Source organism: Tubulanus polymorphus, chromosome 11 (genome assembly GCF_964204645.1).
Source record: "Tubulanus polymorphus chromosome 11, tnTubPoly1.2, whole genome shotgun sequence".
In the NCBI taxonomy this organism is placed as follows: Eukaryota; Metazoa; Nemertea; class Palaeonemertea; order Tubulaniformes; family Tubulanidae; genus Tubulanus; species Tubulanus polymorphus.
In genome coordinates, this window is record NC_134035.1 from 7,191,808 (window position 1) to 7,335,986 (window position 144,179).

General features: G+C 37.2%; 8 protein-coding genes and 1 long non-coding RNA gene across 9 annotated transcripts; 5 read left to right on the plus strand and 4 right to left on the minus strand.

The window, feature by feature from the left end:
• Positions 1–4,804: 4,804 nt before the first annotated feature.
• Positions 4,805–9,943, minus strand: LOC141912975 (matrilin-1-like). Its single transcript, XM_074804414.1, has 8 exons — positions 9,868–9,943; positions 9,061–9,182; positions 8,578–8,947; positions 8,466–8,492; positions 6,000–6,235; positions 5,749–5,926; positions 4,946–5,113; positions 4,805–4,874 (listed from the first exon to the last, which is right to left on the minus strand). The coding sequence occupies exons 1-8, from the start codon at positions 9,941–9,943 to the stop codon at positions 4,834–4,836; spliced, it is 1,218 nt and encodes a 405-aa protein (XP_074660515.1). The 3' UTR covers positions 4,805–4,833.
• Positions 9,944–11,627: 1,684 nt separating this feature from the next.
• LOC141912445 (uncharacterized) lies at positions 11,628–12,904 on the minus strand. The gene is made up of 4 exons (XR_012620168.1): positions 12,878–12,904; positions 12,547–12,629; positions 12,071–12,138; positions 11,628–11,671 (listed from the first exon to the last, which is right to left on the minus strand). It is a non-coding gene; the product is annotated as an uncharacterized LOC141912445 (long non-coding RNA).
• An 11,426-nt stretch (positions 12,905–24,330) lies between these two features.
• Positions 24,331–27,064, minus strand: LOC141912976 (uncharacterized). Its single transcript, XM_074804415.1, has 3 exons — positions 27,052–27,064; positions 26,268–26,975; positions 24,331–24,389 (listed from the first exon to the last, which is right to left on the minus strand). Exons 1-3 carry the CDS (start codon positions 27,062–27,064, stop codon positions 24,331–24,333), a joined length of 780 nt encoding a protein of 259 aa, XP_074660516.1.
• Positions 27,065–34,222: 7,158 nt separating this feature from the next.
• On the plus strand, positions 34,223–55,133 carry LOC141912977 (signal peptide, CUB and EGF-like domain-containing protein 2). Its single transcript, XM_074804416.1, has 23 exons — positions 34,223–34,288; positions 36,077–36,706; positions 45,423–45,545; positions 45,890–46,012; positions 46,532–46,654; positions 46,783–46,893; positions 47,218–47,328; positions 47,629–47,745; positions 47,909–48,031; positions 48,862–48,978; positions 49,685–49,807; positions 50,194–50,406; positions 50,993–51,112; positions 51,513–51,722; positions 51,865–51,967; positions 52,373–52,473; positions 52,592–52,762; positions 52,837–53,004; positions 53,119–53,280; positions 53,592–53,786; positions 53,977–54,129; positions 54,308–54,387; positions 54,770–55,133. Exons 1-23 carry the CDS (start codon positions 34,237–34,239, stop codon positions 54,911–54,913), a joined length of 3,573 nt encoding a protein of 1,190 aa, XP_074660517.1. The 5' UTR covers positions 34,223–34,236; the 3' UTR covers positions 54,914–55,133.
• Positions 55,134–55,649: 516 nt separating this feature from the next.
• On the minus strand, positions 55,650–59,682 carry LOC141912636 (uncharacterized). Its single transcript, XM_074803949.1, has 6 exons — positions 59,574–59,682; positions 58,863–59,275; positions 58,248–58,487; positions 57,579–58,071; positions 57,283–57,433; positions 55,650–56,664 (listed from the first exon to the last, which is right to left on the minus strand). The coding sequence occupies exons 1-6, from the start codon at positions 59,600–59,602 to the stop codon at positions 56,479–56,481; spliced, it is 1,512 nt and encodes a 503-aa protein (XP_074660050.1). The 5' UTR covers positions 59,603–59,682; the 3' UTR covers positions 55,650–56,478.
• A 1,168-nt stretch (positions 59,683–60,850) lies between these two features.
• On the plus strand, positions 60,851–64,556 carry LOC141913170 (low molecular weight phosphotyrosine protein phosphatase-like). The gene is made up of 6 exons (XM_074804634.1): positions 60,851–60,899; positions 61,871–61,944; positions 63,041–63,154; positions 63,469–63,530; positions 63,811–63,910; positions 64,408–64,556. Exons 1-6 carry the CDS (start codon positions 60,860–60,862, stop codon positions 64,489–64,491), a joined length of 474 nt encoding a protein of 157 aa, XP_074660735.1. The 5' UTR covers positions 60,851–60,859; the 3' UTR covers positions 64,492–64,556.
• Positions 64,557–66,684: 2,128 nt separating this feature from the next.
• On the plus strand, positions 66,685–67,577 carry LOC141912978 (uncharacterized). Its single transcript, XM_074804417.1, has 2 exons — positions 66,685–67,458; positions 67,572–67,577. The coding sequence occupies exons 1-2, from the start codon at positions 66,685–66,687 to the stop codon at positions 67,575–67,577; spliced, it is 780 nt and encodes a 259-aa protein (XP_074660518.1).
• A 16,422-nt stretch (positions 67,578–83,999) lies between these two features.
• On the plus strand, positions 84,000–97,022 carry LOC141912979 (short transient receptor potential channel 7-like). The gene is made up of 13 exons (XM_074804418.1): positions 84,000–84,210; positions 85,356–85,985; positions 86,443–86,601; positions 87,789–87,953; positions 88,313–88,547; positions 89,563–89,859; positions 92,285–92,469; positions 92,546–92,667; positions 92,752–92,846; positions 93,034–93,182; positions 93,266–93,490; positions 93,609–93,813; positions 96,193–97,022. The coding sequence occupies exons 1-13, from the start codon at positions 84,133–84,135 to the stop codon at positions 96,693–96,695; spliced, it is 3,048 nt and encodes a 1,015-aa protein (XP_074660519.1). The 5' UTR covers positions 84,000–84,132; the 3' UTR covers positions 96,696–97,022.
• Positions 97,023–106,796: 9,774 nt separating this feature from the next.
• On the plus strand, positions 106,797–121,675 carry LOC141912980 (short transient receptor potential channel 7-like). The gene is made up of 13 exons (XM_074804419.1): positions 106,797–106,880; positions 109,709–110,338; positions 111,604–111,762; positions 111,985–112,149; positions 112,431–112,483; positions 112,944–113,167; positions 113,325–113,509; positions 113,595–113,716; positions 113,802–113,896; positions 114,079–114,227; positions 119,502–119,723; positions 119,872–120,055; positions 120,369–121,675. Exons 1-13 carry the CDS (start codon positions 106,797–106,799, stop codon positions 121,151–121,153), a joined length of 3,057 nt encoding a protein of 1,018 aa, XP_074660520.1. The 3' UTR covers positions 121,154–121,675.
• Positions 121,676–144,179: the final 22,504 nt, after the last annotated feature.

Below are 144,179 nucleotides of genomic sequence, written 5' to 3' on the forward strand. Positions count from 1 at the left end.
GACAGATGCTAATTCTTTATTCAACCACATAATTTTGTCTTATGGAATATATACGGATATAAGGGCATGACATTTCTATAGACATATCACTGCCCAGTTCCCTAGTTTTAATGCAATGAACCTTCTTATAGCGGTGTTGAAACGGTTCGACTCATCTGATATAGCGTTTTGATGCTTCTTTAGCAATTAAACCGTCAAAAAGAAATGTAGAGATTTGAGTCACGAATTGTAGATTCTGCGCCTGAATCAGCCGCCATACAATGTATTCAGGTTAAGCTGACATTGGCTTGAATGCAATATTTAACACAAGTTTAAGGTTCTTATCATGAAAATAACAACTGCAACATATTTACGAACCACCCTGTAGTTCGCACCACTGCCACACTAGGATACAATATTTCCCGAAAGCATTGCTGAAATTGATGGCGTATCAGACACCAATTAGTAAAGATGAATCGACATTAGGTCGGACGTAAGCGGAAACATAGAGAGCTATTTTTGAGAATTCTGAACCCAACCGTAGTGACATCACAACAATATAAGGACAGTCCAGACCACAGCAATTTGGACTGGACCATTTTAGAATCCTTTTATGATCATGCTATCTCCCTAAGATGCTTCCGTTATAATTACGACTGCCAAAGTGAACAACAGAAAACAATGAAGTTCATCATAAATTATCAGTGTTTAGAAAACATGTATTTGGAAAAGAAACTTACTTGTTGAAAGCTCCTTTACCAAACGGTAGATCAGCTCTAAGTGATGCAATTCCAATCGTAAGCGGCTATATACATTTATATCAAAATACTGTGGATTTAATTCGACCGTGTTGCCACTTCAACAAAACTCGTCATCGTGAGAAACTAACCTACTTGAGCGCTCTTGTTTTGGCTACTTACCACAATCTGTTGGGCGAATTCTCGCGTTTCCAAATTTACACGTTTACATGTTTTCCCAAACTGATTAGTATGTAGACAACCATACTAGAAAAGCTGAAACACAAAATATATTGAAGTGTATCTTACTCGTACAAATCCCTCCAATCCGAAATGTATGTGTGGTCATTTTGAGAAGTGCACAAATATATGTGAAGAAAAGTTTATAGCGTTGTGATGCTAATGTGAAATAACGATTAATGGCAATTATGGTAATGTCCAGGAGCCGATGGACGAATCACAGTATCTACTCATTATGTAACACATTATTAATGCAAGATTCAATGTTTAGTATATTCACTCATGTTAATCTCTGTATCTTATGTTTTGTTTCATTCTACATACAATCGACGAATAAATCCTCTTTTTGCTCCTCGAAATGAATTGCGTACTAAAGATACCCATAGGGACGGAGTTAGGGACGGAGTTAGGAGGGGGATGGAGTTAAGGGGGATGGAGTGAGGGGGAGTTGGGGAGGGTGGGAGGTAGGGAGGGAGAGACAGTGGTCAACTATGTTTGTCAATTCAGGGTTCACTATGTTTAACTTGTTAATTCAACTATGACCACCGTTTTGTAGTTTACGAGGTTCGAAGTAGCAGATCACATGACTTATACGAATCATCGCCTTCGATATTATGTGATACTTTTTCACAACGCCAGTGGCGCTGTAGGTTGGTCTCCTTCGATGTTTCGTGTTGGCTGTGCGGAAGCGGGAACACCAAACTTCAAAACATTTTGTTTTGGGTTTATTTTCTGCTGTGTGCACTTGACTTGAATAAATAATCTCCATCCTCCCACCTTAACACGCCAGTCCTCTCTGGCTTCACTGCTCTGGTGAGCCAGTATGTAACTATGCCCTGTGCACATACACGAAATTTAATTTGAAACTTCGAATCGCCATGACACGTGTAAACGTTGGAACTCAATCCCCAACAGCCAGGGACACTCGAGACTGGTGCTAGGAGTTTTCAAAAAATTATCAGAATATTAAACGTGAAAGTAACTGAGGTAAACACAACAGCTGGCATTTACTTTTGAACAAAAGACGGATTTTATTTCACCAGAGTTTCCCATGCAAACCTGAAATGCAATAGCCGGTTAATGACACATGTCATATTTGATCGATTTCAAATTGTTTCTGGGTTTCTACTCAACTAAAATTCACACCGTCTGACCGACTTATTGGAATTGACAATTGAGATTTTTGGAAGAAAATGATAAACATTCTGTCACACATCGAACATTAAATGGCAGGAATTCGCCTGACATTGTTCGCCTGTTGTGATACGTTTCCACCGAAATGTGTTCAGATCTTGTATTCCAGTTGGTGCCATCGTAAACGTAGATGCTGCGAAGGGTAATTGTGTCCCACAGTATCTATTTATTCATCTATCTATTTCACAAATAAATTACAACAATGTGTGAAAATCAATAAATAATGTTGTGATATAACACAGGAGTTTCAGTAAAAGCGAGGCTTGTACGGACAGAAATCCAGAGAAGAAATATAAGATATAAAATGTAGTACATAGTCGGCTAATGGAGAATGCCGAGCCAAAATGAAATGCGATAAATGCATAGATTTGGGAATGCTTCAGTATGCTGAATAGATAAAGCAGCTTAAAATGAATCAGCAAATGAAGAACGTCAATAAGTGGATATATAATGGTGTTCAGCTTAGATTTGAAAACATTCAAACTCATACTGGTTTTCATTGCCTGACTAATTTGAGGAAGAGCGAGAACTTCAGGATAATCAGATTGATTAGCCATCCTAGCAAAATCTTGTTCCAAGCGCTATACTTAACCTCCTATAACCGCAAGCAGAAGCCATTCTAGTTGGAGAACAGGCAGGTTCCCGTAGAGAAAGATCGACAACGGAATAGACTTTCGAAATCCTATGTGAAAATACAGACAGCCAATGGAACCAATCTACCACACGATCATCGACTACGAAAAGTGTTTCGACCGAGTATGGCAGGATGGCATATGGGCATTTCTAAGACGGTAGGTATAACATCAGCAGAGGCACAGTGAACGCAGTTGAAGCTCTCTAAATGCATAAGGAGTTTGGTTTGATTGGGAAAAGTTTCAATCATGGCTCGGAAGGAGTGAGGCTAGGCTGTCTGTTATCTTCAACCCTGTGCAACAGCTTACTTGAAAATATCATGGCTGAAGCGGCAGCTGAAACATAGTCTCCGCCAAAGATGGCTGGCAGAGCGATTACCTACGTCTTGCCGAAGACATTGATCTACGCTCCACAACACCGGATGGTAAAAAAGCCGGAATGTAACAACTCGACGACAGCAGTCGAAGGTATGGCATGGAAATAAGCATACCTTAGACGAAAACCATCGTAACAGGTTGTTAAGATGAACTAGATGTCTGCCTTCGCGACCACGATCTCGAACAAGTAGACGAGTTCACATACCTTGGTTCGGTACAGCGGGATGTCTCGTTACGTAAATAGGTCAAGACTAGAATCGTCAAAGGCTACAACAACACTCTACACGCTCAAACCTGTTAGGCGTGACGGCAACATATCAACGGTAACATGTAAACTCTATCTACTCAGTCTCTTGTCCAGTCAGTGTTTATCTATCCATCATTAGAGTAAATGGACACTCAACACCGAGATCGAACGCCGCATAAATCCACGAGATGAGCTGTAATTGGAGACGCCTACAAGTTGACTATAAATCTTACACAACAGCAATCAGAGAAACGGTTCAGCGGCTAAGTGGCTGCCTCATGAGCTCTTGCTGTCGACAGTCAAACGAAAAAAAGGTTTGTTTGGCCACGCGGTAAGACCCCGAGGATCACTGGCCAACACCATTCCCGCTAACGTCGGTGAATGCACTAGAAAGCAGGGTCGGCTCAAAAGGCAACGTGTCGACGACATCAAAGATTGGACTGGCCCTCGATGGAATCTATTAAAACGATCTGTTTCTACTCGTGGTAATGGGGTTTTCTTGTGAACTGCTGCATCCAACCTCAACGGCGAAGAGACGGATGGTGGTGATGACGACGACGATGATTCCAAGGTTTAGTGTGACTAAACAAGTCAAAATAATCGAGTAGAAGTAGAAGACCTTTAGTAAGTTGTGCTAGTGAAAAGTTAGCACAGTGTTTTTCGGTATGATTATAAGGATAACATTCCCAGCCATTCACAAAATGATTGGGCATATGAGATTAAATGCTATTTTATACTGCATTTGTTTGACATTTGCACTATTAGAAACAAGCGGCCTAATATTGCAAGGGTGCACGGACATATTCCATAAGTGGTTTTTCGTTTTGACATGATTCGTCGGGACATCCAGTCATCCGGATTCAGTCACTCAGTCATCGGTCGCACATTTGCTCAGTCGTCGAGTCGTCCAGTCACACAGTCGTCCACTCGTTGAGTCGCCCAGTCGTCGAGTCACACAGTTGGATGAATATAAATACACACTGAACTGAAAAAGTTTTAACTATTTGTGTTCGATGTATATCATTAATCCTGGAAGTACTCAACTGGATTATACAATTGGGCCCTGCTTTTGTAATTTTTTGATATTTCACTCTCTACCGGTGATTCGACATGGTGGAACTGGTATGCACTATACAGTGCCGTTTACGGCCAATAAAAGAACAACATATAAGTCAATTCACTATTTCGGCCAATTGCATACAATGTATAATTGTATTTTTGCCATGGCAAAGTAATACACACATGTAGGCCCTGACGCTGATGTCAGTTCGACCTGAGATTTTTGACAAAAAGAAACAGATAAACGATTTTGGATATGTAATGTCAGCTATTTAGGTTTATTCATATTGAATTCATTCTAACTCAATTGATTGAAATAGTTTTTATGACTTTTTATACTGGATTATAGCTGATAATTGGCGATTCATTATTTTGTTCCTGGCGCTCCTGCCCCAGCACTTCCAGATCCTGTAAAAAGTGTATTTTTGTAAACTAACATTCGATTATCGTTCAATAATCATATCGATGGATGAAATTACCTTTATCGCAGATTTTCTGAAGGGCAGCAGAAACCTTAGTGGCAACTCCTTCCCAGGAGGAAACAAGAATTTTCAAATCGTTGTTGTTATTGGAAATAGCCTGATATTCCGTCTGGCTTCTTTCACTCATCGAGTGACCGGGAACTCCGACTACGATCGATTCAATTCCTGCGAGAAACATTATATATGTATTTACATTAATCTAATCCTTCATTTCAATCCATTTTGATTTTATAGTTTCAACTATAAATGCTTGGAAATCATCGTGAAAAGATTTTGTAAAGATTATTCTTTTTGATATACTTTATCTTAGACATACGCTGATTTCATTCATTTGGACATAAAATAACATTTTTATTTTTCGTAAATTATTTCACGTCGAGATGATAACGCAATATAAAATCGGTGAATTATCGGGAAAATTTGTTATTAATCGTAAATTAATTAACGATGAGATTCATCATTATTTTATCGAATCACCAACGATATGGGCTGCTTAAAAACTATCGAATAGATTTTGTGAAATTTATTCATTTCGATATATTCTATTTTTGAAAGGCTTGGCGATTGACAATCGGAGCAATATTTGGCCAGGTCTTATAAGACAAATCGTGTAAATGATTCGTCAATAATGAGTATCATAAAAAATCCAATCGAAAAAGGGCCCTACCACTTAGAAACTAGAAAATTAGCTGGGCACTTCGTGCATGGTCTGTATCATATAGTTATCTGTCCGTGAATCAAGGGTAAAAAAGCGCATCGAGTAAAGCGACTCTTGTTTGCGTCGACCCCGATGTGTTTACCTGCATCGACGTTCGTCTCGGATTCTTGTTTTACCCAGTTAGCGCTTCTCGAAACACCATCGTACATCAAGACGATCATTTTAGCCGTTGAGTTTCGTCCGGAATGCGCTGCAGAGAAGCTAACGTCTCGAGCATATTTTAGAGCATTACTTGTAGCCGTGCTGCGGCCTAGGTATTCCTGTAAGGTAGGGCGTAAGAAAATATGTAAAGACGAGGAGCTAAATCTACAAGATTGCTGATGAAATACTTACCACAGAGGATTTCGCCACGAGATCAGTGACAGCTGCTTTTGAATTTCCTGCTTTCAGCGCAAAGTTTCCGTGTGTCGCACGAGCGTATGACAACAGCCCAATTTGAGTTTCGTTACCAAAATGACCGAAAGCGTAACTCGAAACGGATTTCACAACCTGCATCGCATTGGCCCATTCGGCTGTGCTAGTGCTAGCCGATACATCAACGATGAACACGATATCAGCCAGGTCACACTCTAAACAAAGAAAGTTTCTTCGTATTCGATTAGATACAACGAGCCGAAATGTATCAGGTGAATTACTGATTTACCTGATGCATCAGTAGCTATGCATTTATATCATTAGCAATGTATTTCGATTGTAAAATAGGGACGTTTCCAGTAACCAGGCGCCATTTTGAGTCGGTCCCACAGAGTTGGGACAGATTTTAACATTTTTTTAACTAAAACCTCTAGCGCGATTAATTGTCCTCCATCCCTCTTTTGGCACAAACTTTAAACTTATGAATCGTTAGAAAGGTGGCCGTTTCTAATATCTGATGGTGTTTATTTCATTTTTCTCGGCTGCAACATTCGAACAGTTTAAAGGGTAACTGACACTTTTTAAAAGATTTTCTACTTTTTACACGAAACGATATATCATAGTATGCAATAAGGCTAGGTGATTTCATAATTGGAAAAATCTTTTCAATCTAGTCAGAATTGATGATTTTGATGTTCGCGCACCTGTTCAGTGTATACATTGCTTTTGCTGAACGCGTGGTACTGTGTCTATTAATAGAACTACGTCACCAAAGTGACGGCTCGGAAATGATGTCTATAGAAATGAATAGGAAATAAGCAACAAGAGCAATTCAACTTAATTTTATACCTATTTGGCATTCGAATTGAGTCAAAATGCCTCTTGATTTTGAAAGTCTACATATTAATGATTATAATTAGCTGTTGAACGGACCATATCCGTTCAAACTAAACGCAAAAATAGGATTTGAATAGCAATCCATGGCATTTTCTAGTAGACAGCAAGGAACACGGATGTTTAATTCATCGTTTTGTATTACCATTTAGTGATAGTAAGATCATGGTTAGATCTAAGAATGTTTTGACTTATGAACTGATGAAACTTAGACAGAATTAGCGGCAAGAACAATTTCAACTGTTTTCTTGAAATATACCTCGTATTGGTAGCGGCTTTAGTCACAAAATTAGAATATTTCCTCATCCATCCTATTCTAAAACTTAGAAATAATGTTTGTGAAAGATTTGTGATGTAATCTATCAAAACTCTGCAGCGTGAAACTTTAATCGAAAAACATTATTCCTTTGAATATTTGTTGTAAAGGCTGTAGAAATTCATGAAAGTTTTTGTAGAGTTTTGAAGTGTTAGTTTTCAAACTACTTAGTCTTAAATTACTTTGAAAAATAGTAAATAGTAAACGAATATGAATCTATTTATTCTTTAGCGAGATCGAAATCTGTGATCGCTTATAAGACACTGTGTAGTATGCTTGTGGTGCTGAACTATAGGTGAACTATGCAGCAGCAGTAACAGTGCTGAGAGCTTAGCATAGTGTACCTTGATAGCTTCATAGCAGCGGATTGAAATCTGCATCTTCAATTTGATCGATTTAGCCTTATCAATATACTCATTGATTCTTTGAAATAGGTTTATTTCTCAGCTCTGCCTGTAATGACGTTGCAGCGCGCACCTGCTGATTAAGCCGACGCTGAACAGTAAGCGATGTAAACAACGAAATGAGGTCAAAAATCTTGTTACAAAATCACAAATTGCGCGTAAACTAAACATTTTGGAACAGAACGGTTGTAGATGAGTGTATAGATCAACAGAATACATCATATTTTGAAATAAAAAAAGTGTCAGTTACCCTTTAAAAAAGATACGCCACCTTTAGGAAGGCGCCTAAAATGATTGGTGATTTTGTGTCATTGGCTGTAACTTTTTCATTTTTGAGATACAATTTAGAATTGTTCACTGCAGATTTAGTTTTATCTGAGGATTGTGGTGATACTGCATTCGTAAAAATATCTTCTTAGAAACGCGCGTGGCCACCGGTTGTCAAGCGCAAAGCTCGCGCTAGTGGTTGACGGTCGATTTTTCGCATACACAGATTACGCAATTTTCATCGAAAATTACAAAATTTTAAAGTTTTTTTTGGATTAAAATCATAGTTTGATTATTTACATGTTGAATTGAGGGAGATCAAACGATGATTTTATCAAAAAAATCAAAATGGCGCCTAGTAACTGGAAATTTCTCTTTTCTCATGCTCATGGCATTCACTACGATTGATTACTATATATGTTCACCAGGGGATGTTTAATGTAAAATTATAAGATTGACTAGCATTTCACCGAACGGGCACATGGTCCCTAGACCCTTGTGATAGTTCAAATGCAAAGTATATCACGTCAACATCTGGTCATTTAATCTCAATCGGTTGCTTACTTTTCTTTTCTGGTGCTGGTGCAGGTGCTGAAATGAATAAAACGAGAATAGATGATGAATCGTATACAGTATTATTATCGAGCTAAATGAAATGTGGTCCGTGTTTGCTAACGTTTTGGGCAGAGGTCATCAAAACCAGAAATGAGCTTTTTAACAGTCTCTTCAATGAATCCATTGTCCGCAGCGCTGCCAGAGAAAGCATCGGAGCTTGGGTTCGCCGCTAGTTTGAAGTTAGTCTTTTGAATATCGTTCGGTTCCACGATACGTCGTGGATCCTGAAGATTTATGACAATTCGCTTCACACCATTTTTGTTCAAGCCATTAGCTGCAGCCGTCAGGGCTGTTTGATTACTGGGGAATCCATCGAAGAATACTATCATGAATTTTTCAGCATCAGCTCGACCTCCATACGCCTGCGACATGCTCTTCTGGTATGATTTTTTAATCGCCTCACCAGTTATTGATCCATGAATAGCAACGTCCTGTAATTTGCAAAAGTATTATCAACTGAAAAGACAAAGGGACCTTTGCCATATATAAGTCATCAATGATTTTGATGATATTGAAACATATTTGATTTCTATACAGCACTTACTGGCATTTTATTTGAAACGATGTCATTAAGAAGTTGTTCCTTATTGTCTGTGCTATTCAGAAGGATCGACTGTTTCCAGTTATTTCCGTAGTAGTCAATACCAACGCGGAAATCATCTTTTCCTGCAAGAACAAATTTTCGTCATACAATTTTTTACAGCAACTGAAATAAGTTGATTTGTCGATTGCAAGCGGTCTAACTGTCCTTAGGACGCATGACGAGTCGGAGCAGAATGGATCTCACTGAAATGATTTATAAGACGATGAGATTTGAGATGAAAATGATTTTGTTAGATTTCTTGAGGTCAAACTCCGCCGGAAACGGACAGTTTAACGGTGGTAAATGAGAATAGGGAAGAAGAAGTAGTTTCTAGTTGAATTACTGGTACTTAGATAACTGTATTTCTTACTGAAAACTGTAATATCAAACCCTATATCATTTAATATCTTTTCTGCATTATGTTTTTCCATGTATGATCTTTTTAGACCTCCTTAATAAAACGTTTGAGTCAGGAGGATAAAGTTATATATTTTCTTATCTTATTTCAACTTGTTTTGTTTTACATTGTAGTTAATATTTCGTCTGGTTTTAAAGTGACCGTGTGAAATAAAGACTGCAGGGCGAATTAGTGAAACTGTTTGTCATCCTTTGGTCGTGTGTTATCTTCATGGCAAAATACTACACCACGCTTCTGTTCATTATGTTTTTAACTACCGTAACGAAATTAACGAAGGCACGAAAGCAACAACTTGATGACACATTGCGGATGAATTGAGGAAACGATCGTTTCGAGATGAGCTGCATTACCTATTGCTGGAATAGCAGAGACGTATCGTAATATGAAGCTTTTGATGTTTGCTTGTCTGGCATCATTTTGACTCATCGATGCGTCCACTAGAAATATGACGTCACGTTTTCTTGGAACGCAAGCTGTGAATATTTGAAAAGAACAAACGTTTTTTTTTCATCATTCGCAAAAATTTGAAAACGACAGTGACATTACAATTCTCCTGCACAACATTGATAATAGTGATGATTTTGATAACGATTATAAGATGTATGGATTTGATGTTGAGTTATAGAACTACAAAGGCCTTTGTGGATATAAGAATAACAGATCCCACAATGAAAAAATGTTTAATAGGTAGGTTTTAATTACGAAGGAAGAGAATTCCATAGAGCGTATAGAAAAAAAGAAGATTATTAGCTTGTAGTTGCGTTGACTCACGTGTCGGTGTCTTGTCCGGAACTAAGATAAATAAAACGGTACATAGAGTACATTATCAATATCAATCGGGAAATATCGCTGTGTGTGCGATCAGCTTTTTCGTTTAGATTTTAGAATAATGAAAAAAACTTATTTCTAAACAATAAACCTAAATCGAACTACTCTGTCGAAATCTGTAAAAAGCACTTCATTTTCATGCGATTGTGTTCGATTCAAGAACTAATGAATATAGAATGAAACTCACGAAGTGAACAGATTAATTTTGAAGTCATTCCAATCAGTGTAGCTTCCTTCAAGTCTGCGATTCTATCCAGCATCGTAATCCCAGAATTACCAATCACAGCCTTCAAATTATCTGACGTAACATCCGGTCCAATGCCGAATGCATAACTGTATAAACAAAGGTCTTCTATGTATATCACGTATCTATAGCGGGTAATTTGGGTAAAGTAGAGTGATATCCAATGCCATTTGCAAAAATGAAATATAGCAGAATTTTGTTTTCCCCGCCTGTTTTTGCATCCAAGAAAGGAAGAATTACCGCGCAAAAACCAGAGATACCGAATTTTTATTTATGTCTACTACACGGCACGCACAAACGAACAAAAGTGGATGATAACACGGAAATTCGATTTTGTATTCGTTAATTTGCGTTTTTTTGCGTGGTAATATTTGGGTGAGTGGGCCAATGTTGGACTTTATAATCTAGGAAAACAAGGTATCCTTTTAGCCTAATTGAATTATATCGAAGTTGCCTTATAAGAAGCATATTACATCATCCATACAGTTTGAGTATGAAGTTTGAAAGAAACGTCTTCAACTTGTTTAATGATTTGGAAATAACAGAGACGATCGATTTCTTTTAGTTTATATTTCGTTTTGTCATATTTCATACCCGTTAACGTTAGGGTCTTTAAATGTAGAACCAGCTGGTGCCGGAATATTCTTGTCGGTCAATAGGACAACGACTCTAGCGACACCTAAAATCAGAAAATACATTTTCCAGATGTGCTTGAAATTTGTGTTCTACAGAAATCAGAAAAAGTTCATTAATGAGGAAAGATTCATTACCAGATCTGGCTCCGTTACCAGATGTGAATAGATGATTATGGAGGAAATCACCAACAGAGATACTGGAATCAATCAGCGTGTTCAAATTGTCGATTGGATTTTTTGCGAAAGCTGTGTAGTTGAATCGGACTAACACCCCACTGTCACCGATATACCGTACGATGGCGATCCGAAGGTCTTTAGCGCCAAGATCGGACGTGGCAAGGAGTCGTCCAAAGACGGCATGCCCGAAACTTTGCAAATCCGTTGTGTTAGATGACGATGACGCGACCATTACAAAAGCAACGTCCGCTTTCATTTTTCTATCGCATACTAAAAATGGGGAAAAATGTGTCCATCAACCAATAACTTATCACAATAATAGTATTTATAGTAGCTAGTCTGATGTATAGAAGGCAAAATAACGCAAATGATTGATGTCTATTTCGATAAAAAAGAGGGAAAGCATGTCAGATATTTTCTGTGGAAAATATAATCATCACAATAATAAATCGTTCTAAGGAATCAGAACCAGTTGAAGAGCCAGTTGGTAGTTCTCTGTTACAATTCGAATCAAGTATCAAAATGTTGGAAATGATCTCAAAATCATTTCAATCTCAACCGATACCGTTTAACTGGGTGTTAAACGAACGATATCATTCTAGCGTTATCAATTGTGATATCTGTCACTGTTATTTTAGAAAGGTTCACAAAATGTTTATACATACATACCTTGACCTGCAGGAGACAATGTTTGACTCACTCCAACACAAGCAACTAATATCGCAATGATAAGCATCCTGTAGAGAATAGATACCGATAAGATTCGTCGTGCAAACATTTTCTAAATCATGACCCTAAGATGTTACGGTAATTATAACTTCACCCAGTTTCCGTAATAAAGATTAATTTCAATTGTTGTTTGAAAATGAGACGATTGTCATAAGCAACTGATCTCGCTTTACTGGTCCAAGAAAAAAATCAATTGTAAAATCATAAGTATATATTTGAAATAAAAGCTTACTTTCTTGATCAGGTGTCCTTTTCTGACCGGTAGATCGGCTCAAAATGATGCAATTCTAATCGCACATGCCTATATAAATCTACATCAAAACCCTAAGGATTGAATTCGACCGTGATGCCACTTCAGCAGAACTTGCCATGGCAAGAAGCTTAACCTACTTGAGTGCATTTGTTTTGGTACTTACCACAATCTGTTAAGCGAGTACTCGCATTTCCAAATTTCTGTTCACACGTCTACCATATAGTAGTAACTTTGATATGTAGACAGCTGTATGAAAAAAATTCAACAGAAATACAAAAAGATTTCTGCACATAGTTGCACTACTCATATACAGATTTGACGGGAAATGTATGTTATTGCCTCGGGATCGAACGTCGGAAAATGAATTTGCAAAGTATAGAATTTAAACATCACTAAACAATTTTCAGTCAATAAAGAATATTTCATTTTAGATGGTAGCGATGTTCACGATAAAGTGAACACATGAACACATTTTCACTGACTGGGATACTAACCTAACAGGATGACTAATCACACATTGGCCTATTCTTACTACATGGCTCTGCGGATAGACAGGGATTTCAGTTTGGCTTTGGTTCTCCTCGCTGTCGGACGTGCTTGCTCGGTTGTGGTGGTTCACTACTTGGCTTTGGTCTGTACCATGTATTTCGTGTCTTCCTTTGTTCAGTCAGGAGGCCGTTGCCCGGGAGTAGCCCACTGTGTGGTCGTCCACTGTATTTGTTCAAAACATGTATCCCTTTGTATGTGGTCGTTCCTGTGGACTGTGTGTCCTGTTGCCTGCTGTGTGCGACCTGAAGGGCTGTGTGCCCCGGTGTCCACTGGGTGTGTACGCCAGCGACGATCGCGTCGCAACGACCAACCGACCTACGCTGCCTTGCGACTGCCAGCGACAGGTTGCGACTGCCAGCGACGCCAGTCGCAATGAGTCGCACATGTTCTACTTACTGCGACGCGACCGTCGCAACCCTGCATCAGTAGACCGGGTGCGCAGGTACATGCGCAGCTTTCCGAACGAAAACTGGCGGCACCAATCAGATTGCTCGTTGTATAATCGTTGAGGCAAATTTCAAGGAAGAACTATAAATGGGAAAACCCGGGCTAAAATAAAACGGGATTTCTGATTGGCTAAAAATCACGTCATCTGAACTGCGCATGTATCTGCGCGCACGGTCGATTATGGCAGGGTTTCGTGCCGTGGCAATCTCGATGCCATCAGGTTCGAATCCCTGCCGGCGGAGGATGCCGACCTACGAGCTCTTGCGACTGGGAGCGACGCGGTTTCTTCTAGTAATACTGGGATTCGAACGCACAATGGTAATGAGATGCGTTTTGAAATAATTTTTTGAAGGCTCGATAAAATTTCTTAATTTAATCTCCTCCATTTGGATTCACGGCGTTGCTTCGACCATAAAGACCAGTATTTATGCTTCAGGTCAAGACTATTACCATATAGTCTATCAATCATGGAATGGAACCGGTGGGTGGGGTTAGGAATTGCCACATGACAACTAGAATCGCGGATCGCGTCGCTCCGACCTACGCGCTCTTGCGATTGGCAGAAACTAGTCGCACACAGTCGCCAATTATCACGTCGCAAGGCCGACCTACGCCCGGCTTGAGGGCTTAAGGGCTGTATGTCCTGTTGCCTGCTGTTGTCTGGGCTGGAGGGCTGTGTGTGCCATGGAGTCTATGAATACCCTCCATTAGTTTTTTGACCATGTTACCAAGATGAAGCTAATCGTAGAAGTAAAATCTCTCAAGTTTTTGCTAGGGAATAAAACTTTACTTTTATCACTACCTGAAGGGAACATAAAAAGGAAAGACCAAAAAGGGTTTTTTCTATCATCGATATGAAATAATAGAATGTTTAACATGGCAAGTCATTGTAAATTTACATCGAAGAACATTTTAGATTATCAGGAGCTGCAGATCATAGTTTCTACAAGTCAGCAAACACAAACAATATAAAGTTCAGTTAGGATTCATATAAGATATTGTTTATTTCTTTCTCGGCAAACATAAATGCAGCCCTTTTTTTGGGGTTTCACCCTGAAATGGAATTAAGACTTAGTAATTTGAAATCAATTTACAAAATTGCCGACAGCTTTTGAAATGTTCATCATTCCAGTGAAACACATAGATTAGTTAAAAACATGTAGTAGTTTTTAAACAGTTTGTCAGTTCGTTAGGGTTTCCCAGTTAGGGTCGGAGTGAAGGGTATGAATATACGAATGGACGCTGTTTGAATATTGATTTTTGTTTATATTTTGCATTTCATGGTGATGAAGTGGAAGAGTCAACAGTTTGCAGCTGGTGGTGGGGTGTGAAGTTCCTCCCCACTCATTCAAAGGATTTATACCGGATATATGACACAAAGATCGTTCGAGCATTCCTTCATGGCCAAACTTTGCAGAATATCGGCGAAGTGATGAATAAGTGCTGCTTGAATATTGGCTTTTTATATATTGATGGTGAAATGGAGGGGTGCACAGTCTACAGCTGCTGCACTGTAAGTTCTAAGTTACTTATCCAGGTGATTTGTGGATATATGACACAAACCTTGTTTGAGTTTTCCCTTATAAACCTTATTCTTGGAGATCGATGAAGAGTTTGACAGCATACTTTTTTCGGGGCAGACATCAATGTGACCCATCCTCCTCTTTATCGACGAAATGACCATCTAAGATATATTGGAAAATTACAACGGTAATGCTTAAGTTATGTGTTATGAACTGAGCTAAATCGGACATTCGAATTGCGGGATTCGAACACCATCGACCAGAATTAATCGAGCGACGTTAATTGTAACGGAATTAAATGATAAATATCACTTTTATGTTTTCATTATAGACATTGACGTAATATCATCAGTACTCTAGAATTGACTACCGTCTTTTCTTTTTGCACTTAAGTTAGAAATTATCATCGAAATCAAAAGATGAAGGGTCACTTTTGAGTGAACATGGGTTAGGTTTTAATACGTATAAATATATTTGAATAATCAACCATTCATCAGTCGCTGAACAATCTAAGTAGTTTGTCTACTAAATGCGTATCAAATAATACAACAATTTATACACAATTCAGATCAAGTCACATTGGACAGAGATTAAGATTTAAGTACCGGTACGCTGTTTTTTTTTGTAACAGATGTAGTTTTGGCGGAAAGCGCTCGCTTCTTTTTCCAGGCTTTTTCGAGATAGCGGCGGTCTTTGGAACGATCATTTGGCCATCGGTAGATTTACTGAATTTGTCGCACGCTTTCGGTTGAAATTTGTGAAATTTTGATACGAGTATAGGTCCTTCTCGGCATCTGATTTCTGTCACCAAACCGCCTGGGAAACAACTAATTTTCGTAATTTTGCTACTACAGTGTATGGCGTAATTACCTTGGCCATGTATTGCTCTGCGAATATCAGCATATTGCAATTTAACGATCTCGTGTAATTTTTCATGAATCAGCGTTTTGTCCAATAAAGAAGTTTCCAGTTTCTAGGCGCCATTTTGTGGCGGTCCCGCAAGGTCCCCATTGTTGCGATAATTTGCGCTCATTTTTAAAACATAAGTTTAGATTGAATATCATATAGTTCTGCAGTCCCTTGCTCGACGAAATCAATTTACACACCATTTTAAAGGAAATGAAATGCAGATATTTGCTGGCGATTCTTGGAATTTTTGAACGCAACAATTGAGAACAGTGACGATGTGAAACCAAGGACCGTATATCTTAACCGTGCGTAAAAGAAATCGCAATATTTATTAATTTTAAAATATCTTAGTATCTCTTAAAGCTATATTTCCTATTTTCACAGAGGTTAAAGAGGGTTATTTGCAGTTTAAGCCTGCGTTAAAATCTTTTGAATATCTTACCTGACGACTGATCTGTACCCGCTTGAGTTTGAGATTACGCGCAAAAGGGGTCTCCCACTGCGCATTGCAATTTCACTGAACATTGAGATTTGCGACAAGAAATTTTTAAATGCAATTTGATTTCTTCACATTTTCCATGGGGATATTTTGAGATGATAATCCATATCTTCTTTGTACCGTATTTTGGCGGGGGCAATTCGTTAATCTGGTTTCGGGATCCGGTTTGTCCCGCTATTGAAGTGTGAACGGCCCAGTTGAGGAATTGTCGTATACAGCCCGTCCAGCCTAGCGCCGATTTTGTGTTCGGTGAAATCAAACGTTTTAGAGTCGATGGTGAAATGTGCCAGTCAATTTAAACGCTTAGGACATATTTAACACATATCTCTCTCTGGTAATCCCTCATTCTTCGATCATACGATGAATTTAATGAATCTCAACCTTCTTGCTGGGAAACATCGACCAGAAAACCTTACTGATATAAAATTGCAATATAATATTTAAAGGGGTTCATATCTGTCCCCCATTTGATATTCTGTTTTAGGGGGTCAACGTCCAGTTTGGCAACTTTCAGCTGCGCCGCATATTCAAAAATATATAAAAACTTAGATTTTTTTTCTAGTGTCCAACCATGAGTGGTACAATCGGTTGAAACGCAAATTAGGTTCTCAACTAGGCCACATTTGCAACCAACACAGCAAGTCCCCACTCTTACAAGAAATCCTTTAATTTCCCAACGCTACAAAACTCGAATTCATCAAAACACTCAAAGTCCATTTTCAACCATACGAAAATAAAGGTAATATATAACCATCAGAAGCAATAGTGATAATTACAAACCAGTATAAAATCTTATTTTTGCGATTTCTTTTCACAAATCTCAATGTTCAGTGAAATGGCGGTGTGCAGTGGGAGACCCCTTTTGCGCGTAATCTGAAACTCAAGCGGGTACAGATCAGTCGTCAGTAAAGATATTTAAAAAAATTCAACGCAGGCTTAAACTGCAAATAACCCTCTTTAACCTCTGTGAAAATAGGAAATATAGCTTTAAGAGATACTAAGATATTTTAAAATTAATAAATATTGCGATTTCTTTTACGCACGGTTAAGATATGCGGTCCTTGGTTTCACATCGTCACTGTTCTCAATTGTTGCGTTCAAAAATTCGGCTCAACTCCAGAACAGGTAAAAGTAGATCTGCCCAGGCTGAGTACATAGCACGTATTCTTCCGCGAGCCAGGTAGCCGACCTGTTTTACTCGTCGATAATTCCGACGATTTAGAATTGCCCACCTATTTTACTCGTCGACAATTCCGACGATTTAGAATTGCCAACCTATATTACTCGTAGACAATTCCAACGATTTAGAATTGCCGACCTATTTTACTCGTCGACAATTCCGACGATTTAGAATTGCCCACCTATTATACTCGTCGATAATTCCGACGATTTAGAATTGCCCACCTATTTTACTCGTCGACAATTCCGACGATTTAGAATTGCCAACCTATATTACTCGTAGACAATTCCCACGATTTAGAATTGTCGACCTATTTTACTCGTCGACAATTCCGACGATTTTAAATTGCCGACCTATTTTACTCGTCGACAATTCCGACGATTTAGAATTGCCGACCTATTTTACTCGTAGACAATTCCGACGATTTAGAATTGCCGACCTATTTTACTCGTCGACAATTCCGACGATTTAGAATTGCCGACCTATTTTACTCGTCGACACCCTGATATAATGTGGCTGGGATCGAGGGGCTGTGTGTGTGCGTGGATTACCCTGATATAATGTGGCTGGGATCGAGGGGCTGCGTGTTTGCGCGGATTACCCTGATATAAAGTGGCTGGGATCGAGGGGCTGTGTGTTTGCGCGGATTACCCTGATATAATGTGGCTGGGATCGAGGGGCTGTGTGTGTGCGTGGATTACCCTTATATAATGTGGCTGGGATCGAGGGGCTGCGTGTTTGCGTGGATTACCCTTGAATAAGGTGGCTGGGATCGAGGGGCTGGGTGTGTGCGTGGATTACCCTGATATAATGTGGCTGGGATCGAGGGGCTGCGTGTGTGCGTGGATTACCCTGATATAATGTGGCTGGGATCGAGGGGCTGCGTGTGTGCGTGGATTACCCTGATATAATGTGGCTGGGATCGAGGGGCTGCGTGTGTGCGTGGATTACCCTGATATAATGTGGCTGGGATCGAGGGGCTGCGTGTGTGCGTGGATTACCCTTATATAATGTGGCTGGGATCGAGGGGCTGCGTGTTTGCGTGGATTACCCTTGAATAAGGTGGCTGGGATCGAGGGGCTGGGTGTGTGCGTGGATTACCCTTGAATAAAGTGGCTGGGATCGAGGGGCTGCGTGTTTGCGTGGATTACCCTTGAATAAGGTGGCTGGGATTGAGGGGCTGTGTTTTTGCGTGGATTACCCCTGATATAAAGTGGCTGGGATCGAGGGGCTGTGTGTGTGCGTGGATTACCCTGATATAAAGTGGCTGGGATCGAGGGGCTGTGTGTGTGCGCGGATTACCCTGATATAAAGTGGCTGGGATCGAGGGGTTGTGTGTTTGCGTGGATTACCCTTGAATAAGGTGGCTGGGATCGAGGGGCTGTGTGTTTGCGTGGATTACCCTTGAATAAGGTGGCTGGGGTCGAGGGGCTGGGTGTTTGTGTGGATTACCCTGATATAAAATGGCTGGGATGAAGGACCGTGTGTAGATTACCCTTTATAGATACAAACTGCAATCGGCATCAAGTGGCCGTGTCGTTGCTTGAAAATTAATCTTCCCTTCAACAATTCTAAATCGTCGGAATTGTCGACGAGTAAAATAGGTCGGCAATTCTAAATCGTCGGAATTGTCGACGAGTAAAATAGGTCGGCAATTCTAAATCGTCGGAATTGTCGACGAGTAAAATAGGTCGGCAATTCTAAATCGTCGGAATTGTCGACGAGTAAAATAGGTCGGCAATTCTAAATCGTCGGAATTGTCGACGAGTAAAATAGGTCGGCAATTCTAAATCGTCGGAATTGTCGACGAGTAAAATAGGTCGGCAATTAGAAACCGAACCACTCACTTCATTAAAGAAAATCCTCCACGATGGAACTATATTGACCTATTCTGGAGTTGAACCAAAAATTCCAAGAATCGCCAGCAAATATCTGCATTTCATTTCCTTTAAAATGGTGTATAAATTGATTTCATCGAGCAAGGGACTGCAGAACTATATGATATTCAATCTAAACTTATGTTTTAAAATTGAGCGCAAATTATCGCAACCATAGGGACCTCGAGGGACCGCCTAGAAACTGGAAACTTCTTTATTAATGGGTACCGATTTGTTGTTTTTGATCGGTTCAAAAACGAAATCTTTTAAACGCGGTATCAATTTATCATAATACGGCACGAAATCATTTCTTAATTTCGAATTCGTAATTGCCCGGTTGCTGCAATAAACCTTCTTTTTGGCATTTCTTAAATCGACATTATAATGTTTTTAATTTCTTTGTCAATGCATCCGATTCTATGACGTAGATATCTTACCGTATTTTCTTCCAAATGTCGGTGGCACAACAGCTGTGCGGCAGTAGGAAACGGCTGCCGAATAGCTTTAAGTATCGCTTTTTCTTCGTCCGAACCGAAAATATGTTCCGAAAGACCGAGCTCCGTATCAATGTCTCCGACGTCGAGTTTTGTATGCAAATGGCTGAAAAATATTTGGTACGTACAGCACTGGCCATCTCAATGCGGACAAACCGGGCCTACCGGGATTTGCGGCTCTCCAGTCGACCAGCCTAATAAATACGGGCTTTTACAAACCGTTACTGTTATGAAACAAGCACCTAAATTGAATGTACGGTCTACACGAGAACAGATTTACCATCCCCATTTTTACAGCAAAATTTCCGTTCGTCTTTTAATTGCTGGGCTCAGCTGTTTCACAAAAAAGTTTAACTCAAATTTTTGGCGTAATTGCTATTGGTTACTTCATATTTTCAATGAGGACAACAATTCAAACTTAACCGTTTTAGGCTTAAACTTTTTCGTGAAACAGGTCCCAGGTCTAGATATAGGAGAGCCATAGGTGGCGCCCCGTTCTTAGAACCAATAACTTCCTGTACGAATTCGCTGTAGTTAAGCATGTTCATAACAGATTGCACCTCATCGGCTACATTTTGTCTATTCTCCCTAGAAGGTGTACTTTGTAGGGATTGCTTGATATTTTGAACCTGTTTCAAATTTCGAGGTGTACTTGCGGAGTTATCGAGCATCATTTGTGTGTAGATTTCACGTGGATTGACATCTTTTACTGAACTCTAAATTTTATCGATATGGTTTCCGTCGTAGTCCAAATATATTTGTAATCTATAATTCTTTCGCATTTCCATGAGTAGTAGTGCATGTCGGCATAGTTCTTAAAAAATTCGACAAGTGCCACTTTATTGTTTTCATCAAATGAATCCTGAGATTTTTCAATCCAGGTAACTCGACGCTTGTAGGTATTGTCTCTGTTTAATGTGCTGTACGATACCTTTATACGCATTATATCCGATTCGTCGGGTTGGGGATCACATGGCTGCCACTTGGCTTTCTGTTTCGTGCAGTACCATTCATTTTTCATCTCGAAAAAACTGAAAAGGTATTTAGAATATATAGTAAAATTTACACAGAGTAATTCTATGAGTTTAAAGATACTGTAATTAAATTTCATCGGGTTTTAGACTCTAAACTACCCGATGTGTATTAGAAGTAGAAATATACTCGTATGTACGTTGTTTCGTTGATGACGATTTCGAATCCCACGCACCGCAATCATCGATGAATAAACTGTTATTAACTTTTTTGCGGCTTTTCGAAATTTTTTATTCTCCACGATGAAAAAGACGTCATTCTTTGTACCCTTCGGTGAACCGATTAAGGAAGGAATGTATTTCAATGCGACGATACAAGCATCAAACGAGAGAAGATGGTCGTTGTAAATTTTTTGTGAATTTTCGGGTATAAATAAAGATAAACCATCGTAGTTCATTAGCTATGAATAGAAAAAGGCCATCAGCCGCTCGCGATGACACGATGAAACGATGAAAATCGAATCATCCCGAATACCTTTGCAATTTTTATGAGGGCCTCGAGTTGGATTCAATCACTCGACTGAGCTGTCATTGAGACTGCTTCATCCTTTAATTCTGATTGACTATTAACATTTTCGTCAGAACATCGACAGCGTAGCCTGCACACCTTAACCTTTTTAGCGCACGGTAAAATCGCACGCGGAAATATCAAACATGTTTCATTTTTTGCGATGAAGCGATGATGCGATCAAATCGGCTCTGGATGCCACCGCATACCTTTACGATGATGCGATAAAACTATGCGATGGAACTATCATACGATCAATCGCAAAGGTGTGCGCCGGGCTGCCTAGCCTTGCTAACCCTCACGGTTTCACTGTATTTTCGTTACATAGCCGGGCGAGCGTGTTTACGTTGTCGGTCGACGTCGCACGTACGTATACCACGCGGTCAATCCACGAATGTAGAGACAGATGAAACTTTATGAACTTATGGGTTACCAAATTTATTTGAGGGTAATGAGTACGTAAATGCAGAAACAATTAAGACAGTGTCTGCATTGTCTTTGTTTTTAGATTATTCCAGTATAGGCCTGCTTTTATTTCATGGTTAGTAATAATGACCCAACAATACAGGACAAAAGTACCCTAACAAAATGGCGGCTAGCAACTGTAAAATGGTTTATTCACTGATGTTGTTAAACATAAATATGGAAATAAAGGAGCATTTCCGGCCCAAGTCCGATATACGACATTATAGTGCAACGTGTAGAGATACTTTTGGAGTAAATCAGGGAATTAATGCGCAAGCTGAAATATAAAAGCGTAGTAATATGGAACTAAAAGAAGTTCCATGAAAATAGATCCTTGATTGGGGATCCATATTCTACAGCTGATGACACGCGACACCTTACATACTAGGGTGATGACTCTAAATGACGGTTGACAGATGACACCCAACACACCAGTTAGGTGACGACTCGACAGGACGGTTGACAGATGACACCCTACACACCAGTTAGGTGACGACTCCACAGGACGGTTGACAGATAACACCATACACACCAGTTAGGTGACGACTCGACAGGACGGTTGACAGATGACACCCAACACACCAGTTAGGTGACGACTCGACTGGACGGTTGACAGATGACACCCTACACACCAGTTAGGTGACGACTCCACAGGACGGTTGACAGGTGGACACCCTACACACCAGTTAGGTGACGACTCCACAGGACGTTTGACATGTGACACCCTACACATCCTCCCTATGATAACCCAAGATGAACGACACGTCTGGTTGCATTAGAAGAGAAAAAAAATATCATTGAAAAGTAAACGTCGTGGCCATCTGCAATTCGATCGAATTGAAACCCCACCGATACGATTACGAGCGCAGCGTCATACCACAAGACCAACGAGCTCGCTGACAACCATGTGAATGTTTTAACTATCTATAGTACCTCACCTTACCCTAATCCTATCCCTAGGGGTAAAACGGAACCCTCTGGACCCTCTTCTCACCCTTTTGACACTAACCCTATCGAAACCCTAGCCCTAAACCCAATATATATAGTAATAATTTACGGTAAGATAGTGGAAGTAAATACTTTAAATATCCACTTCGGCTAAATATACGGTTAAATATCCACTTCGTAAAAGGCTAAACGCTGGTGTAATAATCTTGGGTCTGTATCGCAGTCCGGAAAAATCCAGCGTTTCGGCGTTAAGCGGTTACCCCCTGGTGAAAGTGCTTCTGGAGTTGGCTTAAAGAATAAATGCCTTGTCGCATACATGGTACGACATCCTTTACGAAATAAATTATCCCCAGCGCTTTTGAGGTTCGATAGAATTCATGCTTGAATCAGCTGCTAGCTGTACTGACAGATTGGATGTTGATATTTCGTTTTTATACCGAAATAAAGTAAGCACGCTCAATGAAGCAGGAACTATAATAGGTACATATGGGGACGCTTATTCACGCATGAACTTGCCTGTTTTGACAGTGAAATCACTGAAGTGCATGCGAATTTGCCCCGGAAATAGACTTGCAATTTTATGCATGTACCTTTTTGGTATTTTCGAAATATTAAACATATATAGGCCTATGTCATCCGCAACCTTATGATTCTACACACTGCATATAAGATAGACAATGACAATCTATAATGAAGAAAATATCAGCAAAAGGCAGATGAAATTAAAGCCACACTGTAGTCATGGTTGACAGGTTGCCTCTCGTCGTTTACTCTAACTGTCAACTGTCAACTGTCAAACGCTGTTAACACTGACCGAAGAACGCAGTGTAACTCTACACACGCACTATAATGTCGTATACTGGACTAGCACCGCATTTCCTTTTGAAGAGAATGTCCCTGTGCTGTCAACATTGGTAAGTAATTTTTAAGAATATTCCATACTTGGGAGAATATTACCAGGTACCTTTATAGTGTCCGATGTTGGTCACACTAGGATCATAGAGCGATGGAGTTTATTGTGGATACAACCACTTCCAGGACGGGTTGAAGGGAGCAATAGCTTTGATTCAGTGTTATAAAACCTACAGTGAAAAATTGATTACTGACGAGTTAAATTTCAAACTTGGTAGGCTAAGTTATGAAAATATTTCTTGCTCGTTCATTTCATCGATATTTTCATGGTTACAGATGCCGTTCGCAAATCTTATAACTGAATCAGACATCATGGAAGTTATGCGAAATCACATGCTGCTGGATTGAGTTGGCTGTCAAGAGGAAACTAACACCATAACGAATCTTAGAATAAACTGACTATGTCTAATTCTTGATTTCTTAAATCGATAAGTAGATTACTACAATTCGTAGTAAGGTTGTGCTTTTTCATGGTTTGTTAGTTTTGATTTTATTTTTGGAGTTAATTATGTCATATGTAAACCATTTGTTAATCATAAAATGTTATTTCTATATGTGTTTCAAGTATATTTGCTTGTTTCTGGTTTTATTGGTAGCTTATCAGGCTAACATTTCGGTTGGTATTGAGTCATATTCAGATTTAATATGATCTGCAAACAGGTTGGGTGGAGGTCTAGACGCAGACGTTGTTATTCCATGTTCATACGACGTTGGACTGACATGTTATAATTTGGTTTAAATCTAGTTGGATATTGGTTGTTTTATGGCGTTGATTTCTCGTCGGACTATGAACGTCGATTCACTTTTCAAAATCATTCTACAGACGACGTCGAAACAGAACGTCGTTTCAACGTTGATTCAACGTTGATGTGCCCACTGGGGCCCTGGTCCAGTGTCATTGCACTGTGTCGTACACGCAGCAACTGTTGGTAACGTAGACATTTTATACAATGATCAATGTCGTGAGTATGGAGGCATCTCGACTAGGACCTTTTGCCGATCGTTAGTAGCATTGGTGAATGTTGGTGAATATATGATAATAATCAAAAGGATAACGATAGGATTTTGGCAAAGAAGCAGAAAACCCTGATTACAGTATAGATGTGTAGATTATTACAACCGACTTAGAGATATTTTACATATTTTCAAGCGTTATCACTTTATGCAACAAATGAATGAAACCGAAACGAATGTTCTATGAACTCCATATTCCATGCGCGTAAGTAAACGTGAAACTTTAACACGTGTGAACATTGGAAATTGGAACCCAATCCTTAAAAGAAACGTAAAATTCAGAGAGACCTGAGCTAGAACCTAGTCTTTTTTTCGCAACATGATTGGATCATTCGTGAAAATTACAAGCACAACAGCTGGCATTCCCTTTTGAACAACGTAGTGCGGTTTTATTTCAACAGAATCTTTCAAGAACGCGATTCTATTTCAACGGAATATTTCATGTTATGCAGCTATCAATGTGAATCGTGAATCCTGACCTAACCCCCCCTCCCCCCAAGTGAGATATACGTCGGATCTGCATATAAGCCTGGGCGTATCAACATCGAAACGTCGTTAGGTGGATGGCGAATATTAAATGTTGGTTGCTCGACGGATGTCTGACTTCCTCTCTCTCCAGGGATTTTTGTTGGGAGTCTCGGAATTCTGACGAAAATATTCGCGTGAACGTGAAATCTTGACGAACAGAAACTTTTAATCATATTGTTAAAAGAATAACTGTTCCTGTCAACCTAACACGTGAACATTTGGTCCGACTAGCCCATAGGTGGCGTTTTGACGGAAGGCCGCGGCTGAGTCCGTGTTTCCATTGACGAGTTAAGGTCTGCGATGGCAACGGAACCACAATCATTCTCTGTAGTATTACTGCTTAAACATAAAGTATATACATGTATACCCACCAAGAATCTAAAGAAATTCTTGTCGTCTCCGAAATAGAAAAAAACCCTTAAGTTGAAAAATTTGCTTTTCATCTTGTCTCCTTGTCATGAATTTTTGACAAATGATGATCTCGGATGAAAGTTTTTGGTGAATTGTGATTTTAAGCTAGGTGTTTAAGTATTAAAGCCTGGTATAGGTGTTGATATCCTGTTAGGGGGGGGGGGGGCGGGGGAGGTGGTCCAGGGTTCACATTGATAGCATATAACCTAAGTATATAAGCTATAGCTGGATTAGAGTCACATATTCACGTTTGTTCTGTAATAGTAATCGAAAACGGAACCGATTTCCAATTGTGTCTGCATTTCTGAACTACTTAATTCGCACAGTCTCACTGATTTGTTCGAATCTGTTTGTAAATTTGCAGACTTACAATTGAAACTTATGGAACAAAATGATAAACATTCAGTCGCACTTCGAACATTAACTGACATGAATCTGCCTGACATTGTTCGCCTTGCGCGAATACGTTTCCATCGATATGTCATCAGACCCTGTATTCCTCCAATTTGAGCCATCGTTGTAGACTCAGTTGTTTGTTCCACGATAGTTGATGTAGACCATTCTACAGGAGAGGTAGACGGGTTGATGGTTGTTGAAGGTTCTGTGGTAGTTGTTGTAGGTTCCGTGGTAGTTGTTGTTGGCTCTGTGGTAGTTGTTGTAGGTTCCGTGGTCGTTGTTGGCTCTTTCGTAGTTGTTGTTGGCTCTGTAGTAGTTGTTGTATGTTCCGTGGTAGTTGTTGTTGGCTGTGTAGTAATTGTTGTTGCCTGTGTGGTAGTTGTTGTTGGCTCCGTGGTAGTTGTTGTTGGCTCTGTGGTAGTTGTTGTTGGCTCCGTGATAGTTGTTGTTGGCTCTGTTGTAGTTGTTGTAGGTTCCGTGGTAGTTGTTGTAGGTTCCGTGGTAGTTGTTGTTGGCTCTGTGGTAGTTGTTGTAGGTTCCGTGGTAGTTGTTGTTGGCTCTGTGGTAATTGCTGTAGTTTCCGTGGTAGTTGTTGTTGGCTCTGTGGTAGTTGTTGTAGGTTCCGTGGTAGTTGTTGTAGGTTCCATGGTAGTTGTTGGCTCTGTGGTAGTTGTTGTAGGTTCCGTGGTAGTTGTTGTTGCCTCTGTGGTAGTTGTTGTAGGTTCCGTGGTAGTTGTTGTTGGCTCTGTGGTAGTTGTTGTAGGTTCCGTGGTAGTCGTTGTTGGCTCTGTGGTAGTTGTTGATGGCTCTGTGGTAGATGTTGTAGGTTCTGTGGTAGTTGTTGTTGGCTCTGTGGCAGTTGTTGTAGGTTCCGTGGTAGTCGTTGTTGTAGATTGTATGGCTGTTAAGTAGAGACTATCAGCTTGAGAGTTCCATGAAATAGACACTAGCGAGAATTGGCAACAGCTTGTGTTTACATGCTTCCTCCATACCTTTTTTCTGGCAAATTATCTCTTGGTCGTTCGTACATTCTCTTTTCTCCCATTTTTCACCCTTATTGTGACTTCTTACGCATAATTTGCTCGAGTCAAATTTCTGATTAATGAAATCATTATCGGCATTAGCATACGTCGGTTTTCCCCCACTTGCTATCCACAAGTAAGTCTGAGTTGCCAATGTCGCACGTAGCCCCAGCCAAAAGTCATTTCTGTCGTGAGGTCTGTTGTATAAAAGACACATAATTATAGTAAACTTTTTAGGGATTAAGACTATAATACAAATTAGCTAGATAATTTGTCAATAAAAATTTGTATGATATCATTGTTTGATACGTATTTGTCTGATAATTCGATATTAGGGAAGTTGTTCAGTTGTTGTTATCAAGTCGCCATATTTATGTCGACATACCGCGATATATCGCGTCAAGTCGACATGAATATGTCGATATATCGTGACGTTTTGATGACATATTTCGTTTTCACGACCACTTTCCTCGCGACAAGTCGACATATTCATGACGAATTACAACTCAGTCGTCATATCACTGGTGTCCTCATCTTACATTTAGACATGTCTTCAAATGACGGCTTGTCCCGTGGAAAATGGGCAAAAAAGCGAAATTTGTCGTGATACAGTCACGATATGTCGACATCTTCATGTCGACTTGACGCGATATATCGCGGTTTGTCGACATAAATATGACGACTTGTCGAGTTGGAACGCGACATCTCGAGGCCCTTTATCGCTTCCGTAGATACGACTACCGAATTTGGCCCAGACAGTCGCTCGTGAAAACGGTAGCGTTTACTACGTACTTGTCGTGTGCCAGGAATAGCTGCCCAGATGTCTACGGAAGCGATAAAGGGCCTCGAGATGTCGCGTTCCAACTCGACAAGTCGCCATATTTATGTCGATATATCGCGATATATCGCGTCAAGTCGACATGAATATGTCGACATATCGTGACGATTTCACGACAAATTTCGCTTTTTCGCCCATTTTTCACGGGACAAGCCGTCATTTGAAGACACGTCTAAATGTAAGGTAAGGACGCCAGTGAAATGACGACTGAGTTTCAAGTCGTCGTGAATATGTCGACTTGTCGCGAGGAAAGTGGTCGAGAAAACGAAATATGTCGTCAAAACGTCACGATATATCGACATATTTATGTCGACTTGACGCGATATATCGCGGTATGTCGACATAAATATGACGACTTGTCGAGTTGGAACGCGACATCTCGAGGCCCTTTATCGCTTCCGTAGGGGGCAATTAAATTGTAGCTGGTGGTCTCCAAAATCAAAGCCGTGCAAACGAGTATCAACGTGCTAGAATCAAGGGATCAGTACGGAAGCGATAAGGGGCCTCGAGATGTCGCGTTCCAACTCGACAAGTCGCCATATTTATGTCGATATATCGAGATATATCGCGTCAAGTCGACATGAATATGTCGTCATATCGTGACATTTTCACGACAAATTTCGCTTTTTTGCCCATTTCCCACGGGAAAAGCCGTCATTTGAAGACACGTCTAAATGTAAGACGAGGACGCCAGTGATATGACGACTGAGTTTCAAGTCGTCATGAATATGTCGACTTGTCGCGAGGAAAGTGGTCGAGAGAACGAAATATGTCGTCAAAACGTCACGATATATCGACATATTCATGTCGACTTGACGCGATATATCGCGGTATGTCGACATAAATATGATGACTTGTCGAGTTTGAACGCGACATCTCGAGGCCCCTTATCGCTTCCGTAGATCAGCAATATAACAAAGTAAAATGATCGATTCAATGACGGTTAGGTGATACACGTGTAGGGCTATCTCGACCGAGTCACGGGGAGGCCCTTCATTCATCCCAAATTAACTTATCAACTCACAAGACGGTCTCTCCAAGGAATAAATCTTCGTCAAGGGACATAACTGACGGAAGATGTGCTTCGACTCCATAGTATCTCATGCACATTTTTTGTGCATCGTCCAAAGTTAGTTTCGTGTCGACGAACATGAAACATGAGCTGGTCGGGGTGTATTCATGCCAGCCCGCATCACACGTAGCAAACACTAGAATCGAAAACGGAAAGAAGAAAATCTATATCTATTATCTCTCATTATTTGAACAGAAAGGTCGGAGCCAATTCTGAAAATCGAAGTGTTCTAAAACACATTCTCCCCTGCAGGGATTCGAACATGATGGCATCGAGATTGCCACGGTACGAAACTCATCCACACTAGACCGATCGCGCGGCTACACGCAGCTTAGATGATGTCATTATCAGCCAATCAGATATCCCGTTATATTTTAGCCCGGGTTTTTCCATTTATAGTTCTTCCGTGAAATTTACCTCGGCGATTATACAACGAGCAATCTGATTGGTGCCGCAAGTTTTCGCGCGGCAAAGCTGCGCATGTACCTGCGCACCCGGTCTACTATGGCAGGGGCTCGTGCCGTGGGTCAGTGTAGCGATGCCATCAGGTTCGAATCCCTGCAGTAGGAGGGTGTCTAAAACAATGATATGTTTTCTGAAAAAAATACATTCAAGCCAATCAGAATTGTTTCTACGTTTTGAACGTAAACATACGGAAGCGATACGGGGCCTCGAGATGTCGCGTTCAAACTCGACAAGTCGTCATATTTATGTCGACATACCGCGATATATCGCGTCAAGTCGACATGAATATGTCGATATATCGTGACGTTTTGACGACATATTTCGTTTTCTCGACCACTTTCCTCGCGACAAGTCGACATATTCACGACGAATTGAAACTCAGTCGTCATTTCACTGGTGTCCTCATCTTACATTTAGACGTGTCTTCAAATGACGGCTTGTCCCGTGGAAAATGGGCGAAAAAGCGAAATTCGTCGTGAAAACGTCACGATATGTCGACATATTCATGTCGACTTGACGCGGTATATAGCGTTATATCCACATAAATATGGCGACTTGTCGAGTTTGAACGCGACATCTCGAGGCCCTTTATTGCTTCCGTATAAACAAGAGGTTTTGCTTCCTGTCCAAATCTGAAATTCTCATTACAATCGCAATGTCTCTTGTTTAGAAAATGATTTATATATATGCATACCTGTCAATGCAAAATCAATAAGAAAATAGATCCTCAACAAAAACATGATGATACTACCAGTTAAATTCCCCAACGGTGTTTTGCAATTGAAAACAAATTCTTCACGCCTCACGCCCAATCAATTGCAGGAGGATGATAAATTTCCATACTTGAGAATCAATTTTTTGCTGATCACCGAATTCATGGTTAGTGCTGAACGCTAAATCCTTCAAAAAGTTCGATGAAATTCCGCACGTAATTACTGTATATCACGTGGTACCGAAAGAAAAGTTAAAGTAAATTAGACCGACAAGATGGCTGCGTCCATTAATTCCACTACGACATCAATTATAAGCCTTCGTAAATCAAGCATATATATTCTGCCTTCGTTTATTGACATAAGTCAAATCACCAGATAATTCGATGGAGCCATAACATAGGCAGTAGTCCTAACTAGAGGGGGCTAAGTTACTTTAATTCCAGATCCGTATCTAGCGTGGCTCAATCGGTAGCAGTAAAACTGATAAAACGTCTACGTGTATAATGCAAGACTTCAGTTTCTTTCCGGTCTTCGAGTTGATTGCTTTTACACTAATCCCCTTATTACTGTCAGTTTCGGTTCAATCGCCATAGTTTCGTCGGATGCCATTTGTTCACGCAGATCCGGTTTACGTCGAGATCTATTCTGTCGTGCGGCACGGCATCAATTTGTCTACTAATTATCGAAAATTAGCAAATCGGAAATACGTCGCCGCACGAAAGCCTTTTATATGCTATATTATCTTCCTATGTGTTTCTTTCTGCTGGTACTTTTTTCAAAACGTTTCGCGCAAAGCGTAAACAACTGCAGTTCAGTACATTAGGGCAATGGAAAGCTAGTTTAGGACCCCATACGAATAGTCAGATTGCTTATTGATATATCTTTATCTCTGCTAAAACAGTACTTAGATTTCGGAATTGTCGAGCCGAATATGAAAGCGGGTCCTGAACGTTTCCGTCTAAAGTGACAAATGAGGATCGTATTGGACGTTTGTGTGTAACTACAGCAGCGTTTAAATACGCATGTTAGCAGCGACTTTAGATCTTGATCTTGAAATAGGGAATCATCCCTCTTACTTATTTGATTGGGCCGATTAATTCTGATTTGATTTGAGTTCTGTGTCCCTTACAGATCCAACGCACCTGTCGGGAAAATGGGTTTTACGTCGGATGATCGGTGACATTTCACCGATTTTAAGCTCGATGACCTGCACATTCAACCGCAGTAGGTTTTGGAACGACGGACTGCAAAGTCTGCCATGTGCCGGAAGTCTCAAGATGATTCAAATCTTCGGTCAGTATGTAGACTAAACCTATTGAATTCGAGGAACAGTTAGAAGGCGACAAGACCTTACGATAGCGAAAAAGGATATTTTTGGGAATCGATCCTGACGTACTATATAATCTCGAAACAAAAGAGACAAACTTTTTCACTGTAACCGAAAATATTTCATAAAAATAATTTCCAATTTTCATACTCAATTCAATTTCAATTTATTCATCATAAATCCAAATTGTAAGATTATGAATGAAGAAAAACAACGCTAACAAACAAAAAAAAAACGAAAAAGATGCACAATAAAAAGAAAAAAACTAATAGAGGTAATAATATTATATATTATATACATACAATAAACTTTAAGTGGTATTTACAAGCCCATGGTGTATAAATTTCGCGACATTCCACAAGATTGGTTTATTTGGTTTAATAAAGGCCGAAAGAAAAGAGTCTAGGTTTAGATTTACAATACTATATTTAATTCTTAGGTTATCCTGAAGTTTACAATATAAAAGAAAATGTGATTCGTTGCCGATTGCGTTACAAGTGATGGAAATACGATTTGATTGATCAATGCCAAGTCTCCTTCTTCCTTTTTCAATTATGAGATTATGACATGACATTCGAAGTTTCGTTATTGCTGATTTCAACGAGTGACCTTTTAAGAATAATGAATATGGTTCTAGCTCAAATTTTGATTTAACAGTTCTATCAAAGTTATACCGGCTGTGAATCGGATCATTGATCTCTGAATTCCAGAAAACAAGAAAACCCTCCTACATATATTTACATATATTTACATACAATTCTAGTTGATCTGGTTATTTTTGGATTGTGCCCGATATTTTCCCATGGTTAAGATTACAGTCGGATGGGGAGGGGGAGGGGAGGGGAGGGGAGGTATAGGGAGAGGGAGAGGGAGAGGGAGAGGGAGAGGGAGAGGGAGAGGGAGAGGAGAAGGAGAAGGGAGAGGGAGTTGTGATTGGAGATTGTTTAACAGTCGTTGAACTCTGTCCCGTTGAACGAGTCAGTTCAAAACCTTCAACAACGTCACAACTAAAAACATACAAAATGATTATAACAGATGGTCAAGAGTCATCAAATGAGTTAATATTGGCTCTTCTGGAGATTGAATTCTACGATTTTCTATGGCTGCCTGCATGAGATCCTTGCGAGATGATGAAACAAAGCCACATTCTTCAAAGCGACTGTTTTCTAAGTAAATTGAGTTAGCTGTTCGTGAATGAAGTAACAAGGCAACTCATCGAGGTATTTGTGGGGACTACGATTATTCAAGAAGGTTTCATATTGTTTCTTTGAACAAAATTGATCACAAAGAGATGATATGCGCATATTCATCGGGAGCACGTAGCGATGCTCTTAATGCAGGTCGGCATCTTTTGTTAAGTGCCAGTTTTTGGTGATATAGATGCCTCAAATCCGTGACCGTACGCAGCACATTGCTATCGTGCAAAATTATCTTTTTATTGCTAGAGCTCGATAAAGAGAGCTGCTCTTTCTCTTATTCGGTTACGGATATTGGATTGTGAACGCGTATGTTCAAACTATATGATATTCTTCGTGTAGATGTACGTGTTTTAGAAAGACAAATCAGAACTGTTAATTCGATGCCAGGTCTTCACAATTTCTCGGTAGATAAGATCGGATTGAAGTTTCTGAACAAATCAAACGACATTAAACAATCCCACGGAATATATTTTGATCTCGACGAGTTAAAGAGTCGGATGTTCAATCGGATTCAACACTTCTAGATTGAACATTGTCGAATAGATCGTTACGTAGTTTCCACGCATAGGTCAAAATCGTTTTGCGAAAAATATTAATGCGTGAAGATATCGACAACAGTTAGAGAGATTGCGAGAAGAATGCATGGAATCGTGGGCGACGCGTACTTAACTATACGGGAAAATTCATAATAAAGAAAATCGAAGTGAATTTAGTAGTGTGAACTTTGCCACTTACGTCGAAGACGAACAAAGCCTCGTTTGAATGGAGATTTCGAGCTGTATGTAGGAGGCTGTCTCCGGTCACAGAATCCCGCTGTTTGTTTTCCGTCCGAATACAATAATCCCGCATATGATTAAATCCGATTTGCGGGGAATAACACAATAAGACTATATAAGCAGCCGATGCTCTAAAGCTAGGGACCTGATTTTATTGTCTACGAGCCATACAACGGTAAACTAGGGGGTCGGAGGAACCATCGATATTTACGATTGAGTCGATTCATGGTCAACGCGAGGTGTGTCGATTGAAAGGAAAGGAAAATATTTCGTAGAAAACGTTATATATCGATAAAGATCGTTTCGGCGGCTTGTTTGGTTTGAATTTGAGGATGGACGACGGTTTGTTTTTTAAACGGCAGAGCAAATGCTTATATATCTATATCCCGTTCAAAGCACGTTGAATAAACATACGACGGGGAAACGTGTCCGACATGTGATCGTAATGTTTCATGACTTCGGTATTTCAGTGAGCATTCAGCCTATCTTGAAATAAATATTCAAAAGTCGAGTAGTATTATAGTGTTGGCGTTGCATTTCCTCGACCATCTTTGACAGTGAAAACCGCAATAATTAGCAAGAGTACGTAAGCACTGGTCCGCTGCTGCAAGACGCCGCTTTGTCGCATTGAGTGCTAACGAAAACACATTGACATCGACTCAAGACATTTACGCGGCTCAACCATCAGTTTAAATAGAATAACATCGATACGAATCTTATCCGCGGAATTTTCTATTCGTATATATTAAAATGCAGTCGTCGGCTGTATTGAGATTGGAGCTGTTGCTACTGATGTCGAATAGTAAGTACTCATTATATTTCTTTTATCATTTTGATGTAAAAGATTGAATCAAATCGTGACGGATTAACAATCATCGTCTGCGTCTTAAAAATGCCTTGATTTCCGTGGTTTATATCTGGTATAGAATTCTTGTTTTAAATCTAAAGCTATGCGCAATAGTAATGTGGGCGTGTAATTGGGATTGCTATATAGATGGCTCAGTTGATCGGTAGTTATAGTGGCATCGCTGTATAGATTATATCTATTAGAACCGACGAAACGCTTGCGATCCGACTTTTGACGGGGAATACGGATCAGTTTCCTTTGCAACGACCATATTTCAATTTAAACAGTTGTAATTCGACACAAAAAAGATCATAATCTAATATGTACTTCAATGCAGGCTTTTGGAGAGTTATTGTTGCGAGAATCGTTCTATTCACACGGACGAATTTGACTCGATATTTGACAGCTCGAGAAAAATTGACCGCTTACGACCACTAGAATTCGCATCAATTTCTCGGAACGCCGACATTTACTAGTTATTTGTCAATATTTTGTTACCAGGGCCTGAAGTTATTTACGACTTCGTGTGCCAGTAGGTTCTACCAGCACCTCTTCTGCAGTCTACTCTCTGGTCTAGTGTTTGTCAACTGTCTATGACGTAGTCTTGTGGTCCTGATCGACTTTCAGAAGTTCGTCTCACTCTCAAGCAATTTGTTTCAGTTTGCACGATATTTACTCTATTTTGTACGATATATAACCAATGTTTATATTCTAATTTTCATCTAAATATGTGTCTGGTACGATACATTTGTGACGTCGCAGTTCCTGGCTGTCGTGGCCCCTGCCTCTACAACCAGTATAAGTTCATGTCCTTGACCTCAACCTCGGCCATAATATGGAACCTTAGGCTTGTTAGGCTTGTTAGCTCGTTTAAATGAAGCTTGTCGTAATCATTTGACGAATGATTACTCAGAGAACGAAGAATCAAGTTCAGCAGAACCAGGTTTTATTATGATTATCTCTGATGGATATCCTCGGTGTGATTTCTAGGTTCCGACTTTCGAAATTGGCATAAGCATTACTACCGATCTAAATTGATCAGATCGGTTGTTTTGAAATTATTGGAAGCGAAATGAGCTCTATACATGGAGTCTGAACCTGAACCGTTTGGAAGCAAATAAGATTTCAACATAAATAATTTTGAAAATTAATCTCCAGTCTGGTTTACACCACGACCAGCTGCACTATACAGATTCGGCGAGGTTTATTTGTGTTTATCTTACGGCGAAAAATCGGTTGAATAAAATACATACAGTACACAACCTGTGTCTTCAGTGAGGGCAATAGTGTTCTGGAAACTATGCTAGATGTTGCCGATTAAAACAAATTTCATAGAGATAATGTCAATGCTTATTAGCCTGAACTTGTAAGATAACAATAGGCGTTCGAGGCGTACGTGAAATCTGAGAATCGTAAATACGTACATATAATGAAAATAAGAATGTCTTTCTTGTGCCGTGATAGCGGGTCGTGTCGTTTCGGTGAATTTATTCATTCGATTCATTTTTCGCATATATACTCATCGTATCAGCGTGGACTTAAAAGTGCATCATTTGTAGGAAGAAAACTTATAACAAATTTTAGTCCGTTAAACTTCGGGTTTCAAATTTGTGTTAGTTTACGTGTAACGACTTAATGAATTCGAATAATAGAATACTTCGGACTTAGTTCGCATGGGGTAAGCGCTGAGATATGAGATGGCTTTATTAATGAGAACTTTCGTTTCTTTTTTGATATTTACAGTCGCTATAAACTCGTGTTCGGGAATATCGCCGTCGTCGGATAAACAAGTGATCGAATTGGATTTGCAATACGGCATCGTGAAAGGATACAGTCCCTACGTGAAATTCATCGAACCACCGAAACCCTCGTGGACTGAAAAATGTAGCAGTCAGTCGGTCGTTAAAATCGATTTGTCCGGACCGTACAAACTGGTTCGTTTTTTACTGGACTATACCGACCGACCTCGGTTATGGACGTTCGACGTGTCGGATACTGAAATCGGGAACGGTTTTGGCGGACATTTCGTCAACGATTCTCAAAAGGCGGCAGAAGTGCAAATACTGAACCGCCAGCTTCGTGTTTATAGCAATGGTTTGCCCGGTTATCGAGATGCTACGATAAACGGAGGTTTCCTGATGAAAGTAGTCGACGGCGTCACGAAAAAGGGCAGTAAATTCATGCTAGAGGTTAGCCATGAACACGTGGCATGGAATAACGGCAAAATCAAAGACTCAATCGATTCCAAATATTTATTCAAACAGTATCCCGGACCCGCCGATGTTTATGCTGGATTTAACCGAGTAGTTGGCGGAAGTTACCGAATCGGAAACGGACTTTGCCGAGCCCTTATCGTTCTGTTTAATATGCACGGTAAGTGATAGAGTAGTAAATATCTTGTTTTAGGATTTAGGTACAGGCACAAATTTTCAAGATAAATCGATTCCCTCGCAGTTCAAAACGTTCCAGTTCTACCACGAATTGCCAAATCTCTCGTAGAAATGGACCTAAAATGGATTAATTGCTTGTGCATACTTTATAGGGATCTAGATTGTGATAAGTGATACAGATGTTATATTTGTTTTATCTTGCTTTGCGATAAATACCGGTTTCACACCTTAGAAAAAACGGTTTCATGAAAGTGTACCATAATCATCCTGCTGTTGTCCGCGTTTCAATAATTGTTTTTAGGTTTCGACGGACAAAATTCTTAGGAGTTTTAAGGAGCACTCGAATTTCTGCGATCTAATGTCCGTCATATTGTTGATATCTCCCATCCGACGGCCAGCCTGTGGCTACTAGTATAACTTTCAAATAATGGTCTCTGCGCAAGGACACTCGTGGTTGACATTCAGATCTATTTGTTTTTTTTAGTACAATGATTAGTTTGAATGGTTCTTGAACAAAAATGAATTGATTTGAAATGGTTGATTGACAAACATTACTTAAAGATAGTTACTAGGACCTCGACACAAATGCACCTGAAGAAGATAGCAGAATACATGTATTTGTAATGTTGACTGAAACTCATCACGGAGTCTTTTGAGATGCGCGGTTACAATGATTTTCTCCATGTGCAAAATATCAGCATACACTGAAATAATTCATTTGTGAAATGTAGATTTGGAAATGGTCAAAATTCTATAGTTTATTGAACAATATTTACATACAGGTTTCAATGTTTTTACGGTGTAAATTAAAGTGACATCACACTGAAGAAGCGTTTGGCAGTGAACGGTTCAATTGTGTTAGGTAACTTGCAAAAATCGGTTATTTTGTAGCAGACATCACAGCTTTCGTGGAATAATTCGGAAAAACTCAATTTCTCAGTTATTTTTGATTTTGTAAACCCAGTGAATGTTGAATGTGGTGTGAATCTCTCGTCGGGATCGATTAAGTTTGACCGATGGAGCCAAATATTAAACATTTTGCATTGTCCATATAACACGACACACGCGGCTAGAGACACATTTACATTGGCTAACAAGTCGTATTTCATACGACGTTGCAGAAGTTCTTTTGGCCAATTATCGCGGTGGGTTGGTTTCCGACAATAGCATTTCCCGCGTGCGTTGAAACTGTGGGTAATTTCTTTGTTGTAGCGCCAGGGGCCACTTGGTGCACTGATTTTTCTTTTCTAGTTCTTATTCTTCCTAAGTGCGTATGCCCGTTCGAACGCCATTCTCGACTTTTCGATTGTAGGATAAATGTCCCCATATAGTATTACAATGCTTCGATCCACTGGGCGAAATGTTTGAATACCATAGTCGTTATGGTAGAAATTTAAATGTGTTTTCAATAGGTTTGTATTTTGCTGGTTTCACTACTATGGAGATTAATTCTAAGGCAGGAAAAATTCCTGATAGGCAAATTGAAGCGGTTGGTGGTTGTGGAGCTCCATCAAAACGGAATTCCAGAAATGGTGATAGATACAGCTGAATACCGGCTCAAATGGAACACCCAAACTGCGCACATAAAAATACCACAAAAATCACGATTATATTTTCAACGACGGCTCGAAACTTCCTCCAATTGTAGGATATCTCATCGCATACCTTTTATCATAAATATATGGTTTGTATCGATATCACGATTATAATGGAATCGTCATATCACGAGGGGACTAGAAATGACATACGAGTTGAAATCCGATACGCCCGTAATGACACTAGTTTTCTCAGTGATTGTACGCACCGCGGTTCAAATTAGTCGAACTTTCGGGTCGTCAGTGCGATTTAGATCTTTGTTGCCTTCCCTACCACTCAATCGACGATAATTGCTGTCTGATTGAAATGAATTCGTCAAAGTCCTGCCATTTAACTGACATGTGCATACGCGGAATACAAATTACACGAAATATACTCCTTTAAAGCACCTAACTAACCCATCCGCTTTGGGCAGTATTTCATCGCGAATACAATGCGAAACGTTCGAGTGTTTTTCACTTTATAGAAACTGTTAAAAATTGTTGTCGCATTGGCTCTTACAGAAAGTTATTTTGTTCAAAAATCGTCTGTCGTAATTTATGAATGCGTCAATAATTATAAGTTCGGTTTAATTGATAATCCGTGTACTGATATTTCAAACGGAGGAATGACAAATTAACGTTGTGAGTTCCAGTTACACCCAGTGAATAAAGCTTATTTTAGTTTGTACATGTAATTGATTTTGAATACGTCGGGCCAATCTTAAGATGTAAGACAGCACAAGCACCTGATCTGTATAACTATGCTATAGTGCAACTGACAAGACTTAGATAGATTTCAGATTGATTTTCACCATTACGGTTACTACGAACTACAAAGCAAAACTAAAGCTTTAAAACAGATTTAGGCAAATTTTTGATTCTACTGATGTTTTGGCTGATGCTTTCGTGGGTGGACGAATTCATTAGGTTTCTTTTGTCAGAACGTAGGTGCCCGTTCGCCGCTGGGTGATATACCAGCAATGAATTTCATTTCTGACATTTGTAGGCGGAGCGATGTATGTGCATCGTCATACGATTATTGTTAAGCAATTTGCACGGTTTTTAACCTATAGGCTACATTTAGAAAATACCATTGACGCGAATGTACGTAATAATCGCAACTCTTTTCGCGTGAGATGCATTTTGATGGGCTTCATGACAGTTTTTTAATTCAGATTTCTTTGTCGCCGGTGTGGTCGCGCGGTCGTAGAATTAGCATTCTTAGTTACTTGAATTTACGAAAGCCGCCGGTTCTTTAAAGTCGCAGTCCCCCTTTCTATGGGACTGAAGACCACCCATCAGGCCATCAGAGTAACATGTTTCTGATATCTATATATATATATATATATATATATATATATATATATATATATATATATATATATATATATATATATATATATATATATATATATATATATATATATATATATATATATATATATATATATATATATATATATATATATATATATATATATATATATATATATATATATATATATATATATATATATATATATATATATATATATATATATATATTATAATGAATTAGATGCAATAGTTTAATTCCATTATTTTCTTTTTCAATTTCACCTATACGATTCTATGGATCTAATAGGGATGCCGGGAAAAGAAAGAAAAACTGCCGGCTGAATGAACCCTCAAAGTCTAATTTGATCTTGCCCGCACAGAAGTAGACTCGTCGAGTGAAATAAACCGGCGAAAAATAAAAACAGACTACGACACGATGAAAACATGGCTTTCATAACTTTTGCAGACATTGTTTTTTTTTTGTTTTCGCAAGATGTGTGTTAGTATCATTATGTGGAAACTGCGTATGCAAATGAGAGCGATCATAGCGAGAGTGGAGGATGAAATATTCGGATTTCCTGAGTGGACTTCGATTCACGCGCTCGTACGAATCAAGAGTCGTCAAGTGACGTATTATGGAGCTTAGGCTTATTTATAAGGGCCTGGAAATAAGTCAAGAGTCATTGAAAAGAAACAACTTCTTAGTATAAAACGACGTCATTATATTATATTTCCTTCTACGCTTTGTACCCGATAAAATTGTTGTTGTGATTTCATTTTCGCCTTTTACCCCTTTCCGGAAAAGTGCGTTCATGCATATAAACATCACACCGCAACCAAATAGACCCCTGTTTCTCGGGGATAATCTGTATAGATTGCGACATAATGTTATTCCTATTTCTTGAAAAAAAAACCCTTACCGCTTTCGTGGCACCCGTTAAAATATTAGCGATTACAGCAGTAACTTGAATCTGCCTCAAGGAAACAGGGACGTGATAGAAAAAAAACATTTCAACGAACATTTTTGGCAACTTCATTTTCGTGAATCCTACATGCAGACCTTCTACTATATTAAGATAGATATTTCTATACTCCATGTGCGGCTAATGATAATGTCGAAGGAATTTCCTCATTTTGTCCGACACATTCATAAAAATTGAATTATAAAAAAGGGATTTGTTTCTTTGAATACAACTGTATCTTTCGATAGATGTGAAGTTATATTGCCGGATATAACATTGGAACAGGAAAATTTTGTTGAAAATGTTTGTTCGGTCGGTTTAACAGTAGAGCCCTGTGTTCTATGTAGAACTGCGCAATATGAACGCGTCTGTTAGAGTCAATATGATCAATGTACGAAATACCATTTTTAAGCCAAGAATGTCTGCGACTTTGAGGTAATTGATATACAAAATACATCGAATAGCATCAATTCAAATAAAAACTATAGTTATAGTGCGAATAGTTAATATCGTATAGCAGGTTTCCATTAGCACGCTAGCCAAACTGGACACTATAGGATCGACGCATCAGGCGAGTCGTTTTTCTACTGAAATTATACGATACATTTATTAACGGATTATGATCGGTCGAACCACTTCCAACTTGTCGTTTTTACGGGTAAATGTTTTTTTACAATGTTGCTTCAAAATCGACGATTGAATGCCGTCAATAATGCACCGTCGGAGACATGCCAGTCATGTCAGCATCTCCTCGAACCCTCAGCTAATTACGGATTTAATTTCCTCATTTGTGCACACGTCTTTTTGTAAAAATGGATGAGAGAAATCGAGTATGGGGCTTGAACACCTTTTTGCGCGTATCCTGTAGACTGCGCATCTAACGTTACCAAGGGTCACGACTCTCATCGGTTTCTTTGTTGTAAACAAGACTTATATCAACACTCATTGGCCAGACTAAACCTAGAAATCTGAACCGCCACAGAAAAGCGACCGCTGGTTTTTTCACGTTATCTGTTATTCCGATATACTGCATTCGTTTTAGAAGAAAGTCGGGATAAATAGTATTTATTGTGCGAAGGCATGTCATTGCGACACACTCGAGACCCTGCTAATCTAATCCTCGCCAGTCGGCGCACTCAGTGAAAATAGACAGTCAAGTACGGTCGGGATTAGAAATAACCGCAGACGAGAGAGACAGGGACTGAGAACGCGTGTTTACATCATCGTGCAAATAACAAAACGCATTTTACTATAAAGAGAACGCCGAAAATTGCGTAAAGTCGACCCCTGCGAGGAAAGCGCGCAGACACGCCAGTAACACGTATGAAGCTACCAATCAGCTGCGGGTAATAAACCCTAAGTGTCGATACAATGAATAAACTACATTTTAGGACGGTGCTGCAAGGAAACTATGCTTGAACGCAGTCTCGCTAAGAGCGATGTGGACTCATATTTTACTGGGACTTAGCTTGCTCTGTTTATTTCGTGTCGTTACGCCGGGACGGACTTCAAGAAAACCGGGTAAGTCGTCGCATTTTCACACGAACACCAGCGGCCCCGTTATCGCTTCCCGTATCGGGGACGACGGTTTCGTAAACATTCGTCTGTTCATCGGGTTAAAAGTCACTGTATTTGAAATCTGATATCAAATTATGATGACTGAAACAAATATTGAGCGAGTGTGCGAGTGTGCGTGTGCGTGTGAACTGCGTACCGGTGATTTGGTTTTGGGTGTATATATATCGGTTGCAAATGTATCAATGATTAAGATATGAATTTTATTGATAATCATCTTTATTGTCAGAGAATATTCTTGTATGACACATACAAATATAAAAGGATACAGTTTGTATGGACATTTCCACACACATACGAATGCAAAATCTGTAGAATTGATTACATATAATGATCTGATTGATAAACTAGATCAATGAATTGATTTAAGAAATTTTAGTTTGTTCAGAAATGTTGATGAATCGATACTATTGAGGAGGTTTCTCGTAAATTTGGCAACTTTATATGCATGGTATCAAACGAAGTAGCCTAAAGGAAATTAATCGAAAACTTTCTTAGAAAAGGTTTAGACATATCGACGGATTGTTAAAACCATCAGTTTGCTCATAGTACGAATGCGGTTCAGACGGATTGAAGACCATTTGTCGTCAATGTTCACATTTACCTGTGTTCTCGATTTCGGAAGGAGTTTATCCCGGTCTCATTTTGATTCGCTTATACGAAACCGGCACCAGTTTTGCGATTGCTGGGTTAGATTTAGTTAAGTTCCTATTTATCAAACTCGATTGGTAAAATATCAACCCATGCATAACATTTCATCTACGATATCTTAGACAATAAGTATCGAGATTTCGAGATTTTTTGTTGTTTAAAGTATAAAGGAAATAATTGTTTGAAATCGTTAATGCCAGATCTGATACTTCACATTTAAAGTGAGTTGGTTTAAAAAAGAATAGGTAAATACTGCACCTCACGTAATGGAAAACAATGTCTGAATGTATCCTTCATTTCTACTTTGACTCTCAGGAATTGGCTCTTGAAGTGAAACTTTGAATAAAGATGACGTTTAATGATTTCAAATCTTTTTTAAAGCGAGATCTGTAAAAATAAATCCTGAAATTAATGATTTTGATTTCGTGATGGTAATTATTTTAAAATGTTAACCTTTATCAAACTGTGATTAATCAGATTCTGAGTGATTTATGTTTTTTTCGATCAGCGCTGTATAGATTTATACGGTATCGATACAGACGTAATGAGTATGAAGTAGCGCGGTTCAAACTAAACCCGAGCCGTGTTCAAAAGTGCGCGATATTGGCTCATTCTATGAAAGAAAAACCCAGTTGACCTTTTCGTTGACCTGTTATAGATGTATATCAATTTCGGCGGAGGGTAAAGCTAAATGTTTTGCGTAGAATTTCGATAGGATATTAGCGCGGTGAAGAGGCTCTATACGACATGGCAACTTCGAGTCACCGATCACGCAAACGCACTTGACTATCTCTCTATACGGGTGGTATCAATGTCACCTTTTCACCCATCGTATTTCGAGTGTTATTTTTTTACAATATGTATATACTATAACGAAAGTTGAGCTACATTTACGAAGAATTCTGTGTCATTGTCAATACATATATGTTCACTAACGACGTCGTCATCTGTTGGAATGATTCTGCGAAAAAAACGGTTGATTTTATTACCTGAACATGATATGCCTTTACTCACCGATTCCGCGGAAGTGTTTCCAGTATTGAGGACCCTTATGCTTGTGTTTTAATGACAATGACAGGGCCCTTTACGTTGCGTCATTAATGATACAAAATAATGACTCATCGGTCACAGTTAACCTCGCAGTACTAATCAGTTCAGCGAAGTCCTCATGATGGTCTAATAACGAGTCGTCCAGGTCTGTTGAAGGAGGACGGAGTAGGTTGCGTCCTTTTGCTCAGCAGTCGCCAGCTAGTTGTGGACTGAATTCGTTTAGATTATGAAAGTTCAATTGCAATTATCGATTTAATTTGAATTAATCAACTCGAGCGAAACATTCTAACTGTATTTTCAAAATTGAAAAATATTCGTGTTCACTTTTGAAAACGAAGTTGTGCGATAAGATTGCACGTATCGCGTTCCTTATTTCAAAACAACGCTTTATAAAACAAATAGCTTCTAGTTTAAAAACCAAAGATACAATTCTACACACCTGACAATGATCTCTAGGGTGTGATCGAAACGTCGTGTATTTTACATTTTAGATTTTTTGAATAAATAAGTTCTCGATTTTGAAATAAGTTCAATTTGTGTGGGTTTTTATCCGTTCACCATGTTTGAGTGTGGTTATCGTACTACTATTTTCCGTGGTTCCTTTTCATAATTTAGGGAGTTAAAAAAACAAGGTATTCTACAATAAGTGTCGTTCCGATTTTATAATGTTCTATTAGTCGGCCGCTAGTCTGTCACTTTCACCGATTTCAGATAGATACGTGCGTATCGTAACTACGTAAACAACAAGAACCGACTGCGGTGTGGATTAACCGCCAGTAAAAACAGCAAAATCTCACCAGCGAACAGCTGCCCGTTAACTATTCGCCCTCGTTCACCGAAACCCAAACGCCTTCACCAATCGTTATCTACGTTTTATCAAAGAACCCTATATGCCATGCGGCATCTTTCAAGTTTCACCGCACCTATGAGTTAAATTTGATTATGCTATAAGGATCATCCGATATATCCTTGGGATGGTTGGAAAATTGTTTAAAATACATTTGAAGAAAATATATATACACATACTAGGCGTAATGCACGTATGCGCAACTCGCGTTAATGTCATCGCGTACAATTTCAACTATTACACTGTTTTATATGGTAAATCGCCCGAGACAGCGATCGGGATTTTGTCGGTATTTTCTCATTGATCTCGGCCACATTTATTAATTCGATCATTATATTGCGCTTTCTCTCGCTCTGCGTAGATTAAACTGTTTTCGTTTCTCAGACGTCGCGGCAACCCTTGGAAGTGTCGACGTATATAGTACTATAGTTTCTGACACCTTTAACAGTTAAAACCCTACCGCAACGCGAATTCATTGTCGGTCGGTTAGCACTTTGATCAGACGAGACCGAGTACAGTTCGTTTAATGATATCGTGTTTGTTTCTGTAAACCTGCGTTCTTGATAATTATTACACGTCCTTTCTGCTTTGACTGCCAGTGTCGCCGCTTAAACGAAGCCGATACGCGAGCACAAACTAAAATCATCTTCAATACAATTGAATTTATTTTCAATTCATGGACAAAAATCAAGATATTCCAGCGTTATTGTGTTTTTTTAGAGAGAAACGAATGCCTCACAGATCGACACAAATGCCACCCGGATGCCAACTGCTCAGACACCAGACGGTCCTATAGATGTCGCTGTAAGCAGGGTTTCTATGGAACAGGCAAAATATGTAAAGGTACACGCGTAACGGGGAAATAATGACGACAAAGATAGATGACGTGTTTTCACTGTTCACCATTATCGTTGTAGACGTCTAGACAGGGGCACATCTAGAGTCCGGTCTGATTCAGAGAGTGTTGCATCTTTAAGATGTCACATCATAATATGAATTAAAAGGGCAACCGATCACCCCAGAAAGCATTACCTCATTTGAGGAAGCACAGAGGATATGCTTATGAATTTAAACTTTTAAAGTACTCAAGTTGATATTCTATAGTTAATAACTTTCAATTTCCAGGGGCCCTTGTACCATCCCCTTGGATCCACCGCGGCTAGATTTAGTTTGCTATGTCGTTGTAGATGCAGATGAATGCTCTTATGAAAATGGCGGCTGTGTGCATAGCTGTAACAATACGCATGGCGGATATAACTGCTCGTGTTGGGACGGATTTGTGCTAGCGGACGATGGCCATAATTGCATAGGTAAGATGAGTTCTATTTCATAGGTAGTTATCGGCTGAATGTTTAACGTTTTTAAATCTAAAAATGTTCAAAACTAACATTTCGAGTTTCGTATTTTATTTCACGATCTATCACTGTTTTATATCGGGTACTATACATAAAGATTTAATTTCCGCGCGCGCGTGGAGGTCGTGTGGGGAAAATATAATCTTTATCTGAGTTTACGCAAAAATGGCAATAAAACAGCAAACAAATAACAACAAAACACCGAGATGACACAATGTATAAAAATATATTCAAGGTTAAAAAGAGCAGCAGTTATCGAAACTGTTCTATCCACATTATTACTGGCGAGGACATACATAAGTATATTTCAGTAAATTCAAGATAGCAGGTTTATAAAAATTGAAAATATTTGAGGAAGACGATATATCCAATTCATCAATATCATATGATTGTTTTTGAAGTGTGAAACGTACGACATACCGCAGAAAACTGTCTAGATTTCTTTAAAAAGGATACATTTTTCCTTCGATACAGATGAAAATGAATGTTTGGAAAATAAGGGTGGCTGCGAGCATCAATGCATTAACACAATCGGTAGTTTTTTATGTAAATGTAATGTTGGTTATACGCTGAGTCAAGACGAACGCACTTGTACAGGTAAATTCGAGCAAACTTATCACTTTTCTATGATCAGTAATGATGGTATTCACTGTGGTTTCAATAAACTATAAAAAATACATTGAGAAGCTAAAATCATTTTTCCTCATGTTTTTTTTCTAATGAAGCGGGTACCTGGTGTCAGGAGAAATTGGATTGCAAATTTCCTTGTACGAATGCCATCAAATGCGCCTGTAGAAACGGTTTCGTAATGCAGAAAAATACTAAATCATGCAGACGTAAGTATCTATACAAAAAGTCTCCTTCATGGTTCAATTATTAATTACGTTGTTATAACACTCTGCATTAAACGTATGTTTTAGATATATTATTTTTTGATTAAACAATGTTAGAAATTAACGATAAAGATTAAATGTGATTTGTATCGAGGCTGTAGCGACCCGGGCGTTCACAAGTGTGCCGACATCGTCTTTAAATTGTTCAAATTTATTCATTTTCGTGACGTTCATCACCTATTTTTTGAATACTTACCTCTTTTAGGGTCTGGCTATGAATATAATTTTGAAATTGGTTCGTGAAGTTTTTAATGTTCTCTTCTGCAGGAACCTGTGCCGCCGGTAACGGGGGATGTCAACATTTGTGTACGGATAGTGTGGCGGGTCCTGTTTGTAGTTGCGTTGATAAATACATGTCCCACGGATCTCTATGCATAGGTAAGTCGTGACTTGTGTCAGCGCACAATCCGAAACACGGGACCGAATCACATTTCTGGCTTGTGCCTATGACTGTGCGCCAAGGTATTTATTGCGTAACCTAATGCAATCGATTAGAGCTGAAAACAACTGAATCGACTGATGAAAATGTTTGGAACTTTTATCTAAAAATCAGACCATTTGTTAAAACATTTATTTAGTCATTTATTTCGTTTATGATTTCAAAATGATTGAAATACTGAAAAAGACTGAAATACAACTGATTAATGGCAATTTTCAAATAATATTATTCGGTTTTAGCAACGTGTGCCATTAAGAATGGTAACTGTGATAGGCAGTGTGGGGATACGCCACAAGGTCCGCAATGTTCATGTCCGGAAGGATACATTCTACACCAAGATGGAAAAACCTGTCTGGGTAGGTTTTCAAGATTAAACAATAAAACTGTCTTATCGCGACGTGCCAATTGTATCGTATTTCGAATAGATCTTTATTCATAGATGATGTTCATTTATCCAGCATGTCAATAGCTAGTTTTTGTTGCGAATGAAAAATCTTACTTAACATTAATTCAATACAGATATCGACGAATGTAAATCTGAAAATGGTGGATGCAGCGACGCGTGTGTGAATACTGACGGGGGATACGAATGCGTCTGCCCGAACGGTTACAAAGTCGGAGCCGATGGAAAAACGTGTCAAGGTGAATATTTATCGTTGTGACAATTGATACAATTCGTTTTCGAATTCCCGAGTCGATGATTGACGAGCCGAAGTCAAAACATGTCTAAACGGCAGTCTATTAGTGCGTCTGCGTTAATGTCTGCGGTTTTATTTTGTTCAGGGGTTGATTGATTTTCATCACGCGCCAGTCGAACCGGTGACATTTTCACTCGACCCGAGTCTCGCCGGGTACCGAAAAGTCATTAGCTTCAGTCGTTTAGTTTTACCGCGTCTCGATGCCGTCGATCGGAAACTTCTATTTCCAGCCATTGATCTATATCATCGGTTCGTTATTCGTCGATTCCGTGTTTTACTGTCGCTGCCGTTGCGCAGACTTGGCAATAAATCGCGGATTTAAGTGATTGCGGGGGCGACGTAATTAGTCTCTATTCGTGTTTCTGTCTAATGTCACCGGTTCAATTTTTCTTCGCTTCAGAACAAGGCGTGCACTCAGTGTCACGACATTTCATTTTAAACTTAAATCAATCATAAAGCTTTTGAATCAAATGACCTTTTCACAGTCTGAGTCGATTTTAACACTTTTGACCATTCTATGACAAGTTCTTCACGGATTAGTATCGTCTATTCCATTTTGCCATTTAAACCATGAAATATCCACTATAATATATATTTTGATATGAATACTGAGTTGTTTCTGAGTCAAGTAAAACTGGATTCAGTTTTGACTTAAATTGCAATTGCACTAAAACACTTTTTTGAGTTGTCAACTCTCGTGCGAAAGTTGGGTAAATTTGGCAGAAACGCGATTTTTGTTCTGATTCGTTACAATGTGTCGGGTATATTTTACAGATATTGATGAGTGTTCGAAGACGTCTGCTTGTGATCATGTTTGTAATAATACAGCTGGAGGTTTTGTATGTACGTGCAACATCGGGTTCGCACTCTATGGTAAAATCCATTGTGGAGGTACGTGTAACAAATGTCGATTTGATTTCCCTCAAGGGTGGAAGTTTTTTGGTAATGTACGTCCTTCAGACACCTGGATATCGGGAGTGAAATTTTACAGCACAATTAAGTACACGAGGAAGTATCAATCTAACAACCCAATGTGGCAAGCAAGTAATCGCGCCGAGCATTCTGCGTGGTTTGCTAATGGTTACTTCGCTACCACGCTTCAATTTCTTCTACATTTCAATTAGATTATAGTCAATTTTTCTTGTTAGTTGATTCATTTCCAGTAAGATCTCTACCTAACACTGACTGTTATAGTTGATGTTTTATCGTTTCAAAGCCTTGTTTTGTAAAAGAATGAACAATATAAATAGGTTTGGGAGCCGAAAAATCCAGTTAAAATTTCATTGAAAATGAATTAACGTTCCCTATACGAATAAAATGAGTTATTATTGCGCTAGTTGATATGTGCCGAGACCTCATCACGCCGGATGTCGGTCCGCCTTGTAACCCACCGCGACGTCATTCACTGCGACAGCAGCCACGATTGCATCGCAACCAACATGTCCTTGACTTGCGACGCGATGCGACAGGGTCGGGGTGGAGGATAATAAGTATTTTCACTGAAATCGATTCCTGAGTCAACTTCGTAAAATGCATATGATCCCAGCTCTGCTGAGTACGTTTGTTTATTTCAATGACGGTTTGCTTTTTTATTTAGACATCAACGAATGTACCGTAAACAACGGTCGATGTGAGCACGATTGCTTGAATACAGTTGCCAGTTATAAATGCTCGTGTAAATCCGGATTTCGTCTACATCCGAACGGCAAAGACTGTGTAGGTACGATTGCGCTTAGGAAATATCTATAAGATTAAAATTCGTGACAAATTCATATGATGTTTCTAAATATTGACGAAACACGTAAAGTAGATAGAAATGATTCGATAACTTCAAAAAACATTTAAACGTTAAGTTTTTGTATTCTGGAGATGTGCATACATTCACAATATTATAGACACACTGATTATACTACTCTACATATAAGTCTCTTAAGATATATAAAAAGGCTTTAAGAATAGATAGGAATCTTAATATGAATTGATTCACGCAGAGTAAGGAAGGATTCAGCCTCTGAAATATGCGACTACAAGGCGCATAATTGACATGTCAAATCGCTAGGATATTTTACGAATTACCGCATAATGAATCACCGTTTTCTATAACAGCGATGGAAAAATGTTTGCCGCTGAAAGCCCCGCCGAAAGCCAAAATCAAGTGCAATAAGGGTCAAGGTCAGAGCCAGCATTGTAAACTTACCTGCCACAGTAACGCGCATTTTACGTCGGTATCGCGAGACGGGTATGAATACACGTGCGGCAAAGCGACGAATTACGAGTGGAAAAATAACGAGAACGTCACGACGCTTCCTTCCTGTTCGGGTAAAAGCATTGCTCGAAATTAACTAAATAGAGCCCCAAAATTGAGAGTATTTAGAAGAACACAATGTTTCGATTCATTTTCTATATTCATCCAGGAGAGTCGTAATGCGAAATCAGGCATTAAAAGGAAAATTAACTCTAAACTAAATAAAACCTAAAAGCGACTGAAAACTCAACAAATAATATAAAGCACTTTTCAATGTGGGTATTGCAAAGACTAAACGGCCGCTAACGCACGCACCAGATATAAGGAATATAAGATAATAAGGAAAGGAAACGGAGAATTTTGGGAGAATTAGTAAAAGAAATAGACTGTGGTGTAAGATATATTTGATTGATAGAATACATTATGATAGAAATATCAGGTTTGGTTGTTTATGCATTGCGGTCTTAAAATGATGAGGCCTATAAAATGTAGTTGAGGAACTTCTTCTGACAATCTGACCATCAATTGATTTGTAACCGAAACGTATCAATTTGTAGATATATCGTCATTTCTTGCTTTCTAATGATCTATGAATTCGTTCGATGCGAATGTCATCATCAACTAACATTTCTACAACATCTCCTTGTTAATCTATTTCAGAGAATGTAAATGCGCCTAGTATAACACGTCGTGCAAAGTTTCTCTTCCTGGCCGACAAGTGTCGACTGCGGCAGCGTAGCAAAGATAAATTTATCAAAAATCTCTCGCAGAAGATCAAAAGTAAGTTTTTTAACAGCAAACTGCCAATCTTTTATTGCTACTACTGTTTCCTACTTGGTAACTTTGTCCTTTATTCAAAAAAGTTAGATAGTCCAGTCTTAACGATTAAGAAGTGACGCGCACTCACCGTGATCGAACCCGGGTATCGTACGTAGAAGGCAAGCGTGCTAACCAATAGACAAACAGAATTAGTTATACTGAGCATTTATTAATCGTTAGAAATATTTGTGGTTCTTTTTATCGAACGCACGTGAACTCAATTTGTCAGTTCCGGTTGGGTATTCAAATTTCCCTCTTTCGAAAACTTTGCGGACGTTGGTAAAAGCCGTTATCCCTACAAAAAGCTCCTAACTTCCCTTGACAGTCCAATGTAATTTGGCTCCATCATTTTGTTTCACAGAGCTGCCGCTGTGGGCCGAGTGTTGTCCCTCTGCGATTGGTAAGAAGAGACAAACACGATGCAGCCACGATTTGTGTCGCGTGAACTATGTCAATTTGCAATGCGGTACGAAACGGCGGCGATTCCGACAGGTTTATGCAGGGAAGAAATCTAAACGGGCCGTCGTCACTGCCGAGTTTGAGTTACAAGTAAAACCACCACTTACTACGGGTACATTGTCAGACAATAATTGAAACGAAATTTCTAAGATCGTTATGAAAATAATGAGTACATGTTCACCTCGACAAAAAAACACGCATTTATCAGCATAGATATGAACTTCGTCAATGATATGATACAAAATCTCTTATAGGTGATTGCGATGTTGATTGTGTTGCCAAACAAACAAAAAGACGCATAAAGAAAATAATCAAACGTCTGCGAAGAATCATGGACAGGGAACAATTTTATATAAAGTTAGTATGTCACGAATAAGTCTTGCATTTCGATGGCTAATGTGAATCTTATGGTGGCCGATTCTGGCCACACCAAAATATTTCTAAAGAGCTGTTTACGTGGGGTCTACTTCTGTTTTCTCGCGCGACAAAGCTTAAAGGAAGAGACAGGAGAGAGTGGTTTAAGCTGCCCATCACTTGTCTTGTCGACCCATCGTTCATGGTTTCGAATCTTTATAATTCATGCGCGGAAAACGAAGAAACCATGTGAGAATTTTCTAATCGCGCTTCTAGTCGTACAGAAAATCTTGGCCCGGGTTAGAATTAAATGCAATGTAAATAGAAAATTGATTCGCTTGTATCAACGCCTTTCTTACTGTCGCATAATATTATTGTTGTGTATCACGGAAATTGTTGATCCTACAGATTCGGTGGAAGTGAATACAGGGTGTCGCGAAAATCGTTCAAAGCTGACAGAATGACGGCCATATGTAAACACGGATTTGTCCTGGTCGCTGGAAAATGTGGTAATTATTTTTTCACTTATATCATGACATATTTATCTGGAACGTAGGTAGGCTTGCATCTCCAAGGGTTCGTAAATAGCTGATATTTCTCCTCAAGTCATTTAATTTTTTCCTTCAGTCGCTTGCAGTGTCAGTTATTACTACGACATGCAAACTAAAAGATGTCTGCCATGTGAAAGACAAACTTACCAAGACCGAGAAGGCCGGCTGGAGTGCATCGCGTGTCCTCAAGTGGGCTTAAAACGAAATGATACATCAGGGCTGTCGACCCAAGTCGCCGACTGTGGTGGTATGTATTTATTAACAATCCATACTATCAACCGACTACATCGTTACCGTTGAATGGATTGCATTATTTCACAGGTCAATGCGGCCCTGGTTACTATTCCGTCAATGGATTCACGCCTTGTACGCCTTGCCCGATCGGATACTACCAGTCGGAATACAGTCGCACCACGTGTACTCCTTGCAGTAATGGATTTCTTACGGCGTCTGTTGCTTCAACTGGGTTTCACGACTGTAAAGCAAATGGTATTCAATTTCCTGTGCGCTAATGTTACGAACGTTTGTGTTTAATTTATCAAATATAGCTTAGGTATATGCTTTCTATGTTCTAGCGAATTGAATATTGATTTTGATTTTCAGAAATATGCCTACCTGGTAACTTCTACGATAGATTTACAGAAAAATGTCGAAAGTGCCCACGTGATCGGTTTCAGCCAAACAGCGGACAGGACTACTGCGAAGCTTGTCCCGCAAAAACAATGGCAGATTTCGAAGGCTCAACAAGCAGTTCTCAATGCAAAGGTAAGGTTTCGAATAGGGAGAAACACAGTAGATAATTGAAAGTATGTAAAAAAGCAGTTGGCAGCTATAGGGGTCAGCAGCCATATTCAAGAAAGTTGTCTAACTTAGTTGGATACTGTATAAGATCATGAGATTATCAAATAGTATCCCAGATAATTTCATCGTAAATTATTTCATCAAGCCAAAATACAAAATAGGTCGCAAAATTGGTTGATTTTGATTTGGTTAACTCGATCTTTGTGTAACTGTATCCTTGATTCTGCATACATATTAACTATATCAGCGTGAAATCTTGTGTCCTACGTATACAGACAGACGTTGCGGTGGTAAACAAGGGAAATATCAGGGATACATACAGAGTCCGAACTATCCCGGTGATTACCCGATAGATGTGACGTGTAAGTGGAACATTGTGCCGGAGAAAGGGCGCCGTATACTGGTGATTATACCCGAGATATATCTAGCTAAAGAAAACTGTGAGGATTCCTTAGTGATGAGAAAATCAGGTAACCATAGAATATAATTGTCGATTTAGGCTATTTTAAAAGCATCAACTTCAGACTTAATAAAGCTTGTGGATTGAGGTTAACAACCTATAAGTTCAGTACTAATCTATAACTTATCGATTAGTACTGAATTTTTCTCATAAATTACTTTGACGATTTTATCGCTACGTGCATTGATTTTCTTACTCAGTTTCGCCATATTCGGTGTCGTCGTATGAGACGTGTAAATCGGTGACAACTCCACGAGCATTTACTGCCCGATCGAAAAAATTGTGGATCCAGTTCAAATCAAATTCGAATAAGACTGCAGCAGGATTCTCTATCCCTTACGTGATGTTTAACGGTAAATATTGGCTTATTTTTGTAAAAGCTGTTAACCAGCTGGCCCGAGTACACCCATTTGTATAATAAACCAAATAGTGCGAGATATAAAAAAATGGTCCAATGGTCGAAGTATCTTATCTTTTTGCTCAATTGAGCCGAATCCCGACATCGATTTATTACTCTTGTTTTATTTACAGAAGACTATCTGGAACTAATCGAAGATATCGTGCGCGACAGTCGTCTTTACAGCTACAATCACCACCAGAAAATCTTTAAGGTGCATTTTATCATTTTATCCAACCCCGATTTATTTGATTCTTCGCGTTGAATTGAGGAGTTATGAGTTCTCTGAAACTTTCTTTGATCTCACGATCGCAATCTGCATTACTACTTGTCTTGTTGCAGCTGTCGATCTGCTGTCTGTACCCTCTCCATCAAACGATCACCTTTTGAATATCGTGGCCTGGACACATTTTTTACCAATGTTGAATGTCTGCCTGAAATTGATGGTTCAGACGCCCAAATTCATCAACAAAGAAAAATGTCCGGAGTGCGTAAAATGGTGAATGTCCACCCAACGCCTGAGGAGTGTTCACAGACAGAAAATTGATAGCTGCATAAAAAGCGTCTTCATATTTTTACAAACTTTTAATTTTCAGAATCGGAATCTCCTTGGTTCGTTACTAGATGTGATCGCCAAGCCGTACACCTATTTCAACTATTCGAATTCGTCGAAAAAAATGTTCCCCGAATCGTTCATCAAGCTACTTACGCCCAAGGTTCTCAGATTCTTTCAAACGTGACGTCATCACTATGAACGCTAAATATATTGGGGTCATCACGCCCGTGTGAAAAACATTATTTTGCATTTTGAGTTAGGCCGATCCTCCGAAGCCAGCAGTTAACTTATCAGTCGTGTCCTCTCTAGCGTGACGGACAACCGATGCCGCTTGCCTAAGGGAACAAAAATAACTAGAATGGAATAAAGGACGCTTTGTTGTTTTCATTTTGCTAAATATTCGAAAGATGTTTATTGCAATGTACGTATAGCATAGATGTGGTGGATCGACTGAGCATCGTTACGAAGATGTTTGTTCAAGATATAGTTGTTATAAATTGAATCTTAGAAAATCCCTGTGTATATAATATCAAGGAATTACAGTGTTCGTGAGATAAGATATTCTTCACTTAAAAGTGTTGTATTAATAGATTCTCGACAATGCTATAGATACAAAAGAGACGAATGAGATTACAGTGAAAGCATTCACAAGTACATATTAAACTCTAACTGATTACTTTTTTCACTTTTTCATCGGGGACAGTTTTTAATTTATGTATAAGGCGATGACATCCATTTTATCAGAGTAAAGATAGTAGATTCCTGCTTGTCTAAATTATGTATGCAAATATTTGTAAATTTATGCTTGTATCGATTTGAATTTCAATGAATTCATGTGACCAGCTAAATTGATCTCCCTTTTCTGTTTTTCCATAGTCTTATTTTTAAGGGCACGCTTTTCAAGTTATTATTATTTTTACATTCATTGAATACATTTTAACTATATTGAAGATATTATTCAAATACTTAGTGCAAGTTACGAGCAAATAAATAGAATGAATACAAGTATTTCCTAAAATTCCTAGACCTATTTCCAACTGATGGAATCTATAGATTTTGATCGATAATATCAAATTGACCAAAAGACTAGAAAAGATTGAATCGATATCCAATTTACCCTTCATCATGGAATCCTCAAGGCATAGGCGCTATTGTTTATAGAATGGCTGCATCCATCCAATCCCCTTATGACATCATAAACCGAATTTAATGACGTGATTCAGTTGTAAAGTGTTGTGAACAGCTTAAACACAACTGCAGGAGGGAATGAACTATAGCTGTAACGCCAAAACCTGCGGTGTCCATAACCCACTTACACAAATCCATGGGAACGGAATTTTTCCAAGATTTCTAGCCATCAATTTGTTTGTAATTCGAATCTTCGTAAGGTGGCATCATCTGCTTTTTGATTGCAACAGCTAAGGTGAATACTGTGAAACTAATATGCAACCTGCCTAAAATCTAACGTTTGATAGGCCAAGCCAAATCATGCGTATGATAAGCCTCACTCATAAGGCGCCTGTTTTGGGTCAAGAATTTGATGCTATTGCCACTATAGCTTAAGTGGGATGTATTGACAGTCACGGCAGGATTCCATGACGACGGATTTCATTTCTTGAAGTGTCTATATAAAACTATTTAGTTTTAATCTTCAATTGATGTTTCTGGACATAACACGAATCAATTATTTAAGCCATAGATAGTAACGGAATGTCGTAGACGTCGATGTCGTTGTAGGTTAAGTAGAGGTTAACTGGGAATCAGGTTACTGGTTAAAGTATCCACGTCACCGCGGCGTCTGCCGTTAGTATTCCTTTTGTCCGGTTTACCGTCCAAATAATCATCGACGACAGATAGTGGAATGATCGAGCCGCCACAGCAATTATGAGTTAACGGATTATAGGTGTCGCTGCCACAGCATCTTGCGTTTGCTAACTGTAATAATTAAGCATAAGAAAACGTTATCTTTGACTCAGTAGTTTTACACTAGTGAACCGCAACACACGTCCTGGCCCCAGGTCTTCCGTTATTGAAATACAATCAATATCCGTAATTATGCAATTGCTCTCTTTACTTGAACATTTTTTCAGAGAACAAATTTGCCCGATCCAACTCAAATTCAATGCAAAAAATACCATTCTTTATAACGCCAATTACGTTATAACGCTATGTTTTCCAATGGTCCCAACAGTGGCATTCTAAAGAACTTTTACTGTGCCTCATTTTCAATCAACAGCGGATTCTCTGACTCCTGGATCCGAACATTGAACATTGACATTTCTACTTGGTGTTTGCTACAGATTGCATTCCTGTTTCATGGAAATGCAGAGGAAACTCGGAAGAGTAGCTACTTTAGTGGACCTCATGAATCCTCGCTGGAAGTGGAATCCTCTATTGCCACGAAGGTTACCCATTGTATATAGAGCTAATTCACGACTTAACTTGACTATAAATTTTACCGAAGATCATGAAAGTAAATTAAATCCAACAATTGAATATTGAATATTGAATATAACAATTGAATAGGAGCTGATAGATAAAAAATTTACAAACCTTTCGATCGTGTAATTTGTAATGACAACACATTTTCTCGTCGGAGTCGTAAGCTTGCAGGCCACAACACGCATCGTTTTCTCCTATTTTCAGTACTTTGTGCCCACAACACATGTGAGTCAATCGGTTGTACGGTGTCAAATAGCAACAGCTGAAAAAAAACATGTTCAGAAGAAATGAATGTAACGTTAAGTCTTTAACGTAAAAAGCTCCACCATGTTCAAAACAATACAACGTGTGAAATTAACAAGTTCGGTTTCACTCAAAAATAAATCGATTTCGGTTTTTATCCTAACCTCGTTCTATCGTCTTCCGGGTTTATATCGACTATTTCACCGTGACAACAAATCGACGAAGTTGAATTTACTTGAGATCCACCGCAGCATTCCGAGTCCTCGTCAGCCTTCTCTATCAAGTTCCCGCGGCAACACAAGTGCGTGTTATCATTGTAGGCCATGTGACCGCAACAGTCCGTGTTTTTACCTCGCGATTGCAGGATATTTCCGCAGCAAATATATCCCGATTTGCCGGCGATTTTGCCGTTGCAGCAGACGTGAGATCTGGCATGGGAATCAGTTTTACCGCAGCACCTGGAATGGGAGCCGTAGCGTTTGCGGACGATTTTTTCGTTGCAACACAAATAACGCCGCGAGTCGAATGAAACCCGACCGCAGCATTTCATGTAACGGTGCTGTCGTTTCAACGCGTTGCCGTCGCAGCACATCGCGATTCTTGTATCGTAAACGTTGATGTCACAGCATTTATAGAAATGCTTCATGTTAGATGGTCCTGAAAAAAATCAATATCGAACCGTGTTAATTTTAAGATCGACACAAATAGATATAGTCAACGATCCGATTGAGCAAGTCAAAAGCACTTGAGATTTTTCATGCGATAATTATGCGCTATTTCGGAGCCCTTTTCAAAGAAATTGTCAACTCTTAGAGTGTCGCATAGAATCTTACCGGGACGATGTCGCACGCGGTCTTCACAGCAAAGGTTGCCGGTTTTGTTAAACAATATACCCGCGCAACAGCCGCTGGTGGCGCTGGTATTCTGCACAACTGTGTCATTACAACATATTTCTGTAATCGGTTCGAACGTCGTCGCTCCGCAACATTTACTCGTCGGGTCTTGTCTCGTGTGCACCTTTCCCTGACAACAAAGCTGTCTCACCGAATCGTAAGCTTCACTTCCGCAACAAACTAGAACACGAGTTAATGCATGCATTGACAAAACTGAATTACCAAGGGTGCATCTAAAGTCCAATTCAGGGAGGGGTTTACCACCAAAATAGGGCGTATTATGTAAATGAAAGGGCACTCCGACATAAAGTTCATCGGAATATGTAAAGTCAATTTTGGAAATACGGAAAACAACAAACCTACGACTTTTAAACTCTTTTAGGTGTCAGCTAAGTATTTTTCATTTTCACGTGACATTTCAGGGCAACAAGTGACATTTTAGGGGGATTCGCACCCCTTGCACCCTCCCATTGGATCCGCCCTGATTATTCTATCGTTAAAAACTGATTTTTAGGAGTCATCATTGTATCCTATTGACACCGAATACAAATTTACCTGTTTCGCGGGTATCCTTGTGTTTCAGTTGGCCATTGCAACATACGTAACTACTCGGGTCGTATTGTTTCGGTCCGCAACATCGCGCACCCGGGATTCGATCGTGCACCTGACCGGCGCAACAACGCTGCGTGTAATAGTTGAAACTCGATCGGCCACAGCACGTGCTGTGACGGTCACCGTTCCGTGCCAATAAATTGCTACCACAACACAACGAGTCTTTACTCAGGTACTTGCTTCCAGCACAGCAACTGTCTTGTACGTTCGGGATGAGCGGTTCGATGTTTTCATTGCAGCAGAATGAAGTGGACGGATTAACGAATCCTGCTCCACACCAGTGAAATCCTCTATACTGATACATATAATGAAGATATCCAATGTCTCCGTATTGGCTCATGGCGGCCGAGACAGAACTGGAGAATGAATAGAAAATATTAGTTAAAAATAAGACGATTTGTTTCAATACACGTTCACTTCTGCAATGATGTACGCAACATTCATTAAATAAATTTAATAAACATCATCGGCCAACCTATAGAATAAGTTGATTTCTATGAAATATCGCTGAGCCACATAACAACCAAGAACTGCAATCAGATCCACAGTTCTTGGTTAAATTTAACTCTTGAACTAAAATGAATTCATCAGAATGTTTAACTCTGAAGTCAAATCCTCACAGAGAACAAAGTACTGTCGATGAGTTAACCTTACCTCGCGATTATCAACAATAAGAACATCATCGGGATGATTTCGTCGTGTGCCTGTGCGCGTCAAATTATGAAGTTACGGTAGAAATATCTGCCCGTTATATACGAGACCGAGACACTCGAAAAACATGTTCGACGTCAAGTTTTATTTACCGACGGCGGTTTTCCCCGCACTTAATTTGATCAGTTAGTCAAGATCGAATTCCTTGAAGTGTAGGTCATAACTCTATATTTCGATTATCAATGATACCGGATGTGTTATGTACTAGTCTAATCAATCAGGTTTCTTGGAGACTAAAAAGTATATCATTTAAAACAACACCGGCATTTTCCCTTGAACAGTCAACGCATGTATCACACACGTAATGTATTTCCAAGAGACTTACGGGAAATCAGAACATCTAGACTTAGGAGATAAGAACCTATCTGGAATGTTCCTACTTCCCATACAAGGTACACATGACGAAATGCAGGCTCGACGTCAGGTTTAATCTTCAGACTCAATTCGTCGGTTTACTATTGTTCTTCTACTGGCAAATCTCCAGTTTTTATTTTGTACATGTGCCAACAGGATATAGACAGTACTTCATCTATAATTGAAAAATGGAAATTCACGCTTTGCTGTCTATGACTCGTAAGTGTCATCGAAATAATTTGCAATCTAACTTTGAACTTTGAAGACCGTGAGAAATTATTTTGAAACTGAAAATATAGAAATACTTCAAATCTCATTGAACAAAGAGAGTAACCTACTGTTCAGCAAAAGTGACAGGTTTATTAAGGGGCTGTCCAAAAAAGATGTCAAAAATATGGAAAATCTGACCCCCCTTCCCCTATGTCCACATAAAATCCATATCAGCTTGAACCCCCTCCCCGCTTGTCCGACGGACAGTGCGGACAGTGGACCTAAGTTTCACACTTGATAACGATTTGATGCACCATAAAAAAACTTAACTTTTACTAACGTATTTACATTATTCCCATAACCTGGTATTATGATTATAACTTGTAAACTGTTCTGGTAACGATTTTGTTTACTTATATTTTTTATCCACCAAAGATGTCCCTAAACTAGTGAACCCGCCCGCCCCCTTTCAAGATGGACATCCATATCATAGGAACCCCCTTGTCCACAAAAGTAAAACAAACTAAAACCCCTCTCCCCTACAGCGTGGATGTCTTTTAAGGACGATCCCTAAACGGGCAAATTAATTTTCCCGGCGATAATAGTTTCCAGCGTTGCCGTTCGATGGCAGCACGATACGGTACCCATCATATCGCACGTTCAACATGGCTGCCCCCAGTAAATCGGTTTTGTTTGTCTGTCTCGGTAAGTTTCATCGCATTTCTTTGAAATATTGCTGTTTGTAATTAGGAAAATATATCTTGAAAATACCTGTTTATTTTTGATAAACAAATGGCTACACTACTCGGGTGGCAGCACTACTCGCGCCACCCGAATCGCCGTCTTAACCGCTGCGCCGCCCGAGACGCTTTGCCCCTATATTATAACATTGACTCATTTCTCATGATCATATCGAGTTCCTGCTTTTTGATGGTCTTAATTTAATGCTATTGAGTGTACGTAACTATATCATCAACGCACAGTACAAGCGTTGCGAATAAAGCACAAGCAATGTCTATATGACCCTAGTTGACTGCTCGTATGCGGGATTCGAACCCAATTGATATACATGCATGCTTTGTTGTCTCTGAAATATCACTTACTTCGATTCTTTGGCGCGCATTTTTGCTGTCGCTCGTTAATGCGATGAGTACACTTGAACAGTTGACTGTTAGTTCTGACTGGAACGGTTATGTTTTTTAGCGTTCAGAATCGTTCAAACTCAATGTATACACATTTTTGGCCACCCTTTCTGAAGCACTTCTTTTTTCCCAAATGGAAAAAATCAGTGCGGCAGTTTCAAAATCGGTTTCGATAACAACGAGTTTTTAGTAATTCTAAAAAAGCTGTGGCTTTGAAATCACATTTGAATCATATTTTTTTCTATAAAACTAGTCCCTAAGTAAGTCGATGAAAGCAAGAACTGGTGCAAATAGTCAGAATAGAAATTCATCAATCAGAATCGGGAAACAAAATATTATGAAAGGTGTTAATCAAAATTCATGATTATAGAATTAAATTGATTTTATTTTAGAGCACCATTTATGTATATACGCTCATATAGATCAGTGTTTCTCGAGTCAGCTAATTAGTTTGTAACGTGGTAATTTGCGGCGAAATACATGTTTATTGCAAGATCGTTGTTATTACTTTGGATCTGATTACACTTATTTAAGGAAATATTTGTCGGTCTCCGATGGCTGAAGAAATATTTCGACAGATGGTTAAACAGAAAGGCGAATTAGATGAAGTAAGTAGGCTAAATGTTTGTATGCCTAAGAAGATGGAAGACGGGACAAATGAATATATCTGCATTTTTTCATTTAGTTTTTTTTCGCATACAGTTTTGTGGAATTAATTAAAACATACAATGCGATATATAATATTAATACGCAATATGGAGATCCTCGGTCGAAAGAGTGACAGTGGCGCTGGCGAAGGTTCAATGCCGTAGACGTTTTAGTGATTGTCGAATGAACTTATATGTTAGAGGTGTCGATAATTTGAATTCATGAAATCGAATGCATAAAAACAGAGTTATAACTCACTAGCTCTCGAGTATATTCTATCGTCATTGTGTCGCTGTGAACCAAGCGCATCAATTTTACTCTTTACCTCAAAGCCGTAGCAGTCCCGTACCACTTTTGAGCCCACCTGGAACTTCACTTCCCGTCCGTCGTCCCTCTTTCCGTCCGTCCGTAGACAGAATCCGTTTATTTTGGAAAGTTTTAAGACGCTTCAATGTAATGTTAGTTGTAGTTGATAACATGTTCTATGATAGTGGTGTGTTTCAAGGTCATTGGTTTTTGTATGTTCACCAGGGAGCGTTGAATAGCTGAATAACTTACTATTTCTATATCATATCGGTATCTAGGCATATTTTATTACCGTCATCAATCGCAAATTATATAAAATAGCTCATGACATGATTGTGATAAGTTTCAAGGTCACTGGTTTCTGTATATATCCATCAGGGGAACTTTGATTGTCAGATTGTTGAACATTCCAAGCTATTTTCAAGTGGGCATCGTGTCGTAGAGAGAATCCCTCAATTATAACGAAAAAGTCCGAAAATGAAACTTCGAGATGGTAGTTTATTTCAACGTTTCGACTATATCCTAATAGTCATCTTCAGGAATAAGATATAATATTATTCCTGATATTATTCCTATAATAATTATTCCTGAAGATGACTTTAAGGATATATCTCGAAGTTTCATTTTCGGACTTTTTCGTTATAATTGTGGGATTCTCTCTACATCGCGTCAACACGGATATAGTGTTCTATCAATCGTGGGCATCGTGTCCCTGGATCCCTAGTTTAAAACAGCTTCATCGTTTTTCAGTGGAAAATCGACAGTGCTGCCTTAGGCTCGTGGCATATAGGCAGTCAGCCGGAAAAACGAGGGTGCAAAAACATGGAGCAACACAAAATGCCGATGAATCACATGTGTCGCCAGGTTCGTTGTTAAACATTTTACTTTCATTTACTAGTATCATGAATTCCATTCATCTAATCCTATCTATTAGTTTTGTAAGTTTGTTCTACATGTATTAGTTTTGTACATTTGTTTTATCCTCACTCAGGTACGTATCACCGTTGTGAGACAACACATCCACGGTGGACGAATAAATAGCGTTATTCAATCATGGAAAATGAATGAGTCGAGGATACAATACAATATTTGACATGTTTAAGAATTCGAACGAGTCTCACTTTTCCCATTTACCTCTGAAAATGATATTTTTGTTATATTTTCCTTGTTGAATATAGGTTCACAAGGATGACTTCAAAAATTTCAAATATATCTTCGGTTTCGACAATGAAAACATAAGGTACAATTTAATGTGTTTATCAAATAATTCGTTATTGTTCGTTATTGTTCACGAATCGGGCCACGTCTGATTACGTGGATTACGCGTGTTTGCCGAAACTGCAGATGTAGATTTTTGAAAAAAAGCTGTTTAAGTGGATCTGAATTAGATATCTTAACAACGATTCGTTAAAACTTTTAAGTAAACAACTCCGACTGTTCCGTGTTTTTCGATCATATCCACTGATATATTAATAATTCATTCATCTATTATATATACAGTAAGTAAATCTCGATTTCAGCGAATTAAAGCGAATGAGACCGGCTAATAGTGAGAGTATAGTGAAGTTGTTAGGAGACTACGACCCCGAAGGAATCAAAATCATCAGAGACCCTTACTATGTAAGTTTCGATACTAAGCGTTTGTATTTGGGGCTGTCCGTAAAATACATCCACACAAAATTGCTAAATTTTGACCCCTTCCCCATTACCCAGTCCTGGAGAGGTTGTTTCCTCAGGTGATATCCGTCGATTTACGATCCTAGTGCGTGGTTCATCATACACTAAGGTTCTTGCTGAACCTCCCCCATGTCCACAGAATGTCCATATTGGACTAACTGCCCCCCTGTCCTTTGCATAAAAAATAAAATTTAAGACATCGGATATCCAGTCAGGCAAAACTTACACTAAATGTTCTTATTCCATGCGTTATGCTGAAAACATTTATGTATGTAAACTATTTCTCCTCTTATTATTCAAAGTTGAAGTAATTATCCATGTAATGCACTAAATCATTTGTTCTGGCTTACAAGAATTAAGCAGGATGAAGAAGGATATCTTCATCCAAACAACCCTTTCCCCTATTCACGATTGTCAGTATATTGTTCTACGTGTTTCAGGATAGTGGTGACAAAGGTTTTGAAGACTGTTATCAGCAGAGTAGCCGTTGCTGTAAAGCATTTTTGGACGAGTTCAAAGTTTAATCAGAAGAATGTACGTATGTTTGTACATACATACATACATACATACATACATACATACATACATACATACATACATACATACATACATACATACATACATACATACATACATACATACATACATACATACATAAATACATACATAAATACATACAGGTACATACATAGACCCGCAATCACATGGACCTTTTCAGCGAAAATATTGTGGCAATTCTTAGTTTGAGCTTTAAACACTTCCCTCGCTTTTATATATTCTTGTCCTGATGTGGGTTGTATTTCTGTACTTTGGTTTCAAAGAAATGTCATATCGCAAGGTATTCCATGTCTTAAGATAACGTTTGAAATAGGAACCATTAAACAATCGAATAAACATGAGTTTTCGCGGAGGGTTAACGCTTCAAGGTTTTCCTGTTATCTTGATCATGGAATTAGATAATTGAAAGTGGGGAAATCGGTTAGAAATTGTTCTCATTTTGTTAACAAAGAGAAGTCTAAGTCCTCGCCAGATTTTATACGGATCAAGATAGCGATAAGTGATGGTCGAATCGTCACATGTGTTCATAAGATTGTTATGCGGCCCGAAGAAGGAACCGAAATATCGTGGGAGAGCGTATCCTTCCTCAGCTCCGCACAACGACACAAATTGAATTTGACCCGAGACCAAAAATAAATAAACGACTAAGATGTATATACTTCGAATTCTAAATACTCACAACTATTTATTATATCACTTTCGTCTTTCCTATGTATCGACACCTTTTACAATTTCTGTTTCTAGTTTCTTACGGTGGTCCTTCCCCTCTTGGTTTCCCAGGTGCTCTCCGACTAGTTCAGCTATGTCTCTTATTTTTATACTATCCAAAATTTGGTTTCCAAGGAACTTTTCTCGTGACCAACGCCACCGCATTTGGGGAGGGCCGACGACTAACCTCGGGACCTGATTCGCCCACCAGGCCCCCAAGAATTAATGTTCTTAGCAACCTGGTTAAGAAACAAGCCCGGAGTTGTCTCGGTTTCCAAACACGTAGACGTTGACACTTGACTAATCCCTTAGGATTTTTCTATTGTCTTGAAAACTAACTCCAAAATATTTCTTATTAATCCGAGACATAAACTGAACTAGTAACAAAGGCAAACAACAGTAAATGACCGCAAAGCCAAAACTTGCCCGTTTATGAATTCCTAGTAAACAATAACAAATATACATTGAAAAACCCATTAGTAAAACATGCCCGTTCTGTATTTCCTAGTGAATAGAGTTGTATGCATTATGAACATACAACTGCTATTGAACTATGCATGTTTTATAAATATAAAAGTTGGCTATCATAACAAGATCATGAAGCGATTAAAGTGAGATATTGTATTGTAGAATTAAATTCGAATAAAACGTCATTAGCTGAATAAATATATTGTTTTATTGTTAATACATTGAAATATTGTTTGGAGTTCTTCAATTTTTGTCAAGATCAAAACTGTTCATAAAGCTGATATGTATACCGCGTCATATTGTGTAACGATCAACAACTCGTGTTAACCGGTTGAATTTTGTTCCCAGCAAACCAAATCATAATTAAGCTTTTTTCCGTCCTAGCAAAAACTAATGAGGCGGGTATAACTTTTAATTGCCAGTTTCGATAAATCCATATTGCTATTCACCGAGTTTCCCGAGAAATTGAGTCGCAGCAGTAATATCAATAATTGACCGCTTCATTAAAAACTCCGGGTCGTTTACACGACCACTGTCGCGGTGCACCACGCAACACGAGCTTCGTGCGTTCGATTATAGACTCAAACGCGAGATCACGGTTCGATAAAACACACGAGTTCGCAGGATAATTATCGCTTCAAGCCGATGATGTTTCACCGGTGGCGAAGTAACTTAACTTTCATCTCAATTATTATGGAATCCGCCGATATACGTAAGATGCGTATCTGTTCGAAGTGTTTCTCCCCGTACGTTGCTAAAGAAAAATCCATATGCAAATTAAGAAAGTGCTTGCTAGGTTTTACAAACGTTAGAATACTAAATCGCTATTGGTCGAATCGTCCTATATAAATTAGAACCATGAAACTATTTACGTTAATTGTCGAAAGGTTTTAAGATAATTTGTCTAGTAAAGCTACTTGATTGAAATGTCTTTTCTCGGCAATGCATCCGATGAATTGGCCACAGAACCTTCCATCACCAAGATGTCGTATAAGCTGTGGCTGTGTGGTTCTGTTTGGAAGTATGATGTAGCTTTCAAGCTTTACAGGTCTTCATTGTACGTCGACAAACACGGAATATACGTGCCGTCTGCGATGGGCATGTTGGGAGTGATCATCGTTTTGAAAGTCATGATGCCTCAGATTCACAAGTCGTCGACGAATATTTATATGACCGTTCTAGCTTTGGTCGACGCTTTGTATTTTTTGGTATACATCATCTACCAGAAGAACAAGGCGGTACGAACACTTGCAAACACTGAAACGATGTACTGCCATATGTTCGGTGTTTTGCAGCTCGGAACGGAATGTGTTAGTAACTGGCTAATCGTCGTGATTACCGCCGAACGATTGTACGTCGTCGCATATCCGCTCAAAGTCAAACGGGTCATCACGACGAAGAAGGCGATTGTGGCTGTAACGGCCATATTTAGCTATCAAATCGTGCACCTTTTGCCGTTGTTTTTCGTGAAGTTTGTCAAATACGACAAAACATTTGCCGGCCAATACAATCATCACATGTGCGTTTACTACAGAGACATCTATGCAAATCTGTATGTCTACTATCAGTATGCGGTAAGCAGGCTGCTGCCGCTCTTCACCGTTTTCGTCTTAAACATCGGAATATTCAACAAGTTAAAATCATCCGACAAAGCCAAGGCTTCGATGACCGCAGCGGGAAAATCAGCGACGGAGGTATCCGAAGGCCAGGCGTCGTCAACGAGTCGTCAAGTTACTAGAATGTTGATCGCCGTTTCGGTTTGCTTTTTCATATTCAACGCGCCTAAAGCGCTCCAGTATATCATTAGTGAATCGACGCGTTTTAGCTCCAGCCAATGTATTCTTAGGAATAGCTCTATTTTTGCTTTTAGATTTAGTCAGTTACTCGCGTTCATCGGGCGTGGTATCAATGCCTATATTTATTGCTTAATGAGTAGGGAATTTCGACGGCAGTTGTTTGAATGTAGCTGTAAGAGATAAGGATTTCAATTCTAAGTAGCTACCGTTTATAATTTCATTGGTGTGAGAACTTCATTATTGCAGCCGCTTCTTGCACCACATGCTATCGTTATATATATCGCAGAAATGAGTCGAGAAGAAAACACAATATCCATGTTGATGAATAAACGCGAGAAATCCCACAATAAATACAGCCAAAACGACAAACTTAAATAGAAGAGTAATAATTTGCGCAACGTTTCGGGTAAAGACTACTTAAAAATTCATGATGGCTAATAGTCTTATTTTCAATATCTATATTGCGGCACGGGATGTTCATAAGTTTTTGAAGGAGATGTCGGACAGTTCTTGGACAGTTCTCATAGTATAAGTTTTTTGGTATAACACATGTTTATCTATGCACAATGGAAATCATTAAGAAAATTGAATCATCAAAATCAATCAAATTGGATATCATTTATGTAATTATCTAAATCATAGTTAAAACTGATCTGTGTGTCAGGTTTTTATATATATTTGTATAGACTACAAGTGGTTTTTAAGTACAAATTTTATCCATTTTATTGGTTCTTACGATCTTGGAGTAATCAACCGCATGGATATATTATGTCATTTTCTATAATATGCAATACCTTCTTTCTTATTTTTCCTATTCTAACTTCTTATTGTTAATCAATTCGTATATACGAACCTGTCTACTAGCTTCACGGATGTACTTGAACACGGAATTTTCTTTTTATAGTAATCATAAGTGCTGTTTAAAAAACCTTGTTAGTTTCAATCTGTAAGAATATAGCCTCCAGATAATACACGGTTGACGGTATGATCACATAACCAGGGACGTATTTCCTTTCATTATACATGTATAGTTATTCATAAATGATAAGTATCAAAATGATAAGCACGTTGTCCCATCATGTCAAATCGATCTAATAAACCATATGACGTGAGAAATCAAAATTTCTCGCTGGCGTTTCGAAGCCCTACTGATTGAGGATGTGAATAGATTAATTTGGGTAAGATCGTGATTACTAAAAATTACGCATCGTCATTATTGATTCATATCCGATTTAGTTGACCGACGTTTTTGGTCGTTGTAATGTCAGTTAGTGAGACTTTTCCTGTAGAAAACATGTCGAAGTTTATTGTGGGTGATAGTTGATAACCACACCTCTAACCTGGAGGACGGATAATAAGATAAATACCCACTACGTACAAATTAAAAGAATTTTTAAAACGAGAATCTATTTATTCAAAAAGTCTTTTTTTGAATAAATAAATTCTCGATTTAAAATAAATCATTTTAATTTGTACATAGTGGGTTTTTATCTTATTATTCTGGTTGCTGTTAGTTGCCTACTTTTGCGGTGTCCTCTTGAAGTGCTCGCAGGTCTGTTGAAGCCGGAGGGAGGTGCTAGGGGTGTTATAACCCCCACAGTCCAGCCTGCTGAGGCTCTATGCCATCCGGTGCAGCACGACCGCGCCATATTCATCTACGCAGGCTAACTAGTTCGAGACGACTGTTTCGGTGAATCTGATGTAAAAAAGCCAGGAATGGCGGTCATCGTGTACCGTTGGTAGAATTGAGCAAAAATTAATGTACTCCATTAAAATTCTTCGTCTAGAAAGTGCAACTTTGTTTGTAACACTTCGGTGCTTATGATTGACTATTTTTTGGCATCTCACAGTGTAGATATAAATGGCGTCCTCAAACAGTAAGGTGGTTCGTTCTCGGGCTTCTTTGTGCATAAATACCATCAGTAATACATTATACTCCCCATAATAGCAGTAAATCTAGAAATTAATTTCTTTGTCGAAAATACTATATGCGTATGGTGGCTGATTCGGGCCATACTAAAAAAATTTTCTGTACGGCTAGAGCAACGATAAAAAACATTTTCACAGTGGCCCTTTTTGGTTTTCTCGCGCGAGAAAACCAAAAGTTTTGAATTCTCGCGCAGGAAAACAAAAAAATGGGCCATTGTAAAAAAAATTTTATCCAGCTTCTAGTCAGTCAGAAAATGTTTTCAAACCAAAATGTTTAGTTTTCTCGCGCGAGAAAACCAAAAGTTTTGGAATCTCGCGCGAGAATACCAAAATGTTTTGAATTCTCGCGCGAGAAAACCAAACTTTTTGAATTCTCGCGCGAGAAAACCAAACTTTTTGAGTTCTCGCGCGAGAAAACCAAAAGTTTTGAATTCTCGCGCGAGAAAACCAAAATAGGGCCACTGTGAAAATATTTTTATCGTTGCTTTAGCCGTACAGAAAATTTTTTTAGTATGACCCGAATCAGCCACCATAGTATGCGTCTATTTAGGCTCATCATACCGTTATCGTGTTACCTTACTGAAATAAATGGTTACTGTAGGCCTAGTGTAAGTAGAAAAAAATATGTAGTTGTCTGGTTACTCTATATTCGAACGAGGTTTTTCAAATGCCAAGAACCGCCCACGTATACTAAGATCTTTTCTAAAAGGCCGCTGATGTCAGCAATACAGTGATTAACATCACCTTCATTAAGATGTCACATTCCTTACCAATTAATGATTGAGGGGGCAAAGTATTGAAAGAATAGAATAGAACATGTTTTATTGCACGGCAAAAATACAATTGCTAAGAGCACAAAAACAAAATCATAGTTTATAGAAATTACAATAATTAACGAGGTTCACGTATTAACAGATCATATTAACAAATAATTAACATACATAGACGCACATAAACACACACAAATACACACACAAATACAGAATACATTATACAACTTAGTATTTTGAAGCAGTTTTGATATATTGGTTAGGTTGTTTAAGTTGTTTCCCTTTAGTTTTCCTTAGTTGGGTAAATTCGTGTGTTACGCAAATAGGACAAGCTGTATAACCACGGGCCAAGAGGACTCGTTCTGTGGTCTACTGGTTAGCATCTACTGGTCGATCCCCGATGAGTGCTCGGGATTTCACACTCCCTTCTCCTAATCGTTCTATGTGCACACTTGGCCTGGTTCAGAACACAGAGACCGTATTCTGGACACGGTGGCAGTACGCCTAACTTTTGGGCCGACCTTAACTTAACAATTTGGTTACGTGTAGAGAGAAGTTCCCTAGTGGCAGAACATTTCTTGACATTAAAGTGGCTTGGGATACAGTCTTCTGATTCATCATCACATACACAGGGTCCTTCATAAAGCACGAAACGAAATGACGAAGTGGTCATATTTCAAACACGATCATACCACAGTGAAAGCTCGCCACGGGACTGTCAAAGCTTTGGCGACGTACAGCAATGTGGTGGTCTCAAGGAGCGGTCTAAAGCATCTGGCATGGGTTTTAAGGTAGAAGTCATCACCTCAAGAGAGGACGGAATGTGGGAATTTGGGATGACGATTTTTCAAGGTCCTTTTTGGCTCGCCAAATGACCTTTATTTTAACAGCGGTCTATCTAGACTAGACCTAGCTAGTCAGGAAATAGCGGTAACGCGCGCGCACGTACCGTCGATCTTCTGCGTGTGTGCGAGTATAAGTATTTCCATGGCTTTTTCAAATTTTGCGATTTAAGTCGTCGTTTAATTGTTTTCATTTTGAATTGAGTGTACTTGAAGTGTTCGATTATCGCGTTTCTTCTAAATCGGAGCTGCCTTGGTGTATATACGCGAAGTATCATGTGAGTTTCGTGCGATCACGTTTCATTTCAACCACAGCAGACGAATATTGTGTGTGGCATCAAAAAGGATGGGGAGGTAAATGTCACGGGTACGACCTAAAAAACAATTTCTAATGATACGTCTGTTTCACACATTCACACTTAACACACGTTTTTGACCCACGCATTTATCTATCTACGACATTTGACCTTACCATAACATTTACGAACCAAAATCGAAAAAGGTTTTCGGTAAATTAACCGACGATCACTGTGTACAATAATGCCATTTCCAAGAAGGTATTCAATTTAGTACGAAAAGAAAATCATAACTAAATGCAATGAAACATCGCGCAGCAGTTATATTGCTACCATTGTGGAAGATGTCTCTTGGGGAAAATAGTGAACTATACAATTGGCAGTTGGGAGATTGTCCCTTTATTAAAGAACATGAAATATCATTAATATTATGTACATGTGACGCTCATGTGTCTTCACATCAACCAACTTGTCTCGAAGATGAGTTTTCTGCTAGCATTTGATAATATAATATAATATTGATTGATTTGGTAAAAGATGTCATCGAAAAAAAAGAAAAAGGTGATTCCGTGAGTCACAATATCGAGTGGCTTATTAATATCTAATCAGTCACAGTATGTTAGATTCTTTAGAACGGTAATGAACCCCTTGATCTAGTCCTAATTCTCAGACTGTTGTATCGAACTATTGACAACTATAGGCTCTAGACGTGGGATGTCATTATATAAAATTCCACAAGATAACCTGACAATAAATGTATTTCTAATAACCTTACCTTCGAAGCGATCACACTATAATGCACTGTTTCAACATGACTACGTACTCCCGCTTTTAAACATTTAAAATCAAACTGCGGTGGAAATAATTGTGAATATGCGATTTATATATATCCCAAAAATGATTGTTTGGGCTTAGTCTCGAGCGCAGAGGTTAAACTATTCGGAAATGAGCGAACCAAACGATTTGCGTTAATACAAATCCTACAATCTGTTGATTCCATTTGTCCTTTTTCCAAAATGCAGCCAATAACACGAAGATACCAAGACCATGAACGAGCAAATAACTTAATTGTTCGTTCACCTTTCGTATAGCATAGTACAGCGGGTCACCTTACCGCTATTCCAATCAACCCTCGCGGCATTTATTGAGTGGATTCATCTTGAATCACGAATCACCACTACATTACTTTTACAAATGCGTTAAGGTCATTCCACATTAACAAAAATTGCCCTTATTGAATGGATTGTAGTCAACTTTTTTGATTCTGCTAAAAAAGAATAATACTGAACGTACGTAAAGCGGGATCATGTTAACATTTCTCTTAATTTTCCTGAACCATTTTGCTACAAACGCACTTTTATTTCAATAGGACTCATGTAAATACAGCACTATGTAACAATATGTAACAATGCCATTTTTAGAAATGCCCATTATTGAATCTTATTACGTATGTAATTTGGTAAACAGTTTGTTGAAAATTGATGGAGTGGCCACGAAATTCAATTAGTCTGTTCAAGTCGAGAAGATACAGAATTGAACTTATCGTACTCTGTACACCTGATTCTTTAGCTGGAAGGTGGCGCCAATAACTATGATAATAATTAATAATAATATCAATAATCAATAATAATAATGATGATAATAATAATGATAATAATAATGATAATGATAATGGTGATGGTGATGGTGATGGTGATGGTGATGGTGATGGTGATGGTGATGGTGATGGTGATGGTGATGGTAATGGTAATGGTAATGGTAATAATGATAATAATAATAATAGTAATAATAGTAATAATAAAAATAATAATAATAATAATAATAATAATAATAGTAGTAATTCATTCAGCCTAAAATCCACATAGAATATGCTCATTGGCTTTACATCATATATAAATAGCGAACATAAAACAGAGAAAACTAAAACTGGTTTGATAAAAAGGTTTGATGAAGAAATTGGTTTTGAGCTTAGATTTAAAAACATCGATCGAAGGACTAGATTCAATTGGACTAGGTTAATTATTCCGGAGTACTGGGGCAGAGTACGCAAAGGCTCTCATGTCCGGCTGAGACAAGATTAATACGGGGAATGACTAGCAGGATTGATTGTTAGATCTTAAAAATCTAGCGGATGATTTATATTGTACAAGTGACTGTAGATATTGTGGTGCAAAACCGTTTAAGGATTTGAATGTAAGACGAGGATTTTAAACTGGATACGGGATTTGATTGGGAGCCAGTGAAGGTCATGAAGAATTGGTGATATATGACAGAATTTTTAGTTTCGAGTAACAACACGAGCTGCGGAATTTGGGACGCGCTGTTGTTATGATATAGTCTGGGAAACTATACACTAAATATTCAAAAATTGCGGGATGTTTTCCGTGATAAACAATAATATAATTCAATTAAATTCAAAAGAGCTTTACTGCTCCGTACAGAATGAAAACATGAAAAAATTTTAACAGTTTTTACGTAGCTGGGGCTGGTTGTATGGTGGCTGATTCGGGCTATGTAAATTTTTTTTTTCGTCCTCCACGAAAACGCGTAAAATAGATATTACCGCGCAAAAACAAATATTCGTTTTTGCGCCCGCGCAAAAACAAACTTTTAGCGCGCAAAAACGGATTATTTCGTTTTTACGCGTTAAAAGTTTGTTTTTGCGCGGTAATATTTGTTTTTGCGCCCGCGCAAAAACGGATTATTTCATTTTTTTGCGCGTTAAAAGTTAGTTTTTGTGCAGTAATATTTGTTTTTGCGCGTTTTCGTGGAGGACGAAAAAAAAATTTTACATGGCCCGAATCAGCCACCATACGGTTGCATAGTCGTGGCTTAGACAGACCAACTAAGTTCTATAGCCAAAGTAACAACTTAAGACCAGTCTTAAGATTTAGAACCACATTTGGACTTAAGTCACGACTGTGCAACTGGCCCCAGGAGATTATAAACAATATTATCAATATTATGAATATAATAATTGAATTCGTATGCAAGATATTGCTTTCTTCTGTTGGATTTCTCATGCTGAGCCAAATATATTTAGAGGTGATGGCATTATGATTCTTAATTTTCTTTTAAGGATTGTATGCTTATTCACGTTTGGGAAAATTACTACCAAAGTATCTAATCAATTCACCTTTGTAGTTATCAGGTGCACTGTATGATAAAGTGGAATCTGCCTAGCTCGCATGCAATTAACTAAATTATATACGTGTAAAATGAATATTATCCTTATTGCTGCCGATTGACTGAAACAAATCTTCCTAATCATTGCGCGCCTTGAAAAACCACCATTCTTTAAACAATTCTACGAAAAATGCCGTTCAGTTTATCTGCATATCCTGTTATATGGAACACTCTTGTCCAGTGGGCGCTGAAACGAATGTTTAGAGCAGTTGCCATTTTCCTTTTTGGAGGTCTGGCGATCATCTGCATACGACCTATATAAGCCCCATTAAGCCACCTTACTTAGAATTCAGTGTATCACTTATGACTTATAGCATCGATCCGTTTCACGTCCTGGGGCTGGTTGCATAGTCATGGCTTAGACTTAAGACTAGTTTAAGACCAACTTTGTTCTATAGCCAATCTAAAAATTTAAGACCGGTCTTATGATTTAAGACCATTTTTGGACTTAAGTCATGACTGTGCAACTGGCCCCCTGCTCTTGTTGTCCCTGTTTCATGGAACTATTTAAATACTATATAATTAGGACAAGGTTTCTAAGAGGCAAGGTAGGATGATAGCCTTGAGTTCAATTCTTCTGCAAACTAGGAGCCACTGTATTCCAGAGTGGGAGTAATGCGAGTTTAACGGGATTTACGTAGTAATTAGCTGAGCTACGTGGAATTTTGATTACTCATAACTTACCAATCTTATACCTGTAAACACCTAACAGTATTACAGTAGTAGTTGTTGCGTTCAGAAAATACGACGACGACTGTATTCTCTCTGCTACAACGATTTATTACCGAAAATACATGTTTCTACAAGAAACTGATAAGATACTACCCAATATTAAGTACACATTAATTTCAAAAGAATGTTACGAATAGTGATAATTTGGAAGAGAACACACAGACGATGAGCACGCAAAGCGAACTGAACAAAGACCAAAGCCCTCGACAAAGCTAAATAAATCACGTGGTTTTCAGTACATAATTCGTGATGGGACAATTCAAATATTTAAACAGGTTAATGAATATAACGTGCAGTTCGATTTACAATAGAAAGACCAGTTAAGTATAGATTGAGCGTAACAGTAATCAATCTAACTAGTTGTTAATCTTCCAGTTGTTTGTCTATCGATCTACACTTCGCATTATAACGATGAAGGTTTTTTATGGTGAGTGGGTGTAATGTGCGATTGTGTATGTAGTAAGTGACATCGTTTTGGAAGACCTCGGGCCCCTGCGCATTGTTTTATTACATATTTAAGTATATAAACGTACACTGTACACTTCGAACGAAAACTAATGGAATCGTTCAAGTCATTTTGGTGTGATATTATTCCCGATGATGCGCCAAACCTCGGAATACTCTAAAGCATTGTTACTATACGCATTTTGAATTTTCTCAGATTCAGTGTTACAGTCATAATGCAACGGCTATAGACGGGTGTGAAAATAGATATGCAATATGCAATATTTTTAGAAACCAGGGATATATTACCTTCATCATGTTAAGTAAGCAAGTGACAATGAATGATTAGATTAGGGCTACTTTATCGGTTGGCTAAGATTATTATAAATAATTGTTCGTAGTTTTTAATTTTCCGTCACATGCATCCTGTAACATTTATATCGTGCATTAATTGTAGTAATATTTTTTCAATTTTCCTTTTACACTTTTTTTTTAAATTTACAAAGATCTTATTCGACATATCCGTCAAAATTATGCTTTTGGGTTTCAGATATTTTTGAGTGCATCTACTAAGACTGCTACGTATGTTTACCCTGCCCCCTCCCGTTGAAGGCTCTTGCGAGCGAGGTGGATTAATTTGATATCTTAACCATAGTGTTGTTGCCGATCATTTTACGCGTGAACTAAACGTCTCATCCTCAAAAGACCGCCAACACACGGTTCCTAATTGTACCAGGGATTTTTTCAGTTGTCGTGTTATCAGATATAAACATTAGATCATCAATTCGTATAACACAATGTGTACAGTTTGTTGAGTTCTTGATAACTCCGAAGGAAGAGAAAGCATTGTTATTTTTATCTTTCAAAACGGGGATTGTCGCTCTTGTTCATTTGATTGATCTGCTTCGAATGTTGTGTCCCCTACACACCGACCACGCATGCCGGGATTTATCCGATGGGGATTAGTTTCTCGGTCAATAAGTACAATGAGTACTTCGCACTTTCGCTGAGATTACACGGGGTAGTTTTGCGTTTTTAGATAAAATATTATAAACGGTTTTTTTATGCGTTGCAATCAAACGGACAGTGCTATGAGCGTTGAAAGACCGTCAGCAAGAAAGCGGCGCACCGCACGCGAGTTTAATTTGTACAACATGTTCAACAATTCAATAAATGAGCAGTCTTGATGGGGTTAAATAGAAAGTGCCCACCGCCTTAACAGTTCTCGTATTGATACCGTCAATGAAACTATCGATGCGACCGATCGGTGTGAATCAATGTCGCAATCAAGTTTCGTGGGGCCGATTTCAAAGGGAACCTTCCAGCTTAGAGTAATCAATGCATCCAGTCAGTATCCAAGGCCATGACGGGGGCAATATATGGCAACATCAGAAACAATGAAACAACAAACTGTACGCGATGAAAAAGAACAAAAATGGTCCAACAGTTCTATGCGCATTGATAGACCACCAGCCTTATTCATTCTGAATCAAAACATACCTCAAAATGTCGCAGTGAGAATATGAAGGTGTACTCAACGTATTAAAAGGTGTTGAATCGATAGATTATCTACATCGATAGTGTCGATTTTGATTCTGCTCACTGTATATTTACGTTTGCGTCCAGATGTATGGGCATATTGTACAAAGACTCCAAATATGTGGAGATTTTGTTTAAGCTTTATTTCTTAGTTTAAGCGATCCATTAGTGAGTTTTTGAAACAAATTATCGTGTTGATATATATTAGCAGATGCAGTGTATGTTTTTGTCTATATAGGTCAGAGAAGAATCCTCTACCACCAGTGTCCGTCACCTAAACCTATTCGGCACAATTTTTTATTTAAAATTTAACGACGTGTCTGAAGTTAGAATTTTTCCTAAATTTTGACTTGTATTTTCGTATAGATAAATTTGTTTTTACAATAAAACACCCTTTAATACAAGCATCAGGAACAAATATATTTTGACGAATACCGTTCTTTTATGGATTACTTTGCGCGAATTTGTCCATTTCTCTTCAAAAACGTTATTATTTTCAGCTCAAAGGTTACAGGATTAAGAAAAGGATATTTTTTCCTAAATGATGCGATATTCGCTCTTCTTTTGAAGAAAAATAAAATCAACATCGAACATACCACCCGAGCGACGAGCAATTCAGCAAGTGTCGGCGTTTCATCCAATTTACATGGAAAATACAAAATTAGACATTTTCTGATTCGTAAATCTATCCGAAAGTGTCTGATGATGCCGAGAAAATGGTTGATTTCAAGGACGGGCGAGTCACGAATCGTGGTATCTTCGTATTACATGGATATAGAATAACGACGATCACGTCGCTTGAAAACTGGTTTAATCTATTTTGGCATAATATTAATCTGAAACTTGACGAAGTTGCGTCGGCGCTACCAGAGCTAAATGGTTTCCCCTGACGCATTTCTTATAAAACATCCGTCCAATTCACGAGTAAGATCTTTCATATAGCTGTGGCACGGGCGCGTTACGCATCGACTAACTGTTACACTGTGGTGGTCTGTCGGGCTGCAACCTGTATCGTACCCCATCGAGGTGAGACTTATATTTCTTTTAAATGTTGATTGAGCTGGTTTTTTTTGTTTGTTTTTTGTGTATCAAGTTTCCCGAAAATGGTATATGTACACGCCGCTCTAAACCTTTCAGAAAAAAATGAGGACCCCAATAATCATCTTAATCAAGTTGAATATCTGTATTTCAACCTGGAATATCCAATTTCTTTACCATTTTAGACCATGCAGATTCATACATAAGTATATAACATAAATTGAGATAACTTTCAGATAGTTAAATAACCTTAAATTTTTATCGTTATATTAGACCCTTTGATGATTGTAATATGACGCTCTAAACCTTTCAGAAAAAAATGAGGACCCCAATAATCATCTTAATCAAGTTGAATATCTGTATTTCAACCTGGAATATCCAATTTCTTTACCATTTTAGACCATGCAGATTCATACATAAGTATATAACATAAATTGAGATAACTTTCAGATAGTTAAATAACCTTAAATTTTTATCGTTATATTAGACCCTTTGATGATTGTAATATGATTCAAGTTTCAAGTTTTGTTTATTGCTCCGAAAAACGTTTTGCAATTTGTCCGAGCATAATAAAATAATATCAAAGTTGGCAAATTTCTACATTATGATAATGATCATGAGTTTAACAGCCGGGTATCGGTCGTAACGAATTTATTCGTACATGTTTTCTTTGTTGAACTGTTGATTGAATTTTAAATGATTCGCATCGATTTTTGTTATTGTTAAAGCCTAGCTCGGGTCGCCCTTGCGATCTGTCGGCGACGTTTTCTTTTTCTAAAAATTGGCGATCAGCTGCCGAGATGAGATCGTAGTAGTTAAACGTTGTTCATACCACCAAACAAGGCCATGGGCCTATACACAGACAGCCTCTAAACTTTCTACGATCTGTGTAAGGTCTAATGTAGTTAAAGTGAACATTTCAAATGAGTGATTCTAGAAAAACATAAAATCTTCAAAAGATGTTTTTCATTATTTGTCCGTCATTAAGTCGAACCTGTGGTGACGTCGCTGCCTATGACGACCTGAACAAGGCTGTAGGTATTCACAAATTCCTAAATGGTTGAAACCGTCGCATTCGAGTAAACATGATATATTTGTCACCGTTTGAGTTTCATCATGAATTGTGCTGCTATTAAAAGACCTTTGAATCACTTTAATTGCTATTACTACTTTCATCTTCGTTTTATTCAATTATCATTGATCGTTGTCATTGATGAGGTGAAAGCTATTCGTAGAAATCGTACAACAATTAATACCATACAACGTTTGATTTTTCACGATGAGACGAGGTGATATTTTATTTCGGAAGGAGTGCATAAAGGTAACTTCGTATCAAATGAGAATGAAGTTCATCATCCTTTAAAAAGATATTATGGAAAACAGAAAATCATAATCATCTTTGTACATCAGGGCAAATCTATGAAGGCCAGCATCCAGGGACAATATTTTCATATAAACTAGCCATGTAATTAATAAGCATACTAATGGGGTCGATGTTAGAATATTCCGAAATAAATCCGAAAATAGTTCCAAAAAAGATGAGTGTCAAATTTGCAGGTTTTAACTACCTCTGCCTTGACGAAAACGGCAATCTCAATGGGAAGGTAGCGTTCCGGACCCCCGAGACAACCCCCTCAATCCGCCCCTGTATAGTCGTTTTCATCATCAATAGGGTCAATAGGTAATTTATTCATGAAAATTTCTGTAATGAATCAAGTGTTTGCAATTTCTTATTCATCGAGTCTGAATAGGTTTCTATTTTAGTCAAAACAACTGAAATTTCATAATATACGCAGTATAACGTATCGGTTGTCTCCGGTTTAAAGGGCGGTAACACGATAAATTACGTATCATGTGAATAGTCAGAAACCTTTTGAATGAAGTATCCAATCGTCTTTATTGTTGTACAATAAAATAAACCAAAAGTAGAACTATTCACGCATTACTCAGAAAGGAAACTCTATACAATCGGTAGTAAGCAGGCGAGATTCTAATAGACATGATTCGAAGTTGCTTTAAGTTGTTGTAAATAACTCGCCAGTGAAATTAAGGTGAACGAGAATTAAATTCCCCGAAAAAAAGTTAGAGTTTTAACTATTATTACAATTATCTCGGGAATGTTGGGGCATAAAGTACGTCAGATCATGGATGTATAAACCCAATATGATAATTTAGTCTATACGTCCATGATCGATAGATTCTTGTAGGATCGAGACGCACGTGCTCCCCGTCACAATTTTTGCGTGCCCTTTTGAAAGTACAATGGCAACATAACATTGTCAGGGCACTTTTCCAACCGCAACTAATAAGACAGCAGTCAGCAGCACACGATTTAACTGTTAGGAATTATGTGTCATAAATTGAAAGTGATCCGGTCTTTTTCTATCCAGACATTCTGCAAAAGTTTTACTCGGGTGGTTTTTTCCTAAATTCTATGTCTATGTAAACGATGACGTAGAACTTACTATAAATGTATATCTGTCGTCGCCGCGAGGATTTCCTGTTTGATTGACGTGAATTAGTAATTATCATCAAATATTAATCTGTATGAAATCGTTCGTTATGAAAGGGTGGATGCTATTTATATTCAGCAAATGCGTCAGATAGTGAATCGGACACTCGGTAACAGGGGTCGGTTTCCTCAACTTTCATAGCAATAAGTAAGGTCATGTTAGTCGAGCAGAGATCTAGAGATCTAGAATTCTACTAACAGTCAAGTTCAGCTAAATTTCCGGATAAAAGGGATTTCTCCTGGAGATACTAAAAACAACCCTGTTAGAATAGGCCAGTCGGTGGTTCGTTAATTTCTATCGCGTTGATAATTCAAATATGTATGCATTCAGTATAATTCGATTTAAGAACACTAGCTAACACTGTATCAATTTGCCAATTCCTGTATTTATTTTAGAATGAATCCATCAATTCTGTCTCTGGTACAAAGTAATATTGCTGCGCTGATATGCCTGTTGATGGTACTGACTACTGAACTAGGATCTAAAGCTGAAAGTTTTTTGATGGTAGTACAACCGGAACGGAGTTTCGACGATAGAGATATATTACGGTCACTTCTAGCCGATAACGCTTTTGACGATGACGTAACTCGAGACAATACGCGCTCCGAGAATCACCTGCTAGATAAACGATATACAATACGCTTTGTTGGGGTAAGTAAAAAGGTTTTCTCGCGGATACATAAAAATGTTTATGATCCAATCGTGTTTGCGGGGGGGGGGGGATTACCAGTCAGGAGACGATCTTGATGATACGTAGATGAGATTAGTCGGTACAGTAGAACCCGCTTAATTCGGATCATTTGCGACCAGCCAAATTCATCCAGTTTAAGAGAAATCGGGATTAAGAGTAATTTTCTTGTATATTAATGAACGAATCGGGACTAGAAATATTGTCCGGGATAGAACGAAATCCGGATTAAGCGGGCTTGACTGTATATGTAATACCATTTATCCAAGAGTAAGACTGCTGTAAGATGTAATTAACTTTAGTTTTATAAACTACGGTTCTAACTTAAAACTAACCTTGGGGTAAACAAGAATAACTCAGAATAATAGATGCAGCAGAAATCTCTCTAAGATGTAATTTCAAGATAAAGGAAAAATGAGCAGAAACGTCTGACCTCAATTGCTACGATTTGTCATGGAATAATACGTCATGACGAAAGGGAATAGAACCATCGTTTTCGTATAAGCAAATCCATCTCTATATTTGCATTATTTTTGAAGAGAAGGCGTTTTCAAAAATAATTTCTATCATTATGTTATGTATATGATTATTTTATCATTATATTCTATCATTATTTATTCACTCACTCACAGGCGCCATGTAAAGGCCTAGGGGAGCCATGTAGTCCCGCGCACAGAGGAGACTGCACCGGAGTGTGTCGACCATTCCACACGAAACGCGGCTGTCGTCGATTACCGAAACATGGATGGACTTGCATTCAAGTGCCGGTCGCTGGTCGCCGTAAACCCAGCAGCCTGCGATCACGATACCAGTAGGAAAGGATAGAGAAAAATAGTCGATAAAGTCTAAACTATAATGTGGCATTCAAGGTCGTGACGACAAAACGTGAAAAACCAATTCCAATACATTATTATGTTATTATTGTGGTTGTTCTACAATTGTTTATTGTTTTAGAGTCTAAACTTTTACATAAATGATGGTGTTTTGGGTAATCTCTATGCCTCAGTTCTATAGCCTGATTCTAATCTTGCCTTTGGGATACAGTTGATTTCTCTCATTCAAATCTAACCGTCGCAATGTGGAGCTGGGGTCAAGTGTGGGATTATAACCGTGATAATAACGATAAGAGTTTATTTATTTTACGAAGTAAAATGAAATGCCGCTTGCAAACGAGTTTGTTTTCTTTTTTTTTGGATAATCTCTCGCGCTAACCCGCCGCGGAGGGGCTCGAGAGATCGACCGTACATTTTCAATGCAGAAAAATAGATGGACTGATAATACTGATACGTGGATATTAGTGTTTTATTGTCAGTTTTTAGTTAGAAAATAGAACACGGGAACCTTAGGGGATCGTTATAAAGGGGATATAATTAAGGGGAAAAATGTTCGATTTCATCGTTTTTCGGATCATGAAAATTGGTCCATAAACATGGTTCCAACGGTTGCATTGAGTCCCCGGGAAAGCATCGTCTTGTGTGAATGAATTGCTGTTGAAATCATTGTTAGAGATTAGAACGAATACACGTCGTTTAAACAGATGCCCGATTTCACAGGTGCGACGCCTCCATAAACCAACGGAATCGTGGTATCAATCTACTGTATTCTCTCAATAATCAAAATGAAACATGTACATTTTTCTGCCGACGTACATTATATTACAGTGCATGCCTTTCACACCGATAGGCAACAACTTGAGTTTTAGATTATTGAAATTACTGAAAACTGTCAGTTCTTAAAAAGAAAACCACCTTCCCCCAGTCTTTGAATAATGACTGGAAATATGTTTCTTATTTCGATAATGAATATAGAAGCCGCCCGCACTGTCTTTTTTATTTCATCTTTTTTCGATGGAAAATGAAAAAATCGCCGGCGCTCGGCATAATGCAACTTTAATGAAATAACAATAGCTGGAACCAGATATATTAGCGGAGTCAAACCTACTGACGACGGCATTAGTATCACAAAAACTTCTATTTACTTCCATGTCCTTGTACGAATTCTTCCGCTGAATTTCATACTGAATGACTTTTTGACGATAAGTGCGCCAGAATCTGTCTATACATGTTGAAAGCAATATAAGTGGCTGCTTGATGAGCTCATTTTGAGGTTCATGATACGAACAAAGCGTTTTGTTGCGGTATTTTCCCTTTATTCAACCACAGTACAATTATTCTATATTTACAAGTATATGCAAATTTAACTCAGGGTCAACGCACCAAATTGAAAAAAAAATAATTTTGAGAATAATTTTACCGAGGTTGAATGTTTGTTTGGCGGGGGCACCAAAAACGAAAAATATCGCGCCAGATCGCCAACAAAACAAGACAAAACAGGATATCCTTTTTGGCAAAATTATATGCAACTTTCATTGTCAATTTAAAAAAACAACAAACGAATGCAATATAGGACAAATTCACGCAATTGAATGGTTTCTAGTTTGTTGGCTCATAGTAACATCGATGTCGAGGAAGTAATTACATATGACGCGTACATAGAACAATTATAATATACCATGGAATCGTGATGGGATGAACTAGAAATACGGTATAATATATACATATTATCATTTCATTGACACCCGCGTATGATGCTATAAAATTGTCACAAGAATTCAAAGCTATCGCTCTTAAAACACACAACGATAAGATTACTTGAAATATGACACACGTAGGAAACATAAAACAGACACTTCAACCTCAGAACTTCGGCGAGTTGATGAACAAGGCGGATGGAACGGTGAGTAAATCTATCAGGTGACCTCGCATAATGCTTTTGTGATTTGTGAAGCGTGAAAACGTACCGAAGGCTTCATCTGAAATTAATCTACTGATCAAAAAAGCTTTTAAAGAATATCTATTCGGTTCCATTTAATAAGCTACAGACGGTTGCGAACGACACGAATCATCACGATATGAGAGTTATGTAACCGTTCTAAAAATTTGCGACTGCGAGTTTTCACGGATCTACACTAACAGCGCCTACTCTAGACACTGTTTTATCTATACGTTTATTAGAGTTTCTTTTCTTGTATATTCTTTTCTGTTGCTTTCGCGGAGAACCCTTACGTAATTCTCAGGAAACCGTCTAACGCACACACCTCATATCCAACCAGAAAGTAGTTATCAATAAAAGCATCAACATAAATCTCATCCATTTTGAGGCAAGGCATCTATACACTGATGCAACGGCCTTGAAACACCGGTAATAGAAATACGACTCCACACTGCGGTAAATAAGAACCTCACTTGTCTAGTCTTCACATCCTCAGACTCCTGCGCGCCTGGCTTTAACTGAAGTCATACGATACACAAAGAAACCCCAAGGCTGACCACAGTCCACCTGGTTGTCGATAATCCGTGAAGACCTGCCTTGCCGCGTGAATCACTTACGTAATCTTTTCTGTAAATGTGAAGACCTCGGGGGCATTATATTCTCTTAAGCCCGACATTATCCCACATTCCGGACTGTTCATAGGTTGATATTACGGCAGAGTCGACATGTTTCAACAATTTTTAACTGTTCATTTATGAATATTTGAGGACTTATGAACTAAAAATTAGTTAAAATTTTTGATACATTTTGAGAAAGTCACAAAACATTTGAGACTGCGTTATATATAACTTGATTTTAAATTGACGCCAAGCGAAACGAAAACTTTCCTGGAAGAACCTACTGTAGAACGCGATGATAGGAGGTCCCTTGTACATCACATCGTGACGCAGCAGCGTTGATGATGTCATAGAAGAAGACTTGTCGGGTGTTATAGGTTTAGACATCATGGTCGTATCACGTGTCATCTCGATAAACAAGGCTGCCTATAATAATGCTTACATCACACATTGACATTGTATAGATTCTAAATGTTATGTGATATCTTGTAGCTATCCCGTAAAGAACTGCTCTACCTCAATGCCGTCGATTTCGGTATCTACGAAGTGGTGGCCGATTGCCTACAAGACGTCGACGTCAACCCGAATTGCGTGGACTATATGGGCCGAAATGCGCTTATTTTGGCTATTAGTAAAGCTAACTTGGTACTTATTGATGTATTGCTCGATCAGCTGAATTACTCCGCCATCGAAGACGCGCTACTTCACGCTATCAGCAAAGGAAAAGAAACGATCGTCAAACTGATTCTCAGTCATGAGTCTTACGCCGACAACGGAGCACAAAGCAACCGATCTAGAGATTCGAACTGCGATCGAAATCAATTCTCGCCAGATATAACCCCGTTGATACTCGCTTGCCACGAAAACAACCACGAGATTATTCAACTGTTTATAATGCGAGAACAACGAGTTGAAAAACCGCATCAGATTGATTGTCAATGTGAACACTGTAAAACTGGTGCCAGCGACGACCCTTTGAATTTTCACCTCTCACGCCTCCACAAATATCAAGCCCTGTCGAGCCCGGCTTACATGGCCCTAACGAGTACTGATCCTGTTGCTACCTCCTTCGAACTACGCCAGGAGATGACTCATATGGCGAATTCGCATAAAGAGTTTAAAGTAAGTTTTATGTAATTATGTAACAAGGCTGAGACCTCTGTTTTAGCTTCAGAAACGCTATGCGCATTGCGAATGGGGCAAACTTTTAAAACATACAACCACGTGATTCAAAAAAGTAATATCAGCTTAAATTCCAAGACATAAATGTGTTTCAAAATTCCGTGCTGATGTATAAATCTATTCGCGAGCTTCTGCCGGTCAAAACATCCAATAGTTTGACTCGTAGTTCTGATCTAAATTCCCACAAAACCCGAACCTCTAATGGCTCACTATAGAACGAATAACCAGCTTGTGTCCATGTATTAGAGTTTTGAATGCTCTTCCAACAGATCTTCAGAAATCATTTAACATTGACATATTCGAGCGCTATTTGAAAAGGCATTAGGAAATATACCAAATAGTTATTAATTATTTCTCTATCTCTTTACTGACAATAAAAATCTCATAATGTTTTTAGCCGGACTACCTTTCGCTGATTGAGCAGTGCATGAATTTCGCGAATGACATGTTGGATTTATGCCGAACGTCGAAAGAAATCCAAGCGCTCATAGCTGACGATGTAACGCATCATCCGTTAGGTACATTACACAAAGCCATCAAATACAAAGAGAAAAAGGTAAGTTTTTGGCAATAAGAGAAACCTTTCAATCAATTGGATTCTCTTGTGTGAAATATTAGAGAATTATGGAAACATCAGACAATGTAATTAAGCCGAGGACACACTGGGCGATTTCGTCGGCCGATTTCGTCGCCCGACGAAATCGCCGGTAAAATCGGCTTGTGTGTTGGATTCTGCCGCCGGCGATTTCGTCGCCGGTGACAGAATCGCCCAGTGTGTCCGGTTCAAGTTCAAGTTCAAGTTCAAATTTATTTCACAGAAAGCATGACAGGCTATGTACACAGGTTGAGAGAAAACAAACAATAAGATTTACAATTTAAAAAAAAGCACAATTATAAAAAGAGAGAGAACAGTAGCTTTCAGTGTGGGCCAAGCAAAGCCTTTAGGCCGCTGTCGCAAGCGCCCAGGGAAAATACGAAAGGGAAATGAAGAAACAAAGGAAATGAGAGTTAATGATTTTTGATTACGGCGTTACGGCGGTTACGGCGATCAGTCGCCTCGAGCGCCGTATTAACCAGCCAATCACGATTCTTCGACGGTTCACCTGATAGCAAAATGGCGACCTCCACCGATTTCGTTGGCCGACGAAATCGCCCAGTGTGTCCGGGTCTGACGGCGATCAAATCGGTCATAAACCGTCATTTTCGTCAGGAAATGAGGAATTGTTCAATTAGTGCGTATACGCACGATAGAAAGTAAGGGTCAGTGAAAATGCAAGCAAATGCGTTTGGGGGAGGGAAGGGTCTAAACGGATCTAGTACACGCACCATTTGATGCATTTTTAATACAGCATTGAACTACAATATTGTATTACAATGTGCTATAACTCAATAAAACACTTGTTGCTGTTGTTCTAACGATCATCGTGATGGTCGCATCGGCATAATTTAGAAAATTGCGTGTCCAGTTCGACTCCTATTACATATTGGTTTCCTATACACCGGCAGTTCCCATTAGTAAGTATGTTCTCGAAAATCATATGCATGCGTACATGGGGTAGGGGTGGTTAGAAAAGTACTGTTGCGTACAAGAAAGGGGTTAGAAATCGGCTATCCCTTGAAGGATCCCTGACTAAAAATAGGATTACTTCTTTTCTCGTATTGCTTCTACAATATGGTGAAATTATAGTTTCTTTCTCCCCACGACGAATGTTTGAATCTATTTTTCTATTTTTCTATTTACAGTTTGTTGCCCATCCGAATTGTCAAAACCACTTAGCGAGTATTTACTACGGTGAATGGATGAATCTACAGGAAATGCCGAACTGGAAGAGGAATCTTGGATTCCTAATCGCGACTCCATTTATACCGTTCCTCTGTATAATTTACGCATTATTTCCCAACACGAAGGTGCGTGCGGTATCAGTATGATTTTATAATATCTTAATACCGCCCAATTTCACAAAAAGGTTTAAGACCAAAACCGATTTAAGATCAACAGAATGAACTGAGAAATTAAACCGATTTAAGAGTAAAAACCTGGACTTTTTGTGAAACTGGGCCCTGCAGCTTAATTTGATTATTAGATTCGAGAGCATTTTTATGGTGGCTGATTTGGGTCATACTAAAACATTTTTTATCGTTGCTCCAGCCGTACAGAACATTTTAATATGGCCCGAATCAGCCACCATAATATCATTTTAGTGCTTATTATGTTGTCTAATTCGAGCCATATCGAATTTCTAGACTTTTCAATTCTCCATTTAAAGCCGTTCAGGTACCTGAGAGTTCCAGTGGTGAGATTTCTCAATCATACGTTATGGTACGTCGTTTTCCTGCTGTTACTGGCTATCGTTACATTTGGTCTGGACAAGTCAACGCCGGACCTGGTTCACGCCGAATCATGGGCTAGCACAGCCGATGCTATCTATCGCAACGACTTCAGGACCGCTGATTTAAATATAATGTCTCCATTACATTGGGTTATATTTGTATTTGTTCTCGGTAAGTTAGCTGATCGAAGCGTTTGTTATATCAGTTGATGGATCGATCGGGGACGAAAACTGTTTGATTTTTTCCAAACCAAGGTTACCATTGACACAGGAATTTGAATGGGAATTTATTTAAGTCGACTCAACTATGTGGCGTCGGGTTATACTGTGAGACGGATAAATTATACGAGAATTATCAAATCAAATTGATGACTAAGAGCATAAGAAAGGTATAATTAATCAAAAACCCCAAAGTGCTGTGGCTACCCATGTTTGGGATACTAATGGTCATCAATTTGATTTTAATAATTCTCGTATGATTTTTCCGTTTCACAGTATTACCCGACGTCACATAGTTGAGTCGGCTTTAATAAATTCCCATTCAAATTCCTGTGTCAATGGTAACCTCGGTTTCTCCCCCATAATAAACTTTTGAACCTATACATTTCCTCTCTGGTCAAAATCACCTAGTTTTCATGTGCAATAGTGTGTGTCGTTCTTGCTTGTATATATGACGTGAAATGTCATAATTTTAGTCACTCTTGAAAATGGTTTTTAGGATATAACTGAAAATTCGAGGTTTTAATAAATTTTTATAGTTTATGTTTTGAAATCGCTTTCGAACTAGATTTTCCCTTATTTAGCTGTGATTTCCTCGTGGTTTTTGTTAAGTAACCGATGAACTTTAAAAGAGAGTTTATCAGCCGGTTTGATTGATGTTTTCACTTGTTCCGATGTTTTTATCATTATCCAATTTTGAAAACGAAATGAAAAAATCTAATTCGAAAAAATAAGGATTCAATAGTGCAAACCCAGCGGGTAACCGATAATATAGCGACTGAAAAGAGATTTATTGTTAAAGACCCCCTTCCCTACTTTATAAATCAGTAGAATGAAATTTATATCTCATCTTTTCTTATATAAATTGTACTCTCTAACTGTTACAAAGGTATTTTCTGTTTTTTTTTCTAATTTTGCTACTTTTCAACCCTGTTTCTTATTTGCTTCTCATTTCCATTGTGTTTCAGGTAATTTTCTAACGGAAATAACTCAATTCAATAAATGCGGATTTTCCGTGTACGTGAACAGCATGTACAACTGGTGCGATTCGATTTGTATCGCTTTGTACGTCGCCGCGTTTACTTTGAGAATAATCGTCGACGTCAAAGTCACTTCGGTCTACGAAACATACAAAACCGACATCGAAACCCTCAGGAGTAATCTCTCCGAACGTCGATGGGTCGAATCACCAGACGGCTTATCATATATTCGCAATTTCAGTCATTGGTTGTACAGTCAGCCGGATGGATATTTCCTGTTAGGCTGTAAGCATACATTACGCCCTTTCTGAATAAGTTAGTAATTACGATGTGCAACATATTAAAAAATACATACATCAGGGTTCCAACGGGTTTTGAAAAGTCTTGGAAAGTTTTGGAAAATGGGAATTTTTTGCCAGGCCCTGGAAAAGCTATGGAAATTTCTTTTTTTCTATCAATGGCTATGGAAAAGGTATGGAAAATCAGAAAATGACCTCAAAATAAAAATTTCCTTCAATTTTGAACTACAGGCTATAGGCCTAAGCCGTCACCACTAAGATCGATAACAAAAAGGAGTTGTCATTTTCCAGATAACAGCTTGTCTATAGGCACTACAGATTTGAGAACAATATGAAAACCCTTTGTGAATGGTCACCATATTGCTTCTAATCTACTTTGAATGGTAATTTGGTTATAGTATTGGCTATAGTAATTAATGCATATGAAAAGTTTGCAAGTTAGGCTCTATATGTGTTGAACGACAGGACCTGCCCTTATCATCAAGACTAAATTACAATGATGCTGGCTTATTTACACCAGGGAAGGGATCCCACCTCCCTGTTTAAACTAATTATTCTTGGTTGGTTACTTAAAACTGTGAAGACTGGCTTTTCCGTGTTGTGAATGACTGTCATTCTGCGCGATCTGTTTGTTGAAAAACATTTGATATTACTACAGTCAACCCCGCATAAGTCGTCATCGAATTAGTCGAATCATCACATCTCTCGCATAATCATTTTGGTCTCAATTTTTTTTCTTTAAACCTTATAATTATGCTCTTAACTCGCACTTCATTAGTCGTATTTTCATGTAAGTCGTATCACTTTTAGAAGCCAAATCGTCTGATTCCATTCAAAATACCTTGCGTAAGTCGTAGCCCGATATGCTGGCAGCAGATAAAAATACGCTACAATATTGTCTGTGTAAGTGTTTAGACAGTTACAATGTAACTTTCTTGCGACGTCTGCTGGGTGCACGTGGCCGAGGGTAGATTTCAGTGATATATAGGATCTGCACTGTCAGCTCAGGATACGACGACCGACATGACGAACCATGCTGGAATCTGAGCGTCGTATATATCGTATTTTCACAGGTTATTCGTGGAATTCGTATAAAACCACAATTTATAGATAACTCGTAAAAATACGACTTACCTGTGACTCGGACAAGACGTAAGTCGTAGAAAAAGCATCGGTCCAAGTGCCACGACTTATGCGGGGTTGACTAGTAATATGGGCGAGGGAGAAGGCCAGAAACACACAGCCAGTTGATTAAGAAAAAACACGTGAGGTTTGTCTTAGAATTAGACACATTCTATCAGAAATGATAGAATGTGTCTAAATATTTTGCTTTCTCCTTGATGAGACCTACGTTGCCTGTTTCTAGGGGTAACAGGTAAAAATCCCCATGGTAAATATCCCCCAGTAAAAATCCCCTAGGTTGGCGATGTATAACTTCGTGGTATGTAAAATTTATAATCTGGGTATGGAAAAGTATGGAAAAGGTATGGAAAATGATATTGGCCAACCCGTGGGAACACTGATACATGGACTGGTCATTCACTGATTACTGCAAGGGTATTCCAAACCAACTAGAATGTATCTCCCCGGACATGTCATAAATAACCTTCCAAACCCAGGTCTGGTATCAAAATTTGCTTTTAGTTGAAAATGTTTTCATTTGGTATCTCATGAATTATTCACCGAAAAATAATCAATTCATATGATATTATTATTCTATATGAAATCATTTCAGTTATAGGCCAATATGTTTGTTTCAAAGATGGCTGAAAATAAGCCATCTTTGATTGCATTACGAGCCATAGATTTATTTTCTGATAATGCCATTAAGTCTTTCGGTCGCAATAATTTAGAGCAGTGACAATGTGAAAGGATGGATTGCATCCAAAATGCTAATAGTTCGGTCGTAACGTATTTCACAGTGTCGGCCATCTTGAACCTAGGTCCGAACTATAGCGACCGTGCTCAATAGTATGGTCGACCATTTCCGGACAATAGTTTCGACTAACGGACATTCGGTTTCATTTAGTTCGACCATGGACGTATAAACTAGATAATCTAGTTTATACGTCCATGGTTCGACTATAGCGAAGTCGACTATCTACGATAACCCATGTTCGCCCAGCTTGCAATGTTTGATTGATATCCATGAAACTTGATGCGAGAATAAAGCCAGGTTCATCTATTCTCAACTTGAACCAATCATTTTAACGAAGTCAATAAAAAATCAAATGAATTCTGCTGTTTTATATGAAGTACGTATGTAATATGTTATATGTCGTCAATTTGTTACCCCGTTACTGTGTGCTTATTCTGTGATATCTGGGAAGTCAATAAACAATTAAGCGTCTAGATTATAATGAAAATGAATATTATAATTCTAACCATTGATTGTATACTGATATTTATAGGCCGATCCTGGTGGGACGCTACGGACCCTCTCATACTGTCCGAGTGTCTATTCGCTATTGCAAACGTGCTCTCGTTCGTCAAGTTGACCTATATCATGCCGGCATTTGAATCTTTAGGACCGCTACAGATATCATTATCTCGGATGATGAGCGACGTTGGGAGATTCATGACGTTATTCGGAATGGTACTGATTTATTACATTAAACGAACCAGACATAGGTCACGTGATTGAATTGAGTATAATAACTCGCTTTTTTCAGGTATTTTTAGCATTTGTGATCGGGGTGACAAATCTTTATTCGTTGTACAATTGGTATTTGTCGGACTTCGACAGAAGCACTGGAAAGTTCGAAGTCAGCTCAATGACTGATAGCTTTGGAGAGTAGGTTCCTCGCTAAAAATTTCTTAAAAGCAATTCTTTAATTTAAAAAAAGTCGAAATAACCCCAACATTGTATGCTTTTCAGTTTACAAGGAACGTTCATGACATTGTTTTGGGCATTATTCGGTATGTCTGACTCGTCTGTGCCTGCACTGAAAATGAAAACAGCTGAACGAGCTGGTAGGTATCCGGTCTATTCTATTTGATTTCATTTTCAATTCAGATACTGGCTTAATGATATTTTTGATAACCATATTTCACCAGAAGGGAAAACTACATACTCTATATACACGTACTTCTGTATTGAGATGTTGGAAAAGTAAATCTAAATATTCCTGCCGTGTCTTGATTTTGATCTTGCTTCCAGACTTCTTCAAAGTGTACGAGAATCCAAACGCATTCGATATCCCTGAAACGGTCGGTACAATTTTGTATGGACTTTACTGCGGTCTTATGAATATCATTCTTCTCAATATGCTTATAGCCATGATGTCCGATTCATACGATAAAACTCAGGTATGTATATATGTAAAAAAGTAGCTATTTGATCGCACTTCAATTCACTTTGATTCATCCTTCACAATTGTGCAATGTTACAGGAAGATTCTGACGTGGAATGGAAGTTCGCCCGAACTAAGCTATGGCTGAACTACATAGAAGGAATGGCGACTTTGCCCCCACCGTTCAATTTGATTCCTTCTCATAAGTTCATAACCCGATTATTCAGTGGTTGTAAATGCAAGGAATCGACTTGGAACGACGGGTGTTCTTGCTGTGTTAGGAAACCACGTAGTCCACAGACCGATGTCAGTGGAGGCAGCTGGGTAAGCATTTACACCTGGTTGATGTATCCCATTCTCGATCGATTAGATTTCTTCATGATAGTCAAAACGTCGTTGTAGATCATAAGTTTGTCGTAATTGTTTTCATCCACTTTTCAAGAATTACCAGACCTCGGATTTTACCGACCTCGACTCCGAGAACGTAGGAGCCTTGACGCTCGAGATGAAAAACATTGAAAACCCTCACATGAAGCTGAAGAAAGATCTTTTGCGCCGGTATTTGTTTAAGTTGGAAAGGGAACACGGTCAAAATGAATCCAGCAACGACGACGATGATGATTATAATGATGCTGACGAGGATGATAGTAAGTATCACGCACTACGGTGCATTTTCTAAATCGATCCCAAAATATTTTTCTGACTGTTTTGTGCTTCAGAATAAATAGTATAGGAACGTTGCGTCAAGTCCAGTATCTGGTGAAATAGTGCGTAGATGTAGTTGTACTAATTTTGAAAAGGCTGATTCGGTCAAGCTTATCAAATTTACTCCGGCACTCCCGACAATCCCGACAATCCCGACATACCCGACATTCCCGACACTCCCAGCACCTCCATACCTCACTATCCCGGCACGTCTATACCTCACTATCCCGGCACGTCTATACCTCACTATCCTGGCACGTCTATATCTCACTATCCCGGCACGTCTATACCTCACTATCCCAGCACCTATATACTTTACTATCCCAGCACCTCCATACCTCACTATCCCAGCACCTCCATCCCTCACTATCCCAGCACGACTATACCTCACTATCCCGGCACCTCCATACTTCACTATCCCAGCACGTCTATACCTCACTATCACGGCACCTCTATACTTCACTATCCCAGCACCTCTATACCTCACTATCCCAGCACCTCTATACTTCACTATCCCAGCACCTCCATACCTCACTATCCCAGCACCTCTATACTTCACTATCCCAGCACCTCTATACTTCACTATCCCAGCACCTCTATACTTCACTATCCCAACACCTCTATACTCCACTATCCCGGGAGAGTCCATCCTCCCTCTGCAAGGACTCGAACCTGATGGCATCGCTACACTCAGCCACGGCACGAACCCCTGCATCAGTAGACCGGGTGCGCAGGTACATGCGCAGCTTTCCGAACGAAAACTGGCGGCACCAATCAGATTGCTCGTTGTATAATCGTTGAGGCAAATTTCAAGGAAGAACTATAAATGGGAAAACCCGGGCTAAAATAAAACGGGATTTCTGATAGGCTAAAAATCACATCATCTGAACTGCGCATGTATCTGCGCACACGGTCGATTATGGCAGGGTTTCGTGCCGTGGAAATCTCGATGCCATCAGGTTCGAATCCCTGCCGGAGAGGATGGGGAGAGTCGTGAGTGTCGGGTATGTCGGGAGTGTCGGGTATGTCGGGAGTGTCGGGAGTGCCGGGTATGTCGGGGATTGTCAGGACTGTCGGGTTTGTCGGGACTTTCGGGTGTGTCGGGAGTGCCGGGTATATGTCGGGAGTGCCAGGTATGTCGGGATTGTCATGAAAGTTCCCGTAGGATATGGATGGGATACTGTGAATGGTATATTGATTCTCGAATAATTAGTAGAGGGAGAACTACGCAAGGTATGCGTGGGAGAACATAGAAATTATTTCTAAATGTAATGCGGTCTTGGAGACTACTTAACCGTATACTGGACTTACGCCAGTTACCAGGTTCCAGTTACAAGTTATAACCAGTTTCCAGTTACCAGGTTCCATTTTGAGGCGGTCACACAGGTCCCGCATTGTTGGATAGATTTAAACATTTTTCTAAACTAAAACCTTTAGCGCGGTTGCTTGTCGAACATCCCGCTTTTGGCACACAATTTAAACTTATGAATCGTTAGAACGGTGAAAATTTCTATTTTCTAATGGTGTGTATTTCATTTTTCTCGGCTGCAACGATCGGATACAGTTACAGTTTATAAAAGATGTGTCACTTGTAGTAAGGCGCCTCAAAAATTGACAATTTTGTGTCATTGGCTGTAACGTTTTAATTTTTTGAGATGTTGAATTTTCTGATGTTGATACGAATTGAATATAGAGTTTTATCTGGGAATTTGTTGATATTGCATTCGTAAAAATATCTTCATAGAAACGCGTGTGCCCGACGGGCGAGTCAAGCGCACAGCGCGAGCGAGTGGTTGAACGTCGATTTTCTGCATACGCACATTATGCTATTTTCATGGAAATTTTCAAACTTTTTTTTCTATTAGAATCATCGTTTGATTGTTTCCATGTTGAATTGCGGGTACTTGGTGTGAAATGAATAAATGCAGTACTTGCAAATCTCGACATTAGGCAGCCAACAAAATTAAACCAAATCAGTCGCTTGCCAGTTTAGGCTGTTGGAGGATTGTTTACCTTAATCGGTCTCGAAATTTCGGGTCATGTACTTCGATTTAAACAAGAAAACTCGACACAACGATATCTTTGCTTCGATTTCGGAATAAAACCCGTTTCAAAACAAATCAAATCAAATCTATCAAATAAACAAGATCGACAATCCCTTTATAAATAAGAAAATATGACATCATCGAAGCTGAGCGCGGAGAGTTTCGTGCGCCGTGGCCGAGTTGCGCGATGCCATCAAGTTATACTCCCTGTCGTAGGAGGAAGTTGTAGGTTATTCGTAAGTCTCATTAAGTACGTTCAAAATCATGGTTTTTCAGATCCACGCGATGACGATATTTTAGATAAGGAAGACGAAACTATTTTACCGCCGAGTCCAAAGTTGCGTATAACATCAAATCGACGTAACAGTTCTGCTGGCCGTTCGTCGCCTGACAGTCCCGACCCTCGATCTCCAGGACCAAGAACCATAATACGTAACTTGTCGGCGATGAAGTGCGCATATTCTTCGAGACCTCGAGACGGCGATGAGAGCACGCAAATACAAACAGCGAAGGACGCTTCGGATACCGACGAAATGCCGTCTCTGTTATCATCAACCAGTCACAATAACGATAATCAAACAGCGGCGAAGTCTCGACCTAGCGAAAGCAATAATAGCTTTGATCCGTCGCGTTTACCGAGAAGTCCCCCACTCGGCTACACGGGACGTAGAAGTAAGGAGTTGTCTTCGGGTCGTCGCCTGAGATTTCCGAACCGACCGAAAAAATCGATGGAAATCAGACGGTCTATTTTAAAGAGCAATTTCCAAAAAAAACATTGACGTTGATTTCGTGGACTTCTGTTCGACTGGTGATATGATTATGAAATAAAAATACATGCGGATATAAAAGCGAAGATCTTCACCTCTTAAGAATGACGCATAAATTGAATTAAAGCTACGCTTTAGTATTTGTCAATTTAAAAAATCTTTTTCATAAATGAAAAATAAGAAATAACCCAAATTCGTGTAAGAATACGCGAGGGGCATAAGAATGGCAAAATGTCATTTCGCCATTACTTCTAGAAGTGTATTCAGATTAAAAAGTTGTCATAGAATGAACTGTCGTCACGTAAGTTACCATGAAATAGGATCGACCAATACTGCCCACAGTGCCAATCAAGAAAATAAAACATACAATATTGAAGTGAATAGTTATTAGTTTATAATAATATACATTTTACGTGTCAAATACATTTGTATTATCATATGCCAACACCCCTATCATACCGTGTAACAATCTAATACATGTATCTACGACTAGATATCTATAGCCGGCCTGCCAATGGGGTAAGACCTCTAGAAAAAATATTACAGCATTTTTTGTTAATGGTTGGCAAAATACATCAATCAATAGATTCGATCCAATAGTTCATGAAAATGCCTGTTGCCACTCTGGGGTATTGACTTTGTCACCTATAGGGGGTGCTGAAGTTGCTATGGTTAATTACCATATTGCGATTTTGTTTATGTTTACTTGCTGTATAGAAATCATAAAATGTAATATGTAGTTAATCAGTATAACATTTGCTTAATTAGTCCAAATATCTTAAATTGTCAAATGTTTAACATCCTGTTACACCAACTTAATTATCATTGTTGTCGGTTGCTAGGCAACAGTATGCAAAAAACTATTGAAACGCATAAAAAACTGTATTGGTGGGTGGGCTAACTGTCTCCTGACTTCAAATTATGACACAAAGGTTACCATTTGCCTCGATTTAGTGTATGGTGGTAGGAGTAATTTAAAGACACAATCAAGATCATACCTTAGTTTTGGAAAATTCCGGCTTTTCAACATCGTCATCACCGCCATTACTAAAAATCACATTTTCAACAGTAATTTTGCAACCAAATCACCTAGACCGGTAAAATTGGTGTTTTCATGTACTAAATCGTGGTCAAACTGTCGGATAATATTATTTTTAATCAATTTTGACCTATAATTTGGCCGTTATTAAATTTAAGGTTGAAAATGAGATTTTTAGTTATGGCGGTGATGACGATTTTGAAAAACCGCCATATTTCAAAAGTAAGGTATGATTTTGATTGTGTCTTTAAATTACTTTACTCCTACCACCATACACTAAAGCGAGACAAATGGTAACCTTTGTGTCATGATTTGAAGTCGAGAGACATTTAGCCCACCCACCAATACAGTTTTTATGCGTTTCAATAGGTTTTGCATACTGTTGCCTTAGCAACCGACAACTATGACAGTTAAGTTGTGTAATAGGATGTTAAACATTTGACAATTTAAGTTATCTGGACTAATTAAGCAAATATTATACTTATTTATCTGCATGTTGCATTTCATGATTTCTATACAACAATAAAACATAAACAAAACCGCAATATGGTAATTAACCACAGCAACTTCAGCACCCCCTATAGGTGAAAAAATCAGTACCCCAGAGTGGCAACAGGCATTTTCATGGTTTGTTGCCAACCATTAACAAACTAGGGGTCCAAGGACACCACTTGGGAAGTGGTTTCAAATGCTCAAAAATCTTACAATTTCAATATTCAACGCCCCCTGGTGACCATATACAAAATGACCAATGACCTTGAAACTAACCACAATCATAGAACACGTCAGCAGCTACGATTTTGTAATGGATTGTGATAATAAAATATGCCTCGTTACCAATTTAATATGGAAATACTAAGTTATTCTACTATTCAACGCCCCCTGGTGACCATATTCCAAACCCAATGTCCTTGAAACTCACCACAATCGTTGAACATGTCATGAGCTACAACTTTGCAATTGGTCATGGTAACCAAATATGCCTAGGTACCAATATAATAAGGAAATACTAAGTTATTTTACTATTCAACGCACCCTGGTGACCATATTCCAAACCCAATGTCCTTGAAACTCACCACAATCGTTGAACATGTCATGAGCTACAACTTTGCAATTGGTCATGGTAACCAAATATGCCTAGGTACCAATATAATAAGGAAATACTAAGTTATTCTACTATTCAACGCCCCCTAGTGATCATATAGAATAACTAATGTCCTTGAAACTCACCACAATCATTGACGATTTCATTTGCTATAACTTTGCAATTGATTGTGGTAACAAAATATGCATTGGTACAAATATAATAAAGAAATACTAAGATATAGTATTATTCAACGCCCCCTGGTGGCCATATACAAATACTTATGACCTTGAAACTCACCACAATCATAGAACACGTAATAAGCTGCAACTTTCTAATTCATTGTGGTAACAAAATATGCTTAGGTATCAATATAATATCGAAAAACTTTTTCCCACCTATGAATGAGTACTGATGAAACCAAGATGGCCGCCAATTGCGTCATAATTGGCTGATATACCTGTCCCAGGTATTAAACATCCCTTTCCAAAGAATTCCCATCAGCAATTGCAATGAGGAATGGCAAACCAGCAGGAAGCTACAGGACTCAGAATTCGGGCCAAAATTGACATTTTTGGCCACTTAAAAGGTCATAGGACGTTCTTCTTGAGTCCTATCGACCCATGTTTTGTTATGCTGATGGGTCCTGGGGGGATTCAAATATACACGAAAGATCAAGGTAATTGATCAAAACATCTTCAAAATTTCCCTCAAAACGCGTAAAAAGTTCTAATTTTGGCGAACAACAATGGCTGCCAGTCGGCCATCTTGATTCTGACAGGGCCAGTTTTTGAGCTGAAGATGTGTCTAGGGTAGATACATGTGTCCCCCATATATCAAGACATTACATTGAAGCGTCTTCAACAAAACTTCCCAAAATAACTGGGACGGACGAACGGACGGACGGACGTCCGCACAAGTGAACGCAATAGCCCGCTGGGACTTAAGTCCCAAGCGGGCTTAAAATACCGTAATCTCCCATTTTTGGACCCTCGGCAGGCCGACTACAACAAAATAATCGGATATCTACGACTTAGGCAGCTTGCTAACATAGGTCCAAGATCGTAAATATACGTAAATATATACAATTTTGGAAGAAATGAATTTAAGATGACTACGAGAGAGTGTTTAATACCTTGAAGAAGAATAACCGGATGAAAATAGTTTTCAAATTGAAAAAATAACCATTTATAATATAGCTCATATCCAATGAAGAAAATTACGTGTGACATTGTATCAAATTTCTCAAATTTCCGGACAAACAGCAGTTTCAGTTGCAGTCACAGGAACTGGTTGTTCATTTTTCGGAGAGACTGACAAAACGTCATTGGCGACGACATAGTACACATGGTTAACTTGATACGACATAACCAACGCGCAGATATAGGACAACTGCCAGCTAGTGATGAGAAATCCAAGTATGGATGTGATGGTTCCAGTCAAGTATAGAGATGCGCGTCTGTAATTATACGTGTTTCTATTATAGTGATCATTCATGTAGAGACCCATAAGATTCTGATACACGGAGAACAATGAGAAAATGAGAGCAAGTGTTGAAAATATTATACCGCGGACAAGGGGCAGTCGTCTCTGGCCGTTTCGACCCGAGATACAAGACACCGCAGTCAAAAAGAAAACTACACTGCAGATGAACAAAATTCCCTTGTCCACCATAACGGCTGAGCTCCTCCTTGCAACCCCCAACCAAAAGAAACCAGTAAAAAGCAATGTTATGGCTATCAACAGCAAAAGGAGGCTTAGAACAACGATCCGTCTTGAATAATCTGGAGCTGATTTCCGTAACTCAGTATTCGCAATGGTAGTTCCCTGGGCGATCGGCTTAGCCTGTGAACATGCATTTAGAATATGCTGTAGATTTTCCTTGTTCGCTGTTTCGCAGGAAGGCTGGGGCGCCATGGGGTTGAACGGAACTGCCTCGCCACTTTCTTCAGGCGTATGGTTATAGTCGATTGATTTAGGATCTTCGGCCATTTCAATTTCAATTTTGAGTCCATTATCACCATTGTCCATTTCTGCAAAGAAAATATGAACAAACAAACGCACGCGTAGTTAGAATTTAATTAAACAGGTTTTGCTTGAGCAAAGCACTAAAATATAACGACGCAATAAAAGTGAATTGAATAGATAATGCTAGGAATTAAGTAGTGTGTAATAACATCAGTGACCGCATCTCTATACACTCAGTAGACCGCTTCTCATTCAGTGGCTCAGTTGGTGCAGCGTCTGATACATCATAAATTGATATATCAATGGTTGGCAATAGATTCTTACGATAAGTGCTCAACTATATTCGCAGCTAAAAATATGACTGATACTGTCTAAAATTGTTGTGATACAACATGAACGTTCGTACGATCAGGAAGGTGGGGTGAACTCCCACCTCCCTGGTACGATCCATCGAATCACCGACAGAACAGAACTACCCTTACATCACGTCGTGTCAAAGCAACTAAATACGGGAAACGTTTCTATATTCATATAATAATATTATTCTATATCGATATACCGCTACTGTGACACCATTTCAACCCTCTTACCTCTTTTTGTTCTTGGCTGTGTTATTGACCAGCAGATAAGGGTATAGATATCTACCACACTCAAGTGCGACGCGCTGTATATACACTGTTGTTTCGTGTAAAGCAACTCAATCGTCTGTACAGTATTCTGACCTACTTGTCTCAGCGGCTTAATCCAGAGGCAGCAGCTTCCCTGTATACTAGTGGGTGGTACAGACGATTGATGGAACTCAGTGCATGGGTACTGTTCGTATTGCCATGATTTTTGCACGCTGATACAGGCATCTTTGTTCATGGGCAATGGCTCGTGTGTTGAAATAATTCTTATCTCATCACCAATACGTGAACCCCAATAAACCTCGGAAAAAAGCATCGACAGCGACTTAATCATAGCGAATGGCGCTGTCGGACTACAATCGCTTCTGAACAAATCGCTCAATTATGCAATGTTCATAGTATAGAAAAACAAAGAAAGAAATTTCCCCAAAAAATCTCATCATCGTGTTACAGACAATTATGCATATAATATCGAGACAATTTTATTGTACAGATACCAATAAATCAAACAGTGGTGAGGGTGGATTGGCTTTTTTACAAGAGCTATTAACAAACTTAAGCTTAATAAGCTAATTTTAAAGACCATGCAAAAAGTGTAAAAAATAAGATAATGATCCACCAAGATATTTTCAAAGAGTGAAACGATAGAAAAACGATGATCAAATCTGACTAGCGCAATTCGCTAAAAATCTGAAAAGACGCAAGAATTAATTTTGACAAAACATTTGCTATGACGCCAACGAAAAAAATGTAGAATTTTTGGGATAAACTAATGTGGGATTGCAAATTTGAAATCGAAGCTTTAAGAAATTTGGGGAATTGTCAGATTTGGCGATTGGTAGCAGGTCCGACCGGGCTGAGGAGTCCTCCCCACCGGGGCTGCCACCCTCCTCTTTTCGGCCAGGGGTTGAAGTAGACATTTTCATTTGAAATAGAAATAGGCTTGTTTATGTTATTCTGTATGAATTACGCATGTGTTTTATATGTTGTGTTTTCTTATTCTGAAATGTGTAACTTAATTGAATGTAACGTAATGTTAAACATAGGGATGAATAAAGAATTGAATTGATTTGTCACCTGAAGCACATGCCATCAGAGGAAGCGGAGCCGTATATGACAGCTATGCTATCATAAATTGCTAATTGGGATCGCTCATGACATCGGCATACCCGGCCCTAATATCGAACACATTTTCTAAAACATTTGAATATTGAAATTACATGTTTACACATTTTTATATTGACCGCTTGTAGCCGTCGATAAAATTCACGCTGGGTAGACTGGTTACCGGTCTCTATCTTCAATTAGACATTGAATTACCATTGGATGTTGATTAGCATTTTGAATGGGACAGGCAACCAGTCTACACGATGGGCCCATCTTACTAGACTGGTTGCCGGTCTCTAACTTCAGCTATTCTGATCACGATTGGTAGAACACTATATCCGTGTTGACGCGATGAGGAGAGAATCCCACAATGATAATAAAAAGTCCGAAAATGAAACTTCGAGATAGTAGTTTATTTCAACGTTTCGACTATATCCTAATAGTCATCTTCAGGAATAATGAGATACAACAGAAATTATGAGATATATATACAATCCAGAGACAAAGAGACTAATTCAAGTAATCAGAGATGATACAAACTAAAGGAAAATTAACGTAGAAACAGTTACACGCTAAAATAGATTAAAGGGAAGCAAACTAAGGGGTGATTATAAACAACAATAGTGAGTATAAATATAAATGAAACTTAAAGTCAGTAGTAAAAAGGAAGACAAACTAGGGGGCACTTAAATTAAAACAAAGGTGAATACAAGTAAGTCAGAGACGAATTAGATGAGAGAACAAATAACAAATAATCAAAGGGGAAATCAAGTGTTCAATCTCTGGATTGTATATATATCTCATAATTTCTGTTGTATCTCATTATTCCTGAAGATGACTATTAGGATATAGTCGAAACGTTGAAATAAACTACTATCTCGAAGTTTCATTTTCGGACTTTTTATTATCATTGTGGGATTCTCTCCTCTTCAGCTATTCTGACTGCGAATGCAGGTGGCGCAGAATTGGGCAGGCGACCAGTCTACCATCTAACCGAATAATCCGATTTATTTATCATTTCTACTTATTCCTGTCGCTTGTGACATAAACATACATCCATTTCTATTACAATACGTCATAATGATATTCAATGAAGTATAACATTTCGACGTTCAAATAGAGCTCATTATATAATCACAGGAAGACATTCTACACTTTGTCAATTTTTGCCAAATAGCTTTTATGTGTACACATAGACCTGTGACGTTTTGCACATCGATTTACGGTTGTCGTTTGTAAAATAAGGCTTAACATTGTTAGGTTTCATTATGGTAACGTTTTATAAGGCGTCAAAAAATGTTGATGAAGCGAAAGTTAAAAGGGCTAAGATCCTAAAATTCAATGGCGCGAGGAAGGAGTACAGTTTTCACTAATCTTGAAAAAAAACGAAAAAGGAAAACAAATGATATACCGGTAAATGCATTCGTACGATGGGAGGTAATACCTTAAAAACTGAGCAAGATGATAGAATGAATATCAAAGTTAAATTTTATCAAGATTATACAAAAGAAACGACTGAACCGTTGTGCAAGAAACTTTCTGGGATTATAGCTATAGCTATTAGTATATATATAACTATAGACGAATCAATTTATTGTACGAAATCTTTTAAACTTGACAAATCACAGCTGGTTAAGATGGATCATCTCCATTAATTTCTATAAAACCTTGGCCGTTAATGAAATACGATTTTATTACCGTATAATCTATTCTCTAGGTTTGAGCGTGGCTTCTTCTAAATTTCTACATTTTTATAACGTTTGCTAGCATCATGAAGACATACATAAATAAAAGCAATACATTTAAATTCATTTTCATAAAATTTACCACGAATTTAATAGAAATGTTTTAGTTATTAAGTACTTAAATAATAGATTAAATGCTGTGGAATACGTGACCACCAGCACGATGACAGCAAACGACGACGATGACAGAAAACTAGATGTCCAGCTGGAGAGAGATCGTTATTTGACTGCCAAGTACAAAATCTACACAGGTTTATATACAGGCAAGAATTATGAAGTATAGAATAGCTTTTATCGCAAAAGTGCCAGTTTAGGGTTTTAACGATAAAATGCACTAGGTAACTGATCAATATAGAGAGGACTGCATGGTAGGTTTTAGCCAAATGCTATGAATCAGAGTTCAACAATGGGATTGAATCAACACAATAAGATCAGTATTACAATCGAGAAATATTCAATAACTGTCTCTAACAAATACTTTAGTTATTATTATATACTAGCTGAATACCCGTCCAATGGACGGCTTACAAAAATCATTCATTTTAATTGGCCGGGAAATTAATCTAAATGTTTCAAATGTTTAGAGTTCGTGGAACCAACCCCACACCTCTACCCCGTCCGACCTGTCCGTGGTACAAAACCTATGCCCCAGCCGCTTTTAGGCCCCTCGTCCTTGTTCCATCCTTGTACTTAATGTACTGACCACACCACCCGTACGTTCATTTAAAAGGCCCCTCCTATCAACCAACGAATTGCATGATATTATGCTTAAATTGTGGGACTACCATTAATCGAAAATTGCCGAGAGTCGCTCGACGATGATATTAGGATTCTGTATTTTGTACCACTGTTTGACATTATTTTTTTAATATCTCTCATACGTACATACATACATTTTCTTAAGTATGTACTATTCGAATGCTGTGTTATAAAATTTACCACGAACGCACGCATCCGCAGCCCCCAGAGCCATCCCGGGAGGCTACATTTGGGCCCCTATCTGCCAGTGACGGGTGTTCGAACATCGCTGAATTACTGAATCATTGAATCGCTGATTATTATATCAATTTTGCTGATTCATTGAATTCATTTCTAAATACACTGAATCCATGTCACCCCATCGCATAAAGAAAGTGTATTATTTGATCGCTTCATTGATAAATTTTGTTACATTCGTTAAAAATTCAGTTGGACTACGGTAACGGACGTATTTTGCAGAGAGCGGTAATGGCTTTCGCCGCTAAAGTCATCAGTACTTCGATGTAGTCTACAGCTTTAGTAGGGATTCGCCCTAGGAACCTGAGGTTCAGAAATGCTAGAAAAATATACGAAAAATCATGACGATTGAAATGTAAGGCAACGATTTAAATGAAATAGTTGACTGCTGGATGTAATTCCAAACTGGCGTTTGTTTGTCCTGCCGGGCCGCTTACCGCGATTTGAATTCAATGTTAGAGTGCTATTAATAACTTTAATTTTGCTCTAAAGGCGTTACCGTCGTCAAATATGCTGTCATGTATATGCTTTTTATCATTTATTATAGCCTACATTGTTTTTTACAATTATTTGAAAAAAATCATTGAAATGCAAAAAGATTATAATTAACACAGTAACGTTTCAGCAATTCAGTGATTCTGTGATTCAAAGATTCAGCGAAGTTCGAACACCCGCCAGTAAACTGTCTTTGGTATGGAACCATTCTGAAAAACTGCGCAATGTGCCTGTCCCCCTCCAAGAACCATTCTGAGACGCTGCATATGGGTGGGCAACACGGTCAGAACATATCGCTAAAAATTCCAGTCATATTAATTTTGATCCAAAGATTACGTGAATGAATGTCTTAACAAATGTTTTAAACACCCGAAATTCACAACTGAGGCACAAATCAGTGTTGAGAGAACCGTGTCATGTACTGTTCTGATGCTGCGTTGTGTATCTTAGGTCGGTCAGGTCAGTAAATTACTGTAGTATTACTACAGAAGTATAGTACGGTACTTTACTGTTAGATGACGAACACATCGAATTTCAGCTCGGGCCTAAAATGAATATTGTGACTCCCCCGGACCACCAATCTGTTTGAAACATGTAACATGATGACGGGAAAAACTGGTATTAAGCATCAGTAAATGGACGTTTCAATACATGCATTAATTTCCCTACAATGTGTCGCGGTAAATACCGTCGTTCTGCTTTATAGTATAGATATATAAACTGATAAACTGATGCCTTGGACAATAGTATCGGTGAACCAAGCAGCAACGCATACAAACAGGACCATTTAACAATACACCCGAAATTTGCATGGAATGAACTAGATTTAAAGGTTACCTTTTATTAACCCCCGTGTTTATTGCTCTGAGGGCCATAAAACCACACGCGTTCACCCACAGAAGTTATCGTTTAAGTATATTGAACCCGTCTATAGGATCATTTCGCAGGTATAAGCACGCACGTATACGTAGCCAATTCGGCGGTGCTGGCTCCCTTGGTGTGGGGTTAATAAACACATCGAATTTAAAAATCGCGATAAAACTAATGTGAATTATGGCGAACAAAATCGCAGGAAATATAGAACAGTCGATTCAACCTCAGAATTTTGGGCAATTGATGAACAAGGCGGATGGAACGGTGAGTGTTTATCCATCACAACATATGATATGGACGGTTTGGAAGCATTTAAGTTATTAATTCAAACTGGAATTAATTTTGCTTAATACAAACAAAATACGATGTTTACGTACATGCACGGAAAGAGTTTAAGTTATAATGAAGTCCGCCGAGGGCAAACCGGACATTTGACTACTCGAACAAAAAAAAAACGAAATATTATTTTTCTGTTTTCTTATATATTTTCCCATCCTTAACTCTGACTTCGCTTGCCTCGGACCAGTTTTGCCGATACGAGTCTATTCGAGCTAGGCGAGGTTTACTGTATACACACATATGTAGTATATATGCACGTTCATATATTGAAATATTATGTAAATTTAAGATAGAGAAATATAGCCAACATTTAGTACTGTAATATTTACGCTACAGTAGCCGTGACAAGCAGCTTGCGCGGTAACGCGGTTACATGTGTTACATGTGTGACTCGATCGTTAACCTCGACAAATCTTTTCTCAAAATCATAGTAATATATGCATATATATACGTACTAGAGTAATACCCGTGTAAATCACGGTTGATTCCTTTGGCCCAGAACTTCAAACTGTTCAATTTATTCGCAATGGAATTAAGTCGGGCCATTTAAAATCTATGTGTTCATGCCCGTGGAGACCCTAAGAGCTTTTACCTGTACCCGTGGAGACCGGGAACTATCGGAGGTAAACAAAATATATCATTTTGCTGCGCGGGATTCGGACTCCTGACCCTCCATGTGTAAGTTTTGCGTTCTAATAAGAGGGCCATTGTGATTGCGGATACAGTACTGTAGAATCGTATTGATGCAGTAAAAGTCTAAAATTAGAATTCCTGCTTACTGATTGGCTTAAATATTGTCTGCCTCCGTTTGCCCCCCCCCCCCCCCCCTATAGATATTTTCACACCCGTTTATACCCGTTGCATTAGTTTATACAATAATTGACTACCACACAAAATTTCAAGGCCCAATTCTTCTCCACGGCGACGCTATTTGGTACATAGTTTCGTATTAATATATAGATGTGTGTGTGTGTGTGTGTGTGAGTATAGCCTCGGACACACTGGGCGATTTCGTCGGCCGAGGAAATCGCCCAGTGTGTCCGTGGCTTATGTGTTTATTATGTCTGCGCTCACTTGGGCATGAATAAGTCGTTTTGACCGGTCATCTCATAGGATTTATAGATCTTAAGTTATGAATGCGCTCTTGGATATTGGATTGTTTTTCATGTTTAAACGTAGAAATATATAAATGTCACTGTCGCACCGTCATAATAATGCACGCAGACCACACGTCATACATATTTTTAATAGCATTTATTTGGAACGATGAAATTCATACTTTTCAAATGACACACTTGATCACACTGCAATTTCGAAATGCCCCCATGTTGGATTGTATGTCTCTGGCTGTACCCTTGAGAGTCATTTTCCACATATATCACTTGTACCAGGCATCATTGATTGCTGGCCTGTTGCTCAGCTTGGAGATTAATTGATACATTTACTGAAACGTGTGCAAACTACTGCATTCTTAGATGATTTTCGATGGAATATTTGATGAATATCCCGAATCTGATACTGAAATGCACATGAACATAGAAAACAGCCTTAAGTCCATTAATGAACTACTGAGTGTTTCATATAAAAAACTACGTGACCCTCAATAGAATTTTCCGTAACTCTAGCCTCTCTTTCGAGTGGGTTTGAATTCAGAGAGGGTGGAACTTATTTGATCGCGTCGGATGGCGACTGCGAGCGCCGTACGCGCGAAGCTCCACGAGGGGGTTCGGAGGTCTTCCCCCATGCAATTTTTGAAATGGAAACGTTTTAGATGCATAACAGATGCATTTTGATGCATTTTAGTGAATATTTCGTATAAAAGTATCACTGAAAAGATATAATCCTTGAAACATTTTCAGAATAAGTTTTTATTAGGTCTATTAATCCAACAACATGTACAGGATTCTCCCCTTCGTTTATGTGGCCGGCAGATTTTTTGATAACAGCGTCTATATCTACGTATATGTATATATCATAGTTATATGAATGTGAGCAAGTGCGAGGGAAGAGAAACGTGAAAGAAACGTCTAAGAAATTTTCTTTGACAAAAAATAGTGGAACTCGATATTTTGTGGGGGTGGGGGTGCGTTCGCAAAAAACTCCCCCCCCCCCGGGTACGGGCTTGGGTCGCAGTCGATGTAAAGCTAATTTTCTAGGGGATTGCATATGGGGATGTCGGGTAGCTCCTTGGTGTGCAACAAACCAGTAGGGAAAAACATGAAGTAGCCCTGATGAACATATTGCGGCTTGCGCCAAGCTGACCTCAATTGATTAAAAGAAGAGTCAAGATGACACGGGCAGAATTAATTCATTGCGCATTTTGCATTATGAACTTGAGGAACCTAACCAAAAAAAAAATAAAAAGGCATCAGTCATGGGTTTTTTAGGAGATATGACATGTTGTTTTAGCAGATGACCCGTTTCGTAATTCTTGCAATTCTTGCAATTCTTGAATTACTCAGATGCAATTCAATAAACGTTTTCCCGATGAAAAAGGATACCTAGGAAATGCACTGTTAATGATATCTTGGTAAATAAGATCTGAGAGTAACCAGCTGATCTAAGTATAACAACGTTGCTAGAGTTCATATATGTGAATGGTTAATGATGCAAAAGTTGTAATCAATTAACTAATGTATCATAGTGATTATGTTTTCGATTGCTTGTGGTCAGCTTTGCGCAAATAGACATTTTAGTCTCGCTTTGAGTCTGTGCCAAATTACTTATGCAGTAATGTCATATTTTTCTTGTAGCTATCCCGTAAAGAGCGACTGTACCTCAATGCCGTCGATTTCGGTATCAACGAAGTGGTGGCCGATTGCCTACAAGACGTCGACGTCGATCCGAATTGCGTGGACTATATGGGCCGAAATGCGCTTATTTTGGCTATTAGTAAGGAGAATTTGGTACTGATTGATATTTTGCTCGATAAGCTGAATTACTCCGCCATCGAAGACGCGCTACTTCACGCTATCAGCAAAGGGAAGGAAACGATCGTTAAACTGATTCTCAGTCATGAGTCTTACGCCGACAACGAAGCACAAAGCAACCGATCTAGAGATTCAAACTCTGACCGAAGTCAGTTCTCGCCAGATATAACTCCGCTGATTCTTGCTTGCCACGAAAACAACCACGAGATTATTCAACTGTTTATAATGCGAGAACAACGAGTTGAAAAACCGCATCAGATTGATTGTCAATGTTCACGCTGTTTAACTGGTGCCAGCGACGACCCTTTGAATTTTCACCTCTCGCGCCTCCACAAATATCAAGCTCTGTCGAGCCCGGCTTATATGGCCCTAACGAGTACTGATCCTGTTGCTACCTCCTTCGAACTACGCCAGGAGATGACCCGTGTGGCGAATTCGCATAAAGAGTTTAAAGTAAGTTTTATGTAATTTTGTAACAAGGCTAAGAACTCTGGTTTAGCTTCAGAAACGCACTTTTCGCATTGCAAATGGGGCACGCTTTTCAAACATACAACCCCATGATTCAAAAAGTCATTGTGTTTCAAAATTCTGTGCTGATGTTTAAATCTATTCGCGAGCTTCTGCCGGTCAAAACATCCAATAGTTTGATTCGTAGTTCTGACCTACATTCCAACAAAACCCGAACCTGGCTTCCGCTTACCTCAGTATGGAACGAATACCAGCTTGTGTTCATGTATTAGAGTTTGGAATGCTCTTCTATTCGTGAGACAGTGTCTCAAGTCACCCCAACTAAATTTTGGGGTTACTTGATACAGGCCCGTCTCTAATTACAGCATGCAGAAAGATGCCTGAATGCACAGGACCCAACCATAGTCTGCCTATTTTGTCTGCCTGACTCTTATTCTAGGGGGTTAAGAACTACACTCATATATTCATTTTACTAAAATTCTATGTCTCAAGTCATCCCTCACCTTGGGGTGACATGAGTTGTTTTTGAATACACAAATTTAGAAATCATTTGACACATTTTTATCATGCCTAGAACTGAAGAGGGACCAATTGTTGTTCAAATAATCATCATTTAGGTGGATTGTAGGTAGGTCTTCGAGCTGCATTTAAGAAAATTACAAGTCTCTCAAGCCACTTCGAATTAAGATATATCGTTGCACTTACTCGGTAGGCTTTTGAAATTACAATTCCCTCAACCCATCCTCCCTCGGCAGGGGTTCAAACGTGATGACATCGTTACACTCATCCACGGCACGGACCCTGCCACACTAGACCGGCGGGTGCAGATTTACCGCGCGAAAAACCTCGTGGCACCAATCGATTGCTCGTTGTATAATCAGCGAGGTAAATTTCACGGAAGAACTATAAATGCGAAAACTTGGGCTAAAATAAAACGGCACTAATTGCTAACAATGACATCATCTAAGCTGTGCGTGTTGCTTGATCTTGTACCTTGGCATTCTCGATCCACAGCCCCACGAAGAAACGACCCATAGACCCAGATACGCTCGCTGTCGCCACCAGGATTCGAACCCGGAGACCTCGGCAGCTTAGCACACTCGGCCACTGCGCCTCTTTTATTTGAATTGACTTCTCTTCGTTTAACCCACTGAGTGCCCCGGTTGGTAGAGAAGAGGGGGAAACAATCTTTCTTAGCCTATATACTTAAATTGCTGCGTTGGCAATGAAATTTCACATATTGTTTTTAGCCGGACTACCTTTCGCTGATTGAGCAGTGCATGAATTTCGCGAATGACATGTTGGATTTATGCCGAACGTCGAAAGAAATCCAAGCGCTCATAGCTGACGATGTAACGCATCATCCGTTAGGTACATTACACAAAGCCATCAAATACAAAGAGAAAAAGGTTAGCTTTCTGGCATTGAGAGGAACCGTGAATTAAAAGCTCACACGACATTTGAAAATAAAAGATGTGAGATATTGCACAATCTTTGAAAGTGAAAAATTAGTTGTAATGTAACTAAAAGACTATCTACTATAAGAATAATCTTTTGTCGTAAATTCTACGACCGTGAGGTTGTTTTTCTCCCAACAAAAATTGTTTGAATCTATTTTTCTTGGTAAACAGTTTGTTGCTCATCCGAATTGCCAAAACCACTTGGCGAGTATGTACTACGGTGAATGGGTGATTCTGCGGGAAATGCCGACCTGGAAGCGGAATTTTGGCTTTCTATTCATGACTCCATTGTTACCGTTCCTTTGTATAATGTACACGCTATTCCCCAACACGAAGGTAAAACGTGGTATTTTTTTCATAATACTATAAGTTATGTGCATAGTAAGCGTTCATTTCGGTGGCTGATTCGAGCCATTACTTTTGATTCCTGACTAAGATGAAGACGCTAAAGCGCCAGTCATCTAGAAACATAAATGAATATCCATTTCAAGTTTCAAGTTCGATGAATTGTTTTCAATTTTGTATGAATTTTTGTTTTCTAAGTATGAGAGCCCAACCATTTCTAAACATCGTCGTCGAGGGTATGAGTGTACCTTTCATTAATTCTCCATTTAAAGCCGTTCAGGTACCTGAGTGTTCCAGTGGTGAGATTTCTCAATCATACGTTATGGTACGTCGTTTTCCTGCTGTTACTTGCTATCGTTACATTTGGTCTGGACAAGCCAACGCCGGACCTGGTTCACGCCGAATCATGGGCTAGCACAGCCGATGCTATCTATCGCAACGATTTCAGGACCGCTGACTTGAATATAATGTCTCCTTGGCATTGGGTGATATTTGTATTTGTACTCGGTGAGTTTAACCGGTTGAATTGAAAAATTTGATAGTTTTCTGGAATTTTAAATGGGTTCATTTTAAGCAGAATATTCTCACCCGAAAAAAAACCTTCGTGCCCTCCTCGCATGGGAATCACAGTTGATTCTTAGAATTAGTTATATCTTATTCTATCTTGAAATACCCTCGTTTGTGCTTGCATCTCATTTCTATTGTGTTTCAGGTAATTTTCTAACGGAAATAACTCAATTCAATAAATGCGGATTTTCTGTGTACGTGAACAGCATGTACAACTGGTGCGACTCGATTTGTATCGCTTTGTACGTCGCCGCGTTTACTTTGAGAATAATCGTCGACGTCAAAGTCACTTCGGTCTACGAAACATACAAAACCGACATCGAAACCCTCAGGAGTAACCTCTCCGAACGTCGATGGGTCGAATCACCAGAAGGCTTATCATATGTATTGAATTTCCATCATTGGTTGTACAGTCAGCCGGATGGATATTTCCTATTAGGCTGTAAGCATACTTTAAATTCATTCCGAATAAGTCAAACAATCAAAATTCATATGAGATCAATAAATGGACTGGTAGTAAAAACTTATCATCATATATCCACGATGATTTATATATTTTATATCAGATCTAACCATGGATTGTATGCTGATATTTATAGGCCGATCCTGGTGGGACGCTACAGACCCTCTCATACTGTCCGAGTGTCTATTCGCTATTGCAAACGTGCTCTCGTTCGTCAAGTTGACCTATATCATGCCGGCATTTGAATCTTTAGGACCGTTACAGATATCATTATCTCGGATGATGAGCGACGTTGGGAGATTCATGACGTTATTTGGAATGGTACTGATTTATTACATTAGACGAACCAGACATAGGTCACGTGATTGAATTGAGTATATACACACACAATAACTCGCTTTTTCAGGTATTTCTAGCATTTGTGATCGGGGTAACGAATCTTTATTCGTTGTACAATTGGTATTTGTCGGACTACGACAGAAGCTCCGGAAAGTTCGAGGTCAGCTCAATGACTGATAGTTTTGGAGAGTAGGTTTTCTTGCCAATTATTATGAAGTAATTCTTTTGTTGTTAATAAAAGTCGAAATAACCACAACATTGTTTGCTTTTTCAGTTTACAAGGAACGTTCATGACATTGTTTTGGGCATTATTCGGTATGTCTGAATCGTCTGTGCCTGCACTGAAAGCGAAAACAGCTGAACGAGCTGGTAGGTATCCCGTCTACTCTATTTGATTTGATTTTCAATTCAGATACCGGCTTAATGATATTTTTGATAACCATATTTCACCAGAAGGGAAAACTACATACCCTATATACACGTACTTCTGTATTGATGTTGGGAAAGAAATTCAAATTCCTACCGTGTCTTAATTATGATTTTGCTTTCAGACTTCTTCAAAGTGTACGAGAATCCAAACGCATTCGATATCCCTGAAACGGTCGGTACAATTTTGTATGGACTTTACTGCGGTCTTATGAATATCATTCTTCTCAATATGCTTATAGCCATGATGTCCGATTCATACGATAAAACTCAGGTATGTATGTAAAAAGAAGCCATTTAAATTGCACGTAGTTTATTTAAACATATCGATCAATTAGGCCTGGTTCCATTATCCTGATGAAGTAAAAAAAGATGGCGTCAGGACATAACACGACGCTGTGATCGTCTGAGTTTTAGGCTAATATACTCAGTATTTAGAAGAATTTGCATGCCACTTTTGCGTAAGTGTGTACAACTTTTGTTTCTGGTGCCGTTGCGTTAGTTTCGGAGCTGCCAGCCGATTGGAACTGTCAATTTTTTCTGTCGTTGTAAATTAGGTTATAATCTTTTAGAAAGGCGTCTGAATTCGGGGTTCGAACAAGCATACGAGGAATGCTCACCAAATATCGTTCCGCATGACCGAGCGCGTATGATAAGTACCAACAGTCATGGCCGATTCCAGCGACTGTGTGACACCTTCAATTGTCGATAGGCGAGGTGAGAAAAGGCGATTACTACAGAGAAGCCCTGAAATAGATATTGGGGGCACGCTTGAATACCTCAATATTGAAACAGGAAATATCATCACGCGTTCCATTACCAAAGAGCCATGCCAGGACTGCCACAATCTCGAGTCGAAAATAGAGACAATGTTCCAAACAATACTCGAAAAAATGAATGTCCTAAACGACCTCAACGAGAAAGTCTCAAATATATCCAGCTCAATGGCCGAAATAAAGGCTAAAATAACGGCTGTTGAAGGTGACATGGTGACAACGAAAAATTCGCTTACCAACATACGTATAGAAAACGACATAATCCGCCAAACAATAAAAGAAAACAAAGATCTGATTAATGTCTCAACAAACGAAAACAAGAAACTTCATGACCGCCTGATATCTCTAGAAAACTACAATCGATGCGAAAACCTTATCATGTATGGTGTACCCGAAACCGATACCGAACTAGAGGACTGCGAAAAAGTTGTAAAACAAACAATCAAATACGATCTCGGTATTGACGATCCAGAGAAACTTTGCCTTCAGCGAGTTCATCGTTTGAAAAGAAGAACAGGTAGAAGCGGACCGAGGGGGATCATCCGTTTCGCCAACTTTAAAGACCGTGAAAATGTTCGACGCAGCGCATACAAACTGAAATGCTCTAGCATATCCATTGGCGAGGATCACTGCCCGGAGACAGTAGCAGCTATCAAGAAACTCCTACCTATGAAGAAGAAATTCATCGAACGGGGCCAAAAGGCGTACATAAATTGGCGAGGAAATCTAATTATCGATGGGAAACCGTATACTGGAAATGGAACAGAAATACCGGACCGAAACCAAAGCGAAACCAACACGGATTCGAGCGAGGAACGACAACACACGACATCACGGCGATAGACTTTGAATAGAAACCGCGCGGCGTTTAAACTCTCGTATATAAACATTCATGGATTACATTTGAAAGTAAATAAAACAAGAATCTGTAAAACAAGAGTTGCCTGACGTACAGGCTTTGTTTGACACTAACGATATTATGCTTATGTCGGAAGCCTGGAACTCGAAAGACACAGTATTCTACGTGCCGGATAACTATTCGTATTTTCAAAGTACTAGAAGAAGGACTGCGCGCAGTAAGCGAAATTCCGGCGGTCTTATATTTTTCTACCGCAACGAGATCTCTGCGGGGATCAAACTATTGAAATCAAATAATGTAGATTACATGTGGATAAATTTGTCTTTGATATACCTGACGATACATTTATTTGTCTGGCTTATATCTCACCAGCTGGTAATCACGCAGCCCATGCAGAACTAATTAGCTCGCTAGAAAATGACATCGTCGCTTATTCTATTGAAGGTAATGTGATCATATTCGGGGACTTTAATGCTAGGACAGGTAACAAATCTGATCTCATTGATGAAAAAAATCCCATTTGTAACAGACGATCAAGAACCTATCGTCAATTACGAACACATTTCATACTTAGAAAACGAAAATTTTAGCCTGTCACGATGTTCACGCGACAATATTACTAACACTTATGGTTTTGAGTTGCTAGAGTTATTTATGTAAAAGCACCCAAACGGTAATACTAAACGGCAGAGCTTTTAATGATAAGAATATAGGTAAATACACGTGTTTCCAATCAGGAGGTAAAAGTACTGTTGATTACTGCATCGTTAATTTCGATGCCCTTTGCACGCTGAAAAGTTACGGTATCTCTGATTGCAAATATTTTTCAGACCATGCTATTCTATCAATTTTGATCGATAAACCTACAAACCCACGCAATACTGTTCGAGGCAATTCTACTAACCAGCCATACCATGCACTACCAGCGCGCCACGCATGGAACAAACAAAAAGAAGCTATATTCATTGAAAAGACCCGCAGCCCAACCTGTGGCTTACAATTGTCCTCATGTATTGAGGCTCTTACCCATAAACAATATCCCAATATTGATGATATAAATAGTGCTACGGATAAAATAACGACTCTTTTACTTTCTTACTCAAACGAGATATCAAACAATGAGGCCCAGAAACCATTCAGGCGTCGAGTGAGACGAAAATGGTTTAATAGAAATTGTTCAGTTTCCAGGAATAAATTTAGCAAAGCTAACCGTCTTTTCCACGCAGTTCCCAGCCCCGATAATCTACGTAATCTGCAGACTAAAAGAAAAGAGTATAGGAAAACCATCTCTAAAGCCAAACTCGGCTATGAGGAAAAAATTGCAAAGAAACTTTCAAATGCCCTTGCTCGGAATGACTAGAAATCTTTCTGGAAACTCCTCAAATCATTGGACTCTAAGAATATCCAAGAAGATTCTCCCAGCCTAAATGAATTCGAAAATTATTTTAGTCACTTAAGTCAGGAAACACAAAATTCTGACCAATCTCTTCGATTCGAGGATAGTAATGTCCCTGATATGCCACACGACTTAGACTACCCTATAACCACCAATGAAATTATGACAGCAATAAAAAAGCTTAAAAGAGGAAAATCACCCGGTCTCGATAGTATATTACCAGAGATGTTAATATCTGCATCCGAAGTTCTTTCTCCTACACTCTCTATATACTTCATTGCTATACTTCAAACTGGAAACTACCCTCAGAGTTGGTCTATGGGATGTATTACTCCAATCCATAAAAAAAGGAAAAGAATCTGACCCGAATAATTACAGGGGGATAACTGTCCTGAGCTGTTTCAGAAAACTATTTTCTATAATTCTCAACACCCGTATTATCCAGTGGTTAGAGCAGCATCAAATAGTTAACAGATCGCAGGCAGGCTTTAAGCCAAATAATGGCACAATCTATCAATCTTTTGTTTTATCATCCGTTATAGACTATTGTACGAAGATGAAAGTTAAAAATGCATGTATGGTCTTTGTAGATTTCTCTAAAGCATTCGATTGCCTTAGTCATGACATCTTACTGAAAAACATATTCGATGCAGGAATAACCGGAAAGACTTAAAACATAATCAAGTCAACGTATAAAAGTAATATGTCATGTGTTAAGAAGAATGGCTTTATTTCAAGTTTTTTCAACTGCAACATCGGAATAAGACAAGGCGAATGTATTTCTCCTACACTTTTTAAACCTGTATATTAATGACTTAGAGCAATACTTTATTGAAAATGTCCCGGTATCGATTTTGGACTACTTAAACTATATATCCTTCTTTATGCAGATGACACTGTCATATTAGCCAATTCGCAGGAAGATCTTCAACGTGCTTTAAATCTTTTATCGGACTACTGTAAGGAAATGAGATTATATTTAAACTCGGAAAAACCAAAATTATGAAAATAGGCCGAAAGAATTTATCTAACAAATTAGAACTGTATTACAACGGAGAAATTTTAGAAGAGGTAGACCAATTTAAATATCTAGGCATAGTTGTATCCTGCGACGGGAAAAATTCCCTAGCTGTCAAATCCCAAGCAGATCAGGGCCTCAAAGCTTACTTTGCACTGAAAAGGTATCTTTTAAATGCTAGGCTTGTATCGCCGAAGATGAAACTCCAAATATTTGACTCTTTAGTAAAATCAGTCCTGTTGTACGGTAGCCAAATTTGGTTCTCTGATAATATCCGAAATCTAGAACTTGTTCATTCTAAATTTTGTAAATCTGTACTTAACCTTCGCTCCTCAACCCCAAATGTAATGGTGTATGGAGAACTAGGACGTTTCCCCCTTTCTATTGATGCTAAAATCTCAGCAGTCAAATTCTGGACAAAAATTTTACAAGCTGATAGTAACTCTCTTCTGCGTAAAACATATGACTTACTTTGTACACAGTTTCAAACTAACTTATCCGTATCAAATTGGGTTTCAAAACTGCGAGACCTATTAGATAGTCTCGGCTTAGGTAACTATTGGCGTGCGCAATCTGTTGGTAACCGAAATGTCTTTTTGAAATTAGTAGAGCAAAGACTAAAAGACCAATATATTCAATCGTGGTCTGAGGCGCTTAACAATAACCAAAAATGTTCATTGTACAGAGAGTATTCAAAAACAACTTTGAGTAGGAAAAATATCTTGATATTAACAATACAAATATTGTAAACATTATTTCAAAATTTCGATGTAGTAGCCATAATTTGGCAATTGAAAGCGGCAGATGGACCAGACCGGTAACTCCTAGAGAAAACCGAATCTGTACATTATGTCGTAGTGCTGTAGAAGACGAGTTTCATGTTCTACTTTCCTGCCAGGCGTATATTTCACTGAGAAGAAACCTTTTACCAAGATACTACACTCGTTATCCAAATATTTTCAAATTTGTAGAGCTTCTGTGCTCGCAGTCAATCGGCAGATTAACTAATATTGGAAAGTATTTGTTAGGCATGTTCATACACAGGAGATCTCTCCTAAGTGACACTAACTAAATGATTTCAAAAACTACCTATCTGTATCAATTAAGATATTGTACTGTGAAAACATAACGCCATCTGTATTTGTAAATTTGTTCAGTTTATTACTATTGTCATAGTTTATTACTATTGTCATTGTGTAAACACTTTGACGAAATAAACATTTATCATTTACTGATCCATAGTCTCGACTTAAAACTACACTGCGGATGACCTAGTATCTGAAAATAGTTGCCGATGTTTTGTGTCTATTACTGTTTGAATGACCCCGTTCGATTTGTAGATTAGTTACTTTAACTGATTAGTTACTTTAAATTACGTAGTAGGCCCCTTAAGGTCAACTCTATTTCAGAGATGGCTGAGGCATACTCGGCCTGTCTTTGATTTTCCTTAACGTTATTCGCGTACACGAAACAAAGAAAATGTGTTTGTTGTTTCACAGGAAGATTCTGACGTGGAATGGAAGTTCGCCCGGACAAAGCTATGGCTGAACTACATAGAAGGCATGGCGACTTTGCCCCCGCCGTTCAATTTGATTCCTTCTCGTAAATTCATCACTCGATTATTCTGTGGTTGTAAATGTAAGAAATCGAATTGTAAAACGTGTTCGTGCTGCAATAGGAAAACACGGAGTCCACAGATGGACGTAAATGAAGGCAGCCAGGTAAGCATTTTACTTCGAATTTAAAATTTCTCATCCTTGAAAATTCTCAGACTTGCAGTTTATTAGTGATAAACGTTCTTCAAAGTGAACTTGTTGTCTTGTTGTTGTGTCTTTATTTTTAACCACTTTTTCGTTTCTTTTATACTAGAATTACCAAATATCATCGGATTTTACTGACCTTGACCCCGAGAACGTCGAAGCCTTGACACTCGAAGTGAGAAACATCGAAACCTCTCACAATAAGCTGAAGAAAGATCTTTTGCGCCGGTATTTGTTTAAGTTAGAGAGGGGGCACGGTCAAAATGGATCTAGCAACGACGACAATGGTGACCGTAAGTACCAGTATATTTAGTGACTTTTCAACCATTTCACTTGTTCGAGGATGATCCGCGTCGTAGTAAAGGCAGTGTGCGCATCGATATAACAAACTCTTAAGTCGATCCAGAAATATTCTTCCAACTTTGTGCAATTTGCTAGAGTAATGAACTACATGTTTTTATCATTATCATCCGAACTACTATTGTCTTGATTTCAATCGCTGAATAGCAACTGCCAGATATATCCTCACTGGGAATTCTGCATCTGATAGGGGGCGTCTATTAGTTTCACAAATACCATAAGCTTCTGAATAATGCTTTTTTTCAGATTCACACGACGAAAACGTTTTCGATGAGGACGACGAATCGGAAATTAGAAGTTTTCCGCCGAGTCCGATGATAGTCCGTACGACATCGGATCGACGTGACAGTTTAAACCGGGTCGTTTCCGATATTGATAAGATTAATTCGCAGCGTGATCGCGATATGGGTGTTATATATGAAGACTCTGCACCGAGTTCTTCAGGCCGATCGTCGCCTAACAGACCGGATCCTCCATCTGCAACGCTAATCGATAGAGAAACCGTCAACAGCTTGTTACCGAGACCACCGATGACATACGCATATTCTTCGGCCATTGATGACAGTCTTCGCTACGAAGATCGGAAAGACGATAGAAGATTGACGAAACTGGAACCACTGCATCCACCGTTAAATAAGTTATCGATTGACAGTGCTCCACTGGCCGAAATGCATAGAATCCTAGGCTGTCGTGACGGAGACGAGAACACGGATAGGGCGATACTATCAGCTGTCTCGGGGACGGTGAGTGATACCTCGGATACTGACGAAATGCCGCCATTGTTACCTTCCGCAAATCACAATGACAATGCCGATAGGCAAAAACCTTTGGAGTCACGACCAAGCGAGAGCAATAATAGCTTTAATACGTCGTTTAAATCGAGTTTACCCAGAAGTCCCCCGCTCGGCTTTTCGCGACGTAGAAGTAGCGCGTTTACATCGGGTCGTCGGGTTAGACTTCCGAACCGACCGAAAAAATCGACTGACATCAAAAGATTCATTTTACAGCATAATTTCGAAACGAAACACTGATGTTACATGCTTTATGAACTTTTTTCGTTGATTGTGGTGGAAATTGTTGACGACGAAATACATATTTGTGTAAAAGATATTGTTTTTTAAATCAGAATGACACAATGTATCAAGTCTAAGGCTGCATTTTAGTACTTGCTGGATTGAAAATTGTTACTTTTTATCAGATAGGGGAAATAAAATTATACTTAGAGCTACTTAAAAAACAAGCGGGGCGGATGATCCCACTCGGGTTTCTATAACCACAACGATTTTTACGTGGTGATTTTGCGCATTAGGTTTACGTATATTGACCATATTCCTCAAGAGACTTTTACTAAGTAATGCACTTCTTATCTGACTATTTTAAAATATGTATCAGAAATATGTTTTTAAAAGTTTTAAAGAAAAACAACTCGTTTTAATTCTTGTCAGAGCAAAACAATGACTTTTTACGGACTTTTGTGTATCTAGGTATGAAGTACTCATATTTTGTAGACATTTTTGCGTAATTTTCTCAATAAAGATAATGAAAGATGTGTTTGGCGACTACATTTTCCCTAGTTCGATCTTAGTATTAAAGACGTAACTATTTGGAGACTCGGTTTTAGGCGTGTAAACCACTAGAGCACAGCATATCTGTCAAAATTGCCCGTTAGATATCATAATCAATTGTACGTATGTACATTAAATGTTTTCATTCTAAATCAATACAGAACAAAAAGGAACGGCGCTTAATTTAGGATAAATGTTGAATGAATGATCTAGAATCATAGAAAGCTTATGACTTTCTCAGTCAATACTTCAATAGCCCATGTTGGTGATTCTCACTGCAAAAATATCGCCAATAGAACGGGTTGTGCATGAGTTAAAACACAGAAATCAAAGGGAAGCAGACAAGTAGAGGCTCGTAATCCAGAGGAATGAAAACAGCAACGACAATGCTACCAAAATAGATACAGAACCTACGATTCAAAAAGCCGACATAAGTTGGGTTCGAACCTACACTTTTGATGAGGATCAGATCAATGACCCGAAACCCCGAAACGAAACTTCTATGTATACGAAACATGGTCATAACGGACAGGATTTAAGCACAGCAGTTTAGAATATTGTGTTTATTCAATGCACGATATGTTTAATGATTCTAAACGCTATTTGAATTAATGCAGGTATCACTATGCTGCCTGAACCGTAAATCCACAGACGATCACCAATCATTGTGATTATTGAATATCAGACTTCACATGTGTTCAGTTTCACTAGAAACTTGATAATAAAACTACAAACACCACAGATTAAGCATTTGATCAAGCACAATCTCAGTCAAAGGCTAATCGTCCACACTTCACAAGTTGAGAATACAAACACAGGAATTAGAAACGAAACTGACCGCGTCTAAATTTTACGCTGCGAATGTTGGATATCAGGGGTGATACATGCACTTCAGTTAACCCTCGTTATCATAACCTGCATTTGTTTGACTGCATGTATTTTGGTTGGCTAAAATATTCTTTTACCTACAGGAACACGGCAATTCCAATGTATCGGTGTGGGAACCGTACTCGAAACGCCATCGGAACAGTCCTTACAGGCAAGCGTGTATGAGCCGAGCCGGCGTCATTTCAGCGTCCAAACGTTACAGGATGGCACTTTAGCAAACGCAACTAGTGTCACTATTCTCACTACGTGGCGCTGCGGACAGACAGAGGAAGCATTGTTCCGACAACAAACTTTTAGTGAATGTCGCAAAAACAAAAATTATGATTTTTACCAAACGTTTACTTTCCTTTATACTAGCGTTGCGGACACGTTTGGTAAAAATCATAATTTTTGTTTTTGCGACATTCACTAAAAGTTTAAAAATTCATAAATGAATAACATATATAAATGAATATTTTATATATGAATAACTTCTAAAATCAATTTTAATAAAAAATTTAATATTAAAATGGAAGCAAATAAGGAGTACTACTGTTCTAAGTGTAAAATAAATAAATCATAAGCAGAATTTCAAAAAAATAAAACTTAGAAAGATGGTAAACAAACATATTGCAAAAGCTGTACTAAAGTAACTAATACAAAATTTCTTGAAAATAAGTCAGATTATTCAACGGAATATTATATGGATAATATTGAAAAATTCAAAGTTAAAAATAAAAAATGGAGAGAAAATCACCCAGATTATATAACAGAATATATAAGAGAATGGAGGGATAATAATCGTTAACATGATAAAGAATATATTAACAATTATCAAAAAGAAAATTTATTTAGAAATTTATTGAATTATGGAACAATGATCCAAATAATGAACAATACGTTGAATCTTTAATCAGCAGTTAAAGAATAGTTTGAGGAATTTTATATCGAGAATCCGAAATGACTTATCTGGACAATTATAGTTACTGCTCCTATAGATAGACAAAAGTAGTGAGATATTGAATCCTGATTTAAATAAAAAATATTAAAAAACAATAACTTCAACTAGCCATTATTTCTATTTTAATTTTAATAAACTAAAATGGGTTGGGTACGCTTTATTTCAATTAGGTGGAATAATGACATTAATTTCTACTGGCGTAATAACATTTTATAATAACAAATCTATAGCATATAAAGATACAACATGAATATCTTCATGGACGTATAGACTAGAGCTTAACACTAGTCTATGCGTCCATGATGACACTTACATATAACATACTTTGTATTCTTTTATATAACTTTGTATGTATATAATCGTGTTGTAATTCGAAGGAAAATAAAGTTAAATATTATATATTATTATGTTATTATTATTATATATTATTATATTATATTATTATTATTATTATTATATTATAAAAATAAATCAGATAATATTGAATCAGAACAAAAATTAACTAAAATAAATGAGTTATGATATTAAGAAGAAACCTAGATCTGAGAAACAAGTACAGTGGGCAAAGGAGTTGGGAAAAAGATCTGCAGAATTCAAAAAAGCTAAGAAAAAGAAATTAACTGATATAAATGAATCACCTGATATCAATTCAAATGATAATTTATCTTATTCTTCTAATACTGGAAGTAATAATAAATTATATATTACAATTGGATTAGTCACAGTAATTATATTCTCTGGTGTAATATATAAATATAAATTCAAATCTAATAATAATGATGATAATGATAATGATGATAGTAGTGATGATAATAAACCTATTATACACGAAACTAAATCAACATAACATTATTATCAATGGATTAAAATAAGATAAAAAAGAACAATATTTAAAGGAGATTTATATTATAACCCAGAGAGTGAAGTATCATATTCTAGTGTTTCGGAATTATGGGATAAAATAAAATCTGATAATGAAAATACAAAATATAGTGAACTAAGACTGTGGTTACAAAATCAACCAACATATCAAATCCATAAGAAAATGGATAAAAACTATTTAACAAGAAAAGTAATGGTTTCATATATTGATCAACAATGGCAACCAGATTTAAATGACATGAAGAACTTAGAAGAATACAATAAAGGATATTTCTGGATATTAAATGTAAGTGATATATTCAGTAGATACGCATGGAGTATACCAATCAAAAATAAAACTGGTATAGAAGTAACAAATGCTTTTAAAAATATATCTAAAGAAGCTATTCCAGGTAAGATACAATTTGATGAAGGTAAGGAATTCTATAATAAATATTTAAAACAATTATTATCTGATAACGATGTAGAATATTTTTCAACACGCTCAGATAAAAAAGCATCTATCATAGAACGATTCAATAAAACATTGAAAACTAGAATGTGGAAATATTTTACTGCTCATGAAACATATAAATATATCGATGTATTAGATGATTTAGTGAAAGGTCATAATAATTCTAAACATTCAAGTATTGGTATGAAACCTATACTAGCTAGAAAAGAAGATAATTCAGAAATAGTATGGAATAATTTATATAGAGCATTTGATACACATGATTTTGGAGAACCTAAATATAAGGACAACATGTAAGAATATCTAAATATCGAAACACATTTTATAAAGGTTATACTCCAAATTTTATTGAAGAAATATTTAAAATTATAAAGATAATATTAACTAAACCTTTTGTTTATAAATTAGAAGATTTAAAAGATGAAGAAATATTAGGTTATTTTTATGAACAAGAATTATCACTTGTACCAAATGCAGATGAAATAGAATAAGAAATAGAAAAAGTATTGAAAACAAAAATTCTTACAGGAAAAAAGTATTCTTTGATGAAATATAAAGGGTATGATGATAAATTTAATGAATAGATTTTATCTAGTAAAATTAAAAGAATAAATGAATAAAGATTTATTTATATTTGAGCCGCATAATATGTTAGTTACTGGAGTAACCAACTGTGGTAAAACACATTTCATATTAGGCTAAACAAAAATGATACCTTGTTTCTCCGCAGCGGCCGGGTTATTTTTGTAAAATATGATACAATTTGTAAACAGTTCATTTCTATAGCGGCCGCGTCAGTTATGGTAAAATTGATCACGATTTTAAAAGAAGTAATGTACAGGGTAGATAGGCGGCTGGCCGGGTCAACATTTAAGCTCAGCAGAGCGGAGAAACAAGGTATCAATTTTTTTTAGCCTTAGATTTGTTAGAAAATATTCATAAGAATCAATTTGATAATATATTATTATTATTTAATTTTTATAAAAACTAATTTATATATCTAAGTACGAGAGGTACGAGTAAGAAAGTAAGAATTCTTGGATTCTTACTCGCACCTCTCGTACCTTTCTTACTTTCTTGGATTCTTACTTTCTTGGATTATATTATCATCATTAGTTTCAATTGTATTAACATTATATGTTATATTATCTATGGTATCATTAGTTTCAATTGTTTCAACATTATCTATGATATTATTATCAGATATATTATCATCATTATTATTCTTTTCTTTTTCTACATGTTTCTTTGATTTCTTACGTGATGCCCGATTTTTATATGATAAATATTTCTTACATACGTCACAATATTGATTAAAGTATTCTCCAAAATACTTACTATATTCATCAAAAGGTATTATATAATATATATCTGATATCATTTCACTTGGACTTTGTATTTCATATATTCCTCCTTCCATTTATAATAAAATTTTTTTATTAAAATTAAAATTCTAATACATAACATTGTGTAATTGAGAATTTGTTATATTTAATTGCGCGTCAGATATAATATAAATGTGCATTTTGTAATTTAAACCTCCTTTCTTCTTTTTCATTAATAATTGTATTCCATCTGTTGTATTTTGTAATTTTTACCAGAACCATGTAATAAGTTATCTTCAGTGGTTCTAAAATCTAAACATAGCGCATATTTATTGCCGGTATAATAATCAATTTGATTAATATTACAATCTTCTATTGATTTTATTTTTTCATTCATAAAATGTTTTTTAATTTCTGGCCACTGATCAATCATTCTCATTCCTTGGTTAAATATTTTATTTGCTATACCTTCGATAGTTATTTCTACTTTCAGGATTATAATGATTATCAACCTGTATTGCGCCATTAGAATATGTTGCAATGGTAAAAAATATTAATATACCCTTAATAGATCTTCTTGGGAAGTTGATATTCTCATTAATTATTTCATCATTTGCATTAATGGTTACCGTTTTAAATTTATCAATATAATCATAGAATAATGAAAATCCTTGATGATATTGAGTTTGAATTATGCTAGCAATATTTTCATCATCACTTACTGTATCATATTCTAAACATATATTCGATAATTTATAACCCATATCTTTAACTACACTTGATAATACAATTTCATTAACAGGAGCAAATGTTATTTTCAAATATAATATCTTCTTGAATTGCATTTTATACAAAGGTGCATTATTATTTATCAATTCAAAATCTAATGGAATTTTATATTTACTACCATAAATCTTTTTTATCAAATTATCTGCGGTACGAGTTACTATTGCGTCATTAGCTCCTGATCTTAATTTATTTTGGTTTTCTGATTGGATGCCTTGAAATATCATATTATTTCTATTTTCTTTTGTTAACCATAAATCTGTATAATACATAAATAGATTATAATCATTTAATGAGAAAACTGTTTCTGGTCCAATCTTTACAATTAATCTTTTAATCAAATATCTCCCAACATTATCTACGACATAATTATTATTATTACCAGTTACATTTATATCAGCTGATAAATAGATACTATTTGGAACATAAAAGTATTTTGTGTTAATCTAGGGATTCTAACATATAAAGTTTCATTAATATTAGAAGGATTATGAGTAATTATATGATGAGATCTCTCTGCTTTAATAGCATCAGATATTCTAGAACTCTTAGAAGGATTTCTATAACTCCCACTAATTTATTTAAGAAAACAAAATTGATTATTTATTTTTCATCATATTCACTAACCCAAAAATAATTGCACTTACATCTGTAATTAAAAATAAAATTAAATGTTCAGCAGCAAAGCTAATTATATTTCCAGCAGATTTTAAAACAAAACCCACAATTGATGCTATAACTCCGGGTAAAGCTGCAGCAGATTTTTTAGATAATTCCCGTAAATATTTTGCTAATTTTTTTAATCCATCTTTAACTTTATCTTGTATAGAATTATTATTGTTTGGTGGTTTAACAGGTGGTTTAGGACTTGGTGTAGATTTTAATGAATTTGATATAGCTAAACCAATTGTTGTAAATACCATAGTAACAACTGTTAGAATTGAAAGAATTGTTATACCTTCTAGTTTGAATAATAATCTTATTCTATCTTTTAATGATCATTCAGAATCTGGTTTTATCAACGAATTTTTAAAAATAACTTTTAATCTATCAATATTATTATCATATTTATTCATTAATGTATTTTTTGCTTTTAAATCATCAATTTCTTTTTCTAAGCGTAATTTTTTTTTTCTATATTCATTTTCATCAATTACTTGACGATCTAAATCGGACTTTAATTGTCCTACTTCTTTATTTGATTCAAATAATTCATTTTGTAAATACGTAATTTTTTTATCTCTAATCATTTTTTGTTCGCAAATTCATTTCATATATTTATTATTTCTCTAATAACTTTATCAGAAAATATATTTAAACCTTCTAATTCTTGATATGTTGCATCAATTAATCCATTCGGGAAAATTAACTCCGTTTGAACTCCTCTTGAATTTGGTTTGCTAGTTTTGGAATTTAAATCCTGTAAAGAAATTTTCTCTTGGTTTAGGTTTAGTTCTGAATATTTAATAATTGTTTCAAATAATTTTAAGATATTATATTTAAATACCATAACATTTTCATTTCTTTCTTCTTCTATTTCATTACTATTACTTATTCTTTTAATTTTAGATGGTTCTACCCAAAGCAAAGTTGATTCTGCTAATATTCTATTTCTATAAGTGATTTTAATATAATAATCCGAATAATATTTCAAACGATAATAAAATTCACCATCTAAATGTTTTAAATCTGGCGCTAAAAGGTTGGCGTCTTCATCATTAAAATCAATTCCAGATTTTCTAAATATTGATTTAAATTTTTCAATTAATTCATCATATTCATATTCTTTCCCTGTTATTTCTGGCACTTTATTTTCAGTATTTATCTTTGAACGTGCTTTTTTAACAAAATCATTAGTATCAGGTCTTGTTAAATTAGAATTATATGATGTTTCATTATCATTATCAATATTAGTTTCATTAAAATCGGGTTGTGGTTGATCGGTTATACCGGGTTCATCGAAAGTATCCATTGGAATATCACCTCGACCTTCTACTTCCATTTATTACTTACAAAAATTGAAATTTAAAATATAATATTCCTCCTATAACAATTCCTATACAAGTTATAGCTAATTTAGTATTTTTCATGGGATTTATTATCATTATTAGTTTTAATTATATCATGTTGAATAATATCACCTTTTATATTTTCTGTAGTATTGTAATCTTTTATTTTGAATCATTATCCAATTTAATATTCTTAGTTTCAGTTTCTGTTGATTGAATATGTTTTTTAATTTTTTCACCTTCCATTAATTTTGGAGCGGTGATAATTTTTTATTTATATCATTCAATCCAAATGAATTATTTATTGTAGCAGTTTTAATTAAATTATTATAACCAATTATATTCCCCATCTTTAATACTAAATCATCAAAAATAATTAATAGATTAGAACCTATACAATTATTTAATCTTACATGAGATTTATCTAAATAATTTTGGTACCTGACTATATTTTCTGGAATCGACCTGGAATGCATATCAAATAAGTTATAATTGATTGATTTATTCTTTGTATACCTGATCTGGTAAATCCTTCACTATTTTCTAAAATGAAATAAACCAAACCATTATTATTTCCTTGTTTTAAACTATCATAGAATTTCGGTAATTTATTGAAAATTAATGTTTCTAAATCCTTAGTTTCTATTTCACAATAACCTAATTTATTATTATAGATATTGTAATAACTATTAATTGGTAAGGGAAGTGCACAATATTCTGCAATCTTTTCAGGGCAAGGAAGTGATCTTATTGTTCCAATTTTTGTTCTAAAATCAGAATTATTTATATCTATATTAAATTCAATACAAATTTTATAAAACTTTGATAAATTAATATTATTATCTAATTCCTTAAAATATCTAGATCCTGGTAAAGGACATTCTAATTCATTTAATATTAATCTTATTTGAAAATAAATATGAAATCTAAATAAACTTTGAATTAATTTATATTCAGAATTATTCAAATGATCATTCCAACTAAGTCCACATCCTGTTGTTGCACAATAAACTGCAAAATTTAATTGGTTTAGCCAATACTTCATATTAGATTTTAATAACCATTGTTTTTCATCTTCCAATTTTATAAAATTAATTCTATATACATGAAATATATTTTCCATCTTTGCATTAAAATTATTAGTTTCAGTAACATAGATATCTAAATTAATTAATGAATTTAAAACTTCATTTCTATATGAAATATCTTTATCAAAATCTATTGCAGGAATATCATATTTAATTGATTTATTATATTGGAAAGCTTTTGGAAAACTAATTGCCATTTATATAATAAGAAAATAAATATTTTAATGATTCTTTCAATAATTTATCCTGCTCTTGAATTGTTATATCACCATTTAAACTTATTATATAATCTAATGTATTTTTTGATTTATTAATTTCTTTTATATTAGATTTTATTTTGTTTCATTACGTTTTATATCTAATTTTGAACTTATACCAGTTAAAACACTTGATGATAATCCTAGCACACCAATTGATATAGCTAAAGGTGTTAATGGTGAGAATATTGCTAGAAATGTTATTACAGAACTTATTGTAACTGAACTAATAACTAAAAATAAAATAATATATAATTTTACTTTTTGAATATTTTTTCTTTTAAACTTTAAATAATTTTCAAATTCTAATATTTGTTTTTCAAAATATAATTTTAATTTAGTTTTATTTATATCATGAGGAATAATATCATTATTATCAACCCATTTTTCACCCATTTATTTAGAAAAGAGATTACTAATTAGTAAATTTATATGCTACAAATATAACAATAACTGTTCCACCTAAAATCCAAATTATTTCATATTTCTTCAGTTCACTACTTGGGGTATAATAATCTGATAATTTAGGTTTATATAGATGTAATTTTTCTTTATTTTTTACTGCGTTGTATCAACTCATAGCTTAATCAACTGATTGAAAATCTCTATGTGTAATTTTCTGATTATATTATTCTTTATTGATGTAATCCATATAATTTTGTCTTTTTTCTCTATATTCTTCTGCAGCTTTACTGTATTTCTCTAATGCTAAGTTATGTCTTCTTTGTTCTGCTAATGGGCTATTTTAATCAATATGCTTAAATAAATATCCACCACCAGTAAATGCTAAAGCGTTAACAATTGCTGATCCTATAATAGTTATAATTGCAGATGCCATTTATTTAGTAAAAAAATACGCGTTTATATAGGAGGAATATATTTTTGTTTTTCTAAATAATTAATAGTCAAATAAGATAAAGCTACTGCTAACGTTAATTTTAAAATATCATTCATATCAAATCTATCAACATTAACACCATTCTAAATACTTTCTTCAATACCATTGTATAACCGACTGTTCCAACTGACAATAATGCTCCATTATATGATCCACTTATTATCACTCATTTATTTATCAAAAAAAATTACTATCTTTAAAATATTTTTTTGTTATGATTATTTCAACATTTATTTCATTACTACTTTTATGATTATCATATATTTTAGATAATATGTTTTTAATATCATCGATAATAAAATCTTCATCTAATTCATAAAATCTTAAAGACTCTCTAATTAAATCGGCAAACTTTTCTACAACATTAGTTTCTTTATTTATTGTTGTTTCATATTCAAATGTTCAAATGCATCATATTCAAATGCAATATTTTTAATATGTGTTATTACATCATTAATATCAAATTTCATTTCTTTCTCACGTTTAAAATCAAATCCAAAGCATAAACTCGGTCCAACAGTTATATTCATTTACATAGTGAAAAATTACTCTTTACATCTTATAACTAATTCATAAATTACAGGAAAATTATTTAAATCAATTAAGTAACCATTATGATTTCTAGCTTCTAATCTAAAATTATAAAAATGTGGAATACAAGGTTTAAAATCACATTCAGTTAAATTATAATTTATTTGAGTTCCAAATTGTTTAACATCTTTTAATGGTAAAATATTTAATAAACCAGAATTACAAATTGTATCTTTAGTTGCTTCGAAAGTTTTTGTTGGGTCAATTAAATTGCAATAAATATAAAAGTGTGTAAAAGGTGTTATATTTGGCGTAGGATCAACATTTGAATAAACTTTATTTGGATTAACTCCTAGCATTATAGCTTATGGTTTTCTTACTATGAATTTATGTTGTTCATAAGTTAACTGTATTCTTATTCTATTAGAACTATCAATTTCAATAAATTTATGTTAAACCCAACAGATTCACCCACCTTTAACCGAGCTCTTCTATTAATTTCTTGAGATAACGTTTCTAAATTATATAATCCTGGTCTTAGAAATAGATGATACCATTTATTCATATTTCTATCATGAATCATAAACAATCTATGATCTAAACTTTTATCCGATACATTATAAAAAGAGTTACATAAACTTCAATTAACTAATTTTTAATCTACACAATTTTAAAATTCCCTATGTAATTGTACTAGTAAATTATGTGATTTATAATTTGTAAGTCTTCTTGAATCAACAAATATTCTATATTCTTTTAATTCTACCATTTATTTTATATATTTTATTCGAAATCTATATCATGCTGCCCTTTTCATTCTTACACTTAAATAAAACTTGCCTACCCCGATTTCCTATTGAAAAAAGCTCTACTTAAAGCTCGTACTACGCATTTTAGAAATAACAACCTTAGAACTCCTACGTTGGCTACCGATAAACAGCCTATCATTGTACCGTATGTACCTTTCCTCGAGAATTCTAAAGTTTCTCTTCGGTCACTAAATAAACAACTTATCTTTAAATACAATAATAAACTTAGTAACATATTGATTAATAACAAACCGAAAACCGAATCCCTAAACTGTGGAATTTATAAAATACCTTGTAAAGTTTGCGACAAAGTATATATAGGAGAAACAGGTCGGAATCTTAATCAACGCATAAAAGAGCATAAATTAGATGTAAAAAACTTTAAACCTGAAAGCGGAGTTGCTAGTCATGTTTTTCAGACTTCACACAATTTTGATTTTGCTAATGCTGAATTAATTTACCCTTGCAGCGATAAAACTAGAAGACATATTTTGGAATCTGCATTAATTATTGAAAATTCGAACCACGTTGTAAACCTTAACAATGGTTTTTCACCCCATAATAAACTTATATCAAAATTCCTCTGTAAACTGGTTAAACTCAACACTTGATTTCCCCTTTGATTATTTGTTATTTGTTCTCTCATCAATTTCGTCTCTGACTTAACTTGTATTCACCTTTGTTTTAACTTAAGTGCCCCCTAGTTTGTCTTTCTTTTTACTACTGACTTTAAGTTTCATTTATATTTATACTCACTTACCGTCTATTGTTGTTTATAATCACCCCTTAGTTTGCTTCCCTTTAATCTATTTTAGTGTGTAACTGTTTCTACGTTAATTTTCCTTTAGTTCGTATCATCTCTGATTACTTTAATTAGTCTCTTTGTTTCTGGATTGTATATATATCTCATAATTTCTGTAGTATCTCATTATTCCTGAAGATGACTATTAGGATATAGTCGAAAAGTTGAAATAAACTACTATCTCGAAGTTTCTTTTTCGGACTTTTTATTATCATTGTGGGATTCTCTCCTCATCGCGTCAACACGAATATAGTGTTCTACCAATCGTGATTAAATATGAAATAGAAATCCCCAGAACATAAATCTTCTAGATCTTCACTCGATAATCTGTGAAATCTATCTGGTGAATATGTTCTGAATTTATATTTATTTCCTTTCAATCCTTCATATTCTAAGTATAACTAATTTATCTCCATATTTGTTAGTAACTGTATCAATATTTGTAATTAAATATTTCTTATGAATTGTTAGTTCATTTAACTTCTTAAATTTATAATCTAATAATCTGATTTAGCATTTGTGATATCTTTTATTCTATTTAAGAATGATTTGTTGTTCTGCACTGTGTACTTGTTTGCTCTCCATTTTAATAACTTTTCTTAATAAACCCGATTAACATGTTAGAATCCATCTTCTCTTTTAAATTTTAAGTATTCATCTAAATTGCAACCATACGCGACTGTGTGTATACCATCATCGAAAATATATCTTTTATCAGCAAATGGATTCAAACTTATCTTCTCTATCTCTTCAATAAACATCTCGTGATCTTCTGATCTTAAACATTTCATCTTATGTTTTCTAACTTCTTCATTAAATATACAATTGATGTAATCTTTGAAATGAATGTTTTTTTTCTACTACACTTTTGGTTATACCTTTCAATTTCTTTGATTCATGTTCTTTAGTTCTATAACTATACATTTTAGATCGAATACCTATTCTATCATTTCTTCACCTCCTAATTCATCTTTGAATTTACCGGGCACCTTTTTATTATCAGTATTATATAATTCATGATTTTTAGGATAATTACTTAAGTCGAAATGATGTTTTAATGTTTTTAAATCATCTGTTATGTTATTAGTTTTAATCTTTAATATGTAACTATCGGTATCAAAATATAAGATTTCTATATGCTTTTCTCCAAAATGAGGTTGTAATACGTTATAGTAAAATTCATACATTAATAATTTTGATATTTCTAAAACTGAATCTCCAACATGAATTGGTTTATTAAATTTCATAGAAGTTCTCCTCATTTTAACTGCAGCTAAATTTTCATCAAATATTCTGTTACCAATAAATTTAGGATATGTTTGTAAATGCCTTATCCTTTTTCCATTACTAACTAACTTAATATCATTTCTATTTCTAATACTTTCACAAGTCTTACCATAGAATGCATTATTCACTAACTTAAAAAAATCTTTCTCAAAATCAGTTTTAGCTTTAGTTCTCTGTTTGGTGTTAAAATCTATATATTTTTCTACCCATTTAGATTGATTGAATGAAATATATCTAGTATGTACTTTTTTTGAATCATTCTTTGATTCAAATAAAACTTCAACATTCTTTAATGCACTACATAATTGTTTTTATCCTCCTGAGTTACCATTAACTTTTCTGTATGAATATGATTTTCAGGTTTAATTCTTTTTTGATAGTTTGATAATTCTTCATGTGTTTTAATATCTTTAATTCATTTTAATATCTTTAATTCATCGTCAACTAATGATTTTGATAAATTATCTAATGAACTATTAAAAAATCTATATGAATATATAAATCTTGGGCATCAAAATTGGAAATATATATAATTCTCAGATGTTTTAGCTAACATTTTAAATTTATAAGTTGGTATTTTAGCAACATCTTTTGATCTATTTGAATTTCATCTTTCTATTTCATTATTGATTTCTTCTATTTTATGACAAAGCTGTTTGATAAATAAATGTGCATCATACCCTGATAAATTATGAAATATAACTGGAACAAAATTAATTTTCTTAGCTTGTAAGTTACAATTCTCATGCGCTGCGCCTCTAAACTTTCCATTCAAATGATCATGATCTCTAACTTTTTTATCTTTGAAATTAAATGTCTTTTCACAATAAAAACATTTATCAGCAAACTCAAATTCTTCTTTATCTTCTTCTGTGATAATTATTTTTTTATTTTCAGTTAACTTTTCATTAAATTTTATTTCATATTCAATTAATAAGTCACAAAAATGATTGATAACATTTTCATTTCTGTAATGATAATATTCACTTTTGATTAGTCCCGGATAATCAGATTTTGTATTTAACCCGAAAGCTGCAGCTGATTGGTGAATCTTTTTAATAGTATTTGTTATTGGAGGATCTGAATAATCAATTAAATCATTTTCATTATAATTTGATTTCTTTCTTTTATGATATATTTCTTTTCTATCTTGATCAGTTAATTCCTTATTTAGTGATTCAAAACCTCCATATATAACAAATGGTACTTTATTCTTGTAATCATATTTTTTGAATGCTAATATCTTATCTTTTTCATTTGGTAAAATCATTTTACAATAATCATGATTATCGCATAATTGTTTATGATTTAATAATGCACTTTCATTACTGAATTTATGTAAACATTTTCTACATAGATATATTTTATTATCAAAATCATTTTCTGATTTGAAAAATAAATCAATTCTTTTAATCCACATATAATGATTTTCATAATATAATATATGTATAACATCATTTGAATCATAATCTTTTGATAGGTATAAATGTTCTAATGTATAATGTTTAATATTATTACCTTTTGTTTTTGGTAATTTGATTATATCGAATACATCTATCTCTAAATTATTATTTCTTTCTATTTTTGGGATATTTTTAATTCTAACAGGATAATTGTCTATCTTATAATTATTTTCAAATGGTTTATAATGTGTTAATCTAAAACTATGTTGTTTATAATCTTCAACTGGGTGTAAGCAACTAATTATTGCCCATAGAAAACATTTATCATCTTCATTTTGTAGATTTATAACAGCAGTAGTTTTAAATGGCAATTAGATATAACTTTATCCATTTATATTATCATCTTTATAATATGATAAATTATTTTCATCTAATGGTTTTGATTTAGTTAATTTATTATATTTTATATAGTACACATGAAGTCATAAACATTATTTCATCAAATATTAAACCAAATCCTTCAAAATATTTCGCTTCTATTTTATTTTTTATTTCACTTTAACTTTAACTGATATGCTAATTTTAGGGTATTCAACATCAGTAATTATTTTCATAATATTTTTCATATTTTCTTAATGTTTTTTATTTTCTTCTAATGTTTTAACTTTATGAAAATTAAATTCAATTGCAGCTGGTCCTATATCACTTTTAAATGCTTCAGTTATCTCTATTTCTTTTTTATTATCTAATGAATTAATATAATTTCTTACATCATTTTTTTAATTGTCTTCTGTTTCTTATCATTATATTTATCAAAATAATCTTCACCTAAAATATCATTATTAATATTTCAAATATGACTTTTAGAATTTAAATGTTCTTTATAATATCTTTTATCACTGAATGATTGAATACGTGTTTCACATTTGTATATTTCTTTTTCATTCTTTAATTCTTCTAATTTAGTTTCTAATATATCATCTTTATATTCGAATTTTAATTTATTTTCTAAGTGAGATTTAGTTTTATTATGTCATGCTTTTTGAGATTTATCTATATTAATTTTACATGTTGAACAGTAGTACTTGTTATTTGCTTCCATTTTAATATCAAATTTTTTATTAGAATTGATTTTAGAAGTTATTCATATATAAAATATTCATTTATATATGTTATTCATTTATATATGTTGTTCATTTATAAAAATATTAGAGTATATAGGAAAGTCTTGGTTCAATAAATTCGAGCGTGCGAGAATTTATTCTTATTTTTTATGAGCTCGACCATATACTAATGCCGATTACCGCTATCAGTTTAATTTTAGAAACGAACCTGAGGAGATAACCGATAAATACCCTTACCTTGGTGTCATCTTTCAAAAGAATGGCAACTTTTATGAAGCCAGAAAGGAGCTCTTTAACACGGCAAGGCGCTCTATGTACGCCTTGATTCATAAACGTAAACGACTATAACAACACCAAGCTCAGCACAATACTCTATAAAATCCTCCTTCGCCTTAAGCACCAAAATCAATTCAATTCGAAGTGGATTATAAACGTTGAGAATATTTTTAATCAGTGCGGACTTGTATATGTGTGGCTTGGCCAGCAACCAGTCAATACATAATAGATTAAGTCAAGGGTCCACGCGTTATTGTGTGACCAGTATAGACAAAGGTCACAAATCACATTTTCAACCGTAATTTTGCAACCATGTCACCTAGACCGGTAAAATTGGTGTTTTCATATACTAAATCGTGGTCAAACTGTCGGATAATATCATTTTTATTCAATTTTGACCTATTATTTTGCCGTTATTAAAATTACGGTTGAAAATGAGTTTTTTAGTAATGGTGATGACGATTTTGACAAACCGCCATATTTCAAATTTAAAAGGTATGTTCTTATTTGTGTCTTTAAATTACTTTACTCCTACCACCATAGACTAAACCGAGACAATTGGTAACCTTTGTGTCATGATTTTAATTCAGGAGACATTTTGCCCACCCGCCAATACAGTTTTTATGCGTTTCAATAGTTTTTGCATACTGTTGCCTAGCAACCGACAACAATGATAGTTAAGTTGTGTAACACGATGTTAAACATTTGACAATTTAAGATATCTGGACTAATTAAGCAAATATTTTACTTATTTATCTGCATATTGCATTTCGTGATTTCTATAAAACAAGTAAAACATAAACAAAACCGGAATATGGTAATTAAAAACAGCAACTTAAAGCACACCTATAGGTGAAAAAATCAGAGTGGCAACAGGCATTTTCATGAACTATCAGATCTAATCTATTGATTTATGTATGTTGCCAACCATTAACAAACTAGGGGTCGAGGGACACCATGCCCACTTGGGAAGTGGTTTCAAATGCTCAAAAATCTAACAATTTCAATATTCAACGCCCCCTGGTGACCATATACAAAAACCTATGACCTTGAAACTAACCACAATCATAGAATGTGTCAGCAGCTACAATTTTGTAATTGATTGTGATAACAAAATTTACCTCGTTACCAATTTAATATGGAAATACTAAGTTATTCTACTATTCAATGCCCCCTGGTGACCATATTCCAAACCAAATGTCCTTGAAACTCACCACAATCGTTGAACATGTCATGAGCTACAACTTTGCAATTGGTCATGGTAACAAAATATGTCTAGGTACCAATGTAATAAGGAAATACTAAGTTATTCTACTATTCAACGCCCCCCTAGTGACCATATAGAATAACCAATGTCCTTGAAACTGACCACAATCATAGAAGATTTCATAAGCTACATTTTTTGCCATTGATTGTGGTAACAAAATATGCATTGGTACAAATATAATAAAGAAATACTTAGATATTGTATTATTCAACGCCCCTGGTGGCCATATACAAATACCAATGACATTGAAACTCACCATGCACAATCATAGAACACGTAATGAGCTGCAACTTTCTAATTCATTGTGGTAACAAAATATGCTTAGGTATCAATATAATGGCGAAAAACTTTTTTCACCTATGAATGAGTACTGATGACACCAAGATGGCCGCCAATTGCGTCATAATTGGCTGATCAAAAATACCTGTCCCAAGTATAAACATCCCTTTCCAAAGAATACCTATCAGCAATTGCAATGAGAAATGGCAAACCAGCAGGAAGCTACAGGACTCAGAGTTCGGGCCAAAATTGACATTTTTGGGCACTTAAAAGTCATAGGACGGCCATCTTTGAGTCCTATCAACCAAATTCTCGGCAGGCCGACTACAACAGAATAATCGGATATCTACGACTTAGGCAGCTTGCTAACATAGGTCCTAGATCGTAAATATACGTAAATATACAATATTGGAAGAAATTAATTTTAGATGACTACGAGAGATGGTTAGATGGATAGATAGATATTTATTTTTTCGTAAACCGTACATTCGATATAATTGATAATCGATACAATTATTATTATTTTTTTCATAAATACATGATGTAGGTTCCCAGGGATACAGCGCGAGCCGAAAGGCTGTACTTAAAAGGCACTGAAACCCTGGCATTATTGGTGCAATTGTGTACAAAAGAGATATAGTAATAATAACAATTATAATAACAATAACAATAACAATAACAAAACAATAACAAGACAATAACAAAACAATAACAAGACAATAACAAAACAATAACAAAACAATAACAATAACAATAACACTAACAATAAACAATAACAATAACAATAAACAATAAATAATAAATAATAAATGATAATAATAATAATCAGGAATACAATAGGGTTTCTGCGAAGGCAGATGAAACCCTAATAATAATAGCAGAATTACAATAGGGTTTCTGCGAAAGCAACAGAAACCCTCATAATAATAATATTGATAATAATAATAATCAACAGAATTACAATACGATTTCTGCGAAGCAGCGGAAACCCTAATGAAGAAAAAATGTTCATTGTCGGTTCGAACTTGATATGACTGGTACAACTACGTCAATGCGTTATATCACAATAAGCAAGACCCTGCAAGTTACTTTCGATATGGCAGGGATCGGAACAAGCACTATGAGACTATTCAATAAAAGTTAACTTGAACTTACGTGTATCAGATTCAAACCCTCTTATCTAAACTCACTGATATAAAACGAGTTTCTTGTTCTCAAATGCTACGGAACATGAAATACTCAGAAGACACTTCATACATGTATTATACAACATATGCCTCTCAACACTTAGTTTGTTTGACGATTAGGTTGATTATACTAATAGAAGTATTGTCAACTGTATAAAACCCTCTAGCCCTACATTAGTGGTGACATTCGTTCCCCGCCGAAGGTCACGCAACATAAAACCTGACCGCAGACCCTTCATTTGTCTATTACACTGCCCAAGATTTCTTGGATGCGGCGACCTGGCAACCTGTCCACCCAAGAAATCCTAGGCGTGATAAACCAAAAGCCAGGGTTCGTGTTGGCGTGAGCTTCGGCGGGAGGCAATCAAACCCTGGCAAGCGAAGAGTTACTGAGTAACATATAACTGCTAAATATAGTAACACGATGAAAATTTGGGTTGTTGGGTCTTGTTATATTTTGTATTTTATATTTTTCGACTTCATGTGATCCATAAGGCTTGCACGATATACTAGTATACTAGAGAAATGTATATATCACATGTATGAACCTTACGGAATTTTTCTTCGAGCGATTTGAAAATTCACAAAACAGCATATAGATATTGGGGCCTAGACACGGAATAGACAATTTTCAAAAATTGATAGCCAGCTGATAAAACAAGGCGAGTTTCTGTTATTCTGGATATAATGACGTGTCTGCGCAGGATACTAGAAGTGAGAGCTTTAAAAAATTACGATCATTGACACTTGCCACGTCGTCGCTATTCGTAAAATATATTCATAGATAACCAGGTGAAATAAGATGGATATGAGAAATATTTCAACGACTCTACAACCGACCGCAGTTATGTGGTCCGGACACTGCGAAGAGGCTCTGAATACCGAACCGATCCGCTGGGATCTGAAATTTAGTTTACATGTATATTTTCTGTTACGGACCCGTCACGATACTCGGCATCGCTTTGAACACCATCACAATTCTAGTGTTGAAGAAGATGAACAATCCTGTGTATAATTTGATCAAAGTTTTAGGTATTTTTGATCTATCCTATAGTATAAGTGTATTCATCATGTACCCTCTACGTACAATACACATTAATTTTATATACATTTAGGAGACGTTCTCCTTCACCGCGATGACTGGCATTACGGTTGGGAATTCATACAAGTGGCTTATGGACTATATTCTGTTCTTCAACAAACTCGGAACTGGTGCGTCCTGCTCATTAGTTTCGAAAGGCTTGTCATTACGCTTTTCCCCTTAAAATCACAATTATTCTGGACTCGAAAAGTTGTGAATTTTCTAGTATTTTCTATTACTACGTATGCTTTTCTTTGTTATTTTCCGAACATGCTACCGAAATGGAAACTTCACCCATATGCTTGTATTAAGGGCGATGCTGGGGTGACGCTTGTCCGTGGCAGACGTTTTACCTACTATAGAAGAGTACTTATGAAATGGCAGAAGTATTCAAATGCCTGGACAGGAACACTATCCAGTATAATAGCACCGATGTGTTCACTGATCCTTTTCAATTTGATTCTAATAATCAGTTTGATGACCAGTAAATTATTGAGCAGAAAAACCTTGAATAGGAGTGCCGCTGCCAAGGGTTTAGAACTGAGAGTTTTAAGAATGTCGTTTGCTTTAGTTTTTGTATACATCACCTGCGAATCATTGATCTTTATTGGAAATCTGGCCTATGGCAGGGACGAGCGCCTAATCATTTTCCAACCTATTCCCGGTTTGGTCGAATCACAATCATTATATGTTTACCGTAAAATCGCTATAGCTCTGACCGTCGTCGATCCCTGTTTAAACTTTGTCGTCTATTGTTTTACCAACAATAAATTCAGATTCGCTGCGAAGAAATTGATCGTAGGAACTTTTGTCTATTCGAAATTGGTTCATTAAATTGTTGTACACACTCTCCTTAAAACTATAGCATTTCACATATATTAGTCTAGCCCTAGTTTTATTCTTTAACTTATCTTATCAAAACAGCTGATAAATTCTGTCATAAGAGTGGAATTTCTCAGTTTATGACGAGGGATACGACAACAATATTGACAATATGAAATCTGGAGTTTACAGAAATTAGAAAAGAAATACAAACTCCACACAGTGTTCATTCGTCGCCAACGAAAACCAAAACTATGCTTCATGCACAGAATGAAACGATGGTTCTGTGACCTTTCTTTTACTGATTTTAACCATCTAACTCGGGTTTCGTTAAACCTATAAATGTTGCACTTTTGCAAATGTTACACTCGTTATCTCTGAAATCGCATCGTTTTGAATTAACTCCAAAAAAACGTTAGAAATTTAATTTTCTAATGGGTAAAACAAATTTATTGTTGGAAATGTTTTGGTAGCTAAATTTACTATATTTGGGCCTAGGGTGAGTGGTTAAATATTGATATCAGGATATCAGCCGGGTATTCTATGGATGCAAGGACCGACGGATCCAATAAAATCGGGTCGATTTTGCCATGTTTTGAAATATCTGACGAGTACCGATCAGCTAACCGGGTCAGTCATTGTCGGCAAAAACCGGCAAGCTTTACCCCAGGCTTCAGCCACACAATGTAAATGTTTACAGCGAATATCTAGTGTCGATAATTACTTACTTTCATGCAGTACTGTAAACTCGATTGCAAATTCTAGAGATTTGCATTTTTCATAGTAAAATCTTAATGACATGTACTACACCTTTCAGGGCTTGGTCGAGTTCATCTCTATCCGTCATTGTTTTCGTCTGCCTCGAAGTCCGGCTTCAAATGTGGCGCCTCAAATCACAAAGCCCGTGATTGTACCATGAATCAACCGAACGATACAACAACCACCGAAGCGAGTGATTATTGTGAGAATCTGCCAAACGATCAGACCAATACTACTACTAATAAAGTATTAGTAATCGGTGACTCCAACCTCCGTGACGTCGAGTTTCCGGATGGCATTGTTGTTTGTCAACCGGGTGCTAGCAGTGAAAACCTGTCATTAGCTATGGCCAAAACAACTGAACAATTCAATGATGCACAGATCCATTTTTCGAGTATTATCCCAAGAAAAGGGAACTCCAACAACGTGAAGGAATATAACAGCCTTGCGATAGTGAATAACCATATAAAAAAAACTATGTGTTGAACAAAAAATCACGTTTATCGATAACGACCCTGTTTTGAAACTTAAACCGTCCGGTAAAGCTTTGGACCACTTTTATTCGCCCACCGACAAAAGTGGCATTCACCTCAGTCAAACCGGTAAGCTAGCGTTGCTTAAAAACTTTTGCGAGGTAATAGATGGCGTTTCCGGTGATTCTTTCTGCACACCGATTTCCGCAAAACGCAAGGAGCGGTCCCTATCCGAAACACCACCTTCAATAGAGAATAATAGGAAAAAGCAATATGTTGAACATTGATTGTGATCCTTGCAATTTTGTACGAACATGACTAAATCCGATTCTGATATTCCCAGTGCAAACAACAGTTGTTTGTATCTTAATGTTGATGAGGATTTTCCTCTTGAACGGGGAAAGCTATCTATTATTTCACATAATATCAGAAGCCTGAACAAAAATTTTGACTGTTTTACCAACTTTCTGACTTGCAGTAACGGCCAATTTTCGGTCATTGGTTTGACCGAAACTTGGACAAATTCTAATATTTCTAACTCCAATTTATATTAAATTAATGGCTACTCGAGTATTTTCAAGTCTCGCGCCAATGGTCAACATGGCGGTGGCGTAGCTTTATTTCTTATAGAGAATTTAAATTTCAAAGTTCGGACGGACTTGTCATCTAAGTATCTAACCTTTGAATCGTTATTCATCGAAATTGTTTCAGAAAAAAAAATCTAATATTATTATTGGAGTAATATACAGACCTCCAGGAGGAAAATTACCTACGTTTCAAGATGAATTCGAAGTCTTAATGGCTAAAATTACTCGCGAGAACAAACTTTGCTATTTAATGGGGGATTTTAAAATTGATCTCATTA

Excerpts from the sequence above, each read along its gene's own strand:
- LOC141912636 (XM_074803949.1), bottom strand. The coding sequence starts at position 59,602 with ATGATGTTCTTATTGTTGATAATCGCGAG. Across the intron at positions 58,072-58,247 it reads CCGCGTGCGACATCGTCCCG|GACCATCTAACATGAAGCAT; the intron begins GTAAGATTCTAT and ends GATTTTTTTCAG. Across the intron at positions 56,665-57,282 it reads ACAAATTACACGATCGAAAG|TTAGCAAACGCAAGATGCTG; the intron begins GTTTGTAAATTT and ends TAATTATTACAG.
- LOC141912978 (XM_074804417.1), top strand. The coding sequence starts at position 66,685 with ATGTCGTATAAGCTGTGGCTGTGTGGTTCTGTTTGGAAGTATGATGTA.
- LOC141913170 (XM_074804634.1), top strand. The coding sequence starts at position 60,860 with ATGGCTGCCCCCAGTAAATCGGTTTTGTTTGTCTGTCTCG. Across the intron at positions 60,900-61,870 it reads GGTTTTGTTTGTCTGTCTCG|GAAATATTTGTCGGTCTCCG; the intron begins GTAAGTTTCATC and ends CACTTATTTAAG. Across the intron at positions 63,155-63,468 it reads TGAATCACATGTGTCGCCAG|GTTCACAAGGATGACTTCAA; the intron begins GTTCGTTGTTAA and ends TGTTGAATATAG.
- LOC141912979 (XM_074804418.1), top strand. The coding sequence starts at position 84,133 with ATGACACACGTAGGAAACATAAAACAGACACTTCAACCTCAGAACTTC. Across the intron at positions 87,954-88,312 it reads CATTATTTCCCAACACGAAG|CCGTTCAGGTACCTGAGAGT; the intron begins GTGCGTGCGGTA and ends CTCCATTTAAAG. Across the intron at positions 93,183-93,265 it reads ATTCATACGATAAAACTCAG|GAAGATTCTGACGTGGAATG; the intron begins GTATGTATATAT and ends GCAATGTTACAG.
- LOC141912975 (XM_074804414.1), bottom strand. The coding sequence starts at position 9,943 with ATGAGTCAAAATGATGCCAGACAAGCAAACATCAAAAGCTTCATATTA. Across the intron at positions 8,948-9,060 it reads TCGTTTCAAATAAAATGCCA|GACGTTGCTATTCATGGATC; the intron begins GTAAGTGCTGTA and ends TGCAAATTACAG. Across the intron at positions 4,875-4,945 it reads TCAGAAAATCTGCGATAAAG|GATCTGGAAGTGCTGGGGCA; the intron begins GTAATTTCATCC and ends CACTTTTTACAG.
- LOC141912976 (XM_074804415.1), bottom strand. Across the intron at positions 24,390-26,267 it reads TACCACAGAACCTTCAACAA|CAACCTGTTTGCAGATCATA; the intron begins CCATCAACCCGT and ends TAGACCTCCACC.
- LOC141912977 (XM_074804416.1), top strand. The coding sequence starts at position 34,237 with ATGCAGTCGTCGGCTGTATTGAGATTGGAGCTGTTGCTACTGATGTCG. Across the intron at positions 48,032-48,861 it reads CGATGGAAAAACGTGTCAAG|ATATTGATGAGTGTTCGAAG; the intron begins GTGAATATTTAT and ends TATATTTTACAG. Across the intron at positions 54,388-54,769 it reads ACCACCAGAAAATCTTTAAG|AATCGGAATCTCCTTGGTTC; the intron begins GTGCATTTTATC and ends TTTAATTTTCAG.
- LOC141912980 (XM_074804419.1), top strand. The coding sequence starts at position 106,797 with ATGGCGAACAAAATCGCAGGAAATATAGAACAGTCGATTCAACCTCAG. Across the intron at positions 112,484-112,943 it reads TTTCTCAATCATACGTTATG|GTGCGACTCGATTTGTATCG; the intron begins GTACGTCGTTTT and ends CATGTACAACTG. Across the intron at positions 114,228-119,501 it reads ATTCATACGATAAAACTCAG|GAAGATTCTGACGTGGAATG; the intron begins GTATGTATGTAA and ends GTTGTTTCACAG.